The sequence below is a fragment of the Microchirus variegatus genome, assembly GCF_963457635.1.
Source record: "Microchirus variegatus genome assembly, chromosome: 23".
Taxonomy (NCBI): domain Eukaryota; kingdom Metazoa; phylum Chordata; class Actinopteri; order Pleuronectiformes; family Soleidae; genus Microchirus; species Microchirus variegatus.
In genome coordinates, this window is record NC_139824.1 from 11462796 (window position 1) to 11606974 (window position 144179).

Here is a 144179-nt window from a genome sequence, read left to right on the forward strand (position 1 = left end):
AACACAGGCTGCTTGATGGACAAAGTCAGTGTTGATGATGTGTACAAACTTGAGAAAAGCCCAAACTATCCCTTTAACTGCAGCTGTTCGTCGGTGATAAGTATAAATGTGGGAGTGGCTCAAACATAAGTCAAGTAGTGAAGAAGTCACCTAAACATGGATCATCTAAAGTGTTTGAATAAACAATGTTTATTGTCCAAAATGAGTGTTTAACAAGTTTCTGTGTTAACATCCCAACACTGAAGAGCTTCAAACAGCTGCAGTTGAGTTGGACTGGCTTCAGCATGAAAAAGCAGCAAACGTGTGAATGTGGTTTTCACTAAAGTCACCTGTTAACCATGTAAAAATGATGTGCACACATTAACGACACAGAAGTCTAATTAATGTGCGGATGATTTTTAAGCAGCAGTTACTGGACACCTGGACCCCAACTGTTTGGTGGACTTTCCAGGGGGTGAACCCTTGTCATTTTTTAATGGATTTTTTATGAATTTATGGGGGGAAAAATGGTTTTAATAAAATGGCATAACCCCCACCTGTCATATCTCTGAGGCTCCGGGGGGACACGAGCCCAGCCCCGTTCTCCCAGCCCCCGTGCCACCACATGCACCACCACCTGTGAGTAATCTCTTGGGACCACGAGGTGGATTCGAACCGGCCATCACCAGACTGGCACAACCTTACGGCTGTGACCGAAACCACTACGCCAAACATCCCTGTGAGATTTAGGAGCTCTTGGTGCTTTTCACTTTGGATGTGGAACCTTAAATGTTGGAGTATAAGGGAGTTGAACCCATAACCTCAAGATCCTGAGGACTGCTCCTTAACCAGTTGAGCTAACTCCGCACTCTTTCTTTCATTTTTCAAACTCCTATTTACTCATTTTGGTTGAATATTGTATTTAAAATCATTCCATGCAAGATTCAAACCCATGCTCACAAGAACCAGGAAATTGAATCCATAACCTCAGGACTGCTCCTTAACCAGTTGAGCTAACTCCACATGCTTTCTTTCATTTTTCGAACTACTATTTACTCTTTTTGGTTGAATATTGTATTTAAAATTCAGTTTATGCAAGATTCGAACCCATGCTCACAAGAGCCTCAGGAACTTGAGCCGTTGTCTTAGTTCCATGAGCTATTTGTCCTTGTGTGCTTTTTCCTAAACTTTGGAAGCCTTTCAATAATAGAACCCATGACTTCAACGCATTGAACTACTTGATAATGTCCGTCCGGCACATGCAGCCAAACAGTTAGTGTAATGGTTTAACCACTTGTCTTTGGAGCAGGAGACACTGGTTCGATTCCAACTTGGAACAAGTACCTTTATGCATGCAGTTTTTCTCCCCATGTGATTGACACACACATTGAAGTCTGGTTGTATGACCATCAACACTAACTTTGCTTACACACACACTGATTAACTGTGGGGGAGTGTGGCGGGGTGTGTGTGGGGGGTGGTAATACACAAACACAGGGAGAACATGCAAAACCACATGCAGGAAAGCCAATGTTCCAAACGGGATTCGAACCTTGGTTCAAAGGCAAGGTTGCAACACTCTACACAAGAGTGCTCAACAGGTTGAGCTATTTGTCCTTGTGTGCTTGTTCCCAAAATTTGGAAGCCTTTAAATAATAGAACCCATGACTTCAATGCATTGAACTACTTAATAAGGTCCGTCCGGCACACGCAGCCAAACAGTTAGTGTCATGGTTTACACACTTGTCTTTGGAGCAGGAGACACTGGTTCGATTCTCGCTCGGAACAAGGAACCTTGCTACATGGAGTTTTGCATGTTCGTTTGTGTATTACACCCCCCACTACAACCAGACTTCAATGTATGTCTGTCAATCACATGGGGAGAAAAACTGCATGCATAAAGGTACTTGTTCCAAGTGGGAATCGAACCAGTGTTTCCTGCTCCAAAGACAAGTGTGTAAACCATTACACTAACTGTTTGGCTGCATGTGCCGGACGGACGTTAATAAGTAGTTCAATGCATTGAAGTCATGGGTTCTATTATTTAGAGGCTTCCAAATTTTGGGAACAAGCACACAAGGACAAATAGCTCAACCTGTTGAGCACTCTTGTGTAGAGTGTTGCAACCTTGCCTTTGAACCAAGGTTCGAATCCCGGTTAGAACATGGGCTTTCCTGCATGAGGTTTTGCATGTTCTCCCTGTGTTTGTGTATTACCACCCCCCACCACACACCACACACCACACACCCCCCCCCCCCCCCCCCCCCACACACACCCCCCACCCCCCACACACACCCCGCCACACTCCCCCACAGTTAATCAGTGTGTGTGTAAGCAAAGTTAGTGTTGATGGTCATACAACCAGACTTCAATGTGTGTGTGTGTCAATCACATGGGGAGAAAAACTGCATGCATAAAGGTACTTGTTCCAAGTGGGAATTGAACCAGTGTCTCCTGCTCCAAAGACAAGTGTGTAAACCATTACACTAACTATTTGGCTGCATGTGCCGGACGGATGTTATCAAGTAGTTCAATGCGTTGAAGTCATGGGTTCTATTATTGAAAGGCTTCCAACGTTTAGGAAAAAGCACTCAAGGACAAATAGCTCATGGAACTAAGACAACGACTCAAGTTCCTGAGGTTCTTGTGAGCATGGGTTCGAATCTTGCATAAACTGAATTTTAAATACAATATTCAACCAAAAAGAGTAAATAGTAGTTCGAAAAATGAAAGAAAGCATGTGGAGTTAGCTCAACTGGTTAAGAAGCAGTCCTGAGGTTATGGATTCAATTTCCTGGTTCTTGTGAGCATGGGTTTGAATCTCGCATGAACTGATTTTTAAATACAATATTCAACCAAAAAGAGTAAATAGGAGTTTGAAAAATTAAAGAAAGAGTGTGGAGTTAGCTCAACTGGTTAAGGAGCAGTCCTCAGGATCTTGGGGTTATGGGTTCAACTCCCTTATACTCCAACATTTAAGGTTCCACATCCAAAGTGAACACTGAAAAGCACCAAGAGCTCCTAAATCTCACAGGGATGTGTGGCGTAGTGGTTTCGTTAACAGCCGTAAGGTTGTGTCAGTCTGGTGATGGCTGGTTCGATTCCACCTCGTGGTCCCAAGAGATTGATCACTGGTGGTGGTGCATGTGGTGGCACGGGGGCTGGGAGAACGGGGCTGGGCTCGTGCCCCCCCGGACCCCCAGAGATATGACAGGTGGGGGTTATGCCATTTTATTAAACCATTTTTCCCCAAAAATTCATAAAAAAAACATAAAAAAATGACAAGGGTTCACCCCCTGGAAAGTCCACCACACAGTGGGGGTCCAGGTGTCCAGTAACTGCTTCTTAAAAATCATCCTCACATTAACTAGACTTCTGTGTCGTTAATGTGTGCACATCATTTTTACATGGTTAACAGGTGACTTTAGTGAAAACCACATTCACACATTTGCTGCTTTTTCATGCTGAAGCCAGTCCAACTCAACTGCAGCTGTTTGGAGTTCTTCAGTGTTGGGATGTTAACACAGAAACTTGTTAAACACTCATTTTGGACAATAAACATTGTTTACTCAAACACTTTAAGATGATCCATGTTTAGGTGACTGCACCTTGTAAATATTCCTCACTACTTGACTCATGTTTGAGCCACTCCCACATTTATACTATACTAAGCCCAAACTAAGGTTTATTGTCCAAAATTTGTGTTTATCAAGTTTCTGTGTAAACATCCCAACACTGAACAGCTGCAGTTGAGTTGGACTGGCTGAAGCATAAAAAACCAGCAAACAAGTCAATGTGGTTTTCACTTTAGTCACATGTTAACAATGAAAATCAATGCGGACACATTAAACAGAGGCTCTGTTGACAAGTGCTGTTAACGTCCGTCTGAGGTGAAGAAATCACAGGTGAATCCTACTAATGTACACCATTTGTGTTTCTCCTAGGGCTGCGACGAGCCATTGTTTTCATAACGGATTTAACTGTTAACAATTGTCTGGTTGTTTGGTCCATAAAATGTTGATCAGCTTTTTTAAAACCTGGGAATGATTATGAAGCTTGATTTAATTATTTTAAAAACAATTGTTTCAGCACTGGTTTGTTCAGAGCAAAATATGTTGTTAGTTTACACCGGACATTCAAATGCACAATATTATCGGTATGGGCAGATATTGCCCCCTACAGCTATTTTTTGTGCTTATTTAATTTGCAAAATAAATATATTTCATATCCACATCTGCTGCAACATGAAAAATAGTATGTTAATTTCATTACAGAAGAGATTTAATGACCTATGTAGTTGGTCAAAAGGAAAGACATATATCGGTATTGATATTGGCCCAAGCACTCTGATATATCAGCATGTATGGGTAGAAAGTCCAATATTATGCATCCCTAAAATTACATTTTATGTGATGAGATTGTAATGCTGCATGACCACTTGCAAGTACAGGTGTAAATGAGCTCCAAGGACAGATTGTTATCCCATCTGCCAAATCACTACGGTTGGAGACACATTGTGACAATATTGAACAGAAGTGTTTTGAAGAAACTCAGTAACTAAATAAATTAATATTTCAGTCCACTAGATGGTGCCAAGTGTTCACTTTCACTAGCGTGTTCAGTATAACACAATATAATTTTGCAAATACTGCAGTAAATTGTATCATAGTGTCTGACGATTTTAAATATATGTATATATAATTATAAAACAAGTAGGGATGCAACGATTACTGCATTATTAAACCATTACAAAATGCTAATAATAGATTGTTATTTTTTGTTAATTGTTTTTTTTTTATTACAAATGTTTAACATTTTCTGGTTTCTTTGTTCTTTATAGCAAAGAAATAATAAAACTAAATAATTTTTGGTTTGTGGATTAAAAAAAAGAATCATAATTTCCAGGTTTAAGAAACATTGATTAACATTTTTCTTGACAAACAACATCATTTGTATGTGAAGCCAAATGAAATTAAAGGTGTGTGTTTACTGTGGAGCAGTGATGTCACATTAGCATTAGCAGCAGCTAGGTGTAATCGGAACACCTGTGATCAGATCTCTCAGGTCGGATGTTAACAACAGTTGTAAACAGAGCATTAATAGAACATCTAAGAAATGTGTGGATCATTTTTAAGCAGCAGTTACCACATGTTTGTCTCCGCTGCTGCTCCTCGTCCTCCTGTGTGTCTCCTCCTGCTCCTGCTGGCTCCATGTGTGGAAGGTCTGACTGGCAAACAGGAAGTGGATGATTCCAATTAGATTTATCAAGAGGGGAGGGCATGTTTTTTGACTTGCATTTGTGTTTAATTTGCGTTTGCTTGTTATTTGGTGGTGTTCTCTTCCTATTTGTGGTGGTGATTTGCATTTCAGAGGCACCCTAGAAATGTCTACGTGGAACACTCCATAACGAGTAAATCAATGTAATTCGAACTAGAAATAAATACAAGGCAAAACCAACCGAGAGTGAATACAGTAAGTTGAAAAGTATAGTGATTTAATTAAAGGTTAAGGTGATCAATTTAATTGACCGTGGCTATTAGTTAATTTGTGTTATTACAGGAATCATGTTGTTTTTACCTGATTTCCCTTATATAAATCAAATCAAATGTTTATTTTCCATTCACTGATATACTGTATGCTAGTAATAAAAAATATTGTAAAATACAGAATTTTGCTGTCACAGAACTCAGGGATTTTATATATTATTGTCCAAGAAGGGGAAACCAAGGGGAAAAACCTGATTGCAACAAGAATGAAAGAGACTCCCTCGTCCCATCTCCCAAGAAAGCACCAGCAACAAGTAAAACAAACAATCAATTCTTAAAGGTTTCTTAAAGCCTAGCACAAAATGTCTGCTGGCAGCCTGGCTGTGAGAAGTTTGAGGAAGTCCACTGCAGCTGGCATGATCGGGCCTCTTGTACTGGTACCTCCTGTGCAGGAAGAATCAGCTTCCAGGATCCACCTGGACTCACTCACACGTCATTCACTCAAACACGCACACCTGCAACCCATCTCACACATACAAGGGGTACCCTGGTGTCGTAACGACATTAAAAATATTATGACAAAGCAGGTTTTAGTTATTTATTTGTCACTCATTAACATTTATTTTATAATTTATTATCGACATATTAATGAATCATTTAGGAGAAGAGACTGACATTGTGACACTGATGACGGTGTGGACTGTTACCATGTGATGCACTGAGACCTGATCATAAAGTTACTGATAAATGTGATGAACACATGAATTAGAGTTGAAGATACACACGTTGAGTAAAAGAATCTGCAGTTAAACTTTTAACATGTTATGTTCGTAATGATATGATCATGAGTCTGCAGGTTTTCTGGCTTGATTTATTTATTTTATGATCAAGTCCCTGTCATCTGTCACATGCGCTCACTTCACCACTGATTGAAGTTGAAGATAAACATGTTGAATGAAATAATCTGGAGTTATAAAACTACTTTTAACACGTTATTGTTCCTAATAATATGATCACGTTAGAGTCTGCAGGTTTTCTGGCCTGACTTTATTTCAATATGTTGTGATTATTATATTAACCATAATCGTAATAGCAATGGAAGCAAAAAAATCATATTCATGGTTAATATTCAATGGAATTCTTTTTTTTTTTTTTAAGTCATCATAGATGTACTTAATGTCATCATTTTCTTGGACAATAATATATAAAATCTCTGAGTTCTATGAGAGCAAAATGTTGTATTTTACAACATTTGTAAATTATTAGCATACAGTATATTAGTTAATGGAAAATCAACATTTGATTTATATAAGGGAAATCAGGCAAAAACATTCCTGTAACAACACATATAAACTAATAGCCACGGTCAATCAAATAAACCATTAAATTGATAATTTCCTTTAATTGCGTCATTATATTTTTCAAGTTAATGTATTCACTATCGGTTGATTTAGCATTTTATTTCCAAATCCATGGTATAAAGCTGAAGGAAACGTGACCTCGGCATTCATGAAATCTAGCGCACGTCAGTAGCGTACTCCCATCATGCCTTTCGCTGTTCATGAACGCGCCGAGCAAATCAAGACAATTGTGTCCACCTGCAGCACCCTGGTGTGACGGAATTTTATTTTTAACTTTATTTCGACAAATAAACTTACAACAATAATTACCGTTCAAACAAAACCAAAATAAAAACCTTTATTGTATGCAAAAAGTAAATAAACCACGGCACAACTTTAACATTTAGCTTTACTCAATCACTTACTTACTTACTTCCATGGCAGATGTTTTGAAAGTTCCTTCGTGGTTAGCTAGTTTCTAGCGTTCCGAGTCGCATCCAGCTGGATACTAACGAGTTTTCTTTTCGTTTCTTCTTCTTTGGGTTTTCTGTCGGAATTCCCTGTTTCAGTGTGTAGACAAAGTTTTTTTTAATTAAATTATATTAAATTAAATTCAATTCAATTCAATTAATAAAAATAACTTACCTCACGTCAGGTTATTGTTCTCCGGGACTGCAGCTGGACGCTACTCAATCAAGAACACTCGTTCACAAAGCCGAGAGGCATTGTGGGAGTTACACTACTGCGCATGCTCCGGGGTGCCCACAACCCGGAAATAAACTAGGTCGACTGACTTGTGCTCATGTGTGCGACCTCTGTTGTTGTAGTCTCCAGCTGCTTGGACAGGTAACGATGCTTCTCGTGAGGACAGCGGCGCAGACGACTGTGCTGCTGCGGACACAGCTGCTCAACAACAGCAGCAGGAGGACATTTTCTGTCTCACACACTTTCCTGAACCAGAGGAAGGTGAGGAGAATGAAAACATAACTCTTTAAATCACATACACGCACAGTGAGTGAGTGACATCAGTGACTGTTTATCTTAGTCATCTAATAGCTGTTTCACCTGAGCACCAGTGTACTTGCATATCTTTAAGACATTTTGTGGCATAAACATTGATCAAATATTTGACCAGTAGTCCAAAACCTGGTCCTAATAAGGCAGAACCGCATTTCAGAGGAGCTAGTTAAGTTTAGGGCTAAAGTTTGAGTTGTGGATGGGTTAAGTTTAGGGTAAGGTGTTAACTGGTTATGATGAAGGTTAAGGTTAAGTGATAATGCTTTTTGTAGGCTGTTCAAATGGCACAAACAAGGTCTAGTATAAAGTACCTGTTTGTTGTTAACTGTCATTGCGTTTGTGTGTCTCTGCAGGGTTTAGTGTTGGGGGTTTTTGAGAAGGAGGAAGAGGAGGCCAGTCTTCATCTGACAGAAGCAGCCAAAGGCTTTGACCAAACTGTGTCTGGGAAACTCTCTGAGCTACTGAAAATGTGAGTCTTCACCAGCTGCAAACCAATCAGATGCATTGTTTGTATATTTCCTGATATACTTGTTTCTTATAGTAAAGAGACACTTAGTTTTGCTCATGCTTTTCCTTATATGCATCCCTTGCTTTTCCTGCTGCACGTATGAAACAAGTCTACATCCCCAGTTGTTTTAGTAATAACATTATTTTGCTCTTTATAGTGGAGATTCTATACAGACTGCAGTAAAATATAATAGTGTATTCCTAATCGGTGTGTGAGATGATCACAGGTTTTTTCAAAAAGCTCTTGTTTTTAATTTTTCAGCTCTGGACCTCCTCTGAAGAAAGGGAAAAGTAGAGTATTTTATGGAATCCATGAGGTAAGATTGAGAGAAATGAATGATATAACATCATTGCAACAAGGTGATTACATCTGTGCTACGTCACCTCCAGGACTTCCCCACTGTGGCGGTAGTCGGGCTTGGTAAGAACAATGCGGGCGTGTGTGGGGCAGAAAACTGGGACACCGGCAAGGAGAACATCAGACAGGCAGTGTCAGGTAAGGACACGTGACCTCCGCTCCATCGTAGAGGATTCGTTTGGAGGAGTTTGCTGATTTCTTTGTTGTTGTTCTGCGTGCGCTCAGCTGGCTGCCGCTTACTTCAGGACCTGGAGGTGAACCACGTGGAGGTGGACGGCTGTGGTGACTCTCAGTCAGCAGCTGAAGGAGCTGTTCTGGGCTTATTTCATTATGACCAACTGAAAACCAAGAAGAAGACCAAAGTGACAGCACAGCTTCATAAAAGGTAGATAGACAAATGTCTGTGTCGCTGTTAAAATAAAATTATAAAGGATTAGCATACAAGTCAGCAGATTAATAACAAAGAGAAGAAAACAGACACAAATAACCCTAATTTTATCTAATTACCAGTTAAATTTAGTATTGATTTAAATTTTTTAGTATTGACGTTTATAGCAATTCATGGACAAGTCCACAAGTTATTTAGACAAGCTTTCAGTTGTCTGGTGGCTTGATTTTTATTGTTTCAATGGTGTTTTTCTGTTTGTTTTATGTTTTTGTGGTGTAGTTTCATATTTGTGTTATTTCCATTATCCCTAGTCTTGTCTTATGCAACTCTGCACTTTTATTGTGAAATAACTTTGTGATTTTATCTGTGAAAAGTGCTACAGAAACAAAGTCTACTTAATATCACAAATGTACATGCATCAATGGGTGCAAAATTGGCAGGTATTTGCAAGAAAAAAGCAGAAGTAGAAATAAAACAAAACCAAAAACTGACAAACAAACCCACCATGGACATTGCAGACATCGAGAACAACTTGTTTCCTGTATAAAATGATTTCCATTGTAGTTTTGTGTAAGTGTGTTATTATTCTTAGTGCTGACTTGGTCGGATGGGAGAAAGGAGTCGTGTATGCAGAAGGTCAAAACCTGGCCCGACTGCTGATGGAAGCTCCAGCCAACCACGTCACGCCTACTGTTTTTGCCAAAACAATTGAAGAGAAATTAGCGCCGCACGCTGAACGAGTCACAGTAAATAAGAGGTTGGTGCATCGTCCCTTTATCTATATCTACTCTGTTTGTGTCTGTAAGCTGAAACAAAGACATGCTAATTAATAATAAATAATTGTGTGTTCATGCAGATCTGAGGCTTGGATAGAGGAGCAGAAGATGGGAGCATTTCTCAGTGTGTCCAAAGGTTCAGAGGAGCCCCCCGTCTTCCTGGAGCTTCATTACAACGGATCGTCTGACAGCACTCAGGCCCCGCTGCTCTTAGTGGGCAAAGGCATCACCTTTGACAGGTACCTCAGATTAATACATAATCTAGATCACTGTTCATTACTGTCTACTTCCTTGTGGTCACATGCTCCATGTCTGTGTCTGCAGTGGTGGTATTTCTCTGAAGCCGTCTGCTTCTATGGATGCAATGAGAGCTGACATGGGCGGAGCTGCCACCGTTTGTGCTTCTATTGTCACTGCAGCGGCTCTGAAACTGCCAATCAACATTATTGGTGAGTTTCATGACATTACATATCAATCCTGCAGTTTTTTTAAATATAATATTTATGATGCAATGGTTTTGAATGGTGATTTGGCATTTCCAATGATTGTTTTCCAGTTTATTTATTATTATTAAATTATGAGGGCCCAGGTTTCAGCGGAATTCAACAATTCACATGTCTATACAATTAGCATATTTTCATTATACAAAGCCCAGAAAAGAAAAAAAAGTCTTGGTGGTGAATGATTATATTATTTTACCAGTAGGATGATGAATTATGGCTAAAGAGAAATACTGTAAGTGTCCAAATGTCTGTTTCCTGCATATAATTCCATCAGGTCTGGCTCCTCTGTGTGAGAACATGCCCAGTGGAAAGGCCACTAAACCTGGTGACGTTGTAACTGCCAAGAATGGAAAAACAATTCAGGTGTGTGTGTGAGAGTGCTATGATTTGACTGTATTTGTATATTATTAGTATGCACGTGTAACAATGAATAGTTTTAACTGCTCTCTCTACATTTCAGGTTGATAACACAGACGCAGAGGGCAGACTGATCCTTGCTGACGCGCTCTGTTATGGACACACCTTCAACCCCAGAGCCATTGTTAATGTTGCTACGCTAACAGGTGGGATTTTAAACTCTGTACTAAAAGTAAAAGTTGATAATGACCTGTCAAAGAAGCAATCATGTTTAGAGGTGAGCTGGGAAGCACATTTAAGTCACTCAGAGGAACATTATTTCCATTCATGAGCCAATTAGTTCCCAGTTCAACCTATCACTGTTTGTATGTAATTCTCAGTAATCAATAATAAATACATTAAAATGCTTATTTCTTTTTTGTCTTTCAGGTGCAATAGATGTCGCACTGGGCTCAGCAGCAACTGGAGTCTTCACTAATTCTGACTGGCTGTGGGAGCAGCTTCACAAGGTACTGTGTACGCACAATAGACACATTAAACACACACACATACAGTGTCTCGGGCTCTCAGCAACCGTGTTGACTAAAGGTGTGTTGTAGGCCAGTGTCGTGACAGGTGACAGAGTGTGGCGGATGCCTCTGTTCCAGCACTACACCAAACAGGTGACCGAGAGCCAGCTCGCTGATCTCAACAACGTTGGCAAGTACAGCCGGTACGTATCTCACGATGCTCAACGAGAGCCTGCCCGAGTCTGTTTTTACGTATCTGTATTGAATTTTCATGTCTGTTCATGTCTTTGTAGTTCCGGTGGAGCGTGCACAGCAGCCGCCTTCCTGAGAGAGTTTGTCACAGCTCCTCATTGGGCTCATTTGGACATCGCTGGTGTAATGAGCAATAAAGATGAAGTTCCCTATCTGAGGAAAGGCATGTCCGGGAGACCAACGCGTACACTGGTGGAGTTTGCGGCTGGACTGACGCATCGCAGCTGAGAGATGGATGCAAAGTCTCATAGCACACAAGACTCTCATAGCATTTTCTCTGTGAACTTTCCACAGAGAGCTCGAGGGCCAAAGACCAGGGGTTCAGAATCTGTGCAGAATTATTAATAAATAGTATAATTTTCTTGGTTCTCCGATGTTTACATACAGCAAATGTATATGTCCTTTACAAACATCTGATAGTTGGACAGTCATTACATCATCTCCTTGCTGCTGACATGACCATCATACATGTGGGAAGGTGTGGATGAGGTCAGGATGGGAAAAAAATCCTATTTTTACCAAAACTGTAGTCACAAAGTTGAAAGACGGGCTGTTACTGGAATTTGTATCAATTTACATAAAATTAAAGTTAAAGAGTAAAAAAAAATGGCTGTCACAGTTTTCTAAATTCTAAAATAATAATATTGAATCATGTCTTTGTTGCCTACAGCTGAATTGTAGTAGTTAAGCTGATTTTTAGCTCCTGGCCCCAATAATATCGTATAACACCAACATTGAGTTAAAAAAAAAAGTTTTAAGCACATATTTTTGGTTTTATGTTACGTCTGTGGATGTAGTCAGTTAACGTTAACCATCTACAATTCGGTTACAGATGTCTATCTTGACAAAAGATAAACATAAATGGCAAAGGTGTAGTTTTGACTAGTAAGAATGACGTCACAGATATCTGTAGTTACAGATAGTCAAAATTGGCCGTTAAATGTTAAAACTTTATTCCCTAGCAATAAAATATATGAGACTGAGGTGATGACAGGGTGAGAAGAACTGTAATGACGGACTTTCAACGGTGGGGGGCAGCATTGCAGTCTCCGTATGAACCCCGCCGGAAGTTATTATTATTATCATTAGAAGAAGACGAAGATGGCGTCGTCTCTGAGTGGGATGTTTCCCGGTCAGCAGCCTCCTGGTGCTCATCCCGTCCCTGGTCCAGGTGGTGGACCGGGTCAGCCAGGCTTCCCCCCCGGTACCGCTGCCCGACCGCAGGGAACAAACACGCTGGTAGATGAACTGGAGGCTTCCTTTGAGGTAGGAGGTTAACGTTGCTAGCGCCCATTAGCTGTTTGTGCTAACCCCTAACAGCCAGTCACAACAGCAGCTTGTGTATATAATAAACACATTTACTCACCCAGGAGACGATATAACACATTTAATAGGTTAAAAATATCAGTATAATATGTAAGAAAGTGTTTAATTAGAATTGGCGTGTCCTTTGTTTTACAGCAGCAATATAATCTGATATGATTTTTACTGTGCATATTTATATTAAATAGGAGATGCATGTAAGTCTAATAATAATACAGTTATATGACAATTTGGAATTGGTTTGAAGTTAGTAGATCAAATGACATCGAGTTATGAAAAACATGTTTTATATTATTTTAAATGGAGATGAAACATAGCAGCAATATTTGATTTGGTCTCTAATTCCCTACATTTAGTTACCCAAAGTAAATGTAAATGGAGAAAGAGAGTTTGGCGGTCCCAAAGATATATATTATTATATATCATGTGATCCTTTATACATTCATGGATGTTAGTTGCAAACCAATGACATAGTAATGCACATCAGGGCAAATATGAAAATTCACCAGATTTTTACAGACATGCTTTGATATTCACTTTTAGAAACAAAGGCTGTTTTTTTTTTTTTTTTATTAATGTTTGTCTCTGGGTTTGTTTCGTAGGCTTGTTTTGCATCCCTGGTTAGCCAAGACTATGTTAATGGAACAGACCAGGAGGAGATTCGAACAGGTGAGTGAAGCCCTAAAAAGAAAGAGTACACCTCCTCTGTGTTTATAGTGTAAGAGACCAGAATGTGAAGAGAAAAAAAAGGAAGACGGCAACAGCGAAGACAACAAATGTAAGCACAAGAGAGGTGCTATTATGACATCATCGTCATCACCTGTGCCTGTCTTAAAGTTGCTACAATTTTTTTTTTTGGACTACATAGTCATGGGAATTTAACATTTCAGTGTTGTCCTTTTTTTACATGTGTCTTGTTAAATGCAGGTGTTGACCAGTGCATACAAAAGTTTCTGGACGTGGCTCGGCAGACGGAGTGCTTCTTCTTACAGAAAAGGCTTCAGTTGTCTGTGCAGAAACCAGAGCAGGTGGTGAAAGAGGTAAAATATTACAGACTTTACGGATCTACCCTTCTTTTTTTTTCAACTATATGCGTCCTTGAGGGTTCAATTATTTCTCACAAAAATCTGATATTTAAATGTCCTCAATGTGAACCACTTTCTATTATTATTATATTATATTTATTTGTCCTCATTTCTTCGACTAACAGTCTGTGTTTATGGACTAGTTGTCCGTCTCATTTTGTCTTTTCTCACACATGCGTTTTTTTTTTCTCACTTCAGGATGTGTCAGAGTTACGTAATGAGCTACAGCGGAAAGAAATGCTGGTTCAGAAGCACTTCTCCAAATTGCACCACTGGCAACAAGTGCTCGAGGACGTGAGTGTCCAACATCGCAAACCCTCTGACCTCCCTCCTCCTGGACCACTGGCCTTCCTGGAGCAGGCCTCTGCGAGTCTGCCCCCTGCCCCTTTAAAACCAAACTAACACGCATAAAATCAAGGAAAGTACACACCCACGCCACCATGTGCATCATGTGAAGTTATGTTTAAACAGTATTGTGTTCCACGTAAATATTATTGCTGCCGACTTTTCTTCTTCTTTTTTAAAAAAATGTAAAATAAAATACAATTTGTGAGTATTTTTAATCTGGACTGAAACATTACTTGTGCTTTTCTTATTTTGTGAAAACGAGCAGTTTTATGAGGCTGTGAAAGCACTTACTGTACATAATGTATTTAAAGAAGACCTTGATGAAGTCTGTTATTATTGATGCTATTGAAAGGTATTCTGGCCATTTTTAGATCTTGAACTACAGGTTGTGAAAGTCAGAATATTTACTGTCCATCGGTGTCTTACAAGGCTGTTAGTGGAAGTATCCATTTCATATAAAATGTAATCACTTAAACTGTCGCTTGGATCATTAAGTTTTAATATCTCTTTATTAAAACATCGACGTGGTATCTTTATAGTTGTGTCCTGACGGAGACGTGTTTATAGCAAAGCAATGCATCTGACAGCGTGCCGTCTCGAATGCATTCAGTGTCTTCACACCATGACAGACTTGTTCCTCCAGCTTCACACCTACTAATGCCTGTCCACACTGTGACAGCGCAGCCAAACACAAATCCTCAACAGACTTCTGCAGCACGGTTTTGACATGACAAAAAAAAATTGATTATTATTATATATATTATTAAGGTTATTGTAAGGGAAAAGTAAGTCCTATATTTATTTAATTAAGTCACAATAATGTCACATCAATATGTCTCCAGTTCCCCTGAAATTATGAGTTATTAGTCAGAATTAAAATTGCAGATATATCAAACTGTAATTTTAGGTAATAATAATGTAGTTGTAGATCTAGAAAAATGTGATATAATTTGTATTAGAAAGGAGGAATGGGCAATCTATTATTATTATTATTGTTGTTGTTCAGTCTTCCACAGCTAGAGGGAGCCAGTGTGTTCTTGTGGGACGTCTTGTCTGCTCCCAGGACCGTCTTTGCAGTCATGTCCTTGTTTGTGCTGTTTAATCAGCGATTGGGAAAAAAATAACAGGTAGTCTTGTTCGTCAGCCTCTCCTTCACACACACAGGGGGGATAGAGGAGGAGTAAGTGGAGATGTTGGAGGGGAAAGTAGAGCAGACATAAAATCAAAATAAACCTGGTTTGTCTCGGCGCTCGGTTCTGCTCCTGTGCGGCTGACAGCAGCAGCAGTCGGCTGGGTGCAGCAGTAGCAGCAGCCGGGCTCACACACAGTCACCGCAGTCAGTCAGTGTCAGTGGAGTCTGTGAGTGTGTTTATGACACACACTGTTGCTGTGTGTGTCTAGTGTCTGTCGTGTGTGCGGGCTTCCGTCAGCTCCAGCTCCAGCGCCCCCTCTCCTCTCCGCCACCGCCGCCGCCGCCGCCTCTGGACTGATGCTCGCCTGAGTTTTGGACCCAGAGAAAGAAGACTCTACTGTGGATATGGAATGGTGCATGCTGCTGGGCCAAGTGTGCAGCCTCTGAACAACACCACCATCATGGACAGTCACCCGCTGTAAGTGCACGTTCGTGTTTGTACACTGAACACGGACGAGCTCGTGTGTGTGTGTGTGTGTGTGTGTGTGTGTCTGTGTACGTGTGTGTTGACGTTGCCCACTTGCTGCCTGACTGATGGTGCCGCATTGACAGAGAGAGAGAGCCGGTGTGGCTGCTGCTCGGTGGCCGGGGGTGGAGGACTGGAGACCGGGGACTGAAACAGAGCCTGTCGGTGCAGCAGGCTGTTTGATGCATGTTAGCTATGAATGTGTGTGTGTGTGTGTGTGTGGGGCACGTGATTCTGTTATGAACAGCAGTAAATACTGTAATGTCATGGGTGTTTAGTTGTATATAAATGCATGTACTGCTAATACTTAAACTATTTATTATTATAATAATAATAATAACACATGATAAAGGCTGCTCAATTTCTCAGTGTTGATTTCAAACAATCCTGAATCCAGATCATATATGGATGGATCACCACTAAAATCGAATCAATTCTTCCTCCAATCAAACCTTCATTCCCACACAATTTCATTCAAATCCATGCTTTGCTTTTTGAGTAAATGGCCAATACATAACTAAATGATGTCAGTTTTTTTTTTTTTTTTTAAAGTGACAAAGTGCTTTACAGGATCACTATAGAATAAAACCAGAGCCACACATTTGACAATACACTCAAAATCCATGAAAAAACATAAACACTGTTAATTATAATGTCCATGTTTACGTCTTACTTTATCTCAACTGTTCCAGACCTAAGAACGCAAAGTTTATGGTGACATTTTTAGAGTTTAGTCTTCCTTATTATCCTAATATTCACTACTACACTTCAAGTTTACTAATTTATTGAGCACCTGGTTTAATATTGGGCTTTTCATACACAAAACAGTCTTTATTATTGCATATTACATGATAATAATCATAATAATTGCACAAAGTTTGAATGAGTATAAAAGACGCTGAAAGCAAAGACAAAAAAAAGGCGAAATGTAAGGTGTTTTTTTATATATAAACACATACATGTACATACAATTTGTCTTGAAAATCTTGGTTCCACAGCTGTGGCAGTAGACAGATTTGCAAACTGTGTCATACTTACAGACCAAAACATATGGGAAGCAGCGTCAAGGCCAAAGTGTCCTGCAGGTGGTACAGTGTATTTTAAAATGTTAACGGTAATGCAGAGACATAGAAACAAGGATCTTTATAATACTGGGCTGATAAAGCTGGTATATTTAAATATTAATCAAATGACCAGAACTGCTTGACACAATGAACCTATGGCTCTGGGTTACCATGGCAGTTGCCTGCTTTACCTGATGGATGATCAATGAATTGGCCTCTGATTGCAAAACCACTGTTGCAAAATCAGACACAACCTAAAGCTCCAGCTCCTCAAGATAAACCAGGTCACACTGGTGAAACAGATTCTCTTCTTACTCTATTTTCATCATGTGTGTGTTTTTTTATATCTGTGCTGTCCCCTGCAGGTGCACTAGACTTTGTCCACACAATCTGGACAAAGAAGATGGAGTGGAAAGGCAAGGTCCCATCACTTTCAACCATCGACACATGAGGAAGGCGTTCAAAGTCATGAACGAGCTGCGCAGGTGAGACGAAACACCGCCTTCGTCGCTCCTTTGTCATCTATCTCAAACCCTGAGGATGTTTCTTTGTCTTATCTTTAAACAAACATTTTTCTCTCTCTCTCTCCCTCTACAGCCAGAATCTGCTGTGTGATGTGACCATAGTGGCAGAGGATGTAGAGATTGCTGCTCACAGGGTGGTTCTGGCTGCTGGGAGCCCTTACTTCCACGCCATGTTCACAGGTCAGTGAGATCTTCCATCCATCCCTGGCTAAATAATGACATTTTTTTTGTTATTGTCTATTTTTTTATTTAGTTCCTTTTATCTCATGTTTATGTGCACGAACAGGGGAGATGGCGGAGAGTAGGGCCAAGCGAGTGAGGATAAAGGAGATGGATGGTTGGACTCTGGGCCTGCTGGTGGACTACATCTACACAGCGGAGATACAGGTCACAGAGGACAACGTGCAGGTAAGCACTCGCATCTGCAATCTCTATCAATGGACGCTGGGCCAAAAATGTGTTTTTAACATAAATATTTGCAAGAAAAACAGAAGCTTCTCGAGTACAATCGCTCAAATTTGCATATCAAAATCTGTGTTGTATGCCAGTTAATACACATGGTAGATGTTGTAAACAAGTGACAAATCAAGTCAGTGTTATTTATATAAACCAGGGTTTCTCACTCCTGGTCCTGGGGAGCGACTGTCCTGCATGTTTTAGATGCAGGGGTCTCAAACCCAAATGACCTGGGGGCCAATGCACATCTATTCTGGTCAAGAGGGGGCCGGCCTGGAGAACAAAAAGTGGGAAAATATTGCATCATATCACATGCATAATTGATAATACTATTTATTATGCAAAATTGATGTATTAATATCAAAAACATTTATTTTAAATTACATGAATAATAGTGTGGACAACTGTAATTAAAATTCGTACCAGGAGCCGTTTCACCCACTGCCGTTCGTGGCTCGGGCCCTAACAAGTGTATTTATATATGTAACTGAATGTTGTATATGATACATTTAATAATGGGATAATTATGACCAAATGTCTTATTATTACTGTTATAAAAACATATGTTATATTCTAACACCTTGCGGCAGCTGTGCCTCAGCTACACAATGTGTTTAAAAGACGGTGAGGTTTTCCTTATAACATGATATTAAGTGGGGGGGCCGTATGTAATCGATAGGGGGGGCCGCCAGTTTGAGACCTGCTCAAACACACCTGATTCAAATGGTCAGCTCGTCAGTGAGCTCTGCTGATAACGACCCATTTATTTGAATCAGGTGTGTTTTACAGTCTGTGCAGCAAGTAACGGCCTCTGTCCTTAGACCCTCACATGGAGTTAGGAAAAACCATTGTACAGGGGAAAAATGGGAGAAACCATAAGAGGGATCCCTCTCCTAGGATGGACAGTACAGAGACTCCTTTTTTTGGTTGTCTTTTGCAGCAAAGAGGTTTTTTTTTTTTAGCTGATGCTGCAGAAGCGATCGTTCAACACATGGTTACCTGTATGCACGGCAGTTTAGTAGAACAGCCAATAGGAGAGCGTTGTTCTCCTTCTGAACTGTTCTGCGACAGGTCAAAGTTCAAGGCTGTAAACGGAGTCTGAAGGAGATGCAGAGATTCATTATGCTAAAAAGGTTATGTGGAATAACTTAACAGTAACGCCCCAAACTATCCCACCGACATCACCTTTCATTCCTAAATGAATTGTAATCTCCAAACTCCACGTTTGGATTAATATGGCTGCATAAAGTCTGTGTCACAATAATCGACCACAATCAAGGGTTAAGGTCTAAAATGAGGGATAAAGAGGAAAATCACACAGATATTCCCTCCATAAGTGCTAAACCTGTTAGTTTACATACGTTTCTGCTATGTCTATCCTGCCCCAGTGGCCTGTTTCAACTTGAAAATTCAGTCCTTTTATTCTCTCTGCAAATCATGTGTTCATCACAACCAATTGCTGTTTATTAGACATGCATTTAAAAGAGGAGAAGGAGTTACTAACAGATGAAAACTAAAAGGATTTGAATGAATCTGCACTATAATTAACACTTGTGTGTGTGTGTGTGTGGCAGGCGTTACTACCTGCAGCGGCCCTGTTGCAGCTGAACGAGGTGAAAAAGGCGTGCTGCGAGTTTCTGAGCTCTCAGCTCCATCCGTCCAACTGTCTGGGGATACGAGCATTCGCCGACCTGCACGCCTGCTCTCAGCTTCTCACGCAGGCCAACAGCTACGCAGGTTTGTGTCTTTGTGTGTTTGAGAATGTGTGTACAGGGGGGAGGGGGGGAGAAAGCACCTGCTTGTTCATTGCTCTACTTAAACCCAGGAGGAAGGTGGGACAGAATGAGAACGGCTATAATTAGTGCGAACGTGGAAATCAGAGCGAGAGAAAGTGTTCATTTGTTAACGTCTTAATGTTTTTTTTGTTTTTTTTGGTGGCAGAACAACATTTCACCGAAGTGGTCGGGAGTGAAGAGTTTCTCAATTTAGGCATGGACCAAGTGTCCAGCCTCATCGCGAGTGACAAGCTCACCATTCCCACAGAAGAGAAGGTATGAAAACACACATATACACAGCTTTTAATGTGATTAAATTATATTTTTATCCTTTTTAGCCTTATCTCTGACCTTGCTCAATATTCCATACAGCATAGATCACACGTTTATTGTATAGTTGTATTAATGAATTAATAGTGTTCCTTCTATTATATTAAGTGAGTATTGATTGTTATTTTTGTTTTAGTTTGTGATGACATTGGACAGGGGGACAGCGAGTTACATGTACACTACCGTTCAAAAGTTTGGGGTCACTTAGAAATGTCCTTATTTTTGAAGGAAAATCACCTTTTTCAATGAATCTAACATTAAATGAATCAGAAATACACTTGTTTACCACCACATTGTTATGAGTTTATGCACACTATTATGACTCTATCGTCCCTTTATTTCGTTACTTTATTTCGTTACATATTGCATGTTTTTGGACTGTGGGAGGAAGCTGGAGAACCTCGGAGAAAACCCATGCACACACGGAGAGAACATGCAAACTCCAAGCATAAAGGCCCTTTGTCTGAAGTTGTTCCAACAGGGGCTCGAAACCCAGCAAAGAAAGGAAAAAATAAAAACAAAGGGGGATAAAACCATAAATCTGTTTGTGGTAGCACACCCTCAGTGAAAGAACATTTACTTCCAAAGGTCACTGATGCAGTGTTTGGTTGTTCACAGGTTTTTGAAGCAGTCATCGCGTGGGTCAACCACGATAAAGACGTGCGTCAGGAACACTTGGCTCACCTCATGGAGCACGTCCGCCTGCCACTTCTCTCCAGAGAGTATCTGGTGCAGGTATGAGCAGCTAAATCTAACACTTTTAAACTCCAACCACCACATTGATCAATGATAGTAATCCTGCTCACACCTGATTGGTTCCTCTCTCACTGATTGCTGGTGTGTCAGCGGGTGGAGGAGGAGTCTCTGATTAAGAATAGCAGCGCGTGTAAAGACTACCTGATCGAGGCCATGAAGTACCACCTGCTGCCAGCTGACCAGAGAGCTCTGATGAAGACGGCACGCACACGCATGAGGACGCCGGCCTGCTGTCCTAAGGTAAGTACACGTCACTGCTCGCAAGGTAATACAAAATAAATCAATAATTGATCCTCAGCTTGTCACGCAGTGCTATTTTTGTTGGTTCTCAGGTGATGGTGGTGGTCGGAGGCCAGGCTCCAAAGGCGATCCGCAGCGTTGAATGTTATGATTTTGAGGAGCAGCGGTGGTACCAGGTAGCTGAGCTCCCCACCAGGAGGTGCAGAGCAGGTAAGGAACCAGAAAAACCATCACATAGGACGGAATAAACCCTCAACTAAACAAACAAGACACTTATTTGTTATGTTATGATGTTTTTTTTCTTCTTTTTTTGAGCAGTAAAATTCACTAGTGAAACTTTGAATAGTAATAATAATATTCATCCCTTAGGGGAAATTGTTTTAACACAGCAGCACAATATGATACAAAAAAAATTTATTTAACATAAAATAAATGTACAAATGTATAAGAAAATAGTGCAATAAATGAAAGAATGACCCATAGGATCAGGTGTTTTCAGTCATATTCCAACCTGTTTGTAGCTGCTCACTTTACTCGAGCAATGTTGCTGTTGTCTCCAACCGTGTGATATTACCAGTAAGGTGTGTCAAAGCTTGATTAGATTAGATTAAATTAAAGCTGCAACTAACGGTTATTTTCTCGATGAATTGTTTGGTCCATAAAATGTCAGAAAATGTTAAAAAAATGTTGGATCAACGTTTGTCAAACCTTGAAATGACAATGTTCTCGAAAGTCTTGTTTTGTCCACAACCCAAAATGATTCAGTTTGAATGATTTCTTTGTTATGTGGAAGAAACGAAGAAAATGGTCACATTTAAGAAGCTGAAACAATCAGAAATCTGTTCTAATCATGAAAAAAGCTTCAAACCGATGAATCGATTAATTGTTTCAGCTCTAGATTAGATTAGACTTTATTGATCCCACAATTTTCCCAGTGATGCCTCTTCATTTTGAACCTTCTTCTTCTTTTGTCCAGTTCATGTTTATATGTCTGTGGATATTTTCTGTTAACAGGTGTGGTGTACGTGAGTGGCTGCGTGTACGCAGTCGGCGGCTTCAACGGTTCTTTGCGCGTCAGGACAGTCGACTGTTACGACCCGATGATGGACCGCTGGACCAGCGTGAGCAGCATGCAGGACCGCCGGTCAACGCTAGGGGCCGCCGTGCTCAACGGACTCCTGTACGCCGTGGGAGGCTTCGATGGCAGCACAGGTACATGTTGTGCGAGTGTTGGCTTCAGAGACGTGTTTAGGAACGAGAAAATATGCGATCGCTTATGTTGTTTTTTCAACACATTTTCTGTGTGTGTGTGTGTGTGTGTGTGTGTGTTTTTGCAGGTTTATCAACAGTTGAGGCGTATAACGCGAAAACAGACGAATGGTTTCACGTGTTACCCATGAGTACCCGACGCAGCAGTGTGGGAGTGGGTGTCGTAAATGGTGAATACACTTCCCAGATTGTTTTTTACAGATAAAGATAGAAAAATAATCATTTTAAAAATGCCGTTTTCTTCTTCTTTTTTTTACTATATTCTGTTAATGAATACAACTTATTTTGAGGCAGAGGTTTAAAACCATAAATGTAGAGACAGGACTTGATGCTTTTGGTACAATGATATATTTTTATTCAGCTAAATCTAATATTGTACATTGGTGTGACTATTTGTGTAGTTAATACTGTGCAAATTGGAACAAATATGCAGTTGTGTAAATATAATGCCCTTTAAACGGTCAGAATTTAATATAAAAAATGAAATAAAATAAAAGTAATAATAATATTTGATATGTATATTTCAGGTTGAAGTAGTTTTAAAAGACTGACTAATTTAAAGTGGAAAAAAATATTTATATTAATATACAATGTTTTTGGGAAGGTGGCATTTTCTGCCGCGAGGAACAAATTTGTAAGTTTTTTTTAAAGTAACTCTTAAGGGTTAATAAAGCCTACCCATTGTTTTCCTTTAACTTTTTTGTTTGCAGATGTGTTTTATTGAAACCACAGAATGCATACAACTGAAGAAGACAAGGAGAAATAAAACCTAAAATATTGTAGTACTGCAGGATCAACAACACTTCATGTGCCCGCCATAGTCCTATAATAATACACGTCTTATATTTTGTCCACTCTAAGTCGAAGTCATTTGGTTTAACATGGTGATATGTGTGTTTTGCAGGGATCCTGTATGCAATAGGAGGTTATGATGGAGCCACCAGACAATGTCTGAGCACAGTGGAAGCTTACAACCCAAAAAACAACACGTGGAACTACATCGCTGAGATGGGCACAAGACGCAGTGGAGCAGGTGTGTGTGTTGTCTCGCAAAAATAACAACATACAAATACGAAAGCTAAAGTGACTGAGTGACTTGTTGTGTTCCCAGGTGTGGGCGTGTTGAAAGGTTTACTCTATGCTGTGGGGGGACATGACGGTCCCTTAGTGAGGAAGAGCTGTGAAGTTTATGATCCGGCCTCAAACAGCTGGAGACAAGTAGCTGACATGAACATGTGTCGACGCAATGCAGGTGAGTACGGCAGCAGAGGGAAATAAAACAAAAAAAACCCTGCTGTGTATCGCTTTGTTCGACGTCCACGAACCTTCACGACATGTGTGTTCCCAGGAGTGTGCGCCGTAAACAACCTGCTGTACGTGGTGGGAGGAGACGACGGCAGCTGCAACTTGGCGTCGGTGGAGTTCTACAATCCGAACTCGGACAAGTGGACGCTGCTGCCGACCTGCATGAGCACGGGCCGCAGTTATGCAGGTGTGTGAACATACAGCACGCACGCTGACACAAACTGCTGTAGTTACAGTTCACAATGCAGGATTGCAAAATAGTCATTTACCCTCCGTCCTGCATGTTTTAGGTGTTTCCCTGCTCAAACACACCTGATTCAAATGATCAGTAAACTCTGCTGAAGCCTGATTAACGACCCATTTATTTGAATCAGGTGTGCTGGAGCAGGGGAAACATCTGCCCTACAATCTAATACATGCTTTTCTACTTTTATATACTATATAATATAGACATGCATGGTTCTTTTTTTTACTTGCACATATTCATAGTGTTATTATTGTTCATTATAATTGTAGTAATACAGGTTATTTATAGGCGCCTTACCGTACTCAATGACACCGAATAATGAGTAAAGAAAAGTAGTGGAGTAACCCTGCTTTAGGGGAACAGGGAGAGCTGGATGATAATGATGAGATAAAACACATACTGCAATGAGCAAGATGTGCAAAAACTCTTATTTATTCAAAAATTGCATGAAGTTTAAGTATTGAGGACATTTTTAATCATTTTAATACTTATATTTGGGACTCTGGAGGCCCCGGTAAATTCTGCCATAGTTTCCCTCATTCACCTTGAGGAGACATCAAGTAGTGACTCCCGGCGAGTGCAACGCTTACGTTAAAGCACTATCATTTGTTAATTAAAACATCAATATTTGCCCAGGTGTATTAATTATCAAAGAGGAATACAAGTATTTATAAGACAATGATGTATCACCAAATTGATATTAGTGGTCACTGGCATTTGGATTGGAATAATTTGGACTGGACTTAAATTAATAGAACTTTTTCTCAGCAGATATTTGTCGATGTGAAATAGTAGAACAAACGCAGGTTTTTACCATTAATTAAGGTTGTGTTTAAGTGTAAGGGTAAATCACACTAAATACTTGACACTTTAACTGTAAACTGCATACATGTTTAAATGTATGTGTATGACGTTCTGTATGTGTATAAGATCGATTGATTTAGAGCCGTCAAATAGTGTATTTGGCAAATCAAATTTTCTTTATTCCTGATTTTAAATTAGTCAAAGAATAAAATAAATGTAAATAATAAATAAACACACAGTTTAAAATGATTATTATACTAAACATAGAAAGAGGAGAGAAAAACCATGTGCCAAAGTATTGTTGTTCTTATTTAACAATATGTGATTCAATACTGATTACACTATTATAATCTTTTTATTGTATTTTTGTTTACTTATAGGTGTGACTGTGATTGACAAGCCCTTATGACTGCTCTTAACACCTGCCACTGATTTGGAGCATAATGTATTCTCCTGCTGAATACTGATCTTGGATCTGTTTATGATGCCAGTGCGTGGATGTTTGGGCAGCACTAAGCACAGGCTCTTACACAGATGAAGGAAACGTGGACAAGATTGTTGTTGAAGTTGATGATGATGATGATGATGATTTTTGCACTTGCCTGAACGGGGGTTGAGCTGTAACGAGACGGGGAGAGACGGAAACCTGTGGTTTAAATCCCCCTGCTGGAAGGACTGCAGCTGGACAAAACCAGTTTGAAGCACCACTGTACCAATGCAGTGCCATTCAAACGCTACTGAAATTACTGCTACTGTAACTGCAAAACAAAAAAAGTGACTTGTAACATTACTATATGTTAACAGGAACCAGCTCTGAGAAAAGACCATTGGTTCTCATCCATGGGAGAGGAAGGCAGAAAAAGTCTGAACTGGACTCTTTGTTTCTCCTTTGTTTTTATTCTCTTGAGAAGTGTGTGTTTTTGAGTGTGTGTGTATGTGTGCGTGCGTGCGCGCGCGCTTGCATTTAAAGGTGCTCCACTGCTTGCACACGTGAACATGTGAGCATGTATGTTTGTGTGCATCCGTGTGGTTTTTCCGACGCCGCATGAGCGCACTCTGTCCGACTTCTCGATCTTTACAGTTTTGCAGTGTTGCTGTTCAAGAGTGCCTGAATGTCAAAGTTACACCCTCCTCCTCCTCCTCCTCCTCCTCCTCCTCCTCCTCTTCCTCCTCTTCTTCTCCTTTGTTATGCCTTGAGTACTGTTACTGGACAGAGCACAGCTGAAAAAGAAAAACACATGTTTTAAGAAGTGACGTTGGAGAAAGTTTCGGTCGCTTTCGTCCGCATGAATTCAGAACGGCTAGAAATGCAGATTTTTTTTTTCCACTTCCTTTTAAACAAAGAAGGACTTTCATTGGAATCCTAACTCTTCTGCTAAAGGAGATGCCTTGTTTTTTTTTTGTTTGTTTGTTTTTTTGCCAAACAGAGTTACAAAGGGGCAAAGCTGTTGGATGTATCGGTTCTTTATCGTCACCTGGAAGCCGTCGTTACTGTGGTTTTAACCACGAATGACAACAGCCTGAACTCACTGCATGGTCCCCGTCTCTAACCTCTTACTCTTAACAGTGCCCTCTTCTCTTTTGGTGTAGCAACCCTATTAACTACTGCACACCCTGACGTACTATGAATGTGCCAATTTTTCATGTATTCTTTTCTTTTCTGTCTCTCTTTATGACTCTACTAATCTGTTCTCTCTCTCTTTCTCTCTCTCTGGAAAGTGACCAAACCTACTCTTCATTTCTCTCTCTCTCTCTCTCTCTCTCTCTCTCTCTCTGTCTCTCTCTCTCTTCTATTGAAAATTGCTACAATAGTAACTGTTATTGCTGTTTCTTGTCAGTGTATTGAGGAATGTCACGTAGGCTAATGACTTTGAAGATGTTTCATTACTTGTTTTATATTATCATTAATAAATATGCTTCTTGTATTTAAAGCTGTGAAATGATATAATCTGTTTTTAAAACTTTGCCAAATCAGTAAAACAATGAAAATGGAACCTGTGTGTGATACTTTAATCATTTTCTTTAATCATTTATTTTAGCCGGTAGTCGGTATGTTGACTTTGAGACTTCAGTATTCGGAAATGACAATGTGCATTTGAAATGACACACGTGTGAATTTAATTCATAACCAATACTGTTTTTCATGTTGTTTTTTATATTGACAGCATATGTTCGTAAGCTATGGAGGACGAGACCTATAAATAAATACAGGAATAAATAAATAAATGCATGAATAAATAAATACAAGAATAAATAAATAAATGTAAAGCATTTATTAATTGATTTATGCATTTATTTATTCCTGTTTTAATTTATTAATTTATGCATTTATTTAAGTATTTATTTATTTATTAAAATGTCTCGTCCTCCATACAGAAGTGCAAATCATCAACACAAATGGGGAAAATGCAACAACAACCGAATCTGCTTTTTGTGGGTGTGTGTTTTATGTTAATTTTGTGTTTTCCTAAGCCATGCACATGCCAGATTATATAGCTAATTATAATAATTGCACCTGTAATCCCCATGCAGGTAACATAACTAACACTGATAAAAATACACACATGCAAAGTAAAATAAAAATGTAGCTTTTGTATGTATATACACTGTTCTTTGTTATTTATTGCCTCAGAAAGACATTGATACATGCTTCAAATTGATCTTTTTTGTGTATAAAATAATGATAAATTGTGATAAACGTTTTACTTGTTAATATCACTTCATGGTTATAGTAATCGATGTTTTATAGTGTGATTTTCAGACGAAGGACACGCACATTACAACGTAACCACACCATCTCTACGCCGCCGACGTTATGAAAGCACACCCGGCCTCTGATTGGCTGTTGCTATAGAGTTCTCCAGTCTCACTATCATCGCTCCATCCCGCGGACCAATCAGAGCGGCCGCTCAGCCCACCGACGTCAGTCTCCTTCTCCTCTCGGCCAATCACGTCGCTCGGTGTCACTGTACATAAAACAGTCTTCCGCCTCTGGCTCAGGTAGACGGGACGTTCTGCGGAAAAGGTGAGATTCTCTGCGGTTTAGTGCGAACTTTATCTATGTAGCGGCATTTACAGACTCCGCTGCTAATTGTTCATTTATGTGTTATTAGTTTTGAACAAAAGAAGAGGGTTTTATAGCTGGTGAGTCCTGTAAAAATGTGTTGGAGCGTGTGCTTGTTGTTACGTGACACCGCTTTAGTTCATTAACGCTCAATTAACACGAATACGTGACGCATTTACATTAATAACAAATTATAATGTTAGCTTAGCGTGGTGCACACACACACGTTTTATTTGAAAGTAATTTTAACATTATTAATGTCTAACGGTTTAACAACACTCAGTTGTCATTTATGTCTTTATTAGTATAATTATTCTGATTAAATGGCGTTTATTAATGTTTGCTTGGTAGTATTTTATGTCTCTGCTCAAAATCTGAGTTGTATAAAGTACCTTAAACCGATACTTGAGTAGTATTTTGCCAGAAAAACGACTTTAGTAGAAATTGAAGTCACTTTTATTTATAATATTACTTCATTAAAAGTATTAAAGTATGTGGCATTTACTGTACTTAAGTATCAAAAGTGATTGTATGATATAAAATGTACTCATGTATTAGAAGTAAAAGTATTTTAAAAGTAAGGATAGAGTCATGGTAGCTCAGTGGTAGGGTGAGTTGTCTTTCAGTTGGTATGGTTGTGGGTTAAATTCCTGGCTCTGCTAGTCTACATGTGTTTTATGTATACTTTATTTTATTTTATTTATCCTTTATTTAGTCAGGAAGGTCCCATTGAGATACAAGATCTCTTCTTCCAGGCAGTCCTGGTCAAGATAGCAGCACAAATAGTACAAATATATGTATATGTAATGTCTAGTTTATAAATTATTTTTTATTAGAGATGTGTCACTGCAAACCACAAATCCTGTTAAATTAATATTTGTTAAAAGTAATTTTGTGTGTCATTAAGTATTGTTAAACTCCTACTCGTCGGCGAAAAATGGCTTTAAATATTAAATTATAGTTCAAATGGTCTGATTTAAAAAAAAAAAAAAACTTAATCAGTTTTGTACCATATTATTTTTCTCCTCTCCACATTATTTTTGTATATTTTAAGAGATAAAGTCAGAATGTATAGGTTGTATAAGTTTAACACTGTGTCCCTGTTTTCCCCAGTCTTCTCTCTGGACCTGCACTCACCTCGCTTTGTCCATCATGACGGTGAACGACACAGCAGACATCTTGAGCTCGGCGTACTTCGCAGTGGAGTACGTCGACGCAGCGTTGCCTAAAAACCCCCTGCAGCCTTCCCTGGAGTACGCGTGGGGCTACATGCTGGACAACTACACCAAGTTCCAGATCGCAACCTGGGGGTCGCTCATCGTCCACGAGTTCATCTATTTCCTCTTCTGCTTACCTGGTTTCCTCTTCCAGTTCATGCCCTTCATGCAGAAATACAAGATCCAAGCGGTGTGTGCATGTTTTCTGTTGTCTGATTTAGAGACTAATTTAATCTTTTGGTTTGAGCTTTAAGTTATAAAAGTCTTCCCTCTGTGCATGCAGGAGAAGCCAGAGACGTGGGAGAAACAGTGGACATGTTTCAAGATGCTGCTCTTCAACCATTTCTTTATCCAGCTGCCTTTGATCTGTGGAACTTATTACTTCACCGAATTCTTCAACATCCCATATGACTGGGCCTCCATGCCTCGCTGGTCAGTTTGACGGCAGTAATGCACTACAGTAATGCACTACAGTATACCATAATAATATACTGCAGGGAAGACACACACACAGGTTTCCATGACTTCAGACGACATTGCATTAACTGAGATTAATTTAATCATAATTACTACTGGCCTTATCCTAACCCTGACCTCAGCCTAACTTTAAAAAACACGTCTTCACCTTAAAATGTAGTAGTTTATGTTATGGATAGAGCATCCCCATGATGTGACTGTATAAACAGATTATGGTCCTCAAAACATAAGGAAAACTAGGTGTGCACACACTCAGGTTTGTACAAGTATTTTTTCAAGGACGCACTGCATTGATTTTCCATTCATTTGGACAGCCAAAACAAATAATTATCCCTAACCTTAACCATAACCAGTTAATGCTTAACCCTAAAGCTAAAGGAACCACAATTCAATAACTGCGTCTGAATGTGTCAACCTGTTCTGAAAACAAGAAAAAAGCATTTTTTAATTGAGCTAATAACTTTGTAGCACTGTTTATTTTAGGCTCAGTGGTGTCTTTTTGTTTTACTTCCAGGCCGCATGTCCTGGCCCTGTGCTTTGGTTGTGCCGTGGTTGAGGACGCCTGGCACTACTTCCTCCATCGCCTGCTGCATCACCGCAGGATCTACAAATACATCCACAAAGTCCACCACGAGTTCACAGTGAGTGAAAACCAACAAGACAAAACAGTGATTCTTGTTGCTTATCATCTTATTATGTTGTAGCTTCAACAAAAACATCACGGTCTCTCTGCTGTTCTTCAGGCTCCTTTTGGAATGCAGGCAGAATACGCCCACCCTGCCGAGACCCTCATCCTGGGTGCCGGCTTCTTCATTGGCATCATGATCTTCTGTAACCACGTGTTCTTCCTCTGGGCCTGGGTGTCCTTCCGCCTGCTCGAGACGATCGACGTCCACAGGTGGGACACAATTACAGTTCACACTCGACTAACTCACACTAACAGCTATTCTTTTTAGGTCATTTGTATAGACAGCCATAACATTATCAAGCATTATCCTTAACCTTAACCTTAACCAGTTAAACATAATTAAAATCTAAACTTAACCAGTTCTTCAGAAATTAGGTTCTGCCTCATGTAATGAAAATAACACAATAGAATTGTAATCAGTAACTTTGTATTTCCCCCACAAGAGGGCGCCAAAGAATACCACATATTCCCATCAGATTGTATTATAAAGTGAAATTGAACCCCTACAGCAGGGTTTCTCACTCCTGGTCCACTGTCCTGCTTGTATTAGGTCTCCAACTCACCTTATTCAAATGGTCAGCTCGTCAGTGAGCTCTGTTGAATCCTGATAATGACACATTTATTTGAATCAGGTGTGTTGGAGCAGGGAAAACACCTAAAACATACAGGACAGTAAGAAACCCTGCCCTACAGTCTTTTATATGACGCTTTTCTACTTTTATATACTTATAATACAGACATGCAGGGTTTTATTTTTACTTGCATATATTCATATTGTTTATTATAATTGTAATAATATAATGTAATATAATAATGACACTGAATAATGAGTAAAGAAAAGTACAATAAAATAAAACAGGGTTTTAAAGATTTTTAGTACTTTTGCTCAGGTGTGTTTACATATTTAGTGAAAATGAAAAATAACAAATGTACGAAAGGGAGTGGCAACATTATAACATGTCTTACCTTTATTCCCTCCCTCCCGGTGTCAGTGGGTATGACATCCCTCTGAACCCCCTCCACCTGATCCCGTTCTACGCCGGCACCCGTTTCCACGACTTCCACCACATGAACTTCGTTGGGAACTACGCGTCGACGTTCACCTGGTGGGACAAGCTGCTGAACACGGACAACCAGTACAACAAGCACTTGCAGAAACTGGAGGAGAAGAAGGCGCAGTAAAGCACCGGTAACACACAGTCACACACTTAGGTTATCGGGCTGGAGGAGGAGGAAGGCGGCAGCGAGTCTCAGCGAGCACACAAACGGTTGCTGCTTTCGTCTCAGTTCACTAAATTAAACACACCCTGAAGGTTGTTTAAATGAATCAGCTTGACTGTGATTTCATTCTGAATCAGACTGCCTGTTGACTCCGGTCCACCCTCTGTGCCTTTATGCAAAGAAAAGTATTGCTGAATGCTTCCATCAACAGCTGCTCGCTGAATTAAAACCCACAACATCCTCATATTGATTTGTTGCTTTGTCGTTGCACCGCGCGACGTGTGAAATGCTTCTGTTTACCTCTGAATTTCTCAGCACTTTAATGCTTCCTCTCGAGTTTAATTGAGTTTTTACTCTTTTCATTGGGAGGTTTTCTAAACTCAGTGCTGACTTCTGAAACAAGTGATGAAAAGGGATTTGCCCCCAGATGTTAAAGCCTTATTCTGTTTTAAGACTGTAACAAAAATGAAAATGCTGTTATAATTTTTACAAAAAGAAATCTTGAGCTTGTATTTTTTTGTTTTATTGTCATATTAGAATAAAATATTTTGAACAGGTGTGTTGAGTGGTTTTATTTGACTGAATGTGATCAGATAATTATCAACACGTCTGGATCTTTGAAACATCACAGCAAAGTCTGTTTTATTGAACACAAAGTACGGATTGTTTAGGATGTATTTGTGTACATAGAACTCATCTTCAGGCTGGGAGTTTGCGTGTGATGAAGCTTTATTAATTTTTGAGTAACTAGTAGTTTAGCTAAGCTCACCCATCCTTCCTGAGCACACATACATGCACATGTACTTGTACACAGAGAGTAGTTTCTCTCTGTCTCTGTGCTGCTGCACTGTGTGGACACACCTATACAATCACATGCAGCTCACAGCAGCAGCATCAAGTGAGACACCAGCAGCCACTGCAAACAGGAAGTTTGGTATGCAGTAATAACTTTACGTTGACTAGGTTATGTTTGTACTACTTCATACTTAGAAATTAATAAATAAATATGCTATTGAGGCTTACAAGAGGCCCAGAACTAACAATTATATACTTTATTGACTTATCTACCATAATTTGTTTTCCAAATTATCAACTAGAGAAACTATATGTGCATATAACAGAAGAGTAATTTATTCAAACAGCCAACAACAAATGCAAAATACACAGAATCAGGGGAAGAATTTGATTTAATTTCAAGTCTTTCACGAATTCATGAATATGACAGATGAAATAAAAGTGACAATAACCTGTGTTATAAACAGTGACTTTATTATTGAATGTTTGGTTATGTTGTGTGCTTAGTGAACACCCCATGAAGCCATGAAACCTGAAATGACTTGAGGGGCCCGGTCAAGTGAAATGTATTTATTATATTATATTTAAAAAAATCAATTAAAAAAAAAAGTTTTAATTATTTTATATACGGATGATGGTATAGATCATGATGTCATTATATTATGCAGAATTTATTTGATTATTTTCTATTTTATGCCTTTTATGCTGTGTATTGTTTTTGATATTGTTATTAATAATATTATTCCATTGATATTTAATACAGAACACTTCATAAAGCCCTCCAAAACTGTAAATTGAAACTTTTCTTTTGAAAAGTGCAGCAGGAAGTGTACATGTTGTGTGTCGACGCTGGAGGGAGCCACTGAGTCTGCGCTCAGGTACAGCAGCAGTTACAGCAGCATCAGATCAGAGAGGAGCGGAGGAGAAGCTGCGATATTTATAGACTCCACTGAAGCTGCAGCGCACAGATAAAGGACTCGACACCAAAGCTGACTGACTGAACACAGACAGACGGACAAATACAGTCCAAAAATGAAGCTGTTCGCGTCCGCGCTTTTATTCGGGGCCGCCGTGGTTTCCCTGGTCAGCAGCGCAGCAGGGAGCGACGGTGAGATCTCCTTCGAGTATCACCGCTACGAGGAGCTGCGGAAGGCGCTGGTGTCCGTGTGGCTGCAGTGTCCGACCATCAGCCGCATCTACACCATCGGGGAGAGCTTCGAGGGCCGCGAGCTGCTGGTGCTGGAGATGTCCGACAACCCCGGGACGCACGAGCCTGGTCAGTTACGCACACACACACACACATGCACGCGCACACGCAACCATACACATATTGCGGTGATAGTGCGCGCCCCATCCCCGCTCCCTGCCCTCCATCGTGGAAGTAAACGCCTGTGATAACCGCAGCTTATCAGTCACGATGATGCTGAAATGTGCACGAGCAGAGGAGCAGGTGTGTGTGTGTGTGTGTGTGTGTCTGTGTGTGTGTGTGTGTGTGTGAGTGTGTGTCTTCACTGCATTACATCAGAGGAATCTACATGACAGATCAGCCACGCAAAGCCGCCATTTTGATGCCTGATAAAGATCTTTTCGTGCTCATCCTGACTCACGATTCTGGGGAAATTGTCATGGCACGGAATGGCAAGGCACGGCACGCCTCAGTAGGTAGCGCCTTTTTTTAATCAGATGCACAAGTGATGTTGACTGTGTCACATCAAACAAGGAGCGCCTTTGATTGAATATGAAATAAGGGAATCAGTATCGGTCAGTATCGGTCGTTATCGGTATGATAATGGTCAAAAACACTAGATCGATATCGGACAGATTGAAGAATGATGTTTTTGAAATGACTCGGCACAAAATGTGTTGGTAACAGCTTCATCGTTCATACATGGTCTAAAATGACTGCCTAATATCGGTATTGGCAGATATTCTATATTTTATATCGGTATCAAAAGCGTGGTATCGGCTTCAGTCTTCTCCATCATCACTGTGGAGCAGTGAACTTCAGAGTAGAAGTGATGACACCTTAATTATCTGATGTGCAGCTGAAACACTGACCACAGGAAACGCAAAGAGGAACCTTTAATGTACGACTGCTTCTTATTTTTCTGTATCATCAAACACCCAAAGACATGCATTGTGTTTTTCTTCATGTCTTTATGTCTTTATCGCTGACATTTGATTCCTGACTAACTTCATAAAAGGCAGAAAATGTAAATTAGGGCTAAACAGTTAATCGAAATGTTATCGAATTTACCATTAGATATTTATTCATAATTAACCCTATGTACAGAGATGTCAATAAGCCCAGAGCTTGTGCGTGACTCAAAATAACAATTTAGTGATATGTCATCACCCCTCCAGATGTCACTTCTTCATGTGTCCTCATAAATACAGAAATCCTACACACTCTTAGAAATAAGGGTTCCAAAAAGGTCCTTCTACAAGGGCTGAGGTTCTACCTGGAACCATTTACTTCTGAAAAACCCTTTCCCAAAGAAAGGGTTTTTCAAGGGTTCTTAGTAACACTAATGGTTCCAGTAAGAACCATTTTGATCCAGAGAACCCTTTAAAACCCCTTTCCTGAATAAAGGGTTTTTAAAGGGTTCTTGGTGGAACCCTCCAATAGGGTTCCAGGTGGAACCTTTATAAAAAGCTTCTACCTGGAACCAAAAAGGGTTCTCCAGGTCAAGCCAAAGAACCTTATATGGTTCTAATCAAACTATGAATCACATAATCCAGGTGTGTTAGTCCGACTAAGACTAGCTCGATTTTAGTCCGACATTAAGAAAACCAAATTATAGTCTTAGTCTGACTTTTAACATGTGTAAATGCATGAAATGAGCGATGCAAACATGGACTAAAAAAGCAAATTGCAAAAAGGGTTCTCCTATGAGGACAAGCCGAAGAACCTTATATGGTTCTACTGAGCACTTTAATTTCTAAGAGTGCATTTTGTCTAGCAATATATTGATTATCACAGAATTGTTGTATCGTGATATTATTGGTATCGTGCATCCTATCACGACTCTTTATGTTTTTTTATATAGAGTTTTCATGAGCAACCTGGGTAGATTATTACTGCAAGAACACACTGTGTTAGTAGAGAAAGGAACATTAATGGATTAACTCGTAGTATATTAAATCTTTAAAATGAACCTTCATTTATGTCAAGGAACAGGTCAGTGAGTTGTGTCCAACTGGCCTCAGGAAGTGATTTAACTCCACCTCAGTAATCCTGAGCCTGAGGCTTCGTAAGAGCGAAGGCCTGTAATTACTCCATACATTGTTTACAGTGTCTTCTGTGGCATTTCCACTATATGTCTTTTTGGTACAAAGGTGTATTTGCTTTGCGTGTTCTGAAGATCACATGATCGCGGAGCCCTTATGACCGTGCATACGCACAAAATAAGCCCTGTAATAGTGCGGTGGGTGTACGCAGGCATGAGTCACAGTAGCGATGTGGAGACCTTATTACTACCAGATGAGTTTCCAAGCCGCTGTTTCACCATCGGGGGAAAGGCAACCCCCTCTCTCTCTACTCTCCATCTCTGCTAAAAAACATCCATAGTAAGGAGGAGGAGGAGGGTGAAAAGGAAGGGAACAGAGAGGACAAGCGAGACAGAGAGATGTTTCAGAGCAAGGACATGACATGATGAATATGTGTATGTGCGAGACAAGCAGAATAAAACATCTTTGAGGTGCCCTGTCTCATATTTTATCTGACCCCTGCAATGTGTTAAAACTCTTAGGTGGAGCCAAAATAGCGGTTGCCAGGGCAACAGATCGGCTTAGCGCACTGAGCTGACTGGCAGCCCCGTGGTTGGCTGCCCGGCTCCAAAGGACGACGGTCCTGAGCTCGTGCATCTGTCAGTAAGCGGCCATCTGTCGTACACTGCGGCACAGGAAGTGTCCATAAACAAAGGTTACAGTGAAGACCAAAGTACTATTATCTGTCTTATTTGACCAAAGGATGCGTTGCCAAGAAGATACAGCATTTAGACGTTTTTAGAACAACAAACTAAAGTCAAAGTTCTCTCTTTGTTTTTGAAGAGGTGGTGGAGACCAAAAACAGAGCCAAAAGGAGAGAAACTTTTACCGTGTCGCTTTGACGCAATATTGGCAGAATGGTGAGAACAGAAGAAATGTCTGTTATGACAATGTAGAAATTGTGAGCCCACAGGACAGAAACTTTTCTAGTAGTTTGAACAATGGTTATCAATAGCAGGTCAAGGGCACCACACCTTAACTAGCGACCAAACAACCCCAATTCAACGTTTATGGTTTTAAGACCCCCAATACTGTGATTTAATCGAGTGGTTTATGCGTGATTTCACCTTGCATATTCTATATATACAGTATATCTGACATTTGTTTTCAGTCAAGTCAACATATACATGTTAAAAGGGGCTTTTATTTTGATATCACTGAAAGCTTTGCCATCATTGTGCCACTTCGTTTTTGCACAATTAAAGGTGCCATATGTAAGAATGTGGTCAAAAATGGTTACTACATTCAAATTTAAAATACGGAGGACTTTTAGGTTTTTCGTTTTCTGACGCAACTGGCAACCCGTGGTTGCGCGGCAGCTGAGACTCTACTGACCGCAATGATTAGTAGACGGCGGTAGGTGGCGCCACATGCCAAAACATGATTTCAAAACATAAACATGATTTGCAGTCTGCAAAATATTTTTTTTAATGCAAATATTTTGGCTGTACTGTTGTTGTTGGGGAATTCAGTTTGTTATATGGACATTATCTCTGATAGTCTCTGTGACATATGAGGAGGATTTTATGGCCAATTGCTTTAGATTTATTACATAATGCACCTTTAACTCTCCAAGTCTTCCTCAAGTGGGGTATTGAAAAAAAGCTCATATGTTGGTCACTAAATGACCATGAAAATGCAGAAATGAACAGCTCAAACTGCTGTGGATGTGGTGTTAGTACAGATGGAGCAATCCATTGTTCCTTTACCTCCAGCTCAACTAAGTACTTTACAATATTTTTTCCCCCATAAATGCACTTTTGTTATAACTTTATACTTCACTTTTCCAACAAAAATGCTGCACTTGTTACGTCACAGATTACATTTTTAATACAAACACGATGTATACTCACCAGCCGCCACTTTATTAGGTACACCTCTATGCATCTAGGGACGTAAACATGGTTTATGTCGACTTGTTTGACGTTCAAACTGAGCAGAAGAACGGAGAAGAAAATTGTGATTTAAGTGCTTTTGAATGTGGCTTTGTTACGGTGCCAGGTGGCCTGTGTCTGAGCATTTTAGAAACTAGTGGGATTTGCACGCACACAACCATACATGGTTTACAGTTTTCTCTGTGAAAATGCCCTGGTTTATGCCACAGTGGAGGACAATAGCCAGATTGGTCAACAGCAACAACAAATAGACAATAAACAAAATATAGACACTAGTCTGGAGCAGCCTGAGCATGAACATGTGTCTTTCAGTTACACTTTAGGACTCTGTCTGTATGATGTAGATGTTAACGTCTCGCAGCTGGATCATGTTTAATTATACAAGAGCAAAAAAAAAAAAGTGAATATGGCTAAACGATTGTGACACTCATGCCTGGAAGTATTTACAAGGCTTCTAATAGGAGGAGAAATACTATCGCTACCAAGTTTGCCTGAAAAAAAAATTATGTCAGTTTGAAGCATCTCATGTGGTGGAGAGACCGTCACAGGATTCCACACTGGACTGTTTTTATCACACGACACAGGAAGTATGTAATCCTCCAGTGAGTGAGCATGCACACACTGCCAGATACTCTGCTGGTTACACTTATATCCAATAACATATGGTGCATTGAATATCAGTTCTGTTTCTGTTCGAGGACAGAAAAGAGGAGGAGGAGGATAGCTGTGAGGAATCCAGTTTGCAGAGATGGACGACAAGGGAGAACGAAAAAGGAATGATGATGATGATTGAAAAGACGGTTGTTGTTTGGGAGAGTGAAGGTGGTGGAACGAGTGAGAAAGAGAGGTGGGACGAGAGAAAAGAGAAAGGCCAACGCATCAGCCAGGAGTCATTTATTATACATCAGACACTCGGCGTGCATCGCTTCCTCTTTCTCTGCGTCGCAACATCCTGCGAGACATCGACACATAGTGACATGCTGTTGGGCCATGAGTCGACAAATACACACTAGCCACAACTGATTCAGCTCGTCAGTCAGCTCTGGTGAAGCCTGATTATGAGCTGTTTATTTGAATCAGGTGTGTTGGAGCAGGGAAAACCGCCTAAGACATGCAGGAGAAACCCTGCATTATGGTTACATTTAGGTTATGGGTAGGGAGTGGCTCACGATTGGAGTCGATTCCGATTCTTATGGTCAGGATTCGATTCAAAATCGATTCATACGATTCTCGATTCAAACGATTCTCGATTCAAAAATTGATTCAATGCATAGTGTGTTAAGGCAAATTATGGCATCAAAACAATGCAGTTTGTATAAGATAATGTGATCACACAAAGGCAAACTTAAGACTAAAGTTAACATTTATTCATTCAAAACAAATAAAAACTTACTTACTGTACAAAAAAATAAATAAAAGCTGAGGCTAGCTGCCTTTTTCTCCCAGAAGTTACAAAAATAAGCTGTGCACAAATAATAATAAAAGAATAATGTTTACGTGCCATGACACCGGAGTCCAGGCACCGTTTACCAGTTAGCTCCTTTAGCTGCATTAGCTCCTTATAGCTCCTTATAGCTCGCCTACAGTCGAACTGGAGCGGTCTGTTAATTAAACGAAAAGAGCAGCGCTACAAATAACCAGCGTACCTGTGTACTGCTTATGTGTGCCTCTGTTTTTAAAGTTTAGCGTTAATTTAGAGTCTCATTTTAACAATCCGGAGTCACTTAAACATGACGCCACGCGCGTCTTTCGTCATGGAACGTATCGTGCATTAACGTTGACGTCGTTAACGTTTGACAGCACTAATAAAAGCCAAAATATAAATATTTTTTTATTTTCAAGTTATTATACCCTTACCCTATACAAGGGTTTCCTCCTAAATGTTACGTACTGCACCTTTAAGGCTTTAGCTACAGACTGTCTTAATGAAAAGGAGCCAATGTAGCTGCGTAAACCTGTGTGTGTGTGTGTGTGTGTGTGTGAGAGAGAGAGGTAGACACAGCAAGAGTGTGTTTACTCAGCCTTTGAGTCGATCCGTCTCCGCGTACACCTGCCCCTGTCACGGTTGCCACGGCGACCGAGAGCCCTCTAATGTGGCGCTTACCTTTAATGACGTGGTCGTTATTGACGTTGGTCGTCACACGCAGGTTTGATGATCCTGGACTAAGTGGTTCATGAAATCATGATGCAGTGGTTTTTTTTTAGTCAGCTAACCCTAACCCTTTTACATTGGTGTGTGTGTGTGAGAGAGCTACATCAGCCTCTCACACACAATCAGACACTCTCTGCTAATGAGGCACATTAAAGATCCGGAAAAACAAATGAGTTTACACAGAGGACTGTTACTCTATCTCAATATAATAACCCTTTAGAACATATAGACAGAGGCGATACGACTGTGTAGTGTTTTATATCCTTATTTTCTTAAGCATAACCTACAATTGTCACCAACTATATAAATACACCTGAGCCATTCCACAAAAGTCAGTCTATGCATGATGCCGCTGGAAAAACAAACAAACAAACAAAAGCTGTGTGAACACTAAGGGTTAAGGTACAGATTATTAAAAACAGCCGGGTTTTGATTTAGAAAAATCAAGCTTTCGGTTGAATGATTTATGGTTTAAAGTGTAAAACCACTCCCAAGAGCTCAGTAAGTTATAATAATAATGAACTGAATGAACACTGAAATTAGAATATAATTGAGTAAATAAAAATAAATAAAACGATTATATAGTCAGTCTAATTAAAAGCATTAGTTGTATTCTGCATTGTTAATCTCAAAACAGGCTCTGTCAAGCAATACTATCAGACCAAACTGATATCAACTGAATAATGATAATAATTGTGTATTACTATCATTATGCCTCAGGTTCTCTTCTTACCCAAACGATAAACTTCCTGTTAATTCACCAGTGCCTCCAGTTTATGCACAGTTACTACAACTGTTTCTGTGAGTGTCAACTGTTGCACACACACACACACACGTGTGTGTGAAGCGTGTGCAGCCCTGCGCTCTGTCACACGCCAACACGGACGTCAACAATGTGACGGCGTGTTTCTTAAAGGGAGAAAGCAGAGGTCCGTCAGTGCTGAGCATCTGTGGAACAGCTTGAGTCGTTGTAACTTCATTTGGCAGCTTCAAAGTGTGTGTGTCTGCGTGTGTGTGCGTGTGTGTGCGTGTGTTTGACAGCTCTGTCAGGCCTCTGAAGTCTGTAAAAAAAATGTTCACAAATGTTGGCACGGAAAGAGTTAATTGTAATCTTGAAATCATTAGTAGAGAGGGAAAGCAGGTTTAAAAATAACCTGACTACCAGATGTACGCTGGTCAGCGCGTGTGTGTGTGTGTGTGTGTGTGTGTGTGTGTGTGTGTGTGTGTGTTTGTAGTTGTGCACCTTCTTAGGACCTTTTATTCATGAAGCCAGTGGAATTATTTCAGGATTGAAACACACACAGCTAAACACAAACCTGCTAAAAGTAACTGACGCATGAAGATGCAAGCAATAAAATGTGCATAAAGACACCCACAATACAGTAAACGACATTTACTTCATGGAACAGATTACCTTCTCCCTTCGCCTTCAGAAAAACATATTTATCAAACTGTGGCCCAAATGGGTAAGATATGTTAGTCTTGAACAGACACAGTACAGAATGGATGACCCTGTAATGCTGTTTTTATGCTTTATTTTTGAGTGTTTTATTTGGACTAAAACGACTAGTTTGTATTGTTTATTTGATATCAAAACTCCCTGGTGGACATTTATTTAATTGCTCTTTTAAATACATCTATCTTTCCCAATTTGTTCAAAGTTCTCAAATATCATTTAAAGGTGCGTTATGTAATAAATCTAAAGCAACTGGCCATAAAATCCTCCTAATATGTCACAGAGACTCAGGAATAATGTTCATATAACAAACTGAACTCACCAACAACAACAGTACAGACAAAATATTTGCATTAAAAATATATTTTACAGACTGCAAATCATGTTTATGTTTTGAAATCATGTTTTGGCATGTGGCGCCACCTACCGCCATCTACCAATCATTGCAGTCAGTAGAGTCTCAGCTGCCGAGCAACCACGGGTTGCCAGTTACGTCAGAAATCTAAACCTAAAAGACCTCGGTATTTTGAACTTGAATCTAGGAACCGTTTTTGGCCACATTCTTACATATGGCACCTTTAATTTGACTTGTATTTTGACTGTATTTTGTTTCTTTAAAAAAAAGAAAAAATCCAATTGTGAGTGGCGGAAGTAAGATTGTATGATATCTGAGTGAAAGTAAGCACTATATTATAAATAAAAAATGTAAAAAAAAATTACATAAAGGCAGCATTTCTGGTTTTACAGTAAAGTAACTTCTAAAACTTCCGCTTTTTAGAAAATTGTAAGTGTAAGATAAAAAAAACAACTTGAAAATTGTCAAAATAGAGGAAAAAAAACACACAAAAAACCTCCTGCAACATAAACACAGATTTACAAACAGATGTCCTGCCGTCCACAAAGCAGCGTGGACAAAGCAGACCTTATGTTTGTCTTCATCACAGACACTTTTGATTTATTTAAAGCGTTAGCCCCAGGGAAGAAGTTGGTGATTTAGACGCAGCAGGGGAGAAACGGCCACCTGCCTGTTATGATGATCTGACCTTGTCTCCTCCTCCTCCTCCTCAAAACCTTGACTGTCTGCCGCTTTAACCAGACTACCAAGTTGTTGTTGTTGTTGTTTTTTCAGGATGTCCGTGCCAGGCACGTAACCGAGCTGAGCTCAGCAGCTTTTTATTCCAGTGGCTCGGAATCGGAGACGTCCTTTGTTGTCTTTCAGCCACAGAAAAGCCGCCCATCTCTGGTTTTGAGCTCATGAAAATTGTCAATGTGGATTAAAAGATCTACATTGTGATGTGCATTTCATGTTTAGAACAAAATAACTTTTTTCTTTCGTGGGCAGGAGACGTTCTTTGTTATGTTTCGCCCACTTCAGCTCTGGACTTCATGTTACTCGTCAGTCGCTCGGTTGACTTAAATCCAGGCTAATTATTATATGAAACAGATGTTGAGCTTTGGTCATTACAATTAGCCAGAGCTCTGCAACACATGTGGATAAAAATAGCACTTATTAAACACGTCCATGAATGAGGGATGAAGGAAATGGGAAATTAAAGCAGTTGTGGAGGCATATTTGTGTTCAGCCACCAAAATCTGTACTTTTATGACAAAAATGTTGCCAGAAAATCATTATTTATGAGACAAATGTATCACTAACAGACAAATACAGCGTGTTCCTCTATAGTAAATGTTGTATTTAAAGGGATAAATATGTTAATTATCATGTAACAGGACTTCTGTAAGGACACTGACCCACACAAGGCTAAGCTGGTGACTGATATAGCGTTGTACGTGTCCCTGAGGATCTCAGGGTCACCATGTCCTCTCTCTCTCTGATTTAGTCAAATCTGATCCTGGACCTGTCACTCCAGCAACATTCAGGCACAACGGTCTCTGTTACTCTCCCCCAACATTCCTAATCACTCCCTCTCAGTCATTATCTTCCAAATGGAGTGACAAATCAATTGTATTTCCTCCTCCTGCCACTGATGACTCAGTGTGTTTGTCGCCAAAAGGTCCAGTGTGTGTTTGTATCCACGGTAACCTCACTGACCAATCTGAACGCTCCCTCTGCGACGCTCTCCTGGGCCCAAAAGAGATAAAGGACGTTGTTGTTTCCATGACGACGGACTCAAAATCGCCTTTTCTAACAAAGCTTATGACATTGCAGTGATATTTCTCCTCGGGATTACGTGACCAGTTTTGTGCAGCTACGTGTCATTGGTTTAGGATCAGCAAAGATATGTTGATTGTGTGATTTTGAAAAATGCCAAGGAAGTGGGCTGAGAACTGAGTGAGAGAGGAGGGAGGGAGGGTGGTCTAGTAGAGAAAGGGTTTTTCAAGGGTTCTTGGTAACACTAATGGTTCCAGTAAGAACCATTTTGATCCAGAGAACCCTTTAAAACCCCTTTCCTGAATAAAGGCCAAAAAGGGTTCTCCAATGAGAACAAGCCGAAGAACCTTATATGGTTCTACTTGGCACTTTTATTTCTATGAGTGTACATGCAAGGTATGCAGATATGAATCACATTATCCAGGTGTGTTAGTCCGACTAAGAATAGCTTGATTTCAGTCAGACTAATGTATTCACATGACATTAAGAAAACCAAATTATTGTCTTAGTCTGACTTTTAACCCGAGTGATGCAAACATGGACTGAAATAGCACATCTTAATGCAGTCTTTGGTGTTTGATCAGATATGCAGTAGATTTTAAACTAGCCTTTAAACTAAATGTGTAGATTTGTATCTGGATCAACACATACATGCACATATTAGGGTTTGGAATCTTTCGGTGCCTCGCGAATCGTATAGAAACAAGAGTTTAACTCATCCAGCAAGTGTCCCTCTGTTCCCTGCAGGCGAGCCGGAGTTCAAGTACATCGCCAACATGCACGGAAACGAGGCGGTGGGCAGAGAGCTGCTCATCTACCTGGCTCAGTACCTGTGCAACCAGTACCAGCAGGGCAATGAGACCATCATTGACCTCGTTCACAACACCCGCATCCACCTCATGCCCTCCATGAACCCCGACGGCTTCGAGAAGGCCGCGTCACAGGTGAGAGAAAAAACACTGCGACACATGTACATCACCGTTCAAAAATTTGGGGTCACTTAGAAATGTCCTTATTTTTGAAGGAAAAGCACTTTCTTTTCAATGAATATAACATTAAATGAATCAGAAATACACTCTATACATGGTTAATGTGGTAAACAACTATTCTAGCTGCAAACGTCTGGTTTTTAATTGAATATGTACATAGGTGTATAGAGTTTCCAGTGTTCTAATGGTACATTGTGTTTGCTAATGGCGTTAGAAGGCTGTTGGATGATTAGAAAACCCTTGTGCACTTATGTTATCACAGCTGAAAACAGTTTTGACGATTATTTCTAATCTTGTCAATGTCTTGACTATATTTTCTATTCATTTTGCAACTCTTTTGATGAATAAAAGTGTGACTTTTAATGGAAAACCAACAAAAAATTGTATAGGTGACCCCAAACTTTTGAACGGCAATGTATGCACACACACACACACACACACTCTAGCACAGCGTGACGCCGCTCTCCCCGTTTGCAGCCCGGAGAGATCAAGGACTGGTTTGTGGGCCGCAGTAACGCGCAGGGCGTGGACCTGAACCGCAACTTCCCCGACCTGGACCGCATCATATACATCAATGAGAGGGAGGGCGGAGCCAACAACCACCTGCTGCAGAACATGAAGAAGGCTGTGGATGAGAACGCCAAGGTACTGTTCTGATCTGTGTCCGTGTTTCTCAGCGGTGTCAGCGTTTTTAATTTCTGGGTTCTGTTGGCAGTCGCACACATATACATAAAATACCACCAGTGTTGTGTTTCAGTGCTTTATAAGACATCTGGTGAGCGAAGCTGGGAAGTGGTAACTTTTTCAGATGCTGGAAATACCATCTGTTTTTCATGTTTTGCAGTGTTTTATGATGTTTCCCCCCTTTTGCAGCTGGCTCCAGAGACCAAATCGGTGATCCACTGGATCATGGATATTCCTTTTGTCCTCTCGGCCAACCTGCACGGAGGAGACGTGGTGGCCAATTACCCGTACGACGAGACCCGCACTGGTACAGTATTGTTTGTATTTGTGTTGCCTTTGTATTCATAAGCCTGTTTCCACAAGTTAATGAGCGCAATAACAACCTCAAACTTTATTAGTTTTCTTCAAACTCTAATTTAAATCAGATGTACTTTTCCTTCCTTTGCATAATTGCCCTCAAAGTAAACACAGTGTGTTTGCACAGGCTCAAGGTTTTAGTGGGTTACAGATGCAGGTCACCGCGGCTGTCTAAACACCGCGTGCGTATTTCTCGCTTGAAGGATCCACTCACGAGTACAGCGCCAGTCCAGACGACGTGATGTTCAAGTCTCTGGCCAGAGCCTACTCCGTTTACAACCCGGTGATGTCGGACCCGCACCGATCCCCGTGCCGCAAGAACGACGACGACTCCAGCTTCAAAGAGGGCATCACTAACGGAGGGGCCTGGTACAGCGTCCCAGGAGGTGAGCAACAACCAGATGCTTTTTCTTTTTTGTTCCTTTCATGAGAGTATAATACAGTACAATGTTGCACAAATCACTATATACACTTTTCATGATTGGAAAGGAGCAGTGAGAAGAGTATAATTCTTATTCATGTCTGCCCCTTATAACTTAAACTCAAAGTTTCTTAGATGGTCTGTCACTTACAGTTAGCTACACCCTTGATTACATCATCAACAACAACAACAACAACACAAAACAGCCCATAAGGGTTCATTTTCAAGACCAAAACAACTCAAGAGTTAAAACATCTCAAAATTTTAACATATTTTATCATTTGTTTATCTTCATACATGTAATGTAATGTGTGTAAGGACAATGTTTTGTTATATGAACATTATTCCTCTGTGACATATAAGGAGTATTTTATGGCCAGTTGCTTTAGATTTATTACACAATGCACCTTTATTAGTAAGACCTTTTCCTTGTAATATTAGGACTTTTTTCTCAGAATATTAGGACTTTTTTCTCAAAAGACACAAAAATTGTCTCGATCTTAATATCATTGTGTTAGTGTTGTCTCGCACACACAGTGTCTAATATACTAAGTAAACGACTGTGATATAAGGCAACATGTCTGTTTGTTACAGGCTCTCCACTGTCATAGAAAACATCAGTGTTTCTGTCACTTTGACCCAACTCTCCTTCATCCTGTGTTTCGTTTCCAACAGGAATGCAGGATTTCAACTACCTCAGCAGCAACTGCTTTGAGATCACGCTGGAGCTCAGCTGCGACAAGTTCCCCAGCGAGGAGAAACTCAAGAACTACTGGGAGCAAAACCGCAACTCACTCGTCAACTACCTTGAGCAGGTAGGAAGTGTCCCACAAATAGAACTAAGAGGCTTCATATCTAATGATTTACACGCTAATAGAAAAACGAAAGGCTATTTTCAAATAGAAAACAAGACGTTTGTCATTATTAAAACATATTAAGAGGTTCTGTGATTATATGACATGACACCATGTTTACCTTTGCCACCTAAAGAATAACAATAATATGATAACTTGTGTTCATAGGTTCATCGTGGAGTCAAGGGCTTTGTGCGTGACCTGCAGGGAAACGCCATTTCCAACGCCAGCATCTCTGTGGAGGGTATTGACCATGACATGACAACAGGTATCACTGTCCATTGCAAAATAGCATACATTATTTTATATATAATAATATTATATATATATATGGACTGGAGGACTGAAGTGCCCCATGCAGTGTTAAGATGATGTAATACCGCCATCTTGTGGACATATTTGGCTTCTGCGCCAGAACCTTTTTCATAGCTGTGCATAAATAAATATCTAATTTTGATTATTTTGACAGAAATTGTATCATTGTTGCATAAATATTCTAATTTTCCTCCGAATAAGATATTTAAAATGATTATATGTGCACATCTGTGAGAAGCAAATATGTTTTCTTCACAATATTGACAATATTAAATCTAAAATGGTAGTTTGACACACATATTGCACTTCCCGCGATTTTAAAATTGCAGTACATTATACATTATATGTATTTATAAGATTATCTGTATTTTGTAGCCAAAGATGGAGATTACTGGCGCCTGCTGGCTCCTGGAAACTACAAAGTGGCAGCATCTGCTCCAGGATATTTGACTGTTATCAAGAAGGTGGCTGTTCCCTACAGCCCTGCAACCAGGGTAAGATTCACAGACAAATACACACACAGCACTGTACCTGTGTAAGGGCTTTAATATACTTTTACACAATATACTGCACGAGGAACCATGCATTAGTAATGTAATCACTGAGAAAGGAGTGAAATCTGACCTTTCAAACTAATACTTCCTCTTTATTTGATGGTATTTGTATAGAAAACAGCAATATATGTAGGTTTGCCACACAAATAAGCTATTTTTTTGTGGGGAAAAAAAATCAGGAAATGGAAAATTCTAAAACATATTCTATATCTGTCTCAGGTGGACTTTGAGCTGGAGTCTCTGATGGAGAGGAAGGAGGAGGAGCGGGAGGAGCTGATGGACTGGTGGAAGATGATGTCAGAGACACTGAACTTCTGAAATGTTTGTCTGGTCAACGGTCGCAGCGTTCACACGTCGATGTAATATATTCAACATTCTGTGTGCCCGTCCACTCTGAAAAAAAGGAAAAAAAAGGAATATATTGTCTCTTACTTGTTTTGCTCTCTTTTAATCATTATTCTAATTGATTATATTGTTCTTAATGTACTAACGGGTTGCCTCATACTCCGCACACACACACACACACACACTGACGGACACAGGAGTACTATGAGGTAGTTTCACGACAATGAGATTGGTGTTTATTTCTGTGTTGTTGTGTTCTTTATCGTACACGTGATTGATCACCATGGCAACCCATCTATATAACCAACGAGTGACTGAGTGTATGTAAAGTATGTGAGCGAGCCGTTAACACACGGCTCCGTTCATAACAAATCATCATTTTCCTGTTTTAAATGTCTCTGTTTCTCCAGGCTTTAGTAAATAAATACACATACACACAACCATATTACAACTGTAACCACACACAAACACACACACTATACTCTACACTATTTCTCTGTTTATTTCCTGTAATATAAAAAATATGACTATAGTTCTGCGATAGTCAAGGATATTAAAGACACTGTAAAACTATTATGAACACTATACTAGAAACAATCCATTTGAGCGAGCTCATTTCCCAGTATGTTATTGATGTTGAGTTTTTTTTAACTTACTGCAGCACAGCATTGATTTTAGCACAAGGTGAATGATTATAATATATATATATATATATATACTGTATTTATTAAGAAGGTAAGTAGCAAGAACTGTCTGGTTTTTGTATCAAAAAAAGAAAAGAATAAAGACCATAATCTGTCCACCTCAGTCTACCCAAAGCTTTGTACTGTATGTGCACTACACAGGGATTACTAGAGTGGTTTTTCAATGATAAATTAACACTTAACCTTCTGAGTGGACACTGTGTTTGTATGAATGCAGATCCCCGGTTTGAGATCATAGAAAGAATGTATTGAATGTATTGCTATAGAAACACAATAATACATAATGTAAGGATTGATCTGATCAATAAAATGGCCCCCTCTATGTTGTCAGACTGCAATATTGTTGTCTTTTGTTACAGGCACAACACAGACAGAAGCTACTGGAACACATATATACATATATTTGTCCTATTTTTCGCCCTCGCTCTTTTTGTTTACATTGGTTGCTATGGTGAGCGCCCGGTATAAAAGCCGTCTTCCGTCCACCGGTTCCTCCTCTGTACTCCCATTCGTCATCTGTGTCATTTCCGGTCCAGAGGTCGCGTTTCCGACAGGTATGGCCGCCGCACGCTTTTTCACCTTGCTGTTCGTTTTCGTTTTGTCGTTATGCTCAAGGCACTTGCGTTGTGTTGTGTCGGACGAATAGTTGTTTGCCCTTCCGGGCTCCCTGTGTGCGCTGCTATATGGTTGTTTTGGCGCTCGTAAGTGTAATTTCGTTATGGTTGGTGCTACTAGGCTAGGTGGCTAAAGCTAGTGTGGTCACAGGTAAATAATGGCGGCTGCCTGGGGCCTTTTCCCCTTCCTTTTCTCGTGAGTGTCGGTTGCTGCTAAAAAGTTATGCAAGTATATTGTTAATTGCAACCACATTAAGTTTAGTGTATTTAGCCGATGTCTCGGTTGAACCTGGATTTTGTTTAGGTTTCTATCTTGTTAATTCAGGGATATGTTATGTAAATTAGGTAATTTAGTTCATATTGGGTGGTTTTGGTTGTTTGCCTGTCCATTCTTATAGTTTTCTCAGGCTTTGAGTTTTCTTTCTTTTTTGCAACTCCACTAATATGTTCTTCTCCCTTTTCAGTTGCTGGTGACCTGGTGGTGGCGTCCCCTGCCCTTCTTGTCTCACTGTCCTTCTTCACTGAGAGAGTGTCCTCCCCTGCTGCACTCGCCTTCATCCATCGCCTTGATTATTTTTTCCCCTGTTTTTGTATCATATGAATGAGTTTTAGTGACGTTTTACCACCCTTGACTACAATAAAAGTTATGTTTTACCTGAAACCACGTCTCGTGCCTTCAGAGTAACCACAAACCTGCCTTGTCTGAGTAATTCCCAGGGTGGTTTTGGTTTTTTTGACAATATTGGTTGAAGAAACAACACGACACATTTAACAGAATCACAATATACGGAGGGGGGTGGGGCTCACCTACAGATTGGGTAGATTTGGGTTCTCTCATCCTATTGTTTCCATGTTCTTGAATAAGATATGAGATGTTCATGTTTGCTCAAAGTTCTCATCTGTGCAAGTTCAGAAACATGTTAAATAAAGTGTGGAATGCTGTATGTGATTTCCTCATAATAGTGGATGAGTAATGCTTACCACTGTTTCCTAAGGCGATATATCTTGACAATAAGGGTCCAAAAAGCATTCAGTAATGGTTAGTTAATGCTTATGAGGCACTTAAGATTAGGGTCATGGTTCTAATATAAAGTAATACCTTACATAAGGTTAGTGAAGGGCTACCTGATCACATGCACAGCACAAGTAAATCATTAAGACCTATTCATTGTTAGTGCTCATCCAGGTAACATGTACATTAGTAGATGCATTAGTCTCTCCATATAAACACTATTCGTAAATGGTTACGAGAGACATTAGCGGCTTCCTAATATATTAACTAATGTGTTATTAAACTTTTATTAATGCTTAATAAATTAACTATCTTTGAGTAGTAAACATTAACTGCCTATTAATGCATGAACTTATGCCAAGTAATACATCATGATTGTTAAAATATTAAACGGTAATTTAACCCTTAATGTACTAACGTTAATTTAGGGACCCTTATTGTGAAGTGTTAACCTCATAATTTCTTTGCTTATTTAGTAATTCGTTTATTCATTATTATTCGTTTGTTTTAGATTTCTGGACAGTGTCGCAAACAACAAACCATAGAGGTGGAACCTTTAAGACAAGTTGAGAGGTTAAACCCGGAGGACCGTCCAGAAGCACCAATCACAACAGTGGACCAATAGGAAGCCAGTAAAGTCGTGACGTGTGGACTCACTGTTCATCAACAACACAGGAGTTTTTCTTGTTGTTTTTGCTCGTCGCGTCAGAGCAAATGATGCTTTAGATAATTTTCTGAACAATGATGTGAATATGTGCAGGTATTAACATTATTATGTCTCCAGCGCTGGAGCATGTGAGCAGCTGTCTCCTCTCACACGTCAACATCGGTGCTGTGGTGCTTTTCTTGCTGGTCTATCATTTAGTCAAACGTTGTCAGAAACGACAACGCGACCTGGAGAACATTCCTCCAGGACCGAAACCTTGGCCGGTGGTGGGCAACTTCGGCGGCTTCCTCGTCCCTTCTTTCCTGCAGAGGTGGTTCAGACGACGACAGCCTAAAAAAAACACCATAGCAGCTTTGACGGAACATGCCGACGTTTACGGTGACGTGTTCAGCCTTTTTGCAGGGACTCAGCTGATCGTTGTGCTCAACGGGTATGAAGTGGTGAAAGATGCTCTTTCCAACCATCCCGAGGATTTCTCTGACAGACCGGACATCCCTGCTGTCAGCATCATGACCAAACGCAAAGGTAACACAGGCCTGCAACTATTTATTTGTCTTATATATTTATATTCTGTTCTAATATTATTCTATTAATTTTCTTGTATGGCTTTTGGTTGGTTGATATATTCCTGAATATTATATTTTCAATATAAATGTGCAGTTATATTGTGAATTTAATTTCTAATGTCTAAATTCTATGTTTAAATATGTAAAGTAAATGAACCCTGTAACAAAAACCTACCTACTTAACAATGTAATTATAGTTTTGAATTTTTCATTAGTTTTTATTTAGTTTTTCACTTTGCTTTTTTTTATTTATTTCAGTTTAGTTAATTCAATAATTGAATAAATTATTTAGTAGTTGTATTTTTATTTTGAAGAATAGACTAGTTTTTATTTAGTTTTAGTCTTAGTTTTTCAGGTATTAAGAGAAAGCCTTGACTTGCAGACGCTGAAAAGGATGAAAGAATGTGTGACACCAAATATGGATTATCAAATTCTTTAATTTCATTCTTTAACCTTTGACAGCTGCAGGTAAATCAAAAGTTAAACTTCAAATGGTCTGTATTCTAGAATGAAGTTAGTTTTGCTTTGTTCATTGTAGTTTTTATTTTAAATTGTCGTTTTTATTTCAGTTAACTAAAACTAACTGCTAGTTTTAGATTTATTTTTCGTTAACTATAATAACCCTGCTACCTACCTACCTACAGATAGAACCCAGTGACCTACCTACGTACCAATCCACCAACCTACCTTCCGATCGACTGACCAACCCACTGACTTACCTACCAACCTAAAGACCCACTGACCTACCTCCATGTGACTGACCAGCCCACCGATCTTACTACCTACCGACCATCATCTGAACAACCCACTGACCTACCTCCGTACCGACTGACCTATCTACTGACTATGACACAGATTGACCCACTAACCTACATACATAGCGACTGACCAATAAACTGACCCACCCACCTACAGACAGACATTCAGTGGATATGAAAGTCCTTTATTGAAGCAGTGAATGGCTGTTTGTGTTAATGATGTGTCCCATTCCAGGTACTGGACCATGGAGGTATTATGAGAACTGGATAAGGCACTGCCCCCCTCTGCCTTGAAGAATGAAATGAGCCAACGGGGTGATGCTCTATCCAGTTTTTTTAATACATCCAAAGCCAGCAGGAGGACCTCGAGGAACTGGAGGAGGAAGAGGAGCAGCGGGGACAAAGATGGTAACTGCTTCCTAAAAATGATCCACACATTTCTTAGATGTTCTATTGACGCTCTGTTTACACCTGTTGTTAACATCCGTCCATGAGTGATCTGATCACAGGTGTTCAGATTACACTTAGCTGCTGCTAATGCTAATGTGACATCACTGCTCCACGCTAAGCACATTTAATTTCTAAAAACCCATGAAGTGGTTTGGCAGATTGGATAACAATCTGTCCTTGGGGCTCATTTACACCTGTACTTCAAAGCCAATATCTGCCCATACATAATTATTATATTGTGCATCCCGACACATTTCAATGTCAGGTGTAAACCAACAACATATTTTGCTCTGAACAAACTAGTGCTGAATCAATTCGATTTTTTAAAGAATTAAATCAAGCTTCATCATCATTTCCACTTTCAAAAATAACCTGATCAACATTTTCTGACATTTTATGGACCAAACCATGAATCCAGATGATAATGGACAGTTTAATCCATTATGAAAACAATGGATAGTCACAGCCTTAGAACAAACCTCAGACGGACGTTAACAGCACTTGTCAACAGAGCCTCTGTTTAATGTGTCTGCATTGATTTTCATTGTTAACATGTGACTTTAGTGAAAACCACATTCACCTGTTTACTGCTTTTTCATGCTTCAGCCAGTCCAACTCAACTGCAGCTGTTTGGAGCTCTTCAGTGTTGGGATGTTAACACAGAAACTTGATAAACACTCATTTTTATCTTTATTCAAACACTTTCGATGATCCATGTTTATCTCACTGCACCTTCTAAATACCATTATTGTTCACTTCTTGACTCATGTTTGAGCCACTCCCACATTTATACTAAACACCGACTGCAGTTAAAGGGATAGTTTGGGCTTTTCTCAAGTCTGCTACACATCATCAACACTGACTTTGTCCATCAAGCAGCCTGGAAGCCACACACTTGCTCTACCTGATAACATGGCTGACAGCAGGGACAACCTTTTGTCTTTGTCCTTCTGTCCCTGCTGACAGCCACGTTATGAGTGAGAGTGAGTGTCTGGAACACAGGCTGCTTGATGGCAAAGTCAGTGTTGATGATGTGTACAAACAGACTTGAGAAAAGCCCAAACTATCCCTTTAACTGCAGCTGTTCGTCGGTGTTAAGTATAAATGTGGGAGTGGCTCAAACATGAGTCAAGTAGTGAAGAAGTCACCTAAACATGGATCATCTAAAGTGTTTGAGTAAACAATGTTTATTGTCCAAAATTAGTGTTTAACAAGTTTCTGTGTTAACATCCCAACACTGAAGAACTCCAAACAGCTGCAGTTGAGTTGGACTGGCTTCAGCATGAAAAAGCAGCAAATGTGTGAATGTGGTTTTCACTAAAGTCACCTGTTAACCATGTAAAAATGATGTGCACACATTAACGACACAGAAGTCTAATTAATGTGCGGATGATTTTTAAGCAGCAGTTACTGGACACCTGGACCCCAACTGTCTGGTGGACTTTCCAGGGGGTGAACCCTTGTCATTTTTTTATGGATTTTTTTAATGAATTTTTGGAGAAAAAATGGTTTAATAAAATGTCATAACCCCCACCTGTCATATCTCTGGGGGTCCGGGGGGGCACAAGCCCAGCCCCGTTCTCCCACCCCCCGTGCCACCACATGCACCACCACCTGTGAGTAATCTCTTGGGACCGCGAGGTGGATTCGAACCAGCCATCACCAGACTGACACAACCTTACGGCTGTTAACGAAACCACTACGCCACACATCCCTGTGAGATTTAGGAGCTCTTGGTGCTTTTCAGTGTTCACTTTGGATGTGGAACCTTAAATGTTGGAGTATAAGGGAGTTGAACCCATAACCTCAAGATCCTGAGGACTGCTCCTTAACCAGTTGAGCTAACTCCACACTTTCTTTCAATTTTCGAACTACTATTTACTCTTTTTGGTTGAATATTGTATTTAAAATGCAGTTTATGCAAGATTCGAACCCATGCTCACAGGAACCTCAGGAACTTGAGCCGTTGTCTTAGTTCCATGAGCTATTTGTCCTTGTGTGTTTTTTCCTAAACTTTGGAAGCCTTTCAATAATAGAACCCATGACTTCAACGCATTGAACTACTTAATAACGTCCGTCCGGCACATGCAGCCAAACAGTTAGTGTAATGGTTTACACACTTGTCTTTGGAGCAGGAGACACTGGTTCAATTCCCACTTGGAACAAGTACCTTTATGCATGCAGTTTTTCTCCCCATGCAATTGACACACACACATTGAAGGATGGTTGTATGACCATCAACACTAACTTTGCTTACACACACACTGATTAACTGTGGGGGAGTGTGGCGGGGTGTGTGTGGGGGGTGGTAATACACAAACACAGGGAGAACATGCAAAACACCATGCAGGAAAGCCAATGTTCCAACCGGGATTCGAACCTTGGTTCAAAGGCAAGGTTGCAACACTCTACACAAGAGTGCTCAACAGGTTGAGCTATCTGTCCTTGTGTGCTTGTTCCCAAAATTTGGAAGCCTTTAAATAATAGAACCCATGACTTCAATGCATTGAACTACTTAACAACGTCCGTCCGGCACAGGCAGCCAAACAGTTAGTGTAATGGTTTACACACTTGTCTTTGGAGCAGGAGACCCTGGTTCGATTCTCGCTCGGAACAAGGAACCTTGCTACATGGAGTTTTGCATGTTCGTTTGTGTATTACACCCCCCACTACAACCAGACTTCAATGTATGTATGTCAATCACATGGGGAGAAAAACTGCATGCATAAAGGTACTTGTTCCAGGTGGGAATTGAACCAGTGTCTCCTGCTCCAAAGACAAGTGTGTAAACCATTACACTAACTGTTTGGCTGCTTGCGCCGGACGGACGTTATTAAGTAGTTCAATGCATTGAAATCATGGGTTCTATTATTTAAAGGCTTCCAAATTTTGGGAACAAGCTCACAAGGACAAATAGCTCAACCTGTTGAGCACTCTTGTGTAGAGTGTTGCAACCTTGCCTTTGAACCAAGGTTCGAATCCTGGTTGGAACATTGGCTTTCCTGCATGGTGTTTTGCATGTTCTCCCTGTGTTTGTGTTTTACCACCCCCCACACACACCCCACCACACTCCCCCACAGTTAATCAGTGTGTGTGTAAGCAAAGTTAGTGTTGATGGTCATACAACCATACTTCAATGTGTGTGTGTCAATCACATGGGGAGAAAAACTGCATGCATAAAGGTACTTGTTCCAAGTGGGAATTGAACCAGTGTCTCCTGCTCCAAAGACAAGTGTGTAAACCATTACACTAACTATTTGGCTGCATGTGCTGGACGGACGTTATTAAGTAGTTCAATGCGTTGAAGTCATGGGTTCTATTATTTAAAGGCTTCCAAATTTTGGGAACAAGCTCACAAGGACAAATAGCTCAACCTGTTGAGCACTCTTGTGTAGAGTGTTGCAACCTTGCCTTTGAACCAAGGTTCGAATCCCGGTTGGAACATTGGCTTTCCTGCATGGTGTTTTGCATGTTCTCCCTGTGTTTGTGTATGACCACCCCCCACACACACCCCGCCACACTCCCCCACAGTTAATCAGTGTGTGTGTAAGCAAAGTTAGTGTTGATGGTCATACAACCATACTTCAATGTGTGTGTGTCAATCACATGGGGAGAAAAACTGCATGCATAAAGGTACTTGTTCCAAGTGGGAATTGAACCAGTGTCTCCTGCTCCAAAGACAAGTGTGTAAACCATTACACTAACTATTTGGCTGCATGTGCCGGACGGACGTTATTAAGTAGTTCAATGCGTTGAAGTCATGGGTTCTATTATTGAAAGGCTTCCAAAGTTTAGGAAAAAGCACACAAGGACAAATAGCTCATGGAACTAAGACAACGACTCAAGTTCCAGAGGTTCTTGTGAGCATGGGTTCGAATCTTGCATAAACTGAATTTTAAATACAATATTCAACCAAAAAGAGTAAATAGTAGTTCGAAAATTGAAAGACAGTGTGGAGTTAGCTCAACTGGTTAAGGAGCAGTCCTGAGGTTATGAATTCAATTCCATGGTTCTTGTGAGCATGGGTTTGAATCTCGCATGAACTGATTTTTAAATACAATATTCAACCAAAAAAGAGTAAATAGGAGTTTAAAAAATGTAAGAAAGAGTGTGGAGTTAGCTCAACTGGTTAAGGAGCAGTCCTCAGGATCTTGAGGTTATGGGTTCAACTCCCTTATACTCCAACATTTAATGTTCCACATCCAAAGTGAACACTGAAAAGCACCAAGAGCTCCCAAATCTCACAGGGATGTGTGGCGTAGTGGTTTCGTTAACAGCCGTAAGGTTGTGTCAGTCTGGTGATGGCTGGTTCGAATCCACCTCGCGGTCCCAAGAGATTACTCACAGGTGGTGGTGCATGTGGTGGCACGGGGGGTGGGAGAACGGGGCTGGGCTTGTGCCCCCCCGGACCCCCAGAGATATGACAGGTGGGGGTTATGACATTTTATTAAACCATTTTTTCTCCAAAAATTCATTAAAAAAATCCATAAAAAAATGACAAGGGTTCACCCCCTGGAAAGTCCACCAGACAGTTGGGGTCCAGGTGTCCAGTAACTGCTGCTTAAAAATCATCCTCACATTAATTAGACTTCTGTGTCATTAATGTGTGCACATCATTTTTACATGGTTAACAGGTGACTTTAGTGAAAACCACATTCACACGTTTGCTGCTTTTTCATGCTGAAGCCAGTCCAACTCAACTGCAGCTTCAGTGTTGGGATGTTAACACAGAAACTTGTTAAACACTCATTTTGGACAATAAACATTGTTTACTCAAACACTTTAGATGATCCATGCGTAGGTGACTGCACCTTGTTAATATTTTTCACTACTTGACTCATGTTTGAGCCACTCCCACATTTATACTAAACACCAACTAACAGCTGCAGTTAAAGGGATAGTTTGGGCTTTTCTCAAGTCTGTTTGTACACATCATCAACACTGACTTTGTCCATCAAGCAGCCTGTGTTCCAGACACTCACTCTCACTCATAACGTGGCTGTCAGCAGGGACAGAAGGACAAAGACAAAAGTCTGTCCCTGCTGTCAGCCATGTTATCAGGCAGAGCAAGTGTGTGGCTTCCAGGCTGCTTGATGGACAAAGTCAGTGTTGATGATGTGTAGCAGACTTGAGAAAAGCCCAAACTATCCCTTTAACTGCAGCTGTTAGTCGGTGTTTAGTATAAATGTGGGAGTGGCTCAAACATGAGTCAAGTAGTGAACAATAATGGTATTTAGAAGGTGCAGTGAGATAAACATGGATCATCTAAAGTGTTTGAATAAAGATAAAAATGAGTGTTTATCAAGTTTCTGTGTTAACATCCCAACACTGAAGAGCTCCAAACAGCTGCAGTTGAGTTGGACTGACTGAAGCATGAAAAAGCAGCAAACAGGTGAATATGGTTTTCACTAAAGTCACATGTTAACAATGGAAATCAATGCAGACACATTAAACAGAGGCTCTGTTGACAAGTGCTGTTAACGTCCGTCTGAAGTGATGAAATCACAGGTGAATCCTACTTTACTGCTCCATAAACAAATACACATGTACACCATTTGTCTTTGTTCTAGGGCTGCGACTAGCCACTGTTTTCATAATAGATTAAACTGTCCATTATTGTCTGGATTCATGGTTTGGTCCATAAAATGTCAGAAAATGTTGATCAGGTTTTTTAAACCTAGAAATGATGATGAAGCTTGATTTATCTATATCAGCCCAAGCACTCTGATATATCAGCATATTGGATATGGGCAAAAAGTAAAAAAAAATAATGCATCCCTAAAAATTGATTTTCTGTGATGAAATTTTAATGGGATAGCACATGACCACTTGCAAGTACAGGTGTAAATTAGTCCCAAGGAGGTTTAGAAGTAACTCAGTAACTAAATAAATTTCATTTCAGTCCACTAGATGGTGCCAAGTGCTCACTTTCACTAGCATTGTCAGTGTAACAATAACTGATTGTGCAAATATTGTGATAAATCATATCACGGTGTCTCTGATGATTGTATATACCATTACTAAATTAACTGCCAAATATTAATAGTCGATAATTCTTATTATTTTATTATTATTTATTATTTTTTGTGAATTATTATTATTTTTTAGTTACAAACAATTAATATTTTCTGGTTTCTTTGTACCTTAAAACAAAGAAATAATTAAAACTGAATCATTTTTTGTTTGTGGATTAAAAAAAAGACATTTGAGAATCATCATTTCCAGGTTTGAGAAACACTGATCAACATTGTTCAAACATTTTCTGGACCAAACAAATAAAATAATAACATTAACATTTCCTGGATTCTTTGTCTTTCTGTAACAAACAGAAATCAACATCATGTGTATGTGAAGAGAACTTAAATTAAAGGTGTGTGTTTACTGTGGAGCAGTGGCGTCACATTAGCATTAGCATTAGCAGCAGCAGCTAGGTGTAATCTGAACACCTGTGATCAGATCACTCAGGACGGATGTTAACAACAGTTGTAAACAGAGCGTCAATAGAACATCTAAGAAATGTGTGGATCATTTTTAAGCAGCAGTTACCACATGTTTGTCTCCGCTGCTCCTCGTCCTCCTGTGTGTCTCCTCCTGCTCCTGCTGGCTCCATGTGTGGAAGGCCTGACTGGCAAACAGGAAGTGGATGATTCCAATTAGATTTATCAAGAGGGGAGGGCATGGACCGCACTAAGCCAGGAGGAATCCACTTTTCCTCTTTGTTTTCTGTTTTTTCTCGTTGTTTTGTTATTTGCAGTTGTGTTCAATTTGCGTGTTTTGTTTGTTATTTGTTGGTGTTTTCTTCCTATTTGTGGTGGTTATTCGCACTTCAGGGCCACCGTCAAAATGTCTACGTGGAACACTCCATAACGAATAAATGTATGTAATTCAAACTAGAAATAAATAAAAGGCAAAACCAACCGATAGTAAATACAATAAGTATAATTACATAATTAAAGGTTAAAATTACCAATTTAATGGTTTATTTAATTGACCGTGGCTATAAGTTTATGTGTTGTTACAGGAATCATGTTGTTTTCGTGGACGCTTTTTGCTTGATTTTCCATTCACTGATATACTGTATGCTAATATGAAAAATTTTGTTTTGCTGTCACAGAACTCAGGGATTTTATATATTATTGTCCAAGAAAATAATGATAACATTAAGAAAACAGGCTGCTTCACTTTTATGATGATTAAAAAAAACAATTCTATTGAATGTTAACCATGAATAGGATTTGTTGGGGTCATTGCTGTGCTTGTATAAAGTTGGTTCAAATGTGTAACTGTTTTTGTTTTAAGTATTTAAGTATGGGCTATACTGACATTGTCAACTTTTTTAGACATACCATATTACCAGGTTTGTGAGAAGAAAGTGTGGTATTTCTTCTCATTATATAACAATAACACTGAGAGGTTTAAAGGGCAAGAAGTTTCAACTATAGGCTTTATAACTGTATATTTATTTGTATGTTCCCTGTTGACATGGTGATAAGGACTGAAACTGACGCTGAATCTTCTTTTTTATGTTTTAAACTTTAGGGATAGTCTTTGCACCTTACGGGTCCACTTGGAAAAAACAACGCAGGTTCTGCCACACCATGCTCCGAAACTTCGGCCTGGGGAAGTTGAGCTTCGAGCCTTGCATCCATCAAGGCCTGGCTACCATCAAAACAGAGCTGCTGCGGCTGAATGAGGAGTGCGGTGGCGCCGGCGTGGACCCGACTCCGCTCATCCGTAATGCGGTGTCAAATGTTATCTGCTCAATGACTCTGGGTCAACGCTTCCATCACGAAGACCACGAGTTCCGCTTGTTGCTGGGCCTGATGGACCGCGGGCTGGAGATTTGCGTCAACAGCCCGGCAGTCCTCATCAACATCTTTCCGCTTCTCTACCATTTGCCTTTTGGGGTCTTCAAAGAGATGAGGCAGGTGGAAAGAGACATTACTGTGTTTCTGAAGGACATTATTACCCAACACAGGGAAACGTTAGATCCTGAAAACCCGAGGGATTTTGTAGACATGTATTTATTGGAGATGAAGTCGCAGCAAGCGGCCGGAAAAGAGGACAGCAGCTTCACAGACGATTATCTCTTTTACATAGTCGGAGATCTCTTCATCGCAGGAACTGACACTACGTCTAATTCACTTCTGTGGATTCTGCTCTACATGGTTCTATATCCTGATATTCAAGGTAAAGGAAGCAACAATGCATTCAGTTACTGCAATGAATGTAGCACTGCCTGCAATATATCTTACAATATGGATTAAATGATTCATTATTCTTTATTCGCTTTTTAGAGGGTTCACAGTGCAGGTTTCCACTGGAAATGCATGAAAAATGTTTTCACAACCAAATACACATACACATAAATTCAGTCAGTAGTGATCAACAATTCAGTCATATTTATTTTAAAATATTAATTAGGCAATATTAAACCTGACGAGTGAAATTAGCCTATGCTGTTGAAATGTTTTTTTAATAGTTAGATGACTATTAATCCCTGAGGGGAAATGTGTGTTGTAGCACCACTTAAAACTAGGCGACAAATACTCAATCAACACAATAAAACAAGTAAAACTAGGTGATTAGTGAATCAACACATTTTAATTTGTCTAGAAACTGTCTCTAAGTTGCACCTGTTTTGCTGGTTAAAAAAACAAAAAAACAATAATAACTTATTTTTAACTTAATTAAAAAAAAAAGAAAAAAAAAGTGCAAAATGTTGCTTTGCTTTTTTTTTTGGAACCAAGACAAGGTCCAGGCAGAGATTGACGCAGTGGTGGGGAAACATCAGGTCCCATCTCTGACTGATAAGGGACGTTTGCCCTTCACTGAAGCCACCATCATGGAGGTGCAGAGATTAATGGTAGTGGTTCCTCTGGGTATTCCGCACATGGCCTCCAAGACGACAGGTGAATTTACACAACCTTGTTTATCAGACTTTACTTAGTGGATTTCAAATCTCTGACATAGTGTGTTTTATTTCCTTCTTCAGAGTTCAGAGGCTACACTATTCCCAAAGGAACAGTTATTTTGCCCAATCTGTGGTCTGTCCACAGAGACCCCACTGTGTGGGACAACCCAGACAGTTTCAACCCGGCACGTTTCTTGGATGGTGATGGAAAGCTGTTCAGGAGAGAGTGCTTCATACCATTTGGGATTGGTATGTCATTGGGTTAAATGGCTTAATCTACAAATTTTTTTTTGTCTGTGCACCACACAGCTAATGACCTGTCCCCTGTGTTGTCCCTCAGGACGGAGGGTGTGCATGGGTGAACAGCTGGCGAAGATGGAGCTGTTCCTGATGGTTACCTGCTTACTGCAGGCCTTCGAGTTCAGACTTCCCGAGGGAAAAGCTCGTCCCTCACTGCACGGACGCTTTGGCCTCACACTGGCTCCCTGCCCGTTCACTGTGTGCGTGAGCACTCGTACTTGAAAGACTTGGACTGAATTACTGTAAAATCAGGTTTCCTTATGATACAAAGCATCTTGATAAAGGGGGGTGGACTGATACGATTTAACGGTATCATGTCAGTATTATTTTATTAATTTATCAATTATAATGTATTGTAATAGTGATTAAAGATTTCAGGCACAAGTTTACGTCTCTGTTTCTGTTATTATGTCTAATGTTTACAACCTTGTTTACTTTTTTTTTTTTTTTTGCTGACATCAAATTCATTAAATAAAATGAATATTGTTTAAAAAAATTAAATACTATTAGATTGACTATATGTCATATATGGTCCTGCACTGATTTGGAATCATTAGTACCCATGACCTAAATGAGACTGCAGTAGCCCTGGCCGCCTGTAGAGGGCGCAGTAGAGGGGAAGCAGAGTTCGACACAACATAAGCGGTGGTTCAGTCAGTGGCAGCAGCTGAACTCTTACACACACACACACTACACACACCATGGCGTTCTTCAGCCACCACATCTGCAGAGGTCTTTCTTCCTCGGCTGTGAGAAATGTTGTTATTAAACATGTTACGATCATCGGAGGAGGACAAATGGGAGCAGGAATCGCTCAGGTAGGACACGAAACACTCACCCTCTCCCCCCCCCGGTGCTCTTACATGGCTAGCTAGTTAGCTAGTTAGCTTCGTTGCAGTGACAGCAGAAGTTTGAGACGCACAACAGATATTTGACACGGAGTGTAAGCACCGCACGTTCACCCAGTACACTTTGAACTTTTCAAAAGTATTTAACAACTTATTAACTCTATGTTAATGTATAACTTGTAACAGCCTTACCGTGGTCTGCAGCGGTGTCCTTCTGTCCTTCGTGTCCCCTAATGTCTCATGTTGTGGAGTTCATGTGTGTTTGCTGCACTACTATTTACTACTACTACTACTACTACTACTATTTCAACAATTAAAACACATTTTCAGACCTTTCAGCCTCTTAAATGGAACTATTTTGAGGTTTCTTTGCTCCATTTGACAAGGACATTATCATCATTTCCGGGTTTAACAGACACCAATCAACATTTTTCAGCATTTTGAGGCCAAACAAGTAGAAAATAATAGAAATTTTAATCGATTATGAGAATAGGCATCAGTTGCACAATCACAATAAGACACAATAACCCCAACATAGACAGTAAGCTGCATCATGTCTAACAAACCCTTTATGATAAATGGTTTCTAATGCCTTTCAGCACAATTACCCATTGTTCCTGCACTGATATTTTCTTGTGTAACAGTTCAATATTCATTCATTTGACACAGTTATTTCCTTGTGATGTAATGTAACCAGAAATGGCACTTTCTTAAGATTCACCACAAGGTGTCTCTCTCTCTCCATATTTGGTCTTTGTCAAGCAGCGATTGTTCATAAAGTGCTTTAACACAGAAACATGTAGAAGTTGAAAGATTTACAGTCACTGAAAAAAGTTTTGGCTGCATTTAAACTCAACTTGTTACCTTCTGGAAGGTCGCTGCATCGACCGGCCACTCGGTGACGCTGGTGGACACATCTGAGGACATCCTGAAAAAGTCCATCAAGGGAATCGAAGGCAGCCTTAAAAGAGTGGTCAAGAAGAAGTTTGCAGATAAGCCAGAGGTGAAGTAGATATGCAGTAGATCAACACACAATATGAAGTCGGAGTAAAGTGTGATTAATGGACAGTGTTGTCTTTTTCATTTGTTTTCAGGCAGGTGAAGAGTTCGTCCAGAAAGTCCTGCAGAATGTGTCGACCTCGTCAGATGCCGGAGCAGCTGCTCAGAGCTCGGATCTTGTGTTGGAGGCTATTGTGGAGAATCTGAAAATCAAACAGGATCTCTTTGGACATCTCGACAAAGTGGCACCAGAGTAGGCAGTGGCCTGTTTCTGTTTTATTCTTTTTAGTTAGAGTGTTAGATTAGACAGCATCATTCCACACCAACTACAGTCTCAAAGGATCAAATTGATTTCTGCGTGGGTTGTTTCTATTTCAGTTATCAGTGTTTAAGAACACTCTGAGGTATTAGTTACATTTGCACAATGAAAGCAAAAGCGCTGAAAGGCCTCACATCTGCTTTAAGTATAAACCGCCGTCCGTACTGATTCGTCATTACTGAATGCTGCTCACCATGTGTTTTAGACACACCATCTTTGCCAGCAACACATCCTCCCTGCCCATTTCTGACATCGCCAGCTCCACCAACAGGCTGGACCGATTCGGAGGCCTTCATTTCTTTAACCCGGTGCCTATGATGAGACTTGTAGAGGTGAGATAGAGCATACATGTTACACTGTTTATTTGAGTCTGTGAGAATTGATCATTAAATTCTTATTATTTTTTATTTTTAATAAGAAAAGTGCACGTGTTTATCTTTTCTCAGGTCATTGGAACCTCAGCAACAAGCCAAGAAACGTTCGATTCCCTCCTCAACTTCAGCAAAGCGCTTGGAAAAACACCAGTGTCCTGCAAGGTAAGAGTCGCTGCCTGATGACGTCGTCGCACGCTGTCGTCTTTTTCCCAGAAGCCCACTGAGCAGTTTTCAACATGTCTTTACTCAGGACACCCCGGGATTCATTGTCAACCGCCTGCTCGTTCCTTACATAATAGAGTCTATCCGATTGTACGAGAGAGGCGAGTACATCCACGTTAAAATAACAAGACTATGAAATGACGTCGACGTTAAACATCAGACCATTTTCTTTCTGTCTTTTGTCTTTCCTCAGGTCATGGATCCAAAGAGGACATTGATGTTGCCATGAAACTTGGCGCCGGTTATCCCATGGGACCGTTTGAGCTCTCGGACTATGTAGGACTAGACACGATGAAATTTATTATGGACGGTGAGTGAAGCGGTTTGTAAATACAGGTTAACGCGTGACTTTAATCTCAAATGTCTATAGTCTTTTGGACTCTCACGCTTTGTGTATTTTGGGCATAACACTCCCAGAGATCTCATGATTATCTGTAAACAAGAATAACTAGCGAACTGTTTGGGGTGGGTCGAAATTTCGGCGTCTGGGGAAAATATCGATATTTTAATGTCGCTCTGATGTAATCAGTCCCTGCCAGTTTCACTGAAAGAGAACGCCCCATCCACGTTCAATGCATAGACCTTATGCATTTGTTCTCTATGTTGTGATTAAATAGAGAAATCCTGCACTTTTTTACATTTTGTTTTCTTCAGTTAAACCGATACCGTGATGCATCGATATACGATTGTCTTCATTATCACAGAATCGTTGTGTTGTGATATTATCGCTACCGTGGACCACGTATCGCATATAAACTATGCTAACAATCGCGTCAGTTCGGGGTGTACCAATTTGAGACACAGTGGACAGTGTGTCATTGCAAACGAGGCATTTATGGAGCAATGCCAAAACTCCCTCTGTTCTTCTTCTTTTTACATGACATGAAAAACAAAAAAACTGTGTCTGTGATAATATCGAACCACAAGAGGAAGGAATAAACCTAACTATAAATTGTCTCTGTCACTGCGTATTTTCTAGGTTGGAGTGAAAAGCATCCCGACAACCCGCTCTTTGCCCAGAGTGAATTGTTGAACAAGTTGGTCGCGGAAGGCAAATATGGCAAAAAGTCGGGCGAAGGATTCTACAAGTACAAGTGAAGACGTTTGCCAGTGTTGGCGTGGAACCGGAGTGACTGTGAAAACAAACCGATCCAAGAGAAACTATAATAGACAAAGGTGCCTTTTGTGTTCCGTTTTTCTCCTTACATTAATTGAATAGCAACTTGATATTTGTATAGAGATTTAACGAAAATTAAACGCATTTTTGAAGTACTTGAAGAATATCTCGTGTCTATTTCCTCTTCAGCAGATGCACATACATTGTTCTGCACAGTGAAACATCCAATAGTACATTTTATCATTCTACACTAGCTTCCTTCAGAATCACTTCTCTATAAAGCATCGGACATTGTGAGAATGTTAACTTTACCCAGTGGTTTCTTTAGAATGTCCTGTAAAGCCATCATGGACACCAGGTGGTGCTGTTGGACCTGAAACGAGACATTGAAGAGATTTTTCAGTCTTGCTTTTTTTCTTTGATCTGGTCCCTTTCATCAGAAATGTTTACGTCATGAAAATGTAAGTCCGTTCCTGACAGTTGTTTACCTCATAGTGTTCACCTTATTACCCAGTGGAAAGATGTTTATACTCAGATGATGATCATACCGCGACATCGCTGCGTCACCGTAGCCCTGAGCGTTGTGTGCTTACGTCTTCAGCTTCCAGTTCAATTGGTTTTACATCATTATACTTGCTACACATCGCTAATAAGGAAAACTGCTGCCTTGGATGTGGCACGTTGAGCTCCGGTCTTTCCACCACACAAGTGATCACATGAGCCAATGGTGCCTTTTTTATTTTTCTTTAAAAAAAAAAAAACAAACAAAAAACAGTTCAAATATGACCACTTGGAAAGCAAAATGCTAAACCAAGATGACAGTGACCCAGAATATGATAATAAAAAAAAAAAAAAAAAAGGAATTTATCAAGTAATACTAAAAGAGAGCATTAAAATCAAAAATGTTACAGAGATGCTTGCATGGAATAAACAACATGGCTAAAGACACACTATTAGCTACCAGAGAGAAAAGACAAAAGGTCCATTGCAATAAAAGAAAGACTGCCAAGTGCTGGGGTAAATATATATATCTGCTTCATTTGTTGTGTTTTTAGAACAATAAAATATAGGCCTCTGAGCTATCACTCCTGCCTTTGTCCTAATGTTGCCTGCAAAAATACCAAGAAAATTGACATATCCTGACAGTTTTTTTTAAAAAGTACACATACTGAGCATTATTTTACATCTGAGCAAGACTCGAGGTCACTATTTGTTACAAATAGTTATCAAAAGAAGCCTTAAGTTTCAATTTTCTGCGAGACGCTTCAACAAGAAAAATGGCTTTCCTGTGTCCAAAGCTTATTTTCATATATACCACTATATAAAAAAACAATATTAAAAAAAACAAAAAACACTAAAATATACACCAAGAAATTGAAACAAGGTTCAAGATACAAAAAAAAAAAAAAAAAGCATTCAAAACAAGATTCAGTCTAAAAACCAAAAGCGACTTAAATTGTTGATCCTTTTGTGCACCAACTGGTCAGCAAACAAACGGGAAAATGCCGTCTCCAGGATGTTTCGTAGACGAGATGAGATCCCTCCGTCTTCCTTAGTGCAGTCTACAAAGAGGTGTTTGGTCAATCGGGGTTAAAAAAAAACCCCCAAATGGTCTCAAAAAAAAATCCAGTGAGAGATAGAGAGAGAGAGAAGAGAGGGAGGAGGTGAAGGTGTGAAGGTTGGCCTTAATAAACTATACAAACCAACGGCGGTGACAAATAAGTTACAATAACTTAGAAACGTGTCTGGAGAGTTTGGGCAGTGCAGGGGAGAGGAAACAAACAAACAAAAAAAAGTTTGTGTTCACACCAAAAAATTGCTGCTGTTTTTCAGTGCAGTGCCTTGGATTGCATTTGTAAAAACACAGACGTCGAAATTGGATGTTTCCCGTGCGAGAACATGTTTTTTTTTTGTTTTTTTTGTTTTTTAAATCATCGTGAGGGTGCTCCTACTAAATCATGATTGTCTTCAGTTCAGTGTCTCTACAGCAGGCGCCTTCAGGAGGGGAGTAGTGTCAAAACAGTGAGGGGTTTTTGGTGGTGGTGGTGACTGTGTTGAAGGACAGGGTGTAGGGGTTAGCCAGGGTGGGGCTGGGGGTGCAGTGGGGAAGTCCTCTGAGAAGTGGAGGTTGGAGATTTTAAGGGTCTTCATGGAATACCTAACAGGCCTCCATCTCTAGAAGAGGGCCTGTCGCTGCTGCCTTCGCTTTGCATGTGGAGAAATTGTTCCGTTTTCCTCCTGGGCGAAAGAGACAGAGACAACAAAAGAGTGGATTAATCAGCCAAAAACAACTAAAGTAACTGCGTCTGTATACAAAGGAAAAATCTGCTGATTTTTTTCCTCATCAAAATCCCAGTGAGAAACCCGGGTCACATTCACGTCACGGTAACCAACACCAGACGCATGGAGATGACTCAGAGTGACTCAAAGTGTCTCAGCACAAAGCATTCCTCCCCACTTTTTTAGGGAGGGGACAAATTACAATCATTACCATCGACGTAATCAATCATTTAAGTGTTTGCTCTGAACGTTACAGCTGATTGAAAAGAGAGCCACACAGTGTTGGGCCTGAGCACTGAGCTGCTGCAGAGGAGGAGGAGGAGGGAGGAAGGTTATAGGTCAGTGACAGGATGTGGGCCGGTCTGGCTTTGATCTCGTCTAACGCGGCGGTTGCCGTGACCCAGCTGGCAACGCTGCCGCTCGTCTTTGCCCTCCCCTTCTCTGACTCACTCCTCATTCTCGAGTCTCTTAAGGCAAAACATCCAATTGTGTCACTTCTGGTTGACATTTAGGCTGCCACTGCAGGTGGGCAAGAAGCAAGATGGAGAAATAATCTGCACGGGGGGGGGATCAGGGAGGAGGAGGAGGATCGTTACGATGACCCAGCTGCTAAAAACTTCATGACATTTTAGTGAGTAATTATCCGAGCCTGTGTGGTTCAGATCAGGTTGACGCCGGGGTGTAAAAATGTTACCCGACTGCTCAATCCACTTCACAGGACTCTCTCTCCCTGACTGTTAGTCGAGCTGCAAATGCTGTTCTTTTTGCCCTCTCGTGATCTGGACTCGAGCTAACATAATAGAGTTAGCGTTGGTTATTGACAAGCCAAGGAGAGTTATTTTAGACCAGCGCGGCATCAAATAGAATCGGAGATCAAAGCGAAGGTGGAAGGCTGCCTCTCGCGACTAAAAAGATGGATGTTTTGTTAAAAAAAAAAAAAAAAATGAAAAAAAACTAAAAAGGGGGGGAAAGAAAAAGGTATTAGTTTGCCTCTCGCTTGTGGCAAAGCCAAGAGAGTGTTATTGTAGGAGAGAAGTCAGCTGAGTCCTGCTGTTTGCCGCCATCTTTGCACACAAAACCTGACACACACACACGCACACGCCATCCTGCAGACTGCTTTACCACATGTGGATAAAAGGGAACAGGACAGAGGAGAGCTGACCCTGAGCAGCAGAAACTGAAAGGGAACACAGTGATCGGAGAGAGAAAGAGCAAGAAATAGAGAGAGAGAGAGAGAGGCCCTGTCGCTTTTATTTACCTCTGCCGCTCTCCCTCTTTTTTTTTATCCCAGGATCTCAAAGCCAGCCCGCACGCCTGAGACTGCACCCTGTTTCCTGGGGAGCATTTTTCCTTCTCCCCCCACCCCCTTCGCCACAGACATGAAAAGCACCGGCCTTTCCTGCCTGGGGAAGAGGCCCGAAGTGTGTGCGCGTGCATGTGTGTGTGGTAACAGTAGGGATGTGTGCTTGCGTGGTGGTTGGTTGCAGCGCTTCATAAGGTCCAGTCGACAAAAAAAAAAAAACTTCTGAGATTCAGGAGCAACTTGACCCCTCCACTCCTCTCCTCTGCTCTCCATCTCCTCCTCTCTCTCTCTACATTAGTGTTCAGGAATGCCGGCTGCAGGAAATGAAACGCTTCTCTGTTCAGACAGCTCGCAAAGGTTCAATCTCCCCTTCGTCTCTCTCCTCCTCCTCCAATTCCTTTCCCTCTACAGGACAGAAGGGGGGGGGGGGTGGGGAGAAAAGGGGAAGGAGTCGGACAAGCTCTCGCTCGGCTTTTTGAAGTGTGGGAGGTTAAAATAACTGGCACGACCTCGCGTCTCAATCACCGCTTTCACCTCCCGCCGCCGAATCAAAGGCGCGTCGGCAGCTGGGGCCCTGCCTGCCTTACTGCCTGCCTGCCTTATAGCCCCTTAACCTCCAAACCACACCAACCCCACCTCCTCAGCCCCTTCACTCACTCCCTGCACACTGAGCACTGCATGGGTTTCTTTCGGTGCCATTAAAAAGGAAAACACCGCTGACAAATTACTCTAAAAATAAGCGAGGGGAGAGAGAGACAGAGAGAGGCAGGGGGAGCAGACTTTAACTTTAGAGGAAAGATGGCTGAATGATGGGAAATGATGGTCAGATGGTCACTAAAACACGCCGTCACTCAAGTGTCACATGGACGTCTCTCAGGGAAGCCAACGCCGTACAGGCGAGGCACAAAAATGCCTTCCAAGCGTCATCTTTCGCTCTCCTCTCGGTGAATAATAAAGTCGACGCTGCAGCATCGTTCGCACGTTCGTCGCTAACACCACTTATCGTTGTTGTCACACGTGGGGGAAAAACACCATTAGCTGACTGTAATTCACTCTTCACAGGACTGTAGCCTGGAAAAATGAGATTCAGCAGTGGACAGTTATGGATCCTCATTTTAATTAGATGTACTCAATTCAATTAAGGATTGTGTTACTTAAACAAAGTAGTCTGGATGTTTGTGTGCAAGATGCACCTTTGACTTATTTTGAAGGACCACTCAGGGTCATCAGTTCTCCGAAAATTTATTTAGTCGTTTAATTAACACCTTGAAATGAAAACGAAGCTGCACACAATGATTAATAAGCCTCACAATTTCATTTCGCAAAGTAATATGCTCTTGATCGATCGTCAACAAAACCACCAAAATAAAAGCAGATGAAACCAATCAATCCATATTTGGCCTTTTTTTAGTTAATGTATAGCCATTGTAAGTAAGTTATTGTTTTTAAACACAACAAACCTAACTTTCAGTGTTTACATCATTCATTGACAGATCACAAGTCGGGTTGATAATGACCTCAGTCTGGAATTAACTTTACCAAATAGGTTCACAAAATACAGCTTTTCAAAATAATGGTGGCATTTTTAATCTTGTGCTTCCCTGCACAAGACAGTATGATAATTATTAGAGCATTAAGAGGTAGAGGTTTGTCTGAAAATGCTAATAAACACAGACAAACAGTTTCAGAAGTGGATTTTACTGCTAAAAAAAGGAGTAAACCTTCATCTTCAGGGAAGCAGAGATCATCCATGTATGTAGCAGGTATATGTTTTTGGTAATTTCTCAGAATTCCTCTGAATGGTGACAGAAGTTACACACTGGAGCTTTAAAGACAACAATGCCTATGAAAATGCTCTGCACTCTCAGCACTTTCTTGGCTCAAAGACATTCAACATAAAAAGAAAATGACAATAAAATAAATAAAAGCTTTGAAATGTTTAACCTCACATCAAAAAAAAAAAAAATCAGACTGGGATGTTGAATATTTCCCCTGAAGGATATCAGAGACTCAGACGTGAGTCAGGATGGGCTCCAAACTTAACGGGTGAAGAGGAAGAGGAGGAAAGACTTCAATATTGGGAGAGTTGCAAAGGGTGGGGTCTGGTTGTGGTCAAAGGGGGAGGGGAGTGGGGGGGGGGGGGAGTAGTCACTAAAAAACCCAAACCTCAGGCATGTGAGGGTGAGACTAGGGGAGCAGAGGAGGGTGTGGGAGGTGGTGGTGGGGGAGGGCATTGCCCACATCTGAGGCGGCATCGCTGGGGGCCCAGGCAGCTGAAGTCTGGCCGTGTGCCCCCGCACAGCTCAGTCTGAGCCGCTGCAGGCTGGGGCTGATGGAGGAGGGGAGGAGGGAGGGGGGGTTGGATTCAAAGGGCCTGCACAATGACTGCTCCCTCTGCTGTGGTCTCGCTTCAAAGGCCTCCACCGCCACTCATATTCACCAGCAGTCAGGACAGAGGAGAGGAGCAGGGAAAAGGAGGAGCAGGGAGAGAGGCAGAAAATGATGAAAATGAGAGCTGGGCTTGAGGTTTTTTTTTTTTTTGCCTCCTTTAACAATTGCCAGACTGACAAAAAAACAAAAAATAAACACGGCTTTCCTCAAGCCCACTGTTCCCTTCCTGTCTGTGCCTCCGTGTTACCTGCAGGGCCTTTTCGTTCACAGATAAGCATCTTGTGAGGGGAGCGGTTTTTACAAGGCCGCATGTCTCTCGTCCAAAAAACGGGGGCTGCAATGCCTCGAGGAGCCACCGGGGTGAGGAGGAGGGGGAGGGAGGGAGAGAAAGGGAGGAAGTGAAGAAGACATGACAAAAAAGCGGAGTGGAGAGCGGAGACCCTCATACTGTTACTGCAGCTGCCCAAACCTCAACACAATAGGCCCATGACTCAATCAAAACACGTTTCCAGCCGCAGTCTAAACAACGGGGGCACTTCAGCCGCTTTTTCCCCTCACGTGTAAACACACTGTAAGAAGGGTCATACCTTCATCTCTATAGGTGTTTCATAAGCTCGTCAGGGTCACGGGGGAGGGCGGGGGGGTGTAAAAGATTTGTACTTCTGAGCTAAAACGACACACATACACTGAAAAGGACTGATGTTCTGCCACCTTACACTACTGCTGCACAGAGTATACGCTTTGTGTTGGTCAGAAGAGTAAGAGAACGTGAGGAGGAGGATGAGGGCGGGGGGGGAGGAGGGGAGGATGGTGAACCATTCCAATTTCCATGTTCTCCCAACAGTAACATTAGCCCGGGCGTTGCTCCGATTTAAGCTCAAATCTTTCTTTCCCACTTCCTTTTCATCAGTGTGTGAAGAAGTACTTGTTTTTTCTCTCTCTCAGAGCAAGTCACTTTTTTTTTTTTTTTTGATGATGATGATCCCGGATTCCTTCCTCAATTATCCCAGGTCACTAATAAGGGCAGGGTGCGGAGCCACTGGGCTGTGCCACGCAGGACAGAATCTCGCCTAATTGCGGCTGGGCTGCTCACGTGTGTGTGACGGAGAGAAATGGACAGTCTTGAGATGATGAGAGGCAACAAATATGGAGGGAAAAGGCGAGATAAGTACGGGACGGAGAGCGGAGGATGAGTGGCAGTCGAGTGAGATTGGGTAAACGCCGCCGCAGTCTTGAGAAGGAGAGATTTTCTTTTTTTGCTCTCAAACACACACACACATACACACACACAATCCCTTCCCTCCTCGCTCATCAAAGTCTTCTGACAGCTGACTCCTGGCTGCACACATCAGAGAGAGCAGAGCCTGGGCACAACAGAGAGAGAAGCCACCAAAGATCTTTTCTCCACTTTCTTTCAAGTTCCTGGATGAGGACACCGTGGTCAGACGTCGTGACCCCTCGGTGCTCTTGCAAAAGTAGAGTTTTTAATGCACACACAATTCGACAAAAGAGCACCTTCATAAGAGCCGGAGCTCGATGACTCATGCAGATTTATGGCAAGTTTGCAAGTGTTTGCAACTCCATAGCCTCCACCAGAAGAATAAAAAAAAAAAAGAGCCACCTTTGTTTGGGAGCGTCTCCCCCCCTGTGAAAGAAATGTGTAGCAGCTGGAAACGGAAGAAAGCCTTGAGGGCATGTGTGTGTGTGTGTGTGTGTGTGTGTCGGCCAGATCTTTAAGACTGTGAATCAGTGGCCTGAGTCAGACGAAAAGGAGGCCGAGGAGAAACAAAACAAAGAATATGTGCACACACAGCGATGATACGACGAGTATCGGTGTGAGCAACGAGGGGCTGGAGCATGGATTTCACAATGCGAGGAATGACTTGGTGAGAGCCAGCTGTGTGACACGCTTCAGATAACAAAGACAACGTCGAGCCATAAAACGCCACTGCTCGACTCCATAAAACGCGTTAATATGAACGTTTATTAAGCATAAGCAGCCTGTCGTTTCGTCACGTTCACCCCATTCCCCACGAGTCGGAATGTTGTCGGTGTTTAAATCGGCGTTGGCTCCCAGATCGAATGACTGCACGCGAGTTTTGGCTCCGGTCAGAATTAGTGGGAACACAAGACCCATGTGAACGCGGCACTTTCTTCTTTGTTTGCTTCGTTTTTTTTGGCCGCGATTCAAATTCCATCATTGTCATTTCTGGTGCAAACACTAAGACGTGCATTCATCTGCCATAAATGTTTTTTGTTTTTAGCAAACCTGACTTTCTAGACAGGAGTTTGAATAAAGGACAGACATTGTCACTGTTTCACACTACCGTTCAAAAGTTTGGGGTCACCTATACACTTTTTTGTGTGTTTTCCATTAAAAGTCACACTTTTATTCATCAAAAGAGTTGCAAAATGAAAAGAAAATACAGTTTTCAAGGGTTTTCTAATCAGCCAATAGCATTCTTACACTTTAAGCAAACACAATGTACCATTAGAACACTGGAAATGGGCCTCTATACACCTATGTCCATTAAAACCAGACGTTTGCAGCTAGAATAGTCATTTACCACATGTATAGAGTGTATTTCTGATTCATTTAAAGGTGCCATATGTAAGAATGTGGCCAAAAACAGTTACTACATTTAAATTCAAAATACCGAGGTCTTTTTGGTTGACTGCAATGATTGGTAGACGGCGGTAGGTGGCGCCACATGCCAAAAACATGATTTCAAAACATAAACATGATTTGCAGTCTGCAAAATATTTTTTTTAATGCGAATATTTTGTCTGTACTGTTGTTGTTGGTGAGTTCAGTTTGTTATATGAACATTATTCCTGAGTCTCTGTGACATATTAGGAGGATTTTATGGCCAGTTGCTTTAGATTTATTACATAATGCAGCTTTAATGTTTAAATTCATTGAAAAAAAGTGCTTTTCCTTCATAAATAAAGACATTTCTAAGTGACCCCAAACTTTTGAATGGTAATGTATCGGTGACGGAATGGTTTCATCCAGGTAGGAAAATCCTGAGCATACCCGATCACTTTTGAACATTCTTCAAAATAAAAACCCACTGTAGGCAAACGTTCACCGAGTTTGGAAAAATACTTTCCCCCCCGAGAATTAACTCATTAACAAATGTCTGTCCAGACCTTTCACACAAGCCAGAGACAGATGGGGCTATGGAGGCAGCGACGGATGAAAAGAAATAGACAAATAAGTTCATTTAAAGATGTTTTTTGGCGTCTTCACTGTGCTAACCTCAATCCAGCTCTTTGGGATCTGCATAAATTGAGGGCTTGGGGAGTTGTGGCAGTATCCTTGGTATTATGCATATTAGTTTAAGGCTGTCATTTAGAATCAGCGAGGGTGTCCATCCCGCTGCGGCTTGGAGCTGCTAATTATTGGATCAGAGATAAAGTGCTTTTTAGCACTCGCTCTCTCTGCCTCGGCCTCTGCGCTTTGAAACATAGCAGTGACCAAAAAAACACACGGGAAAGAAAGAAAAGCTGCCCAACCAATTTTAGGTTCAGAGAAAGCCACTGGGTCAGGAATCGATCATGTGGAAAACCTTTGTCTGGTCGGGGCGATTTCGTCTTAAGACCAGATTTGTCACATCTGCCTGGCTTTTTTCGCCGCTGCCGAAAGGGAGCGGAATAACAGGATGCGAGCAGACTCGCTGGGAGGGAGACGGAAAGGGACGGAGAGAGAGATGGAAGGCAAAAGATCCAGTGAGCATAAGGAAGATTGAAAGAGGGAATATAGACTCGCATGCGCCACACATCGGGAAAAAGTTAATCCTTTTAACAAAAGCAGGACAGGTGACAGTTTGGCGAGGGGTTTTGACGCGTCACGTGAATCTATATATCTCGACATTTTTCACATGTTTCCATGACAAAGACACCACGGGGAGCGTGTCTTTGTCATGGAGGCATTATAAGCACCATGAAATCTTTTTAAAGGTATAGCATCTCATTAAGTGGCTGCCAAATGAGTCCTGTTCTGCTCCACAAAGATGCAGAAGGAGACAACACATGTAGTCCATATGGACGCTGAGCTGACATCTCAGCCTCCACCCACAGTGGAAAATAAAGGAGAACTGTTCTCAGATGTCTTATTTAGAACAACACAGCGAGGAGAACTTGCATGGTTTATTAAGAATAGTCCTCCGAAAAACCTACTTTTTCATTTTTCTGACACCCGGTGGAAAAGAAAAAACAGCTGACACATCATCTGACTTATTATCCAAGCAGCGTTCAACACACAAATGTTGAGTTTAACACACACACACACACACACAGAAAATCCAGTGCCTTTTGTGCGGAGGCCTTTGAGCAAACAATCCCTCTTGAGGCCTGAACAACACTGACACAATGACCATGGCAAGGTTAGGGTGGACCTTTTTAGGATTAGTCTGTGAGTACATACTCTCGAGTCAGTGTTTAGCAGTTTCAAAAGACTTGACATATACTGAACTGGAGCAGACAGGAAGGGGAGAGAGAGGGTTTTGTCTTACCATTTTTTTTTCCTCTCAGATGTACGCCGTTTTCATTCTCTGGCCTGTACCTGCAGAAAACGGCATCTTTTTTTAAAAAAAGGATTTGAGGCTTTTTCCAACTTTGGCCTAACACAGAGTACAGACCAAGACATTTTTTTTCTCCCCCCCTCCTAAGACCCTAATTGTCAATGGATTACACTTGCAGTGCTGAGAGGAAGCTGAAAAGCGCAGCTAAACAAGGTCAGCAGAAAAGACACAGTGTAGTGCAGCAAGCAAGCAAAATGATGCAAGGACTAGGATTGGTACGCAGTCGTATACAATGGACAGACTAATCCCAAAGTAGGTGTAATATGTAAAGACGGGGATGAGAGGAAGACACACAGATGGACAGACGTCTATGAAGCAAATCTGCAGAACCAAGACGGTCTGCTGAAACCAGAACGATGACCTCTGCTCATCTACGCTACAGACTGTACATAAAAATATGAATATGAGGCGACTTTTACTTGATTTATAACGTCAGCAAACATTTTCCTAAAGAGTTAAAGGTCTCATTTGCTAGATTCAGGTGTTCCTCAATAGCACACAATGGGCAAATTCCAATTCCTATCTTAACCCTCAAGCTCAACCCTTAATCTTAACTGGTCCTCAAAACCTCATTTCATTTCTTTGATTTCGGCACCATCTTTGTTATGTCAAAACACGCAATGCATTCTGGGTAGCCCTAGCTCCCAAGGGTGGTCTCGGAAAATCTCAATATTGAGGGGGATACAGCCCTTAAATTTGCCCCTCAACTTAATTTTTCTGAGAAATGGGACAGACCTTGTACTAGCGAGAGCGCTCATTTTTGAGATTGAGGGTTAAGATTGAGGGTTAAGATAGGAATTGGAATTCACCCGATGTCAATTGTGAAATTTGGTTTTCCCATTTTGAGGAGAATAGACGATACAGAAAGGTCCAAATGAGTGGACCCCAGTGTAAATGACAGCTGGAGTTGAATGCGGCAAATCACAAATCTGAAGGCTTCACAATGACTTTTATGTACAGTCTATAGTCTATAAACCTACATAGTTGTTTCTTATGACAGGAATGTCAAGTAACTTAACTGTTGTAACTCCCGACTTCAAAATGCAAAGACAAAGAAAAAGAACAAGAAAGAGAAAGAAAGTAATAAAAACAAGGAACTGTTGCCTACCTGTGGCCGTTTCCTGCATCTTCTCCCTCTTCCGCTTCTTCTTCTTCCCCTAAAAATATACAGAGGAACGCATAAAGTGTGGCTCCAGCACTCACGCTCACTAGACCACTCTGATATCCTGCTGCTGACTGCCATGTTCACTCATCCCCTGCTGGGCACCCAACCAGCATCCCCCGGACTCCGGACTTCACTGCAAACTTTGCCACGCTGAGAGGGAACGGATCGACCACGAGGCCAATTGGACTGGAGTGCACCCCTGATCCATCTCTACTGCCATCAAATGACTCACTTCCTGTCATTTCAGGGCCTTATTTTTAGATATTTCGCCCCAAGGCCGGGGCTGGAAAGTGGTTGCTTGTCCTGCTCTTGTGACCAGTCTGCGTCACATTTACATTTTTTTTTTAAAAAGACCACTATTAACATGAAGTGCAATTAAAAATGCTCACAATAATTGGGCTTGCAGCTCAACGACTGAAGAGTGCCACTCTTTTTCCCAGCCAGGTGGTAGGAGTGTTTAAGGATTTATAGCTTATTCTAAATCCCCAGGGGGGAGACTATAGGTATAGATAGCAGCGTTAGAGTAGCTCTAGTCAAATATGAGCACCACTTTGGTTTCCTGCTGCAAAGTCTGCTAATCCACTTATTCATGAGCTAATCTGCCTTCTACTGCTGCGGCAGACAGGGAAGAAGAGAGACTAAGTGAGAGTGGGTGAGAGAAAGGATGATAGAGGGGGTACACGGTGGAAAAAAAAACCCAACTATGAATGCTACATGCTCCCACTGCCAGTGCCTTGCCTATTTTGGTTGCCTGATATGCTGCCTGTGCACAGCGAGATTTTATTTGTGGGAGGGGTCACAGAATAGCACTCGCAGGGACGCAAAAATGTTTTTAAAGATGTCATTTCCTTTTATCGTTACAGTACGTCAAGTAGAAAGTCCCTCCTCTACTTTTTTTCTCTCCCCCCCCCCCCCCCTCCGTTACCCATCAAATATGTTTGTACTAACAAAGCTGGGAATGAAACGGGAACTGGGTTAACTGTCACTAGCTGACGTTGTGCAGCAGAGCTTCCCCCTCAGCGATGGCTTTTTTTTTTTTTTTTTGCAGCGGAGCGGCGGAGACAGAAGGAGGAGGGATGCTGTCGGCGTCCGAGGGGAGGCAGATAAACACCACAAAGCACTTTGGTGGTGGAGTGAACGTGAGTGCCGGAGCCACACTTTTAATAAAGGCTGGTGCTCTCTCACAAATGCATACACACACACACACTACACACACACGGGGACGGATTTTGTGACACCTTCCAAACACACACACAAAAAAACGGAGTGCATCTTTAATGCGGCTGAACCGCCTACATTAACAAACAAAATGGGCTGCTGCTGCTGCTTCTTTATTCTGTATGTACGATCCTGCCTCCACAGCTCCACAGTTGCTTTTTTTACATCTAAAGCTGATGCAGAACATCAAAGACAAGCATATCCATTACCAGGCAATTTTCACTCACTGTGGCCAATAATAACGCCCGTGATGCTACAATCCATTTGAGCGTGGATGGTAATAAGAGGGTGAATCGCAGTGTTATGAATTACAAATTAGCCTGAAACAAAGGCTGCACAAATGGACCCTATTAGCATGGAGTGCACTAGTGTCAATTAAAGGCGCCATATGTAAGAATGTGGCCAAAAACGGTTACTACATTCAAATTCAAAACACCGAGGTCTTTTAGGTTTGTGGTTGCTCGGCAGCTGAGACTCTACTGACTGCAATGATTGGTAGATGGCGGTAGGTGGCGCCACATGCCAAAACATGATTTCAAAACATAAACATGATTTGCAGTCTGCAAAATATATTTTTTTAAAGGTGCTATATGTAAGAATGTGGTCAAAAACGGTAACTACATTCAAATTCAAGATACTTGGGTCTATTAGGTTTCGTTTTCTGACGTAACTAGCAACCCGTGGTTGCTCGGCAGCTGAGACTCTACCGACTGCAATGATTGGTAGACGGCGGTAGGTGGCGCCACATGCCAAAACAAAAAAAATGCTAATGCTAATTGTTGTTGGTGAGTTCAGTTTGTTATATGAACATTATTCCTGAGTCTCTGTGACATATTAGGAGGATTTTATGGCCAATTGCTTTAGATGTATTACATAATGCACCTTTAAGTGTGTGTGTGATTATTGCGTTCCATTTTAAGAACACATCGTGCAACGGTGACATTCACAAACGATAATAAACCAACAATCACGCACACACGCAGGCGCACCTCTGTCAGCCTGTTCTGTTGATACTTACATAGTTGTCTCGAGCGGACCAGCCTGGGTAGAGCTGCATGTGGAGCTGCCGTTCCTTGCGGGCTAACTCATAATACTTAGCTTGCTCTTCCCGAGATAAAGCATGCCACTGTTTCAGTCCAAAAAAGATTAGGGGTAGAGGGGGTGGGGGGAAAAATAGCATACAGTCAATTGTTGGCATGCAGTTACACGTTTCCTTGCGTAAAGGAGTGCGCTGATGTTTTGCTAAAGAGAGGAAAAAAAAAAAATCTGTTTCAACTTCCAAACGTTTGTTGTAGAAAAAAAAAAAAAAAAAAAACGGGGGATAAAAGCGAGACAAAGAAGAAGGGAAAACATGATGAAGAGATTAACATGCAAAAGAGTCGAAGGGAGAGGAGAGAAGCGAGGGGGGGGGGGAGAAAAACTTTTGATTTCATATCAAAACACTGGTTCCAATTTAGCAGCGCTTTTTATTCAAACTATGTCAGCAAGCAATTACCCTATGCAGGCCACAAACTCGGCTTTGCTGTGGCTGGCTGCCTCAACCGCTAGGCCTATTCGTTAAGGCTTTTTAACATGGCTCTGTGGTTCCACTCTTTTCCCAATCCTCAAAAGGAACAAATTTTGTCATTTCAAACTGTGCCATTATCCAGGCATATTTTATTAGAGCCAATTTGATTCAACGTCACTTAGATAGTCAGTTTGTGTCCGTGCCGCTAAGAGGCCGCGGGGATCATTAAAGGGATAGTTCGGAATTTTGGACACAAGACCCATTTTCCAACCAGCCGGTGTGATAAAGACGTCTGGAGACGTTTTCAAGAAATTTCATTCAGTTCTTCTAGTTGCCGAGTTCGCTGGTGCTATGGCTAGAGCAAGTCAATGGTAAAAGTTAGCATTGCATTAGAAACACTCATACCCGGGGCAAAATCGATTGTACAACAGCAGACTATCAATAGACATATCTGTGTTGATAGAATATTATTTGAAACAAAACTAACCTCGCATCGCATGAATTTTTGAGGGACTACTTTCTCAGCAGCAGCAGAATCAGTCCGCCGCTGCCATAGCCTAATAGGAAGTATGACGCGCTGCTGCCGCTGCTGAGACATAAATCCTTCAAATTGCAAGGTTGGTTTTATTTCAAACATTCTATCAACACAGATATGTACTAACTTTTACCATTGACTTGTGCTAGCCATAGCACCAGCGAACTCAGCAACTAGAAGAACTGAATGAAATGTCTTGAAAACGTCTCTAGACGTCTCCATCACACCGGCTGAGTTGGAAAATATGTCAAAATTTCTGAACTATCCCTTTAAGATACTTCTCATGACTAGTTCTTAGAGAGGAACCTTCAACCTTTGTGATTTCTTCAACTAGTTTGACCCGGGAAGTTGAGTTTGGGAACTTCAACTGTGACGATTCAACCCAGTCAATCAAAAGTATAATTTAGAGCGGAAAAAAGGGAGAACGAGATCGTCCTAAGAGAGAGAGGACCATCGACGTGACCTACCCTCCGTCCCAGGATCTGATTGATGGCAGCGCTCTCCTTCAGCGTGCACTCGGCGACCACGTTGGCGCGCATCTCTTTCATGTAGAGCATGAAGGCGTTTAGCGGCTTCTTGATGTGCGGTCTTTTGGGCTCCTGCTCCTTTCTCTGGTCGTGTTGGGATTTCCTGTAGTAACAAAGTAGAAGAAAGCAACAGGGATGCAAGTAAAGCACAGGTAGGAATGGAATGGGGGTGGAATGAACCAAAACTTTGACTCAAAAGCAACGAAGGGACTGGTTTGCCATCAGCCAACAGTGAGACGCGTGACTGGGGTAGCCACGCGATGTGCCCATTCCTTTAATCATGAGCAGTTGCAGCCACGACCGACATGCAGGGAGATTACTTCACCAGTAATGGCAAACAAACGTTTTCAGTTTACAGCAGATTCATCGCTTTAAACCAAATGCACACACTTAAAAAACTAACCCTCCCTCCTTCTCCTGACGTACTTTCTAACAACATCCTCAGTGCAGTGTTGGTATGAGGTTGGCCATGAATAATGGAAGCGTCAGATCCCCCAACTGCACACACTGTGGATGTGAATTCAGTTCATCCACGAGCACTAATCTAGGACCCGTATCTGTGGCTGGTAAAGTGTGTTGTGAACCCTGAGGCCATATGAAGCATAGGCCTGTTATCAGTGGAGCACGGGGCCCTCGCTGCTTATCTGCTCACATCAAGGGAACGAGAACAAGGCTCTGACAGTGGGTTTGTTCAGCGATGGCCTGCTGCCGTGTTGGTGGTGGTGGTGGTGGTGGTGCACAAATACCTGGAAGTATGTCGTCTAAGAACACTGCTGATTGATGGGTGAAGGGAGAAGTCGTGCAATTAAAATAAAAAAAAAAGTGAGTGAACGAGTTGTTTGATGAAAGCCATTTTTGTGCTTGTGGGACTCACATGTGCATGATGTCTGTGTCATGCGTTGGCTCTTGTTTGACCTGTGGGTTGACGATGGCCGGGTGGGGAATCCCTGTGGCGTGGGGACCTGGAGGGCCAGGAACCATGTGGTGTGAGAACCTGCAAACATTACAGCAAGAGGACATGGCCTTTAATTACGCAGGCAGGTCTCCTGAAGTGACAAAAAATGTCTTTTAAAAATATTTCCAGTGCTTAGAAAGACATATTGGAGAGGGCAGTGGGAGCAAGTTGACGATTACTTTAGTTCCTATGCATGAAGCTCTCGTAGATCTAGATCTTTTTGCACAAATTTCAACCATGTTCATGCAATTTTAGTGTAATAACCATCCTCAGCAAAACAAAGTGCAATACTGTCTATTTTCAAAAATTATCTTTGAATGATCTATTGTTTTTTTTATATACAGTTTTTTATCTTTAATTAAATGTAATTTATACTGTGCCTGTTGTCTCCTGTACCTTTTTGCACTGATGTGAGGGTTTCTACCTCAATTTCGTTGCATTTTGCAAAGATAATCTATTCTAATCTATTCTAATCTTGGGTTAAGCCAAATGAAAATGACCAAAAACAACATAGTATGTTATTGTTTTTTTTAGGGTTTTATAGTTCTATAAATCACACAGGGTTCATACACTTATTTAACCCTTTAAGGTACACACCAAGAAAAAAGCAAAATTATTAATTTTATTTTTTATTTCATTTAATTTACTTATGATAACCAAAATAGCATTTTTTTTTTTTTTTTTAATTAGACCCTACAGTATTTCAGATACAGGCCTCTACCAAACAGTTGAGACATCTGCTCATAATAAACCTGGTTTGCATGTTGAGTAGTACCTTAAAGGGTTAAGGCTAACTTTTAATTTTCAAACTTTCTCAGCACCTCATTGCTGTAGATAACAAAGTGAAAATGATGTTTCTTAATCAGAAAAGTTTCAAAATATGTCAATGCATTTTTACTTTAGGCTCCCTTACTTCTTTTGTTTCTTCCTCTGATAAGCAAACACTGTTTGCGGAGAAATAAATAAAGTTTAAAGCACTTTTCCAACCTTCAAAACCAACATTAAAATTCAAACATTTCTAGCACCCGTGTGAATCGTGATTATAAGTAGAAAAATCTATGTTTGAGAAACTTCCTCAATGGAAAACGGGGCTAGAATATATTTCAATAATAGTAATAATAATAATATTGTTGGAGCTATAAGCAACAGAGCAGGAGGAACTGTTGCCTGATGCTGCATCTTACATCTGGCCTCATTCAGTGTTATTACCCCTGAAGCCCTGTCTTTGCAAACATCACACTGACAGCAACAAAAAAAGATAGTGAAGGAAAATAAAGAAACACAGAAGGTAAAATATGCTGACAAAATGGAGGTAAAAGACACACACACAAAAAAAGCCCTTCATAACATGAAGTGAGGCTCAGAGAGTGAAGTGCCTCCAAAAACCTTTGATGGGGGGGGGGGGTTAAGCAGCCATATGGCTATGCAGGGGCACGTATGCGGTGATGTGTTTGACATGTGTGCACTGTGCAAAAAAGAAAGGAGCAGTGTGGCTGAAGCTGCAGCGACGCAGCAGGAACAGCCAGAGGCAGAAATCCCTGTGATGATGGTTGCTGCTGCTGCTGCTGCTGCTGCTGCTGCTGCTGCTGCTGTTGTTGCAGGCTAAGTTGCCTCCATTCGGTGCACAAAGCAACTACAGTTTCAGTGTGTATCTGATGTGAAGACAGGAGAGTAATTGCTCCCCGTTTACATGCATGGTGTTGCTCTTGTCTGTCTGATACCAATTCCACAGGTAAACAAGGCAGCTCAGGCCCTCACCCCCCAACAGCTCACACCCAAATTTTAATCACTTATTCCTGGTCCTATTGCGGACATTCGCTGAAAATTTCATCCAAATCCGTCCCTGACTTTTCGAGTTATGTTGCTTAAAGACAGACAGACAGACAAACTCCGGTGAAAACATATACCTCCTTGACGGAGGTCAAAGAAACCCTGTTAACTCCTGGATTTAAACAGGTTTTGAGCGTCAAATGACTCTGCAGGGCACACAGGTTTTCACCAGCTTTAGCTTCAATAAGACCCAGGCTGAAGCCAACACGGAATGTAGCAATATAGTTAATAGCCACCAGGGGGGTGTCTCTCCGCTCGTTGCAATCAAATCTATAGGAATATGACCTTAGCTCTCACTTCATTTACAACATCAGTAAATATTTCCATGATAAGTTTATGGTATCGATCGCTAGTTTCAGGTCCTCTTCAATAGAACGTGATGTGAATTTTGTTCCCATGTGATTGGACAGCAGTGTGATTGACAGCTGGTATCGTTCAATAGCAGCAAGGTACAGTAAGTGCTACTTGGTTCGAATGAAGTTGGATCAACCACTGGTAGTGGACATGGACAAAATCCAGGACATTACCCACTAACTTTATTGTGAAAGAGGCTTGTGACTCACCATCCCAGTGGTGGCGTGATCTGTCCGACTCCTCCAGGAGATAGGGAGTAGAAGTTGGTCATGTCTGGTCCCGGGTGATGCCTCTGCATTCCTGCAACACAATAATGGCACACAACTGTTGAGGCTACTCTACATCCACACAACTGCATTCATCATTTGAAAACACTGTCAGATAAAAATCCTAAATAACACTTAAAAGCACACTGTGCATGCGCCTGTGTGTGAAACAGGAAGCTTATTCTCTCTTCTGCTGTTGTTTACTTTGTTCCGCAAAGTATTACTAATGTTACACAACAAATTAAGCACAAGGGTTGAAACTAAAAGAGAAACAAGGCTTTTTTTCATTCACAGCTGATGAGTTGTTGAGTCGTGGCTGATGAGAACGAGTCAGGAAGTGGATTCAGGTAAAGTTTCACCATTTCTGTACATCCTGACTAAAACACAACCTTGGGAGTTTAAGCTAAATTGGGCACATAATATAATGATAATGAAGCATTTGAAGACCTGTATTCAAATGCTTTAAAAATTAAAAATTAAAGGTGCTATATGTAAGAATGTGGCCAAAAACGGTAACTACATTCAAATTCAAAACACAGATGTCTTTGAGGTTTCGTTTTCTGACGTGACTGGCAACCCGTGGTTGCTCGGCAGCAGAGACTCTACTGACTGCAATGATTGTTAGATGGCGGTAGGTGGCGCCACATGCCAAAACATGATTTCAAAACATAAACATGATTTGCAGTCTGCAAAATATTTTTTTTAATGCAAATATTTTGTCTGTACTGTTGTTGTTGGTGAGTTCAGTTTGTTATATGAACATTATTCCTGAGTCTCTGTGACATATTAGGAGGATTTTATGGCCAGTTGCTTTAGATTTATTACATAATGCACCTTTAAGGATTTTTACTACTACTACTACTACTGTTGCTCTACTTCACGTCTCAGACTTGTCACAGGGCTTGAACGTGCATCTTGACCTCACATTATCATCCATAGAGAAGGATGATATTTTACTCGCTTCCTTCCAGTGTGGTTTAGTGTCCTTGAGCTGGTTAATTAAAGCTTTGTCTTGCTTTGCCGAGGGCTGCGACTCTCCCTGCAGACACAGGACTGACATTGTCTAACAGTCAGTGTGGATCTTCAGGACTAAGCTCCTCCTGCTCCAACTGGGTGACGAGAATGGGGCTGAAGGAGGACCGGAATTAACCATAACACCTATTAATTTTTTCATTTGAGAGCAGCGGAATATGTAATAATATGGTCCAAACGGTTTGTAGACAAGTGGAGCATTCCTACTGTACACACACATATACCCACAAAGAAAAGAGGGCAAATGCCTCTAGATTAGCACCATCTTCTAATCCCTGCTGGAACCAGCCTTTTCTCCCTGCCTCTGTCCTTTCTTTTTCCCTTTCCCTCTCCAATCTATGGTCTGAAGGGGCCTCCCTACTCTGAGAGGCAGGGCGATCAGGGGGCTTCTATCTCCAAAGCCAGTGTTGCAGTGGTGGAATCACAGCGTGCACAGCACTACCCCCTGCCCACTAATCCACCACAGAACACTCCTTTAGGGCCCTCCTGAGGGCAGAAGGGAAGGAGACGAGGGGTGAGGCGGCAAGGGAGGAGGAGAGAGACCCAGCGTGTTAACCTTGTCACTCATACCCCTAAGGTGGCTAATTACTCACTCCCCTCTCATTCACACGTTCCTGTTGACACCCAGCAGCTCTTCACACGTGCACTTCCTCTCAAAACAAACAAACATGATTTTCATTGTTAAATGTGGAAATAATTTGTATTCAAATGAGTCTTCCTGTTTTACACAATGTAAAGGTTAAAAAGCACGATGTGCCAAAGCCCCTGCGTTGAACTTCCATCCTGTATTGCGGGGCCCTGTGCTCATAATGAAAAAATCCATGATTGTTTTTCATAATTAAGGAGCAGATCAAAGTCTGAGCCCACTAAGGAAGGGCGAGCATCATTTGGTCGATATGAGAGCGAGAGAGAAAAAAGGGAGCGGGATTGACAAGCAAGAAAGAGAATAAAGAAGGATTCATTTGAGGCATTTTTGGCTTAGCTTTGCTGGTATACACATATAAATACGCCCAGGGAAATCATTTGCAGCTAATTCTGCAACTGCATGACTTGGACGCAGATTTCTGCCGGGGCTATAAGTGCAAAGATCAAATATAGTAAGTAAAAGACCTCGAGGGGCTCCATCTGCTGTACAATGTTTGCCTGAAACTCGGTGGATCTCTGTGGATTGGTTGGCAAAAGAAACACAACAAAAATAAATAACAGAGATCATTCTTTTTTTACGAATTGTGCTCGGGCTGTCACTTATTTTTATCCAAAATGTGGATATCCATTCCAATTTGAGGGAGAGCATTCAAAGTCTAACCTTAAAAACCTGTTTAAACTGCCTAGAAACGCATCAGACCGCCTGAGTTACGATATAGAAAAATATAACCATCTTTTGATGCAGTCTGCAAAATATTATTTTTAATGCAAATATTTTGGCTGTACTGTTGTTGTTGGTGAGTTCAGTTTGTTATATGAACATTATTCCTGAGTCTCTGTGACATATTAGGAGGATTTTATGACCAGTTGCTTTAGATTTATTACATAATGCACCTTTAAAGTCATGACAGGTTCTACACCCTAGATGCCAATCTGCAGACTCGACTATTAGCTGATCATCTTCAACCTTGCGTCACTAATAGTAAGAGAGTAATCTTTGTGAGTGCCAACGAGGGGTGGGGAATATTCAAATCCCTAAGAAGGACAAGCATGACATTTAAAATGTGTTCAAACTTCAAAGTGGACGAAGTGACAGCCCTGTATTGTATTACACGACAACAAGTTTCTTAAATCAAGTGAATGTAAGCGTGCGTTATTGCTCGATTGTGTGTTGACACCATAGTTTCCTGCTTCCAGTAAAAAAAAAAAACACATTAAACGACATGGTGCATGATTCCTGAGGCGTAATATGTGGAACACAATTTCTTTAAATATCCCACTCCCTTCATATCACTTTGTGCTCAGTTCTGTTTTGTTATTTATAGATGGTCCCTCAGAACCTCGCAGCCTCCTCCTCATCTTCATCATCGCCTACATTCTGTCTCGATTCCCGCTCCTTCTTTTCAACTGTCGGCAGCCATGGGAGAAGAAAGTCTTGAGAAGAGATAAAGGTGTGGGACAAAACTACTATCCCCCCCCCCCCCCCCCGCGTGTCTGTTCGCCTTCACAAGAAGCTGCCAAAGTCTCCAGCCGCGCGGTGCCGAGGAGCTCAGCCAAATTGCTGAGAAGCTCCTCTGCAGCTGTCAAGAGCTGGAGCTCGTTGTTGTTGTTGTTGTTGTTGTTACATAGAAGCAAAGAGTGCAGAGGGAGAGGGCAGCGAGAGCCGAGCGCAACATCGCACATCGGAACTTCAAATGACTTCCTGATTGGAGCCGACAGCACGGATGACTTTGCACTGACACAGTGTGTTTTGAGCATCTATTGATTCCTGACAGTGTTTGGTATGTAAAAAAAACTATTTAAGTGCTGATTGAGTTCACCATTTACACAACAAAAAACAAAAAAAGTTTGGGGTAACTTGGTAATGTCCTTATTTTTGAAGGAAAAGCACTTTTTTCAATGAATATAACATTAAATGAATCAGAAATACACTCTATACATTGTTAATGTGGTAAACGACTATTCTAGCTGCAAACGTCTGGTTTTCAATGTGCATAGGTGTATAGAGGCCCATTTCCAGTGTTCTAGTGGTACATTGTGTTTGCTAATCGCGTTAGAAGGCTATTGGATGATTAAAAAACCCTTGAAAACCCTTGTGCAATGATGTTAGCACAGCTGAAAACTCTTTTGCTGGTTCTTGCTGGACTAGTAAACCCCGATGTCTCATGTTCCCAGTGCAGGTTGTTTAGGTTTAAAGGTGCCATATGTAAGAATGTGGCCAGTTACTTTTTTGACGTAGCTGGCAACCCATGGTTGCTCGGCAGCTGAGTAAGTAACACAGAAAACAAAGGTCAACTAAAGAGGGCATCGATGATCTTGTGTCTTAGTGCACAGCACATATAAAACTGGTGTATTGTGTTTTAGGATTATTCTCTGATGGTGAAAACAGGGCTTATGGTTTTATCCCCACACACACACACACACCAAATCTTCATTGCCTCATTGATAGCGTACAAAAACAAGAGTGCTACTGACATGACACTGTGTCCTTGACTCAGCTAATCGCCGGCAGTTTCCTCTTTCGCTGTGCATGTTCCCACGCTCGCACACCTGACGTGCAATCACAGCAGTCGACAGAAACGAGCCGTACTACGATGATGTAATAAAAAACAATTTTGTGCCAAATCATTTTCAGCAGGGATGGTAAACCAATTTGTAATTCTGGTGCCAGATGGGTACGGAGCAGAACTTCGTAGATTTTTCCTTCTCTTACTTACAAAAATCAGCTCAGATGTGACAGAAGATCTTGTTGTCCGTTTTTGAAAATAGTCGAATGAAATAAATACATGGATTTTTAAAGCTGTGTTTCTTTGTTTCCTACCTTGTTTGTTGCTCGTGTCCTGGGGATGAAGGCCAGAATGAGATCCTGGAGCGAAGTGCTCGTCGCTGTACGTGATCAGCGGGGTGAGCGGGTGAACTGCATGGGACGGCTGCACCACGGGGACTTTGTTGGACTGTGGAGTAAAAACACAATAGATGTTTCATTAAAAACAGTAGAAAACGTGTCACGTTAAGGCTACATTATACTTCTCCGACTGCGTGATGCGTTATCCGACTGCGTTGTTGAAACAGTGGCCTTTTCTCACTTTTCTGTGTCCCGGAATGCAGTTTTAAGATAATTTGAGCCGAGAAATTAGCCATTTAGACATTTAAACATGTGATTTGTGTATTAAGATATGACGTATTTATAGTTTGGCATCAATGTTGTCGGCGGTGATCAGCTCTGCCTCTGTGGACGCTCGGTGCGCACTGTGGCCGGCAGTGTTAGCTCGGAGGCCACAATAGCAGCCCTTGCAATCTCCGTTGTCCCTTGACTGAGTGACGGACACTTCAAAAATATTTTGTGCAGCTGGAGACGACGCAGAGGCTCTACGACAGGCTCTACGCAGGAGTATAAATTGGGCTTTACACTTCAACTGCATTATTCCCTGTCACATGATGTGAGGACTGGTACGGTACACGGTGGTTCTGTTGTGCTGAACATTCTGCTTTGATATGTTGGTGAAGCTTATTAATATTGTACATTTCTTTTTCCTCTAGTGGCACGTGCTCAACACCTCCAAACTTTGTTTAGCTTAGGTCAGCAGAGTAGAAAAAAACCCACCATTCCCTCAAGAGAAACATGTCAAAAAGGTGCATGAGCGTGTTTGAGACAGCGAAAGAGAAAGATGCAAGCAGAGCTGTGAGTGCATAGTATAGCGAGAAAGCAACAGAGAGCTAAGAGGGGAGAAAAAAAAGACTCTCAGGGTAGAGTTAGAGAAGAGGTCTTAGGCGGGAGATCAAAGGCAGTCATTAGCTGGTGAATAAGGGGAGTTCATTACAGAGCAAGAGCCGGGGGAAGGAAAGATGAGGGATGGAGGAGGAGGAGGAGGAGAAGAAGGGGGGTTGGCTTTGGAGAGAGAGTGCGAGAGAGACAGATGTCTGCAGCGGCGCTTAATGCAGGAGTAGTCACGACAACAGTGGTCTAACCACGAGCCCCCCTTTCTCCATACCTAGCTGACTCGGAGAGAACCTGCCTCCTGACAACTAAAATAGGCCCGAGCCAGGCCGCCCAAAAAAACACCCAACCCCAACCCCCAGCCGACGGAGCTTACATGCTTCAGCAGCACTGAACACATGGTAATGCTTAGCCATGCTACATGTACTATTTACAATCTGAGCCCCAGAGCTGAGCGTGGAGTCAAAATATCACCTCCGCAGGACACATGGCAAATAATCGCAGAGACATCGGGTTCACCGCCGGGTGAGACGCGTCGTACGTCGAGGAGCTTTGAATCAAAGAGAACCACTTCATGAAATGTTAATCAAACGCTCTCTCCCCGACAAGAACGTCACGTGATTAATAACGCTGTTGGAGATGTGGAGACAATGGGCCAATTCCAATTCCTATCTTAACCCTCAAACTCAACCCTTAATCTTAACTAACCCTCAAAACCAAGTGTTGAGGGTTATTTTGTCACTTAGAAATGGGACACCCCTTAAATGCAGATACGTCTTCAGACTGTAGGGGGCAGAATAACGCGAAAGCTGCGTCCAGTCTGTCAACTCCAAAAAAGAAGAAGAAGAAACACATTTACGTCACGATTATTTATTACGATCCGTTTATCAGTCAAGTTATTATGTTGTCAGTTAGTTATAAGATGATACTCATACAAATAGCTCAACCACGGACATATTCAGCTGACAGTTACCACACACCACGGCTTATTGAAAAGTAAACCATAGCAAACGATCGCTTGTCCGTACCGGGCGACTATTGACAAAAGATCGGAAAATAAAAATAAATGTTACGCAGAAATGATGTCAGTAATCCATAATATGGGCCTAAACTAAGATAATACAATGGTTTTCATCATTTTTATATCTCTATTAACAAAGAAAATACTTTCATCTCATTTGTAGCGTACTCGTTAAGATTGAGGGTTAAACAAGGAATTGGAATTCACCCAATGTGTGTGTGTGTGTGTCAGGGTGACATTCCTATGGTGCTAACCGGTCAACACACAAAATGCCCTGGACACAGGGATGGCTGGAATGTCTGAGTTTTCCCGGCTCACTCACAGACTGGCACGACTCTCGAATTAAGACCCTCTCTCCGCCCCCTCTCCCCACTTTCTGGGAATGTCCTCACCAGGAACACAAAGAGCAGAATGTCAGCGGTGTGTCCACGACCACAAGAAGCATCATCCACACTCCTAATCAGGCTAAGAATGTCATCTCCCAGGGCCATTTTATTTCCAGATTCTCAAACTCGCCTACTACACTGCAAACACCGTTTCCCAAGTCTCAGGAAACAAAAGACAAATCCTGCCTGAGAACTAATTAAGCCATGATGAAGCAGCTTTTCACACTAGTCCAGGTACGTTTTTTTTTTTTTTTTTTTTCTTGACCCCAGTTAGCAAGAGTCAAAGGTGACGGGATAATCTGTGGGTGTGGGAGTGTCAGCCTCATCCTACAGAGGACTCATTAGTCAAGGCTGCTAACCCTAAAGGAGGGCTAACCAGGGCCGGGGCACTGGGACATGCCTACACCAGGGGCTAAATGATAGCATTCTCACCCATATTATTTTACGCCTCTCCACTCCCATTTGTTATCCTTTGAGAATGAGATAAGAACCTGGGGGATTATCATTTTAGCTCAAAGTCTGTCTTCTCCAAGGGACCAGAAAGAAACCAAGTGGGAACAAATGTTACTCGTTTCTGCTCCTCCACAATAAAAAGGACAGCGATGTGAAAGAATTATTGACTCCTTAGCACCTAATGAAGCTTGTCCCTTTCCTTGTCACAGCTGTAAAATCTTTATTTTCCCCTCCAAAACTTTAATAAAAAAGGAGCTCCCTTGTGAAAAAAGTTACAAGGAAGAAACCTTTAAGGCTATTTTGGTGCATATTTAGAAACACAGGACATGAGGAAGACGACAACAACAATTATCTGTAATTAAGGATTCATTCAACCATTAATCTTACAAGCTATACATAGAATTTGAATTTTGAAAACTGTATTAGGCTTCAGTAAAATCTATAAATCCAAGTCTAAAAACTATAGATGCTGACTGTCTCTTTAATGGTGCCATATGTAAGAATGTGGCCAAAAACGATTACTACATTCAAATTCAAAATACTGAGAAAATTAGGTTTCATTTTCTGACGTAACTGGCAACCCGTGGTTGCTCGGCAGCTGAGACTCTACTGACAGGTGGCGCCACATGCCAAAACATGATTTCAAAACATAAACATGATTTGCAGTGTGCAAAATATTTTTTTTAATGCAAATATTTTGTCTGTACTGTTGTTGTTGGTGAGTTCAGTTTGTTATATGAACATTATTCCTGAGTCTCTGTGACATATTAGGAGGATTTTATGGCCAGTTGCTTTAGATTTATTACATAATGCACCTTTAATGTTAAAATGATTACGTAATTTTTATAATTCCAGGTACTGCTACTGTTACTAATTTCCTGAAGAAGGTAGGCACTCAATTGACCACAGCCATGCGGCTCTGTGTTATGTCATCCCTGTCCTGATTTTAAAAGCCCTTTAGCAGCAGAAGTGTTGCCATATTGGAGGTCCCCCCTTCACAATACAGGAGAAATAATAGGCTTAGGAACTTTCTATTCATATTTTTTTCAGGGGGGGAGTGAAAGAGGAGAGGCAGCAGAGGTTGAAAAGAGAACGTTCCATTTGGAATTCCATAACCAGGCTTGGCCAGTCCTTTTAAAAAGAACCCCTCAGATGTGGTTTTAAGAGAAATTCATTGTGTGGAACCGGAGATGGCAGGGAGCCCTCGGTGGAGGAGACGCACAGTGGGTTTCAGTACGCGGGAAAGCCAGTGACTTGGCGTGCCGTCTCAAATTGGGGGTGGGGGAAGAGAAATAGGACATTTTGGTTTGTTTTGTGTTTTTTTGTGAGGAAGGGCCTCTGACGGCGCACCAGTGTCTCTACGCTTGTTTTCTGTCAAATTCCAACGAACATCCTGCCACGGTTGCAAAGAATGAGAGTGTGTTTCAATATGGAACAACTTTCCCTGTAATACAGCCTTTTTAGCATCTCTCCCCCCTCCCCGACAGCTCGCTTTTGTACTCCACTCAATTATACCACTACAGAGTGGAGTGGAAAAGAGGGAAAGCGGGGAATTTTATAATAATCACTTCCCACTTCTGTAATTTATATGCAATGAGGACTCTCTCCGCCTGCAGCGACAATCAAGTGTGCAGAAACCATGTGAGGTGTGTCAAAAACAGCTGGGGAGACGGCAGCTCAAATGGTTTCTCCGGATTCCCATGCAAATGCCCTTCTCACCCCAAAACCTAACCTCACCCACTCAGAGGATTTTCTGCACTTTCTGGAGGAAAAGGCTGCACCAAAAAAATATTCAAAGAATCCAAGACAGAGGGCAAAAGAGCATCATCAATGGTTTTGCTTCACATTTCAATAGAATGACGTGATTCCTACTTGGGGGAAATCTTTTAAAATAGCAGTGAATCACTGGCCCGAGAGCACACACCCTTTTACAATTGTTGAAATATCTTTGACGAGCGCTTCCACTGACAATAACGCTCATAAAGACAAAGATTACCGGCAGAGCGCTTCTGTAAATACACAGAGTTTGAGTATGAGGCTTGGGGTGTGTCCACTGGTGAAATCCTACAGTCATCGTCAGACCAGGTGTTCACTCTCAGGTGCATTCGTGTCAACAAACGTAAGCAAACACAGGGAAGAGAAAAGGGACCGAGTCTCACTCCCTTCCCCACCCTCTCTACCAAAAACCAGTGGAGACCAACCTGAGGAAGCTTAAATAAATAACCAATTACCACTCGCAGAGAGGTTGAACCCCACCAGCTTTGAGCAGAGCGCTAAAAATGGAATGTTTTATTGGCAGGACGGCCCCTTGGCCCGGGGGGGCTTAATGTAACGAAACCCAATTAATGGAGAAGAAAGCCAGGCCGGCAGCAAGCGGAGGAGCGCCACGCGCCCGGGGTAATGAGACGAACAAGTGAAGCCAACCACAGGGACACGCGCGGAGGAGGCTATGGATAACAGCAAAAGCTTGCCCTGGAGAAACACTTGCATCTATCTGTCACACCCCCAAAATAATATCCCCCCCCCCACACACACACTTGGAAAAGTCCAAAAAGGTCAAGACGTATTCAGGTCAGATGAATAAAATGGTAAAAAAACAAAATGCAAAGCTGTGTTCAGAAAACGCCATATACTGTTAATACAGTGTTATGGTTTTAGTGGTAGCACAAACTTATTGTGCAAGAAAAATCCTTTTAATACCTTCCTGTATCCACTGTATAAGACACAGGATCCACATATAAAAAAAACAAATGCATATAAGCATGCAATAAACTACAGTCATGGTGCACGGTGAAGTTCATAATTAATGTATTTAACACATACATGCTCCGTATGAACATAAAGGAGCTTATTAAACAGCCACGTTTTTCCACCACCAAACAAGCACAATCGACTAGGACGAGGTGGATTACCCATCATCCTTCAGGTTGGCATGAAGAGCGTGCGCTCCGAGCAAACCAATCGCGCGAGCGCTCACACTCGCATTCGCAACGTTGCAAAGAGGATAATTTGTGTGAAATATGCCTACCCAGATGAAAAGACTTTATCCGCTTTTTAAAAAAAAAAGTGTTCAACTCGTACTCGGTTTTTTTTTCCCTGCGTCACAGTCGCTATTAAAAAAACCTATGGAAGAGCAACAGATCATTAGAAATGGACAAGTTGTTATTTTCCCCTCTCCTGTTGAGCTAAAGCCAGTGAAGTTAAAGCACTGTATACACTTCTGAGTGGATGTTTGGGCTCACCTATACAATTCTTTTGTTTTCCTTTAAAATTCACACTTTTATTCATCAAAAGAGTTGCAAAATGAATAGAAAACATAGTTAAGACATTGACAAGATTAGAAATAACGATTTTTAATCAAAATAATAAACTTTGCTTTGGTCAAAGAACCAGCAAAACTGTTTTCAGCTGTGCTAACATAATTGCACAAGGGTTTTCTAATCATCCAATAACCTAACGTGATTAGCAAACACAATATAACATTAGAACACTGGAAATGGGCCTCTATACACTATATGTATGTACATATTCCATTAAAAACCAGACGTTTGCAACTAGAATAGTCGTTTACCACATTAACAATGTATAGAGTGTATTTCTGATTCATTTAATGTTATATTCATTGGAAAAAAAGTGGTTTTCCTTTAAAAATAAGTCCATTTCTAAGTGACCCCAAACTTTTGAACGGTAGTGTATGTCCAAATTATTGTTTTTACCCCAAAAAAATAAAACAAAGGCTTTTGTTTCAAGGCCGGTCGTATATATTACTGTCAGCAACTCAGGGATCGCATGATACCTTCTGACATCAGTGGCTCTGAACCCCACACCCAATCATTCCTAATGAAGATCTGTAAATAATTCGGACATCCACGTCTGTCCCTCTGCCTGCAATAACCTCTCACTCTATTGATCCTCATCCTAAACTGTCATATCTGTTACTGATGACACAATCGCTTCTGAGTGGATGTCTTCTACTCCACTGTTGGGTTTGCAAAGTGTGCATGAGTGCATACGTGTGTGTGTGTTTGTGTGTGTGTGTGTGTGGTAGCAGTGTGTGTCGGGGGTTGGGCCTCAGCTCTGGCAGCGCCCTGGGCGAACTGCTGGATGTTCACCTTGCAGCAGGGCACGGGGCTCATTATCACAGCAGGACCTGGTCACATCAAAGGACTGAGGAAAGGGCAAACATTCTGCTGAAGTGCCACTGTCAGCAGGCCTGCGAGCGCACACACACACACACACACACACACACACACCCACACACACCCACACACAAAAGACAGACTGCACACACATGAGCACCCACAAGGCATCTTCTCCTCCACGAAGAACATGGCCGCTCGCCGTAGCATCGTGGATCAGCGGAGACGATGATAATTGAAAGTAATAGGAACACCATCGGATGACGCGAGTCTTGCGGCGCTTTTCCACTATACGTACACTTCTATCGCGACTTGGCTCGGCTTTACTCAGTTTGGTACCAGGCACGTTGTTTCCATTACGGTATCTCTTTGATGTGTGGGCGGGGTCGTCGTAGAACGGCTGCACTAAGCTGCCTGGACGTCATTATATGCGCAACACGAGCAAAGCAGTCGTTATTGGTGTACTGAATCATTAGAAGCAGTTAATTAGAGATAAGTTCAGTACTTCAGAACTAAAATTCAGTGAAAGGGGTTGGGATTTGGCTCACGTGCTGTCGCTAAATACACCAGACTCCTCTGTTATATATTGATATTTTAGAAATGTCCTAGCTAAATGTTGGCAATTAACACATATTTTCAGGATTTTTTTAAAGCGGACCTAGACCAGAAGTTCCAATTAACGCTGTTTTTTAGTGTGTATCTGCGTCATTACCTCGTTTACGAAGCCCTGAAGTTTCGAAACAAACAGTTCAGCCATTGCTGAGAACACTGTGTATTATTGTAATCTCAGGCTCAGCGAGATCTCTGAAAAAACCTGGTCCAGTTACATAAACAGCAGTTCTCCTGAACAGCAGATTGTCCTGCTCCGGTCACTAGTCCGGGCACATCCGGTTGGGTACATTGAACCGCGGAAGAAGAATAACGTCCGTTGTGGAGGTGTTTCACGAGCGACAGTGTCTTCTGACTCCGGGTCAAAGTCATAAAAGGGACTGCGGCGGGGAGTCGTGATGAAACTATTTTTAAACACTGTTAAAACAATGTTTTGATAATGAGTAGCAGTGCATCCACCGTTCCAGAGGGGGGAGCTGGTGTGCTAATTATGTCACTTCCGGGTATTGGCCAATCACAACACAGTCTGGGGGTGAGATTTCATTCTGAAACACCGAGGCTGGGGAGAGCGTCAGTAAGGAGAGATTTCTATCGCCTTGTTTACAGCAACTAGGAGGTTTTTGACCATAAAAACAAGTTAATGTATGCAAGTAGACCTCCATAACTCACATATATGTGCAACAGGACCACTCTATGTGAGCTTTAAATGTATTTAACTGATCTACAGTTCGGCATTGATCAGTTTGATTCCTTTGTGGGACAATGCAAACATACTGGAAGAGTCGACCAATCAGTGGCCAGCAGTCTGATGACGTCACATTTTGGTATTGGCTCAGCTCGCATGGAACCTCACCAAAGCAGGTACTTTCCCGAATGGAAAACCAAGCAAAGTCATGCTAGAACTGTATAGAGGAAATGCATCATCACAGAAGTGTAATTAGTACTAGTTGCAGATGAAGTGGCTGATGTACTGAGTGTATCTCACCTATATTAGCCACTATTCACACTTCATCAGCTATAATCGGGGGCCCATGTGTGAACTCAGCCTTTAAAACTGACCACAAGCAGAAAAAAATAAACGTTTGCACCAAAGTTTTTACACCCACATCAATTGACATTGCTCTCAAGCAGCTATTTATGGCAACCCTGCTACTGCTTTAACACACTGCATGCTTTTTCAATAGGAGCCAGCTCCAGTCTGCTGAGTAGCTGCATTCACGCCAGGCCGGCGCGGCTGTGCCAGCATCCACATTCAAGAGCAACACGCGAGGGCCCTGAGAGATGTACACACAAATAAAAAACGCAGCACAGGCTAAGTTTGTGGCGGCTAGTGCACTGAAACCTGACACAATATCAGAGACGGAAAAGAATGAGGGTGAGAAAATGCAGCGCAGAATAAGGGCTGGTGAGTTGCAGGACACCAGGAGCTTCATGGATCCGTCGTACAAGAGGGGATTTGCCTGCTTCACCTAGATAGTGTCACCCCCCCCGCCCCCCCCAGCTTTCGCTCAGGTATTCTGGGTATGAATGGCTGTCAGTTTGGATTTGGGAGCCGAGGGGGGAAATAGAGTCTAGTGGGGGTCTTTGTGCATATCTACCTGTGGAGATGAGAGCTACAGACAATTGCACTACTCACTAAGCTCCATGCAACACTGAGTGCACGGTGTAGCTGCAGAAAGGAAGGGGTAAATGTTAGCACTGCAAAACTAGCCAGAAAGGCAGCAGCAGCAGCAGCAGCAGGCTGTGGAGGAAGATTTTCAATGGCACACATGAGGAAAACATAGATGGGGAGGTGGTTTGAATGAGAGCGGCTTGTGCCTGAGCTGCAGACAGTACTGACCTAGTTTCCCTTCAAACAGATGCACACTCACCTACATAGCGGATAAGAATGGAGCGAATAACAATATTGACGGCGTGAGCGTGTGCCATTGATGACATAATATTACATCCAATTTCTACAAGATAGTGTTTAGCATTTTAGGTTATGTCATTTTTATGAAAACGGTGAGAGAGGAGAAGCCATTGTTTTGCCCCCAGGTCCTTTCACACCTGTATCCTGTCCTTTATCTGAACCTTTGACCCCTATGTGCTCCTCATCTCCATTCAAATTTCTTGTGACAAAAAAAGCATTAATGATGGCCAAACACACTGCAAACCATTGGGCTCATTCACAGTATGGACCGTGCAACAATACCAGCAGCCCACTGTTTGGGTGTGATTCCACGTTTTAAGGGATTAACTGGTAAAGACTACCAACCACTGCCATTCAGCCTGGAATTAGTCATTAATCAAACCCCACGTTTAGGGTTTCTTCTTAGCCAGGCACACACACACACACACACACACACGCCCCTGCTAAGATCTGAATGGAAAGCACAAAGCTATTCAAATCTGATCCCCTCTGAACAAATGCCTTTTCTCCGTCGCTAACAGAAGCAGGGAGCACTCGAAGAACCTCTCCGAGGATCGGAACACCGGTCACATGAAAACTCCACCCAGTCAATTAGCTTTGTGGCAGGGTTTTTTTTAAATGGGTTTTAACACAAACAAAAACGACGTCCATGTACGACATGGCAACGGACGTCCGCTTATCCCTCGAAAGGAAATGGTAATCGTGAATTTCTGGAGCACAAAAGAAACTCCTTTAGGTTCAAGGCGACATTATAGGGCACACTCCTGCACCTGATGCCACATAATGAACACACAGGCAGTGGTTGTGATTTAAATATTGTGTTTTTATGTGTTTTCATGGTCATTTGAACAAAGTTTCTTTAAGGTTGATTTAGTTGATGAACAGACAACTACTGAAACAATCTATATTAATACATATTATACAATTCAGTGGAAATGGGAGAGCAGACGTTTCTAAACAAAGCAGATTTCAGGGTGAGGCGGCCTTGTATTTTCCCCACCTTTCATATGAAATGATAAGGCTGCAGTGGGGGGGGGGCACACTGATTTGATGTGCTGATGCATTGTTTGATGACGGGCAGCTCAAAGTCGAGGATGCCTCTGTGATGTCTCTCCATTGGAGGACATGAAAAGCGTCACCTGGCCCTCGAGCTAAGGGTTACGACTGCTGGTGGATTTAAGGGCTCCTGCCGAGCCGGACGGTGGCTCCATTGATGCCACATAATCCATTCAGCGTGACCTTTATATTTTTAGAGCGAGAGCTCCACTTCTCTGCCTGCCTCGTCAAAAACTGCAGCAGACACCAAAGGTGCTGATGAACTAACGTACGCTGTCATGGGCTCGGGCTAGTATATGCGATTTATAGAACTGCCTAAACACAACCGTACCGATGATCAAAAGAAACCTGGAGCACAAGGCGAGCTCATCAGATGAACAAACACGTTCTTGCCAGATATCTTTGCGGGTTTCATCATCCTGTATCAAGTGACTGCTGAGGAAAAAAAACAAAGCCTTGTTCTCATCCCTGTGACATCAGCGTGCACAGAGGGAATCGAAGCTAATATATTTACACTTAACTAGTTGCAATACTGCGATTCTCCAATTTTTTCCTCCGTAATCTGAATTATCATCCACTTAAAGGTGCATTATGTAATAAATCTAAAGCAACTGGCCATAAAATCCTCTTAATATGTCACAGAGACAGAGGAATAATGTTCATATAACAAACTGAACTCACCAACAACAACAGTACGGACAAAATATTTGCATTAAAAAATATATTTTGCAGACTGCAAATCATGTTTATGTTTTGAAATCATGTTTTGGCATGTGGCGCCACCTACCGCCGTCTACCAATCATTGCAGTCAGTAGAGTCTCAGCTGCCGAGCAACCACGGGTTGCCAGTTACGTCAGAAAACGAAAACCTAAAAGACCTCGGTATTTTGAATTTGAATGTAGTAACCGTTTTTGGCCACATTCTTACATATGGCACCTTTAACTAGTTGCAATAATGTGATTCTCCAATTTTTTCCTCCACAATCTGAATTACCATCCACTTAAATACTCGTATTAGTTACAAACTGCTACCACAATCTAGATTTGAGTGGAAGCAAAACATAATTGAGATAAGTCTCCTCGGTAAGCCACATAAAAAAAAAGGCACATGGGTGTAAATTGTTCCACTGCTGCGTGTTAAGACACTGAAACAGTCGCACAGATCAGACAAACTTGCAGCAGCAGCAGGGAAAGAGCAGAGCATTCAGCTCGCCTGTTTTCCTTTGTGACTCGGGGCCACTGAGTTTTACTCCAGCCATAGTAAATTGGGCGCCTGGGGGCAGGAGCCTTGGCCAGGCTTGCATTTCGGAGCCGACTGCGGACGGCATGAGGGACAGAGATATGGCACGGGACCGTGAGGGGGGGGGGGAAGACTGGAAGCACAGCGGAGGTGACATTACACACGCGTTTTAACACAAAAGGCAACGTGGGCTCGTCGTCGCGTGAGCTTCGTGGCAGTCTGCACTTTTCAGTCCTCTCCGTCCTATTTCGTCATAAATACGGCTACATCTGCAAGTGTAATCACTCCATTGTACTCCGATTTTTTGCTCTGCTGGACAGCAGCATGGCAGTCTGCTTTTCACCACCTCCAGCCCCCACCGCCCCCCCATCCCCTCGAGTGCCCTTGTCTGTCCTGGCTACTCCTGTGCTGGTCGAGGCCGGTGTGTCTCACAGATTACCGCTCGCTCAGGTAACGAGAGTCACTAATCTGGCCGGGGCTTGAATTACGCATAATTGCCTCGGCACCATGATTGATTTCAGCCCTGGAAAGGAAAAGACGACGGCTCCCCCCCCCCCGACAAAAAAAACACCCCCAACCTCACTCCCTGCCTCTCTCCAGCACTCACGAGCAGCAGCCAAGACTCTCCATCTAGTAGGAGGCAAGAGGCTTTGAAGAGATCAAAGCCAAGGCCGGGAGCAGTTGCGCGCCCTGGGAATACGGGAGAGAGGCTTTCTGCTCCTCAGCCCTATTTTCTAGCGTCATGTCGGATTGCAGCTGTATTGCATTTCGCCAGTTTTCTTAATGCTCTTGGTTTTGACTTTGACATCAGTGATCCCCCCTCGGTTTCTTCAAAAACAAGGAGGGGGGAGGAGGGGAAAAAAAGAAAGTAAGAGAGGAAGAAAAGAGAGAGAGAGAGAGAAGGGGAAAGGAAAGAAAAGAGGGGGGGGAGTAAAGAGATCTACAGACTGATTTTTATTTTCACAACTCCATAATTGGCCAGTTCAAAGGGAGAGGAGGGGAGAATGTAGCATTTGTTTTCAATTCTGCCGCCGATATGAAAGGAGCGACTGACTTTTATGGGCTTCCCAAAAATTAAAGACAGGCAGCTTTTTTCGCAGTCAAAGAACAGGGTGTTTTTTTACGGCCGAGACCACACAAAACGAACCGATAGCAAAGGGCCTCCTTTCTTTGTCCGCCCACAGAAAGCGCAACAGTGTCGCGCAGCCCTCGCGTACGTGCACAGCCCGCGTCTGATATCCATTTAGACGTACGTGCTGGAAAAGCGGCTCGGGCGAAGAGAAAGTGGTTTGATGTGCGGACGGAGAAACACAAAAGGAAGCATAAAGAGAAGAGTGTGAGCTATATCCATCTATTCATTTAACAGCTTGGCTAATAAAGCCTGGTGGCGAGAAGGCACCCTTTGTACTGTAACTATGCAGGCCTTATACCAACCTCCTACACTGGGGACCATTAATATTTCAGCGCTGTCAGATCCGCATTGCATGTGAGCCTCTTTAGCACTCCCACCCACAGCAGAAAGAAATAATGAGCTTCTGAAAAAATATGAAACAGCAAGGAGGAGAAGGGAGGGAGGGCAAGCGCAAACCAGAGACTGACCAACTTCATACAACAGAGCTGCTATTGATCATAGCTCCATTTCTTCGCCCGGACAAAGTGAGGGCTGTTTGAGCTTCTCTGAAGTCTGGATACAGCCGGCAGGATTTGCACCCATGTTTCACTCCTGTGGTCCTATTGTTCCCTGTGCTGCAGTTTACTAGACTGGAACACTGCTCATTTTTATATAGACCTACCAAGCTGTCAGGGGGCGAAGTCAATAATAAAGCTATTCATATTTTACTCAATTTACAGCTTTATCAGGGAACACAGTGAGGCACTGTGATCGAGCTTTGTGGGACTCGAGTTAAGTTAAGCTTCACAAATCACAGCTTTTTCAGCTTTCAGTTAAGTTAAACTTGTGATTTAGTAGCAAAGTAAACACATTTCAAAAAAACAAACAAATAATGACAAAGTCGTGAATAGGAATTGGCACAGTGGTCATAAACTCCACCGCAGTGACAGCCATGTCATCCACACTCTTTTCTAATTATGCACAGTCATAATAACGGCGAGCGTGACAACAGCTCCACAACAAATTGACAAAAACACTACGCTCATGCACACACCACCCCCCCCCACCCCCCCCACCCTCCCTTCTCGTGTCTGAACCGCCCTGACAGGAAGTCCACACCCAGGCCGTTCAAACGGATTTGGGCATAAGGGACAACCTTGGCGAGGGCTTTTCCTGCTGACCCCTGAAGATCAGCAGCAGGCTGTTGGTGAAGAGTGAAGCCCTCTGAGCAGGTGCTGCTGGGGCCTGAGCGACAGGCTCTCTTCATATGGAAGCCTGACTGGCTGGCTGCAGGCGGCACTGCTTGATTGGTTAAGCTTCATCCAACTCAGTGGGAGGATGGGGAACGGAGAAAGTGTCGTCATCTACGAGTGCTGTGCTTTGAGCAGCAACATGGCCCCCAAATTTGGATTTAAACTTGTTCTAAACAGAAAGGAATTCTACTGAATTACTATTTTTGACCGATATGATTGTGATTCGATTCATAATTGGCACAGCTGATCTTTTTTGGATCTTAATTATCATTTTGGGAAAAGAAAAAATCCAAATCTTTATGATTTAAAGGTGCATTATGTAATAAATCTAAAGCAACTGGCCATAAAATCCTCCTAATATGTCACAGAGACTCAGGAATAATGTTCATATAACAAACTGAACTCACCAACAACAACAGTACAGACAAAATATTTGCATTAAAAAAGAAATATTTTGCAGACTGCAAATCATGTTTATGTTTTGAAATCATGTTTTGGCATGTGGCGCCACCTACCGCCGTCTACCAATAGTTGCAGTTAGTAGAGTCTCAGCTGCAGAGCAACCACGGGTTGCCAGTTTACGTCAGAAAACGAAACCTAAAAGACCTCGGTATTTTGAATTTGAATGTAGTAACTGTTTTTGGCCACATTCTTACTTATGGCACCTTTAACATTTTTTTTGCGGTCATATTTTCTTATCCGACCTTTGACCCAGTGAAATCCTGCAGCACTGCACAATTTTACCACAATGCTATTTAGTCACACATTTAATCTGAACTGATTTAAGTAATTAATTATACAGCCATAGTGCTTTCTTATTATTTTGACATCGCGTTTCATTTTTCTGGCTTTTTTTTTAGACCGTCTCCATTTATTTAAAGCAACCTGTTTCTATTTATAGCAGATCTGAAATGGCACAATAGGGTATTGGCCTTAAAATGCATCTTAAATCCCATTTTTACTCTTTGGCATTTGACCCAGTTTGTATGACCCGTTTATTTGTGTTGTTTTTATATTTTCTACATTATTTAATTGTTTGTTCTTAGGTCTATAAGGTCACACATTTGTATGTATTATTTGTTTTATTTATCTATCTCTGATGTACAGCACTTTGTTTCAGCTGCTGTGCTTTATAAATAAAGTTGGATTGGATTGGTGAAGACATGCATCACGTATGCGTTTAAAAAAGGCAAATATCTTTTTACAGAATCAGTCAGCGTGCACATACACTACCAGGAAAACTAAATCTTTTACAGAACTGTGATTCTACTTTTGGTTGCACAAGCATGCATATCTCTTTGTCCTGGTCGAGAATCGCACACACACACACACACGTGCTCAGTTCCATTAGAGAAGATGAAACGCACAGATAAGGTGATTGCAACCACATGGCGTCATTAGCACCGCGCATATGGAGTCAACGTGTCAACCGGCGTTTACCAGACGGTGGAGGACAAGAAGAAACCTTGGCGTTAATGGCGCTGTTTATAAAAAAAACAGCGAGACCCAGCGGCACTACAAAGAGCCAGAGACGCCAGAGAGTGTTTCTTCTGTGTGAGGTCTCTGGTGATGTCCTTCATGTGTACACACATTCACAGCAGATGACATCAATGTCAGTGTGACTCTTTGATATGAATGCTGCCTGACTACGGGAAAAATTATTAATTTGGGCGAACAAGACGCAAGAACAAGTCTACGTTTTTTTTTTTTACAATATTCATACCGACTGAGCTGTGCGCGAGACGTCTCAGAAAATCAAACGTGCTGACAGTGTGATGATCATATGGCGTCCAGCTGCTGGAAGGCAAAATGCAATGTTCGACTGTAGTAAACTTCATAAAGCATATCCACCCTGCTGTAAGACTACACGAGCTGCCATCTAGAACATTATGTGTGTAGAGAGAGGAGGCTGTTGGTGCATGTTAGTGTTCTCTTTAACAGGGATATTCCACGGTGGTGCTGGGGGCATGAGCTCAGGACACACATGGCACTGAGGGACACCAGAGCGGTCCTACCAAATCCCGTTAGGTAAGCCTGGGTTAGTGATTCCACGCTGCGAGACACTGGCTAGCAGATCCGTCACGTTTCCCACTACATCAAAGAGAAGTGCAGCACTACGCCACCACCCCCATCCCCAACACACACACACACACACACACACACGAAACCTCTTCCTCGCTGTGAGGATCTGCAACCAAGGATCCAATGGGGAAAAGAAGAGTGTAAAGGGAGCTCTTTAAACTCCCCCCACAACAGCAGCTAATTCTAGTTATAAAAACAAAAAGGCAAAGATACAATCCTCTGTTCATGAGACTGTAGAGCACCAATAAATCACAGGTAAAAAAAAAAAGAAATAAAAATATTCATGCTCCATCTGTCTGCAAACATTTCAGTAGCAGGAACGCGTAGCTGTGTTTTTATCTTGTCAACGATGCATTTATGAATTTATTCAAGGGGGGGGGGGGGTAGTTCAGGGGCTGTCGGATTCGTTTAAAACAAGTAAAAGAGGAGTTTTAAAGAGTTGTTTGAAATGTAACACAATTTCAGGTCATTTAAAAATATCCATCTCCTGCATGATGATGATGAGCTTTATTTAGAAACTGTCATTTCCAGATCCCGAGGCTATAGTGTAGCGGGAGATGAGACAAAGACAAACAAAACGCAATCGACTTTTATTCTACACATCAAAAGCCTGGAGAGACGACATCCCAAAGGGATTTGAAAGATCATACTCCAACACCGCTATGGGATGCTTTATGACATATCTGACCAAAAAACTGCAAGCACATTAACACTTTCTACTTGGCTTTGAGTTAATTAGATAAAAACTGTCATTAGTCCAAATGCCCTGACCAAAAAAGCCATGGAGTTGTCCTCAAATAGTATAAGAGATAAAGGCAACAGAGGATGGATAGGATGAGAGGTCAAAGGTCTTTGGAAACTCTTGAGGATGCTAGGTTGTTTGTGTATGCAGACATAGTTACGTATAATGTTTAGTTTGGAAAGCAGACCAATCAGTAGGCTCGTGTTTATTCGCTCTCACAAATGGCACTAGTCCCCCCCCCCCCCCCCCCCCCGTTCACACAGATTAGACCGGGCCAATCACAACATTTATAAAGAAAATGTGGCAAAGACAAACGAGTGCCACTGAAGCCCTTCTGTACACAAACAAACATGGCTGCCACTTATCGAAACATTCCAACACAACTTCGTTAGTCCGGCAGTGACAAAACAGACAAACATAGTCATCATTTTAAATGACATACAACGCTTCTTCAGGGAAGGAGACGCATTATAAAAAATGGTCTCGACGTTGAGCCTGCAGGCTCTGCATCCTAAAACAGCTGTAGGTTTAGGTTCGACATGGGCATTATTTATAACACACCAGTGGCTCTTTGAAGTGGTCAACTCTGTTTTAAATCCGCCATAACCACAACGGTAAATGAAACGGAACGCCATTGGGTATGTTGACACCAAAAATCTCAGCTCGTACGGCGGAGGTGACCGATGGAGCTGGAGGCTCTGAAATCTGCTGACAATCAGCAAACTCCCCACACAGCTCCATCACGACTGGACGGCATGTGCGGGAATGTCATGGTCAATGCAAATCAATCTAAACTACTGGGATTGGGGGGGGCGGCGGCGGCGGATGGGGGCGGCGGGGGCTAGGGATGGAAGAGAATGAAAGAGCGAATGTGCCTTTGATCTCGGTGAAAACCGATCCCAGGCCTGCAGATACTGTGGCTGCGATGGCCAGCAGCAGAGGCAGCGATCTGACATCAGTGAGAAAGCCACAACACTCATGTTCCATGATCCCTCCACCAAGCCCTGGCTCTTTTTATTGGATAAGTGAGAGAAACGTATATAAAATGACTACCGTTTTATTGAAGACGGGGCTCGGGCAAAATTGGGTGAAAAAAAAGAAAAAGAAGAAGCAGCCATGGTAAATGAAATGAAAGCAGGGATTTAAAAGTTTTGGCAGCGAGTACGCTGCCCAACTGTCTGGCCTTATTCATCTGCACTGAGGGGTAATTTCCTCTCATTCAGTCAGCTGGTCTCCATACAGACCTCTGACAATTTCTCACTGAGTATGATGGAATAATTGATCAAATTGAGCGGAAAATGGTCCATAAAAAGGAGAATTTGGAGAGCGCCATACCCCACATTTCATAAACTATTGTGCTGTATTTGTGAAAGCGAGTCATGAGGTAACCAGGATCACGTTCTCTCCAGAATGTCATATGCCCTCACTCTCTGCAAACGTAGTAGAGGAGAAGGGGGGAAGCGATGCAACTGTAACATCATTCTGCGGTAGAGGTTGCGTATGAATGAAGATCCTTTACACACAGCATGTGGCATCTGCCCCCCCCGACAATCACATCTGCCTCCAGAAAGTCAATTCTTACTCAGAAACTTAACACTGATGAAACTCATTCATATGCACCGTAGACGCGCAAAACAAACCCAGGGCTTTTGCTTTTTTGTCGGGGCACCGCGTGTGAAGCGTTTCCTGTACGGAGACGCCGATCCACGGCCAGACTGACTGACTGAGGCCCGCGGTTGTCTTTCCAAGTGTGATACCAGAGACGTGGACACAACAGGATTAGAGTGGACAGCTGCTGCAGTGCCCTGTGTTTTATGTCCGTCTTGAGAGGAGAAAATTTGCAAACGGGACAGACACAGGAAGCCGCCAGTGACAGAACCTGCAGCTGGCCTGAAACTAATACCGTTACAGGGACGATTTCTCCTCCAAAACATACACCATTAGTACAAGCTCCTCCTCAAAGACGTGGTGTTGCCTTTAGGCCTCCTCAGTCATGCTGGGCTTAGCAGAGGGCTTACTTAGGTCATTTAGACATAAGATTTTAACAAGACGAGAAATACTCCATAGATCATGCTTGTCTGCTGCAAAATGAGGCACTGTGCTTACAAGGCTGGTGCAAGACGGATAAAATACCACTAAGAATGAAACCAAATACAAAAATGTGCGACTACTTTTGAATCTAGCACCTGTTTTGTTAAATTAGCCGTGTTAGGGTTAGGTAACCCTATTCATGTTGCTTATTTTCTCTATACAGCAAACTAATTTAAAAACGTATTCAGTCAAATTGTGAGAAACACGCACGCACAACTGTTTGCATTTTTTTTTACAAATTTGTGAAAAATCTTTTATCAAAATCAAGGCTTCCAATACTCATATAATATACTTATACTATATAATATATCAAATACAGTAATCAATGCACTGTAATTCTATGAGTGGTATTTTAATCCACAGGTTTGCTTTCCAACTCCACACTCTACGAGTTCACAAACAACTTTTTTTACTCGTCTTATATCCAGAATGAAACCTGGATTTAAACAACAGGTGCAACATGAAATAATAGTAATAACCACACAAACGCGTGTTTGTTGTTTCATTAAAAAAAAATCATAGAAAATCACTAAGTGACGCCTCGTATATAGCTTAAATTTAACTGATTTTTTTTTTATCAAAACTTGATTTTACTTGACTAAATGGTGGTACTGACCGTTCTGGGCATGGGGGGCGAGAGGGAGCCGTTGTTCATGTAGGAGTCATTGTTCATGTTGCTCATCATGATGTAACCTGGGTAGGCTGGGTAAGGATGGCCTTTGCTGTACATGTCTTGATGTTTTCCTGTTTAAAAAGAAAAAAAAATGAGAAGAAACATAAAGCAAATCAAATACATGATATACAGAATTTAGCTTTACAAGGACTAATCTTAAAATGTGAAAATTTAATTTTTTTTGAAGCAGGTCATAAAGAGAAGAACACCAAGTTCTGCCTGGGCCTGTTTGGATGCTGTAATAGTATCACTTTTCATTGCTTTAACCCGTGGCCTCTATTTCGTCGCAGCCTTTTGTTTGTGCCCTTTCTTTAGCGTCTTGGAGAGCAGGGTTGCCATTATACGCAGGAACAATGGCCGCCCCTCTGTGCCAATTAGCGCCAATTAGGAGAACATACAGACTGTGTCAAAACAGGACACGCCCCAACTGTTCCTCCACGCCTTTGACCTGAGAGGGGCCTCTATACAACGCCACTCGCCACTCAGCTGCACACTGTGTAATAAGGCCGGGGGGGGGGGGGGTTTAGGGAGTGTTTGGAGTATGCAAGCTGACGGCAACGTGAGTCTTGTTGTGAAGAAAGCCTGTGTTTGGTTTGAGAGGATCCCATTCACGAGTGAAAGGGGGGGAACAAAGAGGAGACACACTCCAAAGCCCTGTAATGATGACCTGCAGCAGTGGGGTCAGACTACAATCGTCACATAGCAACGTGTTGCATGTGACGACCACAGAGCTGATAGTATGTGTGTACAAATAGTTTTATTGGAGTCGATTGTATTTTAGAAACACAGGAGCCAATATTTATTTTTTATTTTTTTCAGAAGACTATGAAGGTCGCAAAAGGATAAAGCATCAAGCATCCTTTGTTTTCTGCAGGTACCCTCATCTGTGAGGTTAGTAACAGGTAGCTGTGGCCATGAAGGTACAACATGTCCTGACTGGACCTGGATCAGAGCAGATCCTTATCAGAAACACACTCTCTGATAAGGAAAAAAAGTGTCACCGATCAATTCCAAGGAGATGCTTTCCTCACACTCTGCCCAAACTTTTATTCTTTTATTTATTTTTAAAGCAGCTGAATGTCACACGGAACTGTCCTATAAATAAAAGGTGCTGATTTGGCTCAAACGGCTGCGTCACTTACCATCTTCATGATGGTCTCTGTGTTTTTCGTGATATGAATCTTGTTGGGACTGTCTAGCTGCCTGTTGGGGGAGGAAAAAGAAGAAGAAATAACACGATGATGAATCGATTACACACACACACACACACACACATACCATCCACACAGGGGTGATGGAGGAGCCTGCATCAAAGCTTCAAAAGAACCACTTAATTAAGCTTCATGTCCTTAAGGAGCTCACAAATTAATTTGTTTTCTCTGCCATATATAGGTCCACTCTCGTTTTCATCTCAAACCGCTCAAATCCTAATAAATAAGGGCGTATTGATGTTATAAATTAAAGCCTTGCTTTAAAAAAAAAAAACAACATATAAAATGCTGCGGACAGTATTTGATTAAAAATAAAAAAAGACAAAAAGGGAAAAACCATTTCCTTTCTCCCTTTTAAATCAGAATTGGGACGAGGACCTCTTTTTTTGGAGTTCACACGCCTCAGGATGGCATCAAGCTGAGCGAGGGAAACTTCACTGGATTCCTAATTAACATTCAGCCTCTGACTTGGTCCTCGTCTGCAGGACATTTTGGTGGCGAGTGTGTAACAGCCCTGTTCAGGGACGTGCCTTAAAATTTCATTAACGCTGACGAAAGCAGACGATTTTGAGTTTGTAACGAGGAGAGCTGCAGCTCGTCGTCCTGCAGGTCAGTGCACGGGAAGAAAACATTAATTTAACTCATATTTCGTAGCCTTTGCAGAGTCCTTGTGCGTGCTCATAAAATGTTGTGACGTAAGCACAGAATGTAAAGCATCATTTCAGAAACATTAAAAATTAATTGACGCCAATTCCTCCATTGAGATTATACATAATCATTTACATTTACACAATGAAATCAGTGCATTTAACAATTAATATTCTGTTTATCTGATCAGAGAGGATAACAATGATTTAAAGAGTAAAATAAAACATATTATGTGCATCAAACCATCAAAATGGTTTTTAAAAATATATATAAAAATGATTTAGTGGCATCTGCAAATGTATATTAACCAAAAAATAATAATAACTGGAATTAGCAGGAAAGAAAAATAATCATTCTTTTTTTTTTTTTTTTTTTACAAGCTTTGAAGTAAATTAATAATCTTGTTTGTTGTTAGGTTTTAAGCCATGTTTTTAAGCCACTGAACAGATTCATGTGGCTTGTGTTTACAAGCACTGACGCTCTCACACAGACACAGACAATGGCCTACTTCTCACAGGCAGCAGCACACAAGGCCTCACACTTCTTACATCAACCAAAATATAGATATTTATTTTTTTTGAGCACATTTCTTCTGCAAAATTTCACAATGACTTCATGAGATACAGAGTAAAAAAATGAGGGCCTCTATTGTGCCTGATTAATTGTGTTTTTATGGTTTCTGCAGGTGAATTTAAGAATATGTTGGCATTAAGAATTGTATTAATTTTCACACAAAATTCATGCATGATCTAACTGGAGACACGTGAATGAAAGGGTGCTTTATAATTTGCATAATGCTCCAAATAAAGAATATATGATCAAGGCCTACATTTTAAATGTATTTTCTGGTGCAGGATATGCACATTATTTAATTTTTTTTGGATGACTTGGCTGAATGAAAAGCATGGATTTGATGAAGTTTGTTTGCAGACTCTGTGATGTTCAAGTTCAGAGTTGATGAACCTTCTTCCTCATCACTCACCACCTGAGTGAAAACACACACTCACACACACACGCGTTACTCACATCGTGGCTGTTGCTGTTGGGGCTGTGCTCCGACTCGTTGACCAGAGAAGACTTGATGTCCGCGAGGTCTCCTTCCTCCTCCGAGTGGCTGAGTTCGGCGAAGATTTGCTCCTTCTGCGGGTCTCCTTCGTCTTTGAACGGGATCATTTCGTCCGTGGCGCACAGCTCCGGGTCTCCGCCGCCTGATAGCTGTGGCATGTTGACACCAAAAAAAATGATTTGACTTCACAAAGAAGAAACCCGAGGACGGTGGGGCCACAGGAGGTGGTGGTGGTGGTGGGGGGGGAAAGTCCCGGTAAAATCCCCCCACAAACGTCCTCTGTGTTCGGCCGAAGCGTCGACGGTGAGTCACTCGCGGAGGACGCGGCGTGCCAAACACGCAGCCGGTGCGTTTTTATGTGAAGCAACAGGAGAGACTGCTGTCTGTGAGTGTGTGTGTGTGTGTGTGGGTCTGTGTGTGTGTGTGTGTGTCCGCCTCCACTCGTTTTTTTTTTTATTAAAAAACACTCAAAATCAGACACAGGGTGCTGATTTGAGAGGAGAAATAAAAGTCCGATGTTCGCCTCAATGTCATGAGGGAAAAAAAAAAAAAAAAAGAGAGACACCCACGAGTTAAAATGTCATCACCAAAAACAGTGTTAGTCAACACAAGTGACGAACGGATGCTGTGGTCCACTCACAACAACAACAACAACAACAATAAGAAGACTCAAAAAAGTGCATTTATAAAAGCGGGATGTTGTCCTCTGTGGTCCAGTGAAGAAGCCGCGTCGTCCTCTGAAGAAGAAGAAGAAGAAACTGCTGGAGGTGAAGAAGAAGAAGAAGAAGAAGAGGCAACTGATGGATGAGCAGCAGCAACAGCAGCGTTTTTATCAATCGGTGAAGCGGCGACGCAGCGAGGTCGCGTTCACGCGATGACAGGAAACATCCCGAGAAGTGTTTTCACGCGCAGAGGATGGAGACGAGGAGGAGAAAAAAGTCATAAAAACAACAACAACAACAGAGAGAAAGAGAGAGCGCGAGACAGAGAGGGAGAGAGATGCCGCCGTGGACTGACTTCACACTGCTCTCGTGCTGCTTCCACAGTGTAATGTAACCAGTGTGTGTGTGTGTGTGTTAGTAATGTAGCCGCGCTCCCTCCTCCTCCTCCTCCTCCTCTTCCTCTCTCTCTCTCTCCTCAGTCACTGGAAGGAAGGAGAAGATGAAAGAGAAGCCGAGGCTCTGATTGACACTCCTCCTGAGGCTGAGGCTCACAACAAATGGACTCACAGACAGACAGACAGGAGGAGGAAGACACTCGCTCAGTGTGGAAGCAATCACTGCAAATTAACTGCAAATTATAATCTAAGAATAAAATTAAAAAAAATGTCTTTAGACAAACACGAGGAATAAAATACAATAAAAAACATTATCACATGGACTTTCACTATTTATGTATTCATTACATAACATTAACAATAGAATGTTATTGTTTTGTTGCAGTGAAATAAACAAACAAACAAACAAAACAATACAGGCGCCCTATTCATGCCACGCTTTATACTTTTATTATCAGCACGTGGCCTACACGCTCATAAAAGAGACAAACAGGAATTACTACAAGTATTTTAATTGAGACAAAACAACACACACACACACAGTGATGAACTGATGATGAGGTAAAACGAGGTGATTAATCAATCAATTAATTAATTAATTAATTAATTAAGAATGCGCGCGCGTGTGTATGAGGAAACGCATGCAGAGGGGAAAAAAGGGGGAGAGGAAGTGGCGCGTGGAGTGAGTCTGATATTTTATTAGAAAAGACAGAGAGAGAGAAAGAAAAGGGGTAAAAAAAAAGACATGTAAAGACAGCAGCGTGTGTGTGTGTGTGTGTGTGTGTGTGTGAGCACTGAGTGAGAGATTGCGTGAGAATCAAAGTTGGGATGTGGAGGCAGATCTTTATAAAGCGCGGAGGTGGGGTTAGCGGGGCGGAGCCGCGGCTCCCTTTGATCTCGCGGCGGCTGGCTCTTTCATCCCCCGGCTCCACTCCCCCTCCACCCGCCCACCCCCGCACTGCTCCCCCCCCCCCCCAACAGCAGCAGCAGCAGCAGCAGCAAACCCACCTCCCCATCCCTCCTCCTCCTCCTCCTCTCTCCTGCCTTTGTATGACTAAATTTGGTCCGAGTGTGGAGCCGTGCCAACATTTCCACGTGTGCGTTCATCCCAGCTGAGAAACAGAGAGAGAGAGAGAGAGAGAGAGAGAGAGAGAGAGAGAGAGAGAGAGAGAGAGGTTCTCTTCCGGGTAAGGAGACAGTGGGAGGGGGGGGGAGAAAAAGATCAAAAGCTTTGGGGTTTTGGAAGCGGAGTGTGGATTCAAAAGAGACTGGCTGCATTCCAGAGTATAGCGGAAAGCGCGCGCACGGCACCCGAGCACGCACTTTGCGCGCATACAAGGCGCCAACACGCGCACCAGCAGCAGCAGCAGCAGCAGCACATAGAGCAGCCGTGATGGAGAGAGTTAAAAAGATTTCACACAGGCGAAACCGAACAAACAAACCTTTCATTTTCTGTTAAAAAAAATAAACTTTCAAACATTATCCTTAATGTTTCCAGTGTGATAAAACTCCTCATCATCACTGTTTTAGTGTCGTTCCACTTCATTACAGAGCTGCTTTAATTTAATTAGCTGACACTTTTTTTTTATTTCTCTGGCACCATTTGAAATGATTTTACCTACATCCACATGCACCTTAAACCACGCTAATGGAAACAACTTCATCCTCTTTGCATGTTTTTTTCTTTTTTTCCAGCATTCACCTTGGACATGGTTTTTTAAAAACTCATAAATTGGTAGAAAAGGGAAATCGAGGGCTGTTAAAGATACTAAAAAGAGACAGAGCAGGCCTGCAGGGCCTCAGATAAGAGGTGAACACATCCAAACTGAGAGAAAAGACAGAAATTACATTTTTGCCTTTGGTTTATTGGCATCTATATATTATAATCATATTTAACTTTAATCGTGATGTTTTGTTTTCAGGGCAACAACCTCCGAACATAATCACCATCATTATTTTTGAACTAATTAAAAAAAAATCACATTAGTAGATGTAGCTGTGATTCTTAATCAATTACAATTAATTATAATATGCATGCTCTATATTTGAGATGTAACTATAAAGTGAACTTTATACATGAAGTGTCATCCCTTGTCCTCATAGACCCTCTGCTCACAGTTATAAAAGGGAAAGAAATTGAGTAAATGTGCGAAAGATCCCTTTTCCAGGATGGACAGATGTGCAATAGATGTTCAGTGCAGATCAACATCTGCACATGGTGCACATGGGGAATGTTTCTTATATATTTTGTGACGATTTCTTAAATTATAATTAACACTAAACTCAACAAACATAACCTCAGACTTGCTGCACGAATAACAACAAGAATATACATATAGTGTCATAACCCTTTTTTGCATTTTTTTTTGCATAATTTCTAAATGTGCAAAACACTGTTATGGCTATTTCAAAAATTCTTAATCCAAAAAAATGATTAAAAAAAAAATGCTCCCAGAGCACATCTACATCCAATATAGTGGGTTTTTGCTTCTCGAGAACATAACCTCCTTTGTTGAGATAATTATTCATACCTGGACGACTGAGGGGAGGGATATTCAGGTGGTTGCAATCTGCAGCTTCACCAGTAGAGGCCACTAAATCCCACACACTGAACCTTTAAATTAATTAATTCAATTAATTAGTCTTCTCTGCATTTAGCGCAGGGCCGGCCCAAGGCATAAGCGAACTAAGCCGCTGCTTAGGGCCCGTGACCACAAGAGGGCCCCCAAGAGCAATTAATTAAAAAAAATAAATTAAAGTTTGGATTGCTGTTCTGTTTATTTAGAATTTTTCTCCCCATTTTTACCAGTGCTTTTTCACAGATGTGATCACTTAACTTTATATTTTATTTATAAACCATTTTTATTACCTTGTTCCGGGTGCCTCTGTTGATTTACATTATTATTTAAGTATTTGTTTATTTTATTTAATGCTGTATTTTTTACATATAAAAGTCAAATCTTTGTATTAGAGGAGTGATTGTGCACATTTTTTAGATTTTCAGACCTTAATATCTTAATATTTTATTTATAAACCCTTATTTATGTATTGATTCTGTGTCACCAGTAGGGGGAGTTGCTGATTTTGCCAAATATTAATTAAAAGATTTTTCTTTTGCAAGTTTGCAAATCTGGTGTCTGCTTCCATGCGACAAAAAGTATTCATATTCGTGACAGAGTAGAATAAGTAGAATAGCTTTAATATAGTAGGTGTGTGAATGATCAATAATCATTATTATTGGCAGTAACAGAGGGCCCCCAAATCACTTTGCTTAGGGCCCCATGGAGGCTTGGGCCGGCCCTGATTTAGCCCATCCTCTACGAGAAACCTCCCTAGAATTAGGAACAGGTATTTGCTGTTTTTGCACATATTAAATTGAGTTTTATTCTACTCGCTAAATGAATGAGGACAAATAAAGACCGTCCGTTTCACTTTGTTTCTAGAAACTTTCCTAAATAGCGTGAAAGTTAGCAGCGATTTCATATTCTGCTCTCTAAAGCAGACGCGCAGTATCTGAGTGTGATGATTTATTATTTAATGTCTTGTGCTGCCTGGTGAGACTGAGACCACTGCAGAGAAAGAAGTCCATCTTCCTGATTAAAAGGCTGGCGAGGAGGAGATCATTTGTTCACCGTGGACACAACACTGACGTTTCACTGAGCGATATATAGATTTTCTTTTCCACCGCGCTTTTTCATTTATTTAATGAGCGATGTTTGCTGCGGCGGCGTCAGTAATAAGCCGATGATGATTCAAGTTTGGTTGAACTCAACGACAAGGCAACAAACAACAGGCTGTCTAATGAAGCTGCCGTCACAGCCGCCTGAAACACTTTCTCTCGACATGAAAATACATTAGACTGTGCGGCAAGGTGCCGTGTATCACAGCTGTGGTCGTTAAAATAACCAGGAAGAAGTTGGCGTGGAGAGAAAAAGAGAGATAAAGGAAGAGGAGAGAGGGAGAGGGAAAAAAAACAGAGCTACATTAGCATTTATCTCCTAATGAGTTCACAAGAGTGACCCCTCTGGATCTCACATAAAAAAGAAAATTTCCTGCTGCGCTGTGACCTGAATTCAGTTGTCTCTCACTTTCGAAACTACTTTTTGCATGTTGTATAAGGACGGGCTATATCTACACACAGGGCATAATTTATCACCAGCAGACCGGTCGTCGAACTGAAGCTGGGAATAAATATGTGAATGGTTCACACACGCATCATCGCGATGAGAGAAAGTTGATGAACAAAATGTATATCGGGCACATTTTGTTTTCCCCCTTCATTTATAAAGTCTGGAGTTATAAAGCAGACGGCAGGAATTGTGTCAGACAAAATGCTCTTTGTTGAAACAACATTCAGTCAAGGTCCTCGTCAGATCTATTATTGTCTCGTCTTTCATCTGTTCTATTTTTCGACGCGATGCGTTAATACTTCAAACAGAAATTAGCCTAATTATTTCCTACTCGCCCGTGTTGCCTGTGTGTTGTGTGTTCGTTTCACTGTTTGTGACACCACTGTTTGTGTGTGCGTGTGTGTGTGTGTGTGAGGATTTGTCAATATCACGTTCTTAAAATGTACTCTCCAGGTGAGTTAAGGGGAGAAATCCCTACTCATCTGTCTATTGCACCTGCTAGTCATTCATAACAACTTCCTTGATGTAGAAATTATAGCCCCGGCGCTCGCAGCCATCGCCGAGAAAAACGACAGGAAACAAACATCAAATTATGATGAAAAGAACTGTCAATTAAAGCCGAGGAAAACGTGCAAATCAAAAACGAGGGAGGTCTGAGGTGAGTGATTATTTGTGCTGCTCTTTGACTGGTAGATGATGACTCATCCTCTTTTAAGGGGGGGGGGGGGGTGTCTTGAGGGTAAGTTGAAGGAAGAGAGGGGAAGGTGTGCGAGTTGTTGATTTATGGCAACGCTGTCAGGAGGCCGTCTGAGACTAACTGTCGTTAAAATGAAATGATCTTCCGCATGGTGCAGGAGAATAGACTGAGAAACACCAGTTGCAAAGCAATCTATCTATCTATCTATCTATCTATCTATCTATCTATCTATCTATCTATCTATCTATCTATCTATCTATCTATCTATCTATCTATCTATCTATCTATCTATCTATGGAAACATGGCAATAGACTTCCATTCAAACTGACTTCTTAGCCCCCTAGTGGCTAAATATATACTCTTATTTCCTGGTTTGCTTCAGGAGAAAATTTGAAGACTGCATCCATTTGTATATACAGCCTATGAATCACGGCTCATTTTAAAACAATGTACTTGAAAAGCAAGTGTCATCAGGAGGATCGATTTCTCCACCCACTGTTGAGATTCCCGAAAATCCAATCTGAAGACTCAAGAGTTTTTTAGTCTTAGTCACAGAGAGATAAAGGCTGATTCACCGCCAAATGGCACCTGACTCCACCCTTCTGTATCTTCGCGAGTCAGCGATGATGACAGAAGAGAGAGAAGTGCTCGCAAAGCTTCTCAGAGAAAGACACAGAGACACAGAGAGAGAGAGTCAGGGATCACTTTTCCTCTGAGACTTGGCTCGTGCTCACAGGCGAGACGGTATTAACTTACACTCTCCAAGCTGGAGGGAAACCAGGAAGCTTGCATGCATGTGTGCCACACTACACAACAATCAGACCAGCAAACACATGCAGACAATATTTCCCCACTCTTTGCTGATTTCCTTCGACTGTATCAGCTCACAGTCCACGCCGTGCACTTGTTCACAGGGTGATGCCTTTACTGCAGCCAACAGAAAATTCCTCTGCTGCATACAATTCTCATATGTGCGTGTGTGTGTGTGTGTATAGTGTCCTGCCGTTACCCCTGAAGATCAAGTGTTTACATAAAAACTTCACCCTGCTGGGACAACCACCGTCACCCGAATTTGCATTTTGGCACCGTGGGTTTCAGTTATTGATAGGGGCTGTCACTCAACTCTGTGCGTGCCCGTGCGAAGGATTCCAACGGACCACAACACAAAATGTACAGCGACGTTGACTGCCAAAAAATTTAAAGAAGAGCATTTATATGTCATACATGTAATGTACGTAAGTCATAAAATGACCGCGATATATCATTACAGCAGATATGATGGAAATTAGCAAAGAAATTAAACACTGACACACAATTTAAATGTTAATTTCGGGGACAAATAACTTTAAAAAAACAACAACACAGCTGGTAGCACTTCGTCAAAACCTCAAAGACCTCACAACCCCTCTCAAAAATGTCTTGACCAAAGCCGAAGTGAAACTACGGTTCTGCCGCGAAAGTGCGTTAAAGTTTATACGCCTGAAAGCAGAGAGGAAGTTACACTTCCACAGCTACATTATGGTAGTGTGGATCATTTTCTCCAGGATAGAGAAGCAAAACGGGGGGAGCTGGAGCTAAGGTTAGCTTACATGTACTCTCTCATGTACAGCGATTGGTGGATATTTAATATAATATCATGTTTTTACATTATAGTCCATTATCGTTACGTCTCTCTCACATAAAAATAAACTAAATAGGTCTTAAAGGTGCATTATGTAATAAATCTAAAGCAACTGGTCATAAAATCCTCCTAATATGTCACAGAGACTCAGGAATAATGTTCATATAACAAACTGAACTCACCAACAACAACAACAGTACAGACAAAATATTTGCATTAAAAAAAACATTTTGCAGACTGCAAATCATGTTTATGTTTTGAAATCATGTTTTGGCATGTGGCGCCACCTACCGCCGTCTACCAATCATTGCTGTCAGTAGAGTCTCAACTGCCGAGCAACCATAATCTCCGTCTTAAACAGAAGGTCACTTATCGTCCTCTTATAAGTGAAAGTTTTACTTTCTCTGTGGGAAAGGGCAAGCTCTCCCCTGGTGTAATTGATCAGGTTTAGAGAGGCATGACGAGGCCCCTCTTTATTGCACGGGGACTACATATGTCCAGAGGCTGGACGAGCTTCAACACCAGCTAGCAGCTGTCCTCCACTGTGCGCTGGCTGCTGTGGTGCGAGCTTCTGTCTTCAGGTCCAAAAGGGAAGTTGGCCCCAGTCCTCTCAGTGGACCCACGGCTTACTCCTTTCATCCCCACTGTGTTATTGGAGGAAAGCATTGAACACAGCGTCAGGGACCCTGCTGTGTCGGGGGGTGGGGGTCAGGGTTCAGCGGTGACCTGCTAAGAGGTCACGGGGGGCCCCCCGTCCAGTCTGTAATCAAGCGCACGGTACACCTCGCTGACCTCAATCCTCCGTCTTTGCCCGTTTGCCCTGCGTCGGCCCGCGTCGGCCGCCTGAGATCAAACGCGGACCTGCAGTATCTCTGGCCTTGTGTTATCAGCCTGAGTGTCTCATCACATCAACACACGGGGGCCAAACAGTAAACACAGCCAGCCTGCTTTGACTCTCACTGTGTGTGTGTGTGTGTGTGTGTGTGTGTGTGTGTGTGTGTGTGTGTGTCAGTACTTGCGTGCATGACTGTTATCGTCCCACTCATTTATTTACATATTGTCAAATCTAATTTAGATCGTCATTTTGCTTATCTTACTTTTAATTTCCAAAGTGCTTTTTTTGGTCTTTCTTCTTGGGTTGTTTTTTTGGGGGGGTGGTGGTGATAGAGACAGGCATGCCCCTTTCATGCCCCTAGTGGTCACTGTGGTAAAAGTGCCACAATAAAATAGCAAGATGGTCCTCAGGGCTGGTGCTATGTTGTGTCATAATAAAACACATGAAAGAGAATAACATTTGGAAAGCAGCATTTATATACGGGGAAGATTGCTTTGGAAGATGCTTAACGTTGCATTATGTAATAAATCTGAAGCAACTGGCCATAAAATCCTCCTAATATGTCACAGAGACTCAGGAAAAATGTTCATATAACAAACTGAACTCACCAACAACAACAGTACAGACAAAATATTTGCATTAAAAATTTTGCAGACTGCAAATCATGTTTATGTTTTGAAATCATGTTTTGTAAATAACCGTTTTTGGCCACATTCTTACATATGGCACCTTTAAATGAATCAGAAATACACTCTATACATGTGGTAAATGACTATTCTAGCTGCAAACGTCTGGTTTTAATGGACATAGGTGTATAAAGGCCCATTTCCACTGTTCTAATGGTACATTGTGTTTGCTTAAAGTGTAAGAAGGCTATTGGATGATTAGAAAACTCTTGAAAACTATATTTTCTTTTCATTTTGCAACTCTTTTGATGAATAAAAGTGTGACTTTTGATGGAAAACACACAAAAAATTGTATAGGTGACTCTAAACTTTTGAACGGTAATGTGAAACGTGCTGGAAAACACGTTGGAGCAACAGTGACGATGTCTGTCCTTTATTCAAACTCCTGTCTAGAAAGTCAGGTTTGCTAAAAAAAAAAAAACATTTGTGGCAGATGAATGCACTTCTAAGTGTTTGCACCAGAAACGACACTGGAATTTGAATCGTGGCCAAAAAACCAAGTCTCAGCTGCCGAGCAACCACGTGTTGCGAGTTACGTCAGAAAACGGAACCTAAAAGACCTCGGTATATTGAATTAGAATGCAGTAACTGCTTTTGGCCACATCCTTACATATGGCACCTTTAACCAGAAATGAATCTTGAGTAAGTTGAAAAAAAAAAAAAAGAAAAAAAAAGAGTCAATGCAAGCAATGCTTAACCAGGTTGGAGGCTGATTTCCTGTGTGCAGCTCCACCATCAGGATATTAACTGTTAAAACCACTGGAGTGTGATATTCACTTGTGCTGATTGATTTGCTCTAGTCTCACAGAGGAAATGTCCACAATTCCCCGGAGTTGTTACTAGAGAGGAAAGCGTTTCCACACACAGACCAATTTGACAGGTTTAGTTCGGCACCTTGGCTCGGGCTCCTTTGTTGTATTTAAAAAGAAAAAAAAGCATCAAATGATGTTATTGTAGGCACTAAGGAACAGAGTGGAGGGAAACAACTAATTTCTTTCCTTTTTCTAAGGGTTTTCCCTCCACGTCTCCCAACATGAAGAAATTGCTGCAAATGAGTCATTTCTTCTTGGCAGGCCCTCAGGCACAAGAAAAGGGAAGAGAATGGGCCATGTTCCTGGGTAGACAAAAGCAATTTACTTATCCCGTCACTGTTTTAATTACTTCGGATAAAAGTGGTGATTACTGATACTGATATGTCTTAAATTATATCTGTTTTTTAACACGTTAAAAGCTGTGATCAGACGCCATCATTTAAAAGTTCTGTCTGGAGTGAGTGAGTAATCGCGTAAAGGTTTGGGAAAGTGTGCCGAGTTTTGATGTTTGCGCGCACGTCTTACGTCACGTGACGGTTACGGGGCGAGGGCGATATCAAAGGCAGACTTCAACTCTCACTCGCTGGCCTTCATTTCTGGCCTGATCCTAAAGTGAAAAATGCCATATTCCTCCCCCCCCTCCTCCCATTTCCTTTGAGCTCTGACATGTGGTTGCAGGTAATATTTCTCAAGTGCGATATATGCATCATGGAAGGCATATGTGACGTCGTGTCTGCCGTGAAGCTTACAGCCCGTCCCTGTTTGTTTTGGGCCTTATTTTAATAGAGTGAGAAAATGTGGCAAGGAGACGGTTTGAACTCTTGGCCCCGGTTCTCGCCCTCACTCACAGAGCAGTTTGAGCCAAATTTGAAGCAGTAAAATCCTCGAGGATGTATAGTGAAGTAGCTGTGCCAGAAAAACCCAGTTTCCCCGTCTCGCCTCGCCTCGCCCTGCCATCTGCTTCATTAAGTGTAGTCACGAAAGGCCGGCGAGAGTGAGATTCAGTGCCACGCCACACCTTCAAGAAATGTGACCGAGCACAGCCTCATTAAAGAGCTGTGTTCTGTAAACATGCATAGTGTTTTAACAAATTGTCATTAACCCTTTAACACCTCAGCCTCAAACTGTTCTGTCCTGTGACTAAGTGTTTTTCTGCCCATTTGCCCAGAATAACTTTCAATATCTGGCAGCTATTTACAATTTAGTGCACGTTAAAAAAATTTAAAATGAAGAAAAACACTGTAGTTGTACACATACACCTGATTTTGCGTGTTAAATTTAAAATTTGAAAACAGTATCAAACACATTTAAAGGTGCATTATGTAATAAATCTAAAGCAACTGGCCATAAAATCCTCCTAATATGTCACAGAGACTCAGGAATAATGTTCATATAACAAACTGAACTCACCAACAACAGTACAGTTCCATCAACTAATATTATTTTGTTAGACAAACTTAGTCTAACAAAATAATTAAACTTTTTTAAAAACTTGACATCTTTTGTTGGGCTGTAAACTCAAAATTTTATTGCAGCAAGTTGCCTTGAAATTTTGAGTTTTCTCAATTTTTTTTTTTTTTTTACAGTGCATGCTTCAAAGTCTTTTTCTGAGGGTGCGTTTACATTGAGTTACATGTATTCTGTATGTCAGTTACATCTGGCCCTTTTAGGGAAACCATTATGCTGATGTGGCCCTCAGTGAAAATGAGTTTGACACCCCTGGTCTGTGGATCACGGCCAAAATATGATCACTTGTTCCTGCTCCCATTTCCTGAAAATTTCATCCAAATCCTTCTGTGACTTTTCCGAGTTATGTTGCTAACAAACAGACAGACAAACAAACAAAGAGATCAATAACATTTGTTTGAGTCTTTGTCTCAATGTCCAAAAAAACTATGTGCACGCATTTTTCCAACTCTCTCCTCTCTGGTGACAAAGAAGCTGATTCGTCGGCGTCCTGCAACAACAAGAGTGAAATTACCGTAATAACCAGACGTTGGCTTTTGGAAACCATTGGAATGTGCGCTTTGTGTCGTCCGTGTTAAAGGGTTAAAATAGTTTGGTTACAGTATATGAGGAAGATAATTAAATCAGGGTGTGGTGACCGACTGCCCTTATTGATATTGCTCCAGAGTTTCTGCCCTCCCACTGCTGTTACTGCCATTTACACTCTTCTGAATCATTTGACTCGCCCGAGGGCTTTGACTTCCAGTGACGCTCATAAACAAGCCTCCCTTGAGCGTTTCCTCCGTTTTCATCTCCCTCCAGTTTCACTGCCGCTGAACATGTTTGATATATCTGGGAATGCCAGCACTGATGGGGTCACTTTCTCAGGCACCATAAAGACAAAAAGGCATGTCGAGTCGAGGGAGAAAAACCTGGACGATAATTTAAAGGGGGGGGGGAGCGATCCTCCAGAGATTAATGTTCACACATTTTCATCGGCAGAAACTCCTCCCACCGCACATTAAAACATGGGAATGTTTCCTCTCTTTGTGCTCTGCCGCTGCTCCAGGTTCAAACCCTAAAGGGCGACGTCTTTTTCAAGCCTTTGAACTATGATTTTTTATGTTTTTCCCCCGCTTTAATCCAACACATTCAAAGTTGATAAAACAATTGACAGGGAAAACTCAAGCTCCTCGATTAGTCTGTAAAATGGAAGATGTCCAATTTAAGTTTTAAGAGCCGACGTGAGAGATGTCTTAATTTTTTTATATATTTATAGAATTAATAAATTATGAACCAGGCTGTGTTTAAAGGAATAATTCAAGTATTAACAATTCTCCAGGACAAATGACAACGAGATGAGCGAATCAGAGCTTTTCTACCAGTGAAAACAAACTTAATATTGGTCAGCAGGCACCATCGTACATATGAGAAACTATTAAAGACTACTATATGTAAGAATGTGGCCAAAAACAGTTACTACATTCAAATTCAAAATACCGAGGTCTTTTAGGTTTCGTTTTCTGACGTGACTGGCTACCCGTGGTTGCTCGGCAGCTGAGTAGGTGGCGCCACATGCCAAAACATGATTTCAAAACATAAACATGATTTCCAGCCTGCAAAATGTTTATTTTTAATGCAAATATTTTGTCTGTACTGTTGTTGTTGGTGAGTTCAGTTTGTTATATGAACATTATTCCTGAGTCTCTGTGACATATTAGGAGGATTTTATGGCCAGTTGCTTTAGATTTATTACATAATGCACCTTTAAATAAGAAAGAAAATAAACTGTGTGTGCATTGTACCTGTTTGATGATGAGAGAGTAAAGTAAATTTCTTTGTTCTGGCAATTAAGATTAATGGAATGATTTCTCTGACAAAAACATATCGTCTCAGCAGAGGCCGCAATCAAGACAATTAAAACACATTTTTTTTATGTATAATTCAAATAGTTTAATATATAATATAACGTCTCAACAGTTGAGCATTGCAATGCGACGAGGCCTAGATTTAATCTGATATTTAAGATTCTTTAAAGGGAAAGGAATATATATATATATATGTATTGAATGTGTACAAAAACTACATCAGCTCTCTGAAATGTACGCCATAAAAACAAAGCTCCTTGACCCCGCCTCCTTCTTTTCAGCAGACGACACTGCCTCAGCATACATTACACATGCATATCATCGCAACTAATCACGCTATTTGTGGGCCTGATTGCCGTGTTGCTCAAGACGAGGAGAGGCAGGCGTTTCCTTTGTGCCCGAGCTAATGATGTCCCTTTGTGATGGGCCTGAGTGTGAGGGTTGAGGACACTGGTGTAGACTCCAAGGAGCTGCTGTGTGGGTCTTAGTGTGAGTGGCAGCTGCAGTAATCCGCCCTTTGTGTCTTCAACAGGGCCCCACTGAGCTCCGCTGACAGGGACCGATGTTCCCCGACTCCACCAGGCAGCCCAGATGGGCTGAATGACAGAGGGAGGGAGGGAGGGAGGGAGGGAGGGAGATCGACGGCATCGAGACGGAAAGACATGCGGCAGTAAATGAGCAGAAGGGAAAGTGAACGCAAAGAAAGTGTAGGATGAAAACTGTCGGGGAAGTTAAAGCCCTGCATGGGAGGAAGGAGCGAGTGTGACAGCTCTGGTTCTTTTCTACGACTTTTCTGCTTCAGTGGTTTCAGATCAGGGCTGGTTTGTTTGCCCTGTTTTTGTTTGTTCCTCTGTGGTCACCCTGAAGTGTGCTTGAGTAAGTCTGTCTGATTGGGACGAGGAACTCAGGGTGCAGCACAATTAAAATCCACTGTTGTACACACACACACACACACACACTCCATCACACTTTTTGTCTGTCCTCATTTACGTCGGTTGGCATTGTTGGTTTGTGTTTGTCTTATCTCGTTATACTGTCAGTGATGTGCACGCTTACTTCCTGCACGGCCTCACGTGTGCAAGCCTGCGAGTGAAGAACTTGCACAATGAGCTCCTGTAACACTTTGAGCTCCTGTCACGACCACATGCTGCACGACGCCATGTCACAAGTCATCATTTAAAGAAGCGTGTCACATGTGGAGTGTCTTGTGAGGTTTTCTATACAGTAGTAGCAGCAGTAGTAATATAAGTCTACTTCTGGCTGTTTAAAGCATCACATAATTCAAATAATCAAATTATTTTTATTATCAGAAGAAAGGAGGGTAAGTTTAAAAAAGCGCACATAGGTTTTTCATTGGCAAAAACTGAATATATTACCCATACATGTGCTTGTATGAGTGTATAATTGCTTTAAAATAAAATTATAATTTGGCTTTTTGGCAGCCTTGGAATAAGCCTTTTATACTCTACTTTAAAGCGAATATGAATATGTCACTTCCGGGTACTGGCCAATCACAAGACAGTTGGGAAGCCGGGGTGAGAGTTGAGTCTGAAATATCGCGGCTGGGGAACAGTGTCAGAAAAGAGGATTTCTATCGGCTCATTTACAGCACCTAGGAGGTTTTTGACCATAAAAACAAGTTAATGTATGTAAGTAGACCTCCATAACTAACATATATGTGCGACAGGACCACTCTATGTGAGCTTTAATAAAAGGTCATGCTATGACAAAGTCCGCCATCGCGTGCCTCCATGTTCCGACAGCAGTTGAAGAACTGAAAATCCCAGGAGACTCTGTTGACAATCACTTAATGGTGTGAAGATGGCGGTCATGGGTCAGAGGTCAGCAGACTCAAAGTAAACCTCCCTATTTCCAAACGGCTTAGCAACGAACCTACACTACGATATGATCCGCTCTTACTGCAACTGAGGCAACAGGTCTTTGATTTTGCGATGAATGCGCTCCTTATTCATAGACATCAAACAGCACATAAACCAATGAGTATTTGAGAGTGATCAAAACCCCATTGATCTGACGCTTTCTTCTTAATTTGTATTTAAAAAATCCATCGTTAATTTCTTACACCTAAACCCGGGACAAACACTGTCGTAAATAACGTTAATCGCCGATGAAACCGTGTGATTTCACAGTCAACACCGCCTCAAAGGCCGCTGTATTTACCCGGGCTCCCGCGACAAGCTGTTGAGCCTTTAAGTCTTGCTACTACACACAGCGAGCAGGAGACGTAATTGACGAGGCTGAATCGCGCGAGCACAAACGGGAACTTCCCTCAGATGTGTTTGGAAAATAATTGGGAGACAGACGCAGCAAACAGCTTTAGAGGAGGGGAAGGGAGCCGGGGTCAATGTAGACTCAAACACAACAAATGCAGAATAAATAAGACGGCACGCAACCGTTTAAACACAAAAGTGCGTGTGGGACATAGGGTGTGTGTGTGTGTGTGTGTGTGTAATCACAAATGTTTAATATACCTCCAATTGTGCAAATTAATGCTATTGTGATTTTAAAGGTGCCATATGTAAGAATGTGGCCAAAAATGGTTACTACATTCAAATTCAAAATACCGAGGTCTTTTAGGTTTCGTTTTCTAATGTAACTGGCAACCCGTGGTTGCTCGGCAGCTGAGACTCTACTGACTGCAATGATTGGTAGACGGCGGTAGGTGGCGCCACATGCCAAAACATGATTTCGAAACATAAACATGATTTGCAGTCTGCAAAATATTTTTTTTTAATGCAGATATTTTGACTGTACTGTTGTTGTTGGTGAGTTCAGTTTGTTATATGAACATTATTCCTGAGTCTCTGTGACATATTAGGAGGATTTTATGGCCAGTTGCTTTAGATTTATTACATAATGCACCTTTAAGTAAAGTAAGTTAAGTAAAAATGCATCCAACTCTTTCTGCACATACGTTTGCCTTGTTCTACGCACCATAATCAGCCTCCTTGAATCTGTGTGCATCCAGCCCTGTACGTACGCGTGCATTGTGCTTGTGTGAAGTGACAGATGTTTGAAATGACGGCGGCGGCGAATGAACCGAATCTGACGCTCCAAGTCTGGAGATCCATCCACCCCCCCCCCCCCCCACCCTCCTCCCCAGTTCGAGAGCAGGATTACAAACTGATGAGGTGCAAATCCATCGCTCTGTCTCCGGCTAATTGGCATGTCATAATTGGCACTCCACGAAACCCAGTGAAGTCTGGGCCCTTAACGTGTGAGACTGAGAAGAGAGAGGCGTCTTTGCACAGCCAATTTTACAGAGGAAATGTCTGTGCGTGTGTGTGTGAGAGAGAGAGAGATAGAAGCTTGCAATTCAATAGTTGAGGAAAAGCTTAGATCAGGTTTACAGTTCGAGATAATTAAAACCCATCAGTAACTTAAAACATTCTGTAGATAAATGAGGATCTGAAGATAACACAGACGACAAACAAGCAGCAGGAGAGGACGGTAACGCGCCCGGCAAAACTTTCCAGGGAGTTTACGCTAGTTTCACATAAGTCATATTTGAGCTCGGTCTCAAGAGACGCTTCATGAAGATGATGAAATGGCCTTTTAAAGTACTCTCTGTGCGGCAAACACTTCAAGGGCTTCTTAGAACCCGCACCACTGCCTTGTATCACCCCAAGAGAGGGAGAGAAAAGCGGGCCAAAGAGAAATAGAAAGAGAGCGCAAGAGGGAGAATACTCTCTCTCAAAAAAATAAAAAAAACGAAATGTAAAAGAGGCATAGGGGCTGAGATGTGTGGAGAAGAAACCCTCACAGAGAAGAAGAAACTTAAAATGAAAGAGTGCACGGCTCGAGAAGAGAGAGAGCGAAGAAACTTTTATTCTGAGCTGATCCTCAGATCAGATGAGATAAGAGCACACTAAGTTCAGTCTCTGCTCGCAGCCGAGTTCAGGCGTTTTCTTTTTTCCAACTTACTGAATGTAGGACTAAAAGGAAGACCGGAGGAAGACGGAGGCAAGAGCAGCGTGAGTGTGCCCACTAGCTTTTAGTCGGGAAGCCTAATGAGCTCCTGTGGGATGGGGGAGCAGGGCTGTCAATCAGCCTCATTCTTCTCCAACACTATGCCGTGTCATCCTGTACGCGTGCAGAACCAAGGGGCACGAAATAATTAGGAAAATGGCCACAGAGTGACTCGCTTTCTCTGGCAAAAGGAAGGAAGTCACAGCGTGAGAGAGGGGGACGTTTGAACGCGTCTGATTGTGGTGTTGGAAGACACTGTGCCCGCCTTCACAACGATGTTAACCGTGACAATGAGGTAATAAGAGTTACAGCGCGTTGCGTAATGTCCCCGTGATTTCTGAATTATTGTGACATTACGACGCGATGAAAGACGGGGGAAAAAAATTCAGCGTATGATGAAAGGCAGCTCCGGCTGCGACACCGAGGGAGAAATATCAGACGACAGAACGTCCCAGTTAAACATTCATGTCATCGTCTATACATACGTCCACATTTTAGCTTGACCCTCTTTTTTTTTTTTTTTTCCCAAGATGCATAAATAGAGGACGATGACGCTGTGGGAGGGAGGAGGGAGGAGGCAAAACAAAAACACATCTGCATGTGAATAGATGCAGCCTTACATCGGCAGCAGCAGAAAGGGGCTTTATGTAATTGCTGATGAACAATGTCACAGAACTGCCAGATTGGGAGGGAGGGATGGCTCAGAAGAGGGTCATGTGACGAGAACTATCTTTATACCAGCAGCAGCGTTTTGAGTCGTGTGACGGTGCAAATCTCTGACTGTTATTCATGTATGTAAAAGGTGAGACAGAGAGAGAGAGAACACGAGGATTACGTTCAGATTTCCCAGGCTCTTTGGGCTCCAATCTGATTTTTCTTCAAGGGCTGTACTTCTAATGTTCAAATATGTGACCATGCAACATGAATGACAACAGAATCCATGCAGTTATTTTCCCCCCCTAAACTGCGACATAGTGCAAAAATACACGACAAGAAAAGAGAGCGTCGCCCTCTCGAGCTAAATCTTCTCCACATATTTGCAGTGGTAGCGTCGGCTCAAGAATTTCCTTCTCTTATCTGAACTTACACTACCGTTCAAAAGTTTACAGTCACCTTATTTCTGAAGGAAAAGCACCTTTTTTTTCAATGAATATAACATTAAATGAATCAGAAATACACTCTACACACGACTGTTCTAGCTGCAAACGTCTGTTTTTTAATGGAATATGTACATAGGTGTATAGAGGCCCATTTCCAGCAACCATCTCTCCAGTGAGAGATGCTAATAATGCTAATTGCTAATGGCGTCAGAAGGCTATTGGATGATTAGAAAACCCTTGAAAACCCTTGTGCAATGATGTTGGCACAGCTGAAAACAGTTTTACTGGTTCTTTGACCGAAGCAAAGTTTATTATTTTGAATAAAAATCGTTATTTCTAATCTTGTCAACGTCTTGACTATATTTTCTATTCATTTTGCAACTCTTTTGATGAATAAAAGTGTGACTTTTAATGGAAAACACAACAAAAACTGTATAGGTGAGCGCAAACTTTTGAACGGTAGTGTATAACCGACATAAATAACAAGTGGTCTCACATAATTTATGACATTTTCTGTTGTTGTGGATGATGATGATGCATGTGAAAAAGTATTTGTGCACATCAGTGATTCCTAAACCGGGAATATGCATATAAATAAACATACAGTCAAATTCAGGCAAACATTGACAGTAAGTTGGTAAAACTCTCAAACAATCTCCAAAACACAATGAATGACAGCACAAGAGAGAGCTGAGGGCTATGACAATCTTTTTCCTAAAAGTACCGTTTCAGGTCTCCTCTCTTGTTGAGTTTTCACTGCTGTGGTCCACACAGGAGCAGAGGTTAATGGACGCTCTTTTCATTAATTTATCCCCCCCTGAGACGCTGCTAACATCCCTACTGTTTGCTAACCTGACTTCCGTAACTCTGCTGACACAAAGCGAAGGGGGTCCGGAGGTTAATTACACGTCAATCTCTTCACTGAAACGCTGCATTGTGTTCTCTTTGATTTTTGTGTGTAAAAAGCTGGCAGGAAAAAGGAGCGAAGGGGAAGTGTGTGTGCCAGCGTTGGTGGGACGGGCATCGGGCTCCTGGGACACAGTCAGGGTGTAGAGAACAGCCAAGGTTGACCCTAAGAGGGCGGGTCAGGAGAACTGGCCCAAGATCTGAGGCGGTGGGGTAGACACTGGAGAGCGGTGCTATCTGTGGGCCCGAAGCCAGCTGTGATCGCCTGTATTTCCCTGTCAGACGGGCCAGTAATGCAGCAAGGCTGAGAGGAGACGAGATGAAAGGGGAAGGGGGTTTAAACGTGTGGAGGATGTTGTGTTTTGGGAGGAAACGCAACATCCAGCTCCTCGTGATCCTCCGAAGGTCTTCCGGAGTGTGATCAAGTCATTGTGTGTCAAGGTCAAGGTGTACTTTTGTTCATTATATCTTCTTTTTCTTCTTTTGGCTTCTCCCTTTAGGTGTCACCACAGCGGATCATATGCCTCCACTGTGTCACACATCCCTTGTGTCCTCCTTATGGTCTTCCATCTTCAATATCCCTCCTCCTGCACGGGACCAAACCATCTCAACGGTACTTTATTTCCACATTATACGACCTGAGCTGTTCCTCCTCAAATATGCTCTACCACTTCATCCAACTTACTCCAGAACTCTCCTAACTGACAACCGACTTGAGTGACAACATCACACCTTCAAACTCATGATTCCGTCATGACACTCTCGTCACCTCTTCACAAGCTCTTCCTTCAAGATCACCTAGACCCCCTTTCACTTTCTATCTAAACCTTGGTAGAAACGCTTGAATCCACCCCTGATGCTCCTTGCTTTGCTTACCTTCCACCTATAGTTTCTTGCACACACAATATACAGTATCTAACTTCCTTCTCTCCATCAATTCAGACAGTGCCTTTACCGGTCATAGTGCTGACATTTAACCCTCAGTGCTCACTCTTGATAAATTGTAGTTTGTGTGTTTGTACATCTTCAGGCTCTACAAAATGCTTTTTTTTTTTGTGTCTTCTCATGTGTCCCCCCTCTCACGCTGTGTCAAACAAAGCGGGAGTATAGCGATATATTGTGCAGAAGTCACAAAATATACAGTTTTTTGTTGTTTTTTGTGCTTAAGTGAACTTGATGCATTTCCAAATTTCGCAAATTCTATCCAATTTATTTATTTATTTATTTTTAAATAGTGCTTTTTGCTCAGGTGTGTCTATATAGTTGGTGAAAATGGAAACATTTTCAGATTGCCTAGGTCATGGGGTGGCCAGAACCTGCCCGCCAGAGAGTCCAATCCGGCCCACGGGATAAATTTGTCTCATCTTAATGTATAAATACCTACATTTTTCAGTTTACAGATACCAGTGACTAAATGATCTGTGCTGTTGCAGATCCACTGCGATCTGTAAGTTGTAACGCACACGTGCAAATGGTCAACTTAGGCATAGTATTGTTGAAATTGCACTTGTTTTTCGCAAGAAATTTCAGGCTGTTTTGTAAAAAGATACTGAATTAAATGTAAAACAAAGGGGAAAATGTGGAGGCCTTGTTGTTTATGGGTTATTGTGCTATTATTTTAGCTTGTGCTGAAATAAAGATTTTAAGAAAATCTGTATTGTAACTTCTTTATATACGTTTTAACATAGCCTAAATGCTCTGTGTTCACAGGCTTAAGCCCAATTTATACTCCTGCGTAAAGTGCTCTACGTAGGTTACGCAGACCCCTCTGTGTCGTCTCCGACTGCACTAAATATTATTTATGTGTCCGTCACTCCGTCAAGGGACAACGGAGACGGCAAGGGCTGCGATTGGTCCTCAGGACAGGCCGAGCTAACTCTGCTTTGTGCCAGCTCACAGTGCGCACCGAGCGTCCACAGAGGCGGAGCTGATCACCGCCGACAACGTCGCTGCCAAACTATAAATACGTCATATCTTAATACACACAGCACATGTTTAGACTCTAAATGGCCAATTTCTTGCCTCAAATTATCTTAAAACTGCGTTCCGTGAAAACAGAAAAGTGAGAAACGGCCACTGTTTCAACAACAACAGTTTTTCTCTCTCTCGGACGCCATTGCTCACTGTAGCCAAAAGCACGACAACCTTGTGTAGCGACCCCTACTGATCGGGCGGGAAATTGCAGCGCGTATCCGTCACCACGACGGAGAAGTATGAAGGCTCGAGGGGTCTCCGTGGTTACGCAGTCGGAGAAGTATAATGTGGCCTTTAAAGCACCTATACGCTTACCTTCTGTCTCGCTGCTTCTTCCTCATCTCCTGTTGGTCAACATCACCGCTGGTGGTCGTAGTTAACCCGGGCCTCGACTCGAATATACTGTGAAACACAGAAAGACATTGGTGTGAATCTAATGGACATTCGTTTATATTTAAATAATGCACTTCAGCTTTAAACCGGTCATCACTTCAGCCTGAATACGGACATAACTCTACATTTTTGCTTCCATCCCCCAAAGGAACAGCTCTTTAACACTCGACTGCAGCTCACATTATCTCTTCCCCCCCCTCCACCCCCCACAACTCTCTTCTATTTCTTTCTCTCCCTTTCCAATTTCCCCTCCCGGCTCTCCTCCTCTCCTCCTCTCCTCCTCCTCCTCTCTTCTCCCCCGTCATTTCACCCATTTCTCGACTTCGCTCCCTTTTTTCCCTCAGCCACCGCCGTCCCCCAGGGGGTATGAGACAGACTGGGAGACTCGCCGTATGTGCCGCTGTCATGGCCTGAGCTCCCTGTTGGGGATCCTTTGATGGTGTCGGGGATTATTCATCCTGTTCGTTTGGCTGTATGTATGCACCACTGTCACACAGCAGCAGCAGCAGCAGCAGACGTACATTTGAAAAATAACCACACCAATATTAGCAACTCAGGAATTTTCACTTTTTCTATTAACCCTCTTTGATGTTGGGACGGCTGTTTTTATTCTTAGGACTCGTATTGATGTATGTAGTGTAACGCAAGCAAATGGAGGTTTGGTTTCCTCTTCTTTATCTTACTTTTTAGCCATTAAAATAATATTTGTATCACTTCAAATCACTTTTATTGTAAAAAAATAAGCTAAAATGCTTAATTTTCATGTGCAAATGATGCATTTTTATTACATGAGCTTTAAACTTTTATTGCACTTACACGGAATCTCTGCCTGAGGGGAAGAGTCTATTACAGACCTGGTCTTGTGAAGGACCTGCTGCTGTAGATCACAGACGGGGGAATTTTTTTTGTTTTGTTATAGTAAGTCGATTTAATTGGCTACTAATGTGGGAACAATGAGCCTGACTAATTTCACTTATCCAAGACTTATCCAAGTCAAATTACCCATGAAAAGATTTGGAGCGATCACGCCTATTTCCACACAGGTCCACAGTTTTGCCTTCCGTCTCATTTTCACATGTTGCTCATCGTGTTTTTTGTTATACATGTTATATACATGAAAAACAATCCAAAGGAAACTGTTGAAATACCATTTATTTCTTCTTCTTTTATTCCTTTGTCTGTTTTATTGCCACGTGGACATTTCTCAGCTGATTTAGTGGTCGGTAATACCACTAAAGGTAAGGTAAATGAACTATTTTTCCAGAATAACTCAATATCTTTAATAAACCATGTTATAATTGTGTATTAACAATTTAAAATGCAGAAAAACAACTGCAAAAACACTGTAGTACACGCACACCAGATTAAGGTGTTAAATTAGAAATTTGAACAGTATAACACATCTTTTTCCAACTCTCTCCTCTCTGGAGAGACTGATTCATGACTTCCTGAAACACCACAAGTGAAATCAACGTAATAAACACATGACTTTGCTTTGTCGTGCAACTTCTCAGCTTTCAGAATTGGAATATTTTGCTTGGTGTTAAATCTATTGTTGAAATCATTGTGGAATAGACTTTCAGAGCAAAAACCCTTCATGTGTCTGCACCACTACTGAAGAAAAAGTTTGGATTATATTCACTTATAAATGTGTTTTCATTCACATTAGAGGAAAAAAGATGAGTCTATTTGGCACAAGGCTGTAGATTATGGTCTTGAGTATCAGTAAAGGTCCAGCAATAGCAATTAATTGCAATATTTAAAAGTTTTCTATTCATTCAGACAACTGCTGGTTGTTGATCAAGGATCAGTCTGTCTGAGTGTGTGTGTGTGTGTGTGTGTGTTGGCTGCAGGGTGCGGCTGCTGGCAAACACGCGATCACTTCTCGTCCAACGCTCTGTGTGCCAATCCTGAAGCCTGTCATTTTCTTTGTCTCTTTTTTTCAATCTTCACTTTCAGGTTCCCTTGAGGAATTCGGGAGCATCTCCTTAATGATCCTGAATGGTGCAACAGTGGCAGTCGTATATATGTGGGCTGCTGCTGCTGCTGGTGGTGGTGGTGGTGGTGGTGGTGGTGGTGGTGTGTGTGTGTGTGTGTGTGTGTGTGTGTGTAGGCGATGGGAGCTGGAGCAGCGGAACTCCACAGCACCTCATTAGGCCCAGGACTCCCGAGCTGGAGCCACATTAAAGAGCAGCCATGCCTTTCAACATGTGCTGGCTTGGTCCTGCCTTCCGCTTTCCCTGCTGCTGGAGCAGTCATTCACATTTTTTAAACGCATTCACACATAAAACAAAAAGCAAGCTGGGATGATATATTGCCATTTCCTCTGGGGGGAAAATGAGGTAGTGCGGGATAACGTGATCGGTGGCGCTCACGTTTAATTTGTGACACCAGGAAAACAATCACGGCAGTGATGGATTTTCACTCATATTCTTATTTTTGTCCGACGCAGACACTCCCTTTTTGTGTGCCAGCCAGTCAGGGATCACAATAATCCACTAAGGGCCAATTCCAATTCCTATCTTAACCCTCAAGCTCAACCCTCAATCTTAACTGGCCCTCAAAACCAAGTGTTGAGGGTTATTTTGTAACTTAGAAATGGGACACCCCTTAAATGCAGATACGTCTTCAGACTGTAGGGGGCAGAATATCGCGAAAGCTGCGTCCAGTCTGTCAACTCCAAAAAAGAAGAAGAAGAAGAACACATTTACGTCACGATTATTTATTACGATCCGTTTGTCAGTCAAGTTATTAGGTTGTCAGTTAGTTATAAGATGATACTCATACAAATACCACAACCACGGACATATTCAGCTGACAGTTACCACACACCACGGCTTATTGAAAAGTAAACCATAGCAAACGATCGCTTGTCCGCACCGGCCAGCTATTGACAAAAGATCGTAAAATTAAAATAAATGTTACGCAACAATGACGTCAGTAATCCATAATATGGGCCTAAACTAAGAACAGTGGTTTTCATCATTTTTATATCTCTATTAACAAAGAAAATACTTCTGCGCCATCTTTGTTATGTCAAAACACGCAATGCATTCTGGGTAGCCCTTGCTCCCAAGGGTGGTCTCGGAAAAACTCAATATTGAGGGCGATACAGCCCTTAAACTTGCCCCTCAACTTAATTTTTCTGAGACATGGGACAGCACTTGCACAAGCGGGAGCGCTCATTTTTGAGATTGAGGGTTAAGATTGAGGGTTAAGCAAGGAATTGGAATTCACCCAAAATCCCTCCGCCTTCTTCACACTTAACCCAAGTGCAGGGAGCTCCTCGTCCCGTTTTGAAGTTTGGATTTGGAGGATTTCCAAGGTCATGCTCGTTGTTCTCGTCATCATATAATCGATGAAACACAATCGGTTTTCACTGCGTCCACGTTTCAGTTCGCTCCTTCACCAGTGCATGAAAGAGCGAAAGAGTTTGAGAGAACTGCCGTGGGAATCTTCTGCACGCATATGTTTGCTATCTGTTATTTTTTTTTTAGGATTTAAAGTTTAGAGTTTCGCTGTAAACAAGCAACCATGAGAGAGATGTTTGGATGACAGGAAAAAAACACACATCTCTTTAAAGTGCTGAAATCAATATCCCGTATAATCATAAACACGAGGCCATTAGAGAATGACGCTCGTCTCGGAGTTGGAAGGACGTACATTAACACATTACTGCAGTTTAATTAAATGGGTGTGCCGCGGAAGCCGAATATTTTGTTGAGGGGGTTTGAACTGAGAGAGGATTGCTATTTAATATGATAATTCATGTTTTAATTGAAGGCTGCAATCTGTCATGGCCACAGTGACAAGTGACGAGCCCATAAAGTCCATCTGTTTGTGTCAAACAAAGAACTTTAAAGAGAAAGACAAGAATTTTCACCATGTTGAACACGATAAAAAATGCAGAAATAAAAAACAAAACAAAGAGAGCCCAAAGGTGCCTCCTCCCATGTGAGTCCCTGTCAGTGACACAAGCAGTCACTTTTCCTATTTTCACTGCATTTTCATTTCAAATTTCCATTCACTGTCTCAGGAATGAATATTTGATCTTTTCCCCGTGAACCTGTCACCGCCGGGCCTTTGAAGCCGCGAGACTCCGCATTGTGTTTGTGACACTGCGGGAAATACAGGGAGAAAAAGATCAAACTGCCTCTTTTTTTTTTTTTTTCTTTTTTTGTTGCGGAGTAGAGAACATGAAAAGGTAAACACTGTGTCCTGGCGGTTTACCTGTTTAAAAGCCTTCTTTGTTTCACATGTTCAGACCATAAATGTTTGGGGGCAACAGTCTCGTACAGTGTTTGCTTTTCTGGAAATGATTGTCTAACTTTCATGTTGTTTTTCTTACTCGGGCCGTGTTTGTTCTGTGAACGCTGCAGAAAAAAAGAGAAAAAAACTTCTTCACACTGTTATTTTGTTTATTTTGTATTCTGCTGACATTTAGCAGGGCGTCTAGTGTGTGTGTGTGTGTGTGTTTGTTTTTGGTGAACCCTTCAGGACCTTTTCTGATAAACAATGACCTTTTTCAGGACAAGTTAGAAACTCATTTCTGAGGTTCAAATCTGTGTGTTCGTTAGGGCCTTTTCTGACATAAGGTAAATATTTGCAATATTGCACTTTATATTTATATTCCTGTACACTTGAACAATTCAAATCCTCACTGTTAGAGTCAGAAGACACTGTCGCTCGTGAAACACCTCCACAACGGACGTTATTCTTCTTCTGCGGTTGAATGTACGCAACCGGATGTGCCCGGACTAGTTCCCGGACCAGGAGGATCTGCTGTTCAGGAGAACTGCTGTTTACGTAACCGGACCGGGTTTTTTCAGAGATCTCGCCGAGCCCGAGATTACAATAAAACACAGCGTTCTCAGCAATGGCTGAAACGTTGTTTAGAACCTTCAGGGCTTCATAAACGAGGTAACGGTGCAGATACACACTAAATACAGCATTAATTGGAACATCCGTTCTAGGTCCACTTTAACACATGTCTGTTAGCAACATAACTCGAAAACTCAGGGACGGATTGGAAATGTCCGCAATGGGACCAGGAACAAGTGATTACATTTTTGGCGTGATCTGTAGACGCTGCACGCCGGCAGGGTGTATATTTTATAAGCACTGAGCTGCCTTGGCGGGGGTCTGCGCTCTCAGAGTGCTTTTCTAGTTCTTTGTTGTCCTTGTTCTTCAGAGTTCAATGTTTGTTATTATATGTTTGTGCAAAGAAAAATACTAATTCCTTGTATGTGTTCTCATACTTGGCCAATAGATCTAATTGTGATTGTGATAAACACAGACAGTAGTCCTCATGGAGGACAAACCTGTGTGTGTGCAGTAGCAGCAGTAGCAGTAGTAGTAGCATCAGCAGCTGTGCTGTAGCAACTTGTGGAATTCCCCTTTCCTGACATCAAATGCAAAAAAAAAAAAAAGATATATGGCTTCTCACTGCTTTCCAATTAATACATCACCTGCGTCTGTAATGAGATGAAAACAGAGCATGGGGGACAGCCAGGGGTTGAAAGAAAGTCTGACACGGAGACGGAACAAGCTTCTTTTTTTTTTTTAGTGTTTTGGAAATCTTGGATTGGCTCCCATGTTGATCAGCGAACACACACTGGAAGGTGTGTAACCAAAATGTTGATTCTATGCTCCAGATTACACGTCTGTGTAAAAATGGTGGAAAACATGATAAGCACAGTCTCATAAAAAAAAAGTGGAAATTGAGGACCCTAGTTAGTCATAATTGGCTAATTTTGTTTGTAAGGTCATGATAGCACTTAAAGCCTCTCTGGATCCCTTCCCGCGAAAATGCAACGTGCAACACAGGCAGCCCTCTTGTGTGCCAGTGAGCGCTGATGTGCTTTCTGTTTCCATGCCAACTCACTTTCATCTTTCATCTTTCTTACCAGCTCATCCTACGCTTCAGATGAATTAGGTTTGTTACAAATTCTTTTGAAGTGCACACACACAACCCCCTAATACCACCCCACTTCAGCGAAACAAAACAAAAACACTGAGGAGCTACAAATGTAAGCCAGTAATCTTGCTCGTTTCGGCTCCTTGGCTATAACCAATGGCACCGTGGACAGGATATTTCCACTTCATTTCAATTTGGAATATGTCCCTCGCTCCTTCTACCTTTTGGCTTCCATTTTCTGCCGTTGTGAGCGGCTCCGCGGCACACAATTCATTTCCATTATGGAGACGCTCGCTGAGAGGCTCGCATTGTGGTTTGGTAATGATCTTCAATTACACTGATGCCAGTATCTGAGGGGTAAAAGGGGAGGTGGGGGTCTCTTAAGGATCAAAGGTTCAGACCTTAAGAGGTCTGCTGTGTCCTTGCACATGCATTTTCTCAAGATGCTGCAGTGAATTCTGCCTCTGGGTGCACAAAGCCAATTTCCAGGCCCAGGGCTGTGTGTGTGTGTGTGTCAGTAATAGAGGTGCTGGAAAGTGCGAAGGTCCAAAGGACCAATGATATTCTAGACGTGTATTTAACTTGATCTAAATCAAGTAAATATTGATGTATGATTGAAAGGTCAAGAGAGGTCAATTTGTTGTCAGTCTGCCCCTTCAATACCTCAATATTCTGCTTTGGGGTAGTTTGGTAAGAAATAGTGGAAAATATTAGGTAAACAAAAGTTTGCAATACAACATGAAAAACACTACGTTTGTTTTGCTGCTCACAATTCATTTCTCATGCTGTCGCATGTCAGCTGAATATGGAATGAAGCAGCTGAACGTATTAGCAGTCGCACTTTTAACAACGATGTGTTTACAGCCTGCTTTGTCGTCGTCCCAAGGGCCAAAAAAAAAAAAAATCAAAAGATCTGGGTTAACTGGTTTTCATTAGTCGGATGATTCCTTTTTATTCGGGTCTTGAAGTATTTAAGACAGTCGACACATGTTTTTTTTTTTTCAGACTGTTGATTTACAACATTAATACACTGATAATTCGACTGAAGTTTAGTTCTTACAATATGTCAGTGCCACTTTTGAGTGGAATCACACAGCATTCAACAAAGTGGCAAACAATAATGCAGTTTTACATAAAGCCCGTTAACCTCATTCTCTGTAAACTCTACACCTGTCTCAGCTGCGATATTTGTCCCTGACAACATCAAATTTGATTTACAGGTATTATTGAGTGTCACATCTTGGAATAAACGGGGAAGAGACTGCATTTAGAAGAAAAGAAGGAAGGGAGATTCTTCTCACGGAGTGCAAAAGGAGAACAAGAACAAAATGCTCAAGGAAAATCCAGTTTGCTCAGAATATGTCGTGTTTGTCTGTTTGCCAAGGAAGACACGTCAAGAAGAATAAAACCTCCGCCTGAGACGCATCGGTCTTTCAATCTGTGTCAAACGGCAACTTCTACAAAGTGCTTTGCATCTCGGTCGTCATTTTTCCCTCACATTAGAAAGCACACAGTCACAGAAACAGAGTAAAAAAATGGAGGAAGTTAAAACGACTAAGTAACAACGAGGAAGAGAAGCGACAGAAACTGCAGGAGCATTATCAAGCCTGTTATTTCTGTATGTTTTTTTTTAACTAATAGATTAATTTTGCATCCTAAATAGTTGTTGTTTTTTGCATATTAAATATGAATTAATTAATATTCTTTTTTTTAAAAACACTTTTATTTTGAAATTCTCCAATTTGACTTTATCTGCAAAGTACTTAAAAACCACCATCACTGTGGAGTAAAGTGCTGAGCAGAATGGTAAATAAAAGACATAAACGCTCACACGCGGGAATGAAATACATATAAAAAGAATGAAAACAATAAAAAAAAAAAAAATAGTCACGGATATTGTTATTGCAATGTCATGATGACATATTGTTGGGTAATTTTAAGCTCATGTTACACACCACTACTGAACAGTTGCTTTTTCCCAAAAAGTTGGACGCTACTGACCAGACTAGTGGCCCCAAGGTCATTTGAGGTCACCCGCTCTAATAAAAAAAAGCCATATCCTTGGGGGATAAACACAGATACGATAAAAAAAAATATATATATATATATATTATTTCCCTATATTCTTCGCCAGTCATATGATGATGTCAGTGACACATAAACACACAAAAGCTTAGATGGGAACCATCACAGTGATGCCAAAGCCAAAGTAAAGGAGATGAATGTGATGTAGCTCATGTTGTCAAAAGATTGGCTCATTTGACACTTGGTTATATTTGGTAGTTTATGGCAAAACAGTGAAATTCCTTGGTCAGAACTTGAGAAACTGGTAATTTTCTTGATTGGGATCCAATTTTTTGAGGTTCAATTAATTCCAAGCTGATTCTGGAATACATTAAACGGGGAAGACTGATTTATTTAGGTTAAGCTTCCATCGGTTCTGTGTGGAAGAGTGTAAGGCGGCTTTAACAGAATTAGATTTTATACTACACAACTGCAAAAATATTCTAGACCCTTGGAAAAAAAAAAACGTTAAAGGAGCATGAAAGGAGCCAAGGGTGATACTATAGCCCTACAACATTTGGTTAATTGGAGATTGGTCACGGGCTGTAATATTTGACTGTAATCTGAAAGGCCTGTGAAAGCAGTGCAGAGAGAGAGAGATCAGCACAAGCTGTGAGGAGCAGTCAGTGATAAGATTAAATCCATTCACATCCCATAATGAAAAACGAGCTGCAGTAGCTCCTTTTATATATATATATATATTATATCAGCCTCATTTCCTACATCATCGCTCCTCCGGGTTGTTTTCATGTAAATAACTTAATGGTCACTGCACAACACGTGCAATAACACTCATATCCTCATATAATATGCAACAACATACGTTCACTATAGTGCGAAAACACCAGGATGAATCAAGAGGTGGAGACATTTACAGCGGAAACATCAGTCCTGGCCTTATTTTCTCGCTGTTCCTCTGTGTAACCAAACTGACTCATTATGAACTTCAAAGACACAGATAGGAGTTTTAATTAAGAGAAATGCTGCGGAGCAGTGGAGATAAGCAACAACCACCCCTCACCCCCACCCTCCAACACCACCACACTGCACCCCTCTTCCACACCCGTTACATCTCCGCCCCTCAGCGCTCAGACAACATCATTAGGACAGTGCGGAGGGTTGGGCACGCACAGCAGCCGACCGTCGTCCCCGCCGCGTGAAACCAAAAGCACGGGCGTAGCTTCGGCGTGGTAATCCTCACATCACACGTCCTTTGTAGTGATGTGGAGTGACACCACACACACACACACACGCGTGTTTCAGTGCACACATGCAAACACAAACATGGGATTATCTGGCACAGGCAGGAGCACTGCACTGCTGCTGCTGCTGCTGCTGCTGCCGTGTGCAACTGCTGCACCACGGTTTCCCACAGCATCATCCTTTTTGCCTTTGTTCAGATTACATAACGCTGAGAAGATTTTCTGTTCGCCTGCTCGGAATTATTCCAATTGCAAATTGAATAATTCAGGTTTGAACGTTTGATTAAACAAAACTGGGACATTAATGATGGACCGATTGATGTACGGGACACACGGTCATCTCCACTGAAGGAGAACTGAACCAGACACTTAATGGTGTGGATGAAAGTGAGGGAACTTAATTGGAAAGTGTGTGAAATCTCACTTCGCAACAGATTCAAGATCAAAAACGGAAAAGCCAGGCCTCACATATGTTCTTATGCGCTCCTGTAAATTAATAAAGTGCTAAGTAGAACCATATAAGGTTCTTCAGCTTGTCCTCGTAGGAGAACCCTTTTTGGATCCAGGTAGAACCTTTTTATAAACCTTTTGGAGGGTTCCACCAAGAACCCTTTTAAAACCCTTTATTCAGGAAAGGGTTTTGCAGAAGCAAATGGTTCCAGGTAGAACCTCAGCCCTTGTAGAAGGACCCTTTTGGAACCCTTATTTCTGAGAGTGTACATACTGTTTCCAAAACCTTGTTTCTTCAATCCTGTCCTTTGGGAGTTTAGACACCAACAGACTCTGTGGAGCTCACACAAGACTTTTTTTAAACGACGTCAAAATGTACCGTCCATCCATCCATCCATTTTCTACCACTTTGTCCTCCACATGAGGGTCACTAGAGCTGCTGTGCTAATCTCAGTTGTTGTCAAAGATCAATCTCAGCGGCCTGATTGAGATCCTTTTAAGCAACAATCGTGTCACGACTTTCAACCAACAATAAACACTGTGTTGGTAATAAACATCCCGATCAGGAGAAGCGGATATGAACAAGGAAACCTAAACATGTTACCCTTACTTAAAGTGCTTTCTTACCCTCAATCAGACAACAATCAAAACTAATCTTACATCACACTCTCGCACTCACAGCTGTGCCTTTTGCTAATGTCTCTCTCTCTCTCTCCCAGCGTTCAGGTGGATCCCCTCCTGTCTGAGCTCTCAAAACCACCCCGTACGCCTGCGGGCCCACTGTGCGGCGGAGATCAGTAGCAGCAGAAAGAAATCTGCCCCCTCCTTGGGGGGAAGGCCTGATGTCGGCGAGATTAATTGCAGACTACGGAGCTGCAGCATGCTGGGAGCGCACATTGCTCGCAGGCTCGAATATATTCATCTGCGTACACACACACACACACAAGCCCAATCTCTGTCTCTCCCCATCACAGGCAGGATCCATCAGCATGTTGAATCCCAGATGAACATCAAACCCCCTCCCAGAGGTGCTGCTCCTTTGTCTCCAGGTAGTGCTGCCTGGCGCTCTGCCCACCGCCTCCCCTGCTTTCATGTGGCCAAGGGAATTATCCTCCCTTTTGTGTGTGTGTGTGTGTGTGCGCGCGCTAGTGTCGGTGTGTATGCTTTGCACCGGAGTGTGACGCCTTCACAGATACTCGCTTTCATATCTATTTTCTGTTCTGGCGGCGGGCCAGCCAGCCACCTGTGAGGTAGCCTGTTTTCCTGGAGGCTCCCGAGCAAGGCAGAGAGCTGCAGCAGCAGCAGCAGCCAGCCCGTGATTACGAGAAGAGCAGTCAGAGGAGGGACGTAACTCCCACACGGCTGCACTCTAGTTAGTGGTAAAGGGTAAAGGAAGCGGTTTGCCATGCATGTGTAGTGTGCGTATGTGCGTACAAGTACAGTAAATCACTGAGGCTTTTTTGCATCACGAACCGTGAATCCACTGAAGTTTCCCTGTGCGCTCAAGCGAGGCCGTGTGTGTGTGTGTTTGCGTTCCCCCCCCCCCCCCCCCCGAGTTTAGTTTTATTTGTACAAGGAGAAAAATGGAAGGTACAAACCCACAGTGGGCCGCGGCTGCTTATTTTGGGGGAAACCTAA

The 144179-nt window shown here is 41.8% G+C and overlaps 8 protein-coding genes across 8 annotated transcripts; 7 read left to right on the forward strand and 1 right to left on the reverse strand.

Moving 5' to 3' along the window:
• Window positions 1-7618: 7618 nt before the first annotated feature.
• lap3 (leucine aminopeptidase 3) lies at window positions 7619-11976 on the forward strand. Its single transcript, XM_083909128.1, has 13 exons — window positions 7619-7771; window positions 8176-8291; window positions 8592-8646; window positions 8720-8825; window positions 8913-9072; window positions 9668-9832; window positions 9932-10090; window positions 10176-10300; window positions 10629-10717; window positions 10815-10917; window positions 11141-11220; window positions 11311-11423; window positions 11514-11976. The coding sequence occupies exons 1-13, from the start codon at window positions 7658-7660 to the stop codon at window positions 11698-11700; spliced, it is 1572 nt and encodes a 523-aa protein (XP_083765254.1). The 5' UTR covers window positions 7619-7657; the 3' UTR covers window positions 11701-11976.
• Window positions 11977-12573: 597 nt separating this feature from the next.
• On the forward strand, window positions 12574-14377 carry med28 (mediator complex subunit 28; the record flags this gene model as incomplete). Its single annotated transcript, XM_083909194.1, has 4 exons — window positions 12574-12738; window positions 13398-13464; window positions 13723-13835; window positions 14079-14377. 4 exons carry the CDS (start codon window positions 12574-12576, stop codon window positions 14280-14282), a joined length of 549 nt encoding a protein of 182 aa, XP_083765320.1. The 3' UTR covers window positions 14283-14377.
• A 3383-nt stretch (window positions 14378-17760) lies between these two features.
• On the forward strand, window positions 17761-25065 carry klhl2 (kelch-like family member 2; the record flags this gene model as incomplete). The annotated part of the gene is made up of 12 exons (XM_083909706.1): window positions 17761-17882; window positions 19505-19667; window positions 19872-19981; window positions 20654-20770; window positions 20882-21031; window positions 21124-21241; window positions 22046-22243; window positions 22369-22470; window positions 23205-23333; window positions 23412-23552; window positions 23649-23792; window positions 25037-25065. Exons 1-12 carry the CDS (start codon window positions 17766-17768, stop codon window positions 25063-25065), a joined length of 1518 nt encoding a protein of 505 aa, XP_083765832.1. The 5' UTR covers window positions 17761-17765.
• A 2603-nt stretch (window positions 25066-27668) lies between these two features.
• msmo1 (methylsterol monooxygenase 1) lies at window positions 27669-31284 on the forward strand (the record flags this gene model as incomplete). The annotated part of the gene is made up of 6 exons (XM_083909407.1): window positions 27669-27681; window positions 28834-29127; window positions 29221-29369; window positions 29929-30055; window positions 30158-30312; window positions 31095-31284. The coding sequence occupies exons 2-6, from the start codon at window positions 28873-28875 to the stop codon at window positions 31282-31284; spliced, it is 876 nt and encodes a 291-aa protein (XP_083765533.1). The 5' UTR covers window positions 27669-27681; window positions 28834-28872.
• Window positions 31285-33052: 1768 nt separating this feature from the next.
• Window positions 33053-48377, forward strand: cpe (carboxypeptidase E). The gene is made up of 9 exons (XM_083909438.1): window positions 33053-33394; window positions 43752-43948; window positions 44471-44638; window positions 44867-44984; window positions 45238-45420; window positions 46131-46270; window positions 46478-46577; window positions 47000-47118; window positions 47398-48377. Exons 1-9 carry the CDS (start codon window positions 33151-33153, stop codon window positions 47494-47496), a joined length of 1368 nt encoding a protein of 455 aa, XP_083765564.1. The 5' UTR covers window positions 33053-33150; the 3' UTR covers window positions 47497-48377.
• Window positions 48378-50627: 2250 nt separating this feature from the next.
• On the forward strand, window positions 50628-61730 carry cyp2u1 (cytochrome P450, family 2, subfamily U, polypeptide 1; the record flags this gene model as incomplete). Its single annotated transcript, XM_083909376.1, has 5 exons — window positions 50628-51045; window positions 59834-60484; window positions 61045-61206; window positions 61290-61457; window positions 61549-61730. 5 exons carry the CDS (start codon window positions 50628-50630, stop codon window positions 61728-61730), a joined length of 1581 nt encoding a protein of 526 aa, XP_083765502.1.
• A 431-nt stretch (window positions 61731-62161) lies between these two features.
• Window positions 62162-65539, forward strand: hadh (hydroxyacyl-CoA dehydrogenase). The gene is made up of 8 exons (XM_083909564.1): window positions 62162-62326; window positions 63231-63359; window positions 63451-63608; window positions 63880-64006; window positions 64121-64210; window positions 64299-64371; window positions 64464-64580; window positions 65250-65539. Exons 1-8 carry the CDS (start codon window positions 62210-62212, stop codon window positions 65366-65368), a joined length of 930 nt encoding a protein of 309 aa, XP_083765690.1. The 5' UTR covers window positions 62162-62209; the 3' UTR covers window positions 65369-65539.
• A 10354-nt stretch (window positions 65540-75893) lies between these two features.
• On the reverse strand, window positions 75894-111550 carry lef1 (lymphoid enhancer-binding factor 1; the record flags this gene model as incomplete). Its single annotated transcript, XM_083909728.1, has 10 exons — window positions 75894-75928; window positions 77056-77104; window positions 79349-79456; window positions 80840-81002; window positions 81774-81893; window positions 84248-84362; window positions 88803-88935; window positions 108411-108538; window positions 109610-109670; window positions 111353-111550. 10 exons carry the CDS (start codon window positions 111548-111550, stop codon window positions 75894-75896), a joined length of 1110 nt encoding a protein of 369 aa, XP_083765854.1.
• Between the last annotated feature and the right edge of the window lie 32629 nt (window positions 111551-144179).

Excerpts from the sequence above, each read along its gene's own strand:
- hadh (XM_083909564.1), top strand. The coding sequence starts at position 62,210 with ATGGCGTTCTTCAGCCACCACATCTGCAGAGGTCTTTCTTCCTCGGCT. Across the intron at positions 64,211-64,298 it reads AAACACCAGTGTCCTGCAAG|GACACCCCGGGATTCATTGT; the intron begins GTAAGAGTCGCT and ends GTCTTTACTCAG. Across the intron at positions 64,372-64,463 it reads TATCCGATTGTACGAGAGAG|GTCATGGATCCAAAGAGGAC; the intron begins GCGAGTACATCC and ends GTCTTTCCTCAG.
- cpe (XM_083909438.1), top strand. The coding sequence starts at position 33,151 with ATGAAGCTGTTCGCGTCCGCGCTTTTATTCGGGGCCGCCGTGGTTTCC. Across the intron at positions 43,949-44,470 it reads TCGAGAAGGCCGCGTCACAG|CCCGGAGAGATCAAGGACTG; the intron begins GTGAGAGAAAAA and ends CCCCGTTTGCAG. Across the intron at positions 46,578-46,999 it reads TGACCATGACATGACAACAG|CCAAAGATGGAGATTACTGG; the intron begins GTATCACTGTCC and ends TGTATTTTGTAG.
- lap3 (XM_083909128.1), top strand. The coding sequence starts at position 7,658 with ATGCTTCTCGTGAGGACAGCGGCGCAGACGACTGTGCTGCTGCGGACA. Across the intron at positions 7,772-8,175 it reads CTTTCCTGAACCAGAGGAAG|GGTTTAGTGTTGGGGGTTTT; the intron begins GTGAGGAGAATG and ends GTGTCTCTGCAG. Across the intron at positions 8,292-8,591 it reads CTCTCTGAGCTACTGAAAAT|CTCTGGACCTCCTCTGAAGA; the intron begins GTGAGTCTTCAC and ends TTAATTTTTCAG.